The sequence below is a fragment of the Telmatherina bonti genome (genome assembly GCF_933228915.1).
Source record: "Telmatherina bonti genome assembly, chromosome: 5".
Taxonomy (NCBI): Eukaryota; Metazoa; Chordata; class Actinopteri; order Atheriniformes; family Telmatherinidae; genus Telmatherina; species Telmatherina bonti.
The window spans coordinates 4,329,498-4,434,146 of record NC_136623.1 but is presented as its reverse complement, the minus strand read 5'-3'; the positions used below and the strand labels follow the sequence as shown (position 1 = coordinate 4,434,146).

The following is a 104,649-nucleotide window of genomic DNA, read 5'->3' as shown; positions in this document are numbered from 1 at the left end:
CGGGAATCGAACCGGCGCGCTTCTTCTGGCGCAGCAGCAGGTGTCTGAAGAGGCTGGCGATGTCTTTAGAGCGCAGCGCGTAGTCGAAGATGGAGCGGCTCACTGGATCCTTCAGGACACTCAGCAGAACCAGCTCCTTATCCATCTGAGGAGACACGGCAGGTTCAGGAGGAGGAGGAGGAGCAGGAAACAGAGGAGGAGGAGGAGGAGGAGCAGGAAACAGAGAAGGAGGAGGAAACAGAGGAGCAGGGGGAGGTGGCATAGGAGGAGCAAACAGAGGAGGAGGAGGTGGTATAGGAGGAGCAGGAGGAGGAAATAGAGGAGGAGGAGCAAACAGAGGAGGAGGAGGTGGTATAGGAGGAGCAGGAGGAGGAAACAGAGGAGGAGGAGGAAACAGAGGAGGAGGAGGAGGAGGAGCAGGAAACAGAGGAGGAGGAGGAAACAGAGGAGCAGGGGGAGGTGGTATAGGAGGAGCAAACAGAGGAGGAGGAGGTGGTATAGGAGGAGCAGGAGGAGGAAACAGAGGAGGAGGTGGTATAGGAGGAGCAGGAGGAGGAAACAGAGGAGGAGGAGGAGGTATAGGAGGAGCAAACAGAGGAGGAGGAGGTGGTATAGGAGGAGCAGGAGGAGGAAACAGAGGAGGAGGAGGAAACAGAGGAGCAGGAGGAGGTGGTATAGGAGGAGCAGGAGGAGGAAACAGAGGAGCAGGGGGAGGTGGTATAGGAGGAGCAAACAGAGGAGGAGGAGGTGGTATAGGAGGAGCAGGAGGAGGAAACAGAGGAGGAGCAGGAGGAGGAAACAGAGGAGGAGGAGGAGGTGGTATAGGAGGAGCAAACAGAGGAGGAGGAGGTGGTATAGGAGGAGCAGGAGGAGGAAACAGAGGAGGAGGTGGTATAGGAGGAGCAGGAGGAGGTGGTATAGGAGGAGCAGGAGGAGGAAACAGAGGAGCAGGAGGAGGTGGTATAGGAGGAGCAGGAGGAGGAAACAGAGGAGGAGGTGGTATAGGAGGAGCAGGAGGAGGAGGTGGTATAGGAGGAGCAGGAGGAGGAAACAGAGGAGCAGGAGGAGGAGGTGGTATAGGAGGAGCAGGAGGAGGAAATAGAGGAGGAGGAGCAGGAGGAGGAGGTGGTATAGGAGGAGCAGGAGGAGGAAATAGAGGAGGAGGAGCAGGACTCCTGACCTGGATGATGGGCTGGGTGATGAAGGCGTTGAGGTGAGGCATCAGCTTGCAGTAGACGTCGGCCACATTGAGCGTCTGCGCCACCACGGTGATGAAGCCCACGGCGCCGTAACGGATCCACAGGTTGGGGTGGCACAGGAACGGCGCTACGGCAACCAGCAGAGGACAAATTACTGCTGCGGCTTGGAGACAGAGGAGGGAACTGTGGATTCATTAGTCCCGGGAAGCAGCATGATGTTCAGGGAAACGGGTCAGAACCACTGGACAAGAACCAACGGGTCAGAACTACCGGACCAGAACCACCAGGTCAGAACCAACGGGTCAGAACCACCGGGTCAGAACCAACGGGTCAGAACTACCGGACCAGAACCACTGGACCAGGACCACCAGGTCAGAACCAACGGGTCAGAACCAATGGGTCAGAACTACCGGACCAGAACCACTGGACCAGAACCACCAGGTCAGAACCAACGGGTCAGAACCAACGGGTCAGAACTACCGGACCAGAACCACTGGACCAGGACCACCAGGTCAGAACCAACGGGTCAGAACCAATGGGTCAGAACTACCGGACCAGAACCACTGGACCAGAACCACCAGGTCAGAACCAACGGGTCAGAACCACCGGGTAAGAACCAACGGACCAGAACCAACGGGTCAGAACCACCAGGTCAGAACCAACGGACCAGAACCAACGGGTCAGAACCAACGGGTCAGAACCACCAGGTCAGAACCAACGGGTCAGAACCAACGGACCAGAACCACCAGGTCAGAACCAATGTCGACATTTCCCACAGGATTGTGGGTTATGTAGTGTCTTATTTGCTTTGGTTCTGGTGGGTCAGGAGCCTACAGACGGCATCCAGAGCTGCAGCTTTACTGGGACAAACTGGTAAAAACTGGTGAAACTGGTAAAAAACTGGTGAAACTGGAAGGATGCACCCTTAAAACAAAAGTTTTATTCATACTTTTTTTATTTAATTACATTTAAATTAGAACTATTCTGTACATTTCAGGCTAATTTATTTTTATTTCTGAGACCAGAAGGGCTGGGATTGATGGAGTTATTGTCACAAATGGCTTTATTTACTTCAGACCGACCCTCTCCGTAGGCTGTCAGATCAGCCTGCGGGCAAAACGAGTGGATTGAGACTCTTCCGCATTAAGCCCCGCCTCCCGCCACTGCGCTACATCGGGAGCGCGCACCGCACCTGCTTTCACCGTCATTGTAACATCTCATAAACAGAAGGATTAGGCTCATATGAACTCAATAAAAAAACAAAATACCATGTCAACACATAGCATCCAGCCCTACATGTTGGAACCTGAATCAGAGCCTGAAAACGAAGTGGAAAACAGCAACCCACAGCAACGAATGCAGCAGGATGTCTCTCTTTGGTAAACTCACCAGCCATCGTTGGAAATAACTTTATCCCACGTTTTCCACCCGCCTGATGTATTTGTACATGCCCTTGTTAACCAGTAGAAGGTAACCAATCACCGAACCTTATCCCCCGGGACGTCACAAGGATTTCCACGTAGAAAAAAATTCTAAAACAACACATTTTTCGTCGCCATGGAAACCTAACGGAGAGAGTGTTGGAACTAAAACTCAAACTCAAACATGCGTTCAGGTGATAAAAAACAGTGTTGTTCACATGTCTGATGAGGATTCAACACTGTAACACTGTAGAAAGCTCAGAAAACTCCAAATACCAGAATAGGAACCCTTTAACTGTTTGTTCCAAATAAACTCGAAACTAGACGTCAGTTTCTTTTTAGACACGTTTCCCAACATCAGCTGGTCATTTAGTCCATGTTCCCGCTGATGTCGGGACGTTTCACGCCGACTTCCGCTTGTTTGAGAGTTTAGTTCAGACGCGACGCGCTCGGCGTTCCCGGACGTCGGGACCGGAAACGTCAGACGCGCCGCGCTCGGCGTTCCCGGACGTCGGGACCGGAAACGTCAGACGCGCCGCGCTCGGCGTTCCCGGACGTCGGGACCGGAAACGTCAGACGCGCCGCGCTCGGCGTTCCCGGACGTCGGGACCGGATACGTCAGACGCGCCGCGCTCGGCGTTCCCGGACGTCGGGACCGGAAACGTCAGACGCGACGCGCTCGGCGTTCCCGGACGTCGGGACCGGATACGTCAGACGCGCCGCGCTCGGCGTTCCCGGACGTCGGGACCGGATACGTCAGACGCGCCGCGCTCGGCGTTCCCGGACGTCGGGACCGGAAACGTCAGACGCGCCGCGCTCGGCGTTCCCGGACGTCGGGACCGGAAACGTCAGACGCGCCGCGCTCGGCGTTCCCGGACGTCGGGACCGGATACGTCAGACGCGACGCGCTCGGCGTTCCCGGACGTCGGGACCGGATACGTCAGACGCGCCGCGCTCGGCGTTCCCGGACGTCGGGACCGGAAACGTCAGACGCGCCGCGCTCGGCGTTCCCGGACGTCGGGACCGGATACGTCAGACGCGCCGCGCTCGGCGTTCCCGGACGTCGGGACCGGAAACGTCAGACGCGCCGCGCTCGGCGTTCCCGGACGTCGGGACCGGATACGTCAGACGCGACGCGCTCGGCGTTCCCGGACGTCGGGACCGGATACGTCAGACGCGCCGCGCTCGGCGTTCCCGGACGTCGGGACCGGATACGTCAGACGCGCCGCGCTCGGCGTTCCCGGACGTCGGGACCGGAAACGTCAGACACAAGAAAACATGAATGTTTTTAAACTTCTGATCTGCTGAAAAACATCTGAATAGTTTTATTTCTTCATTAAAATGATTTTCCATCTGATAAAAAAATAATTTTAGATGAGAAACATCCAGAAACAACCCTCTCAGCGCCGCCTGGTAAAACCAGTTAAACCAGTGAAACTTCCAGCAACAGGAAACCAGTAGTTTTGTTCAGGAAGAGTGGCGATGGAGCAAAACATTGTGCCCCCCCCCTCTCACCGATGTCGCTGACAAACTCGTAGATGTGCGGCTTCTGCAGCAGACCCAGCTGGCACATGCAGGTCAGCGCGTTCAGAGCTTTGTAGATGACGAACTCCTCGGTGTCGCTCAGACCCTGCTGCAGCAGCGGCTTCAGGATGGACGAGCTTTGCCAGCCCACGTACGCCGCCACACCTGCAACACAACGCAGCGGTGGTGAGATGTAGAGGGGCCGCCGGCCGGCAGGCGGGGGACGGGACCTTACCCACGATGCTGTCGAAGAACGCCCCCCGCAGGTGCCAGTCGTTCTTGTCGTTCAGGAAGGTGATCATGTGGGACAGCAGGACGTCGTTGGCTTTCTGCCGGCCGAAGAAGACGCAGAGCCGCGTGATCCCGTTCTCCATCAGCGACTGCTTCACGATGTTTTCAGCGTCGCTCAGCAGCGTCACCACCTTCTGCTGCACCATCTCATGGAGCGCCTGCAGCTCTGAGAAGCACACAGGTCAGGCCGCCGCCACGCCCGTCAGGCCGCCGCCACGCCCGTCAGGTCACAGTCACGCCCGTCAGGTCACAGTCACGCCCGTCAGGCCACCGCCACGCCCGTCAGGCCACCGCCACGCCCGTCAGGCCACCGCCACGCCCGTCAGGCCACCGCCACGCCCGTCAGGTCACAGTCACGCCCGTCAGGTCACAGTCACGCCCGTCAGGTCACAGTCACGCCCGTCAGGCCACCGCCACGCCCGTCAGGTCACAGTCACGCCCGTCAGGTCACAGTCACGCCCGTCAGGTCACAGTCACGCCCGTCAGGTCACAGTCACGCCCGTCAGGCCACCGCCACGCCCGTCAGGCCACCGCCACGCCCGTCAGGTCACCGTCACGCCCGTCAGGCCACCGCCACGCCCGTCAGGTCACCGTCACGCCCGTCAGGCCACCGCCACGCCCGTCAGGTCACCGTCACGCCCGTCAGGCCACCGCCACGCCCGTCAGGCCACCGCCACGCCCGTCAGGTCACCGCCACGCCCGTCAGGTCACCGCCACGCCCGTCAGGTCACCGCCACGCCCGTCAGGCCACCGCCACGCCCGTCAGGTCACCGCCACGCCCGTCAGGTCACCGCCACGCCCGTCAGGCCACCGCCACGCCCGTCAGGCCACCGCCACGCCCGTCAGGTCACCGTCACGCCCGTCAGGCCACCGCCACGCCCGTCAGGCCACCGCCACGCCCGTCAGGCCACCGCCACGCCCGTCAGGTCACCGCCACGCCCGTCAGGCCACCGCCACGCCCGTCAGGCCACCGCCACGCCCGTCAGGCCACCGCCACGCCCGTCAGAAAACCGGCTTACCTGAGTCGTAGTTCTCGTTGGGGTGGCTGGACTCTTCGGCGTCCTCGCCACTCAGGTCCTGCTCTGTGTTGACGTTGTTCTCCTGAACCAGTTCCAGGAAGCGCAGGGCGCTCTCCGCCAGGTGGGCGATGTTCTCTGAGGAAACAAGGCGGAAAGATCTAGTATCGGTCCTGATGAGGTAAAAATGTGAGACTTCCTCCTACTGGGCCGACTGGGGGAAAATCCTGACTCTGTTTGGTTTTGACTCCTCAGGCCTGGGATGGGCGTGTTGCGACACGAGATCAGAGGAACACCGATTAGGGGAGCTATGAAGTTAGCAAGCGAGCCCTGGTGCAGTGTGCTGCCCCCTAGCGGTGAACTCCAGCACTAAACGTTTTGGTCCCAACGTGCCCGTGCTGTTGGCAGCCAGTACACGCCAACGCCGCTGAACGTTGCCGTGAACACAACGAGCAGGTGCGTCCCGGCCCGAACAGGAAACTAGAGGAAGAGAGGATTCCACGACTTTTAGTTCCAACTAATTTCGTAGCATCGTCATCTGAACACCGCAAAGCGCCTAGAAGGAAACAGTTTCAAACAAAACCTGCCGAAGTACGGCAGCGGTGCGATACTCTGCTGTCCGGCAAATACTTTGCACCTGAACGCAGCGCGCCGAGTGTGGCGAAAGGGAAAGGGGCGGGGCCTGATTAAATGTCATAAGTTAAACTCAGCGCGAAGGAAAAGTCCAGAACATCCGACAGACGTAACTGCTGGTTCAGACAATCCAGGAAACTAATGAACAAAAAACGTGACGCTACGTAACGTCTGCACTAATGCTACGGTAGGCTAATGACTCTCACACCGGTTAGCTTAAAATAACATCAGTTACCGATGTATTTGTTACAAATACACGACTTTCTCAGCTAGATGTCCTCTAACGACGTGTAGTCCGGCTTTGTCTTCGTCTCTCCTCTGAGACGTCCCCTAACGACATGTGCGTGCTAACGCGTTAAGTACGTTTTTATTCATTTATCCAGATTTTGCGGCCCTTCCTGTTAGTCGATCAGCTGACCACGAAGCAGGAAGCTGGGGTGTCGGCAGCGCGCTGATGAGGTTTTTATGCTTCTTATCGTTAAAGTCGGCTCAGCCCAGCTGAAGACCCGCCCCTCTGACCTGCGTACGCCAGCCGGACGATGGTGGCGTCGTCCTGAGCCAGGTGGGCGATGCCCGGCAGGATGTACTCGGGGTAAATGTTGACGTCATTCCTCGGCACCTCCTTCACCATCGCCAGCACCTTGGTCAGCGTGCGGACCGCCTGGGCGCGCACGCGGGGCACGGGGTCGTTGCAGAAGTGCAGCAGGTACGGCGTGATGCGGTCCAGGAGGATCTCCACGCCGAGCCGGGGGGCCAGGTGCAGGATGAGCTCCAACGCCGCCAGCTTGGAGTCGCAGGAGTGCAGCGTCTGCAGGCAGGAAGTGATGACGGACACCAGCACCGTGAGGCCCTGCTCCTCCCTGGAGCTCGGCGCCGCATCGCCGCCGTCCTGCAAGGAGACGGAGCCTGGAAGAGACGTGCCCAGTCACAAAGCTAAGCATCTCTTCAAAGAGCTTCTCCGTGCAGACGAGCTCACCTCCCCGCAGGTTGTGTAGGATGTTGTCCAGGTCTTTGCGGATGACGAGGACGCGCTCGTCGGCGGACTGGAAGGTCTCCTTGGCGAACTGGGCCATGTACGGCTGCAGGAAGGTGTAGAAGATGTCGGGGAAGGCCTTCCCTCTCTGCTGCTTCAGGTACTCCTCAGCAGTCAGACGCTTCTCCGGCTCGCGCTGCACCATCTGACACACCTGAAGCAGACGCCGGGACATGATGGAAGCGTCTCCGTGGCGACAGACACGTCACCATGTTTCACTGAGACAGAAAAATACTGAGAAGCTCAATCATCGCATCAACCACAACGACAGCCGCGCTCTGGCCGGGTCCGGCAGCCAATCAGCACACAGAACCTGACGGATCGTCCAGCAGGTCATCAGAACCAGCCCAACGGCGTTGACGAGACGCGCTTCGGTGTCTGCGAACGTGGCAGCGGAGCGGGTGCTTACCAGCTCTCGGACGCTGCGGTCCTCGATCTTGGCGAGAACCGGCTCCGTCTGGAAGAGTCCCTTCCGGTACGCCAGCAGCTGGGACAGGTCGAAGAGAGGAACGCCCTCCGTGAACAGCTCGGCGACCACGCACCCTGAAACACACAGACCGAGTCACGGAAACATTTCCCACGCCAACCTGAAACCCGTCCCGATTGGTCGGCTGGACAGGTGGGACGGTACCTGCAGAGAAGATGTCCATGGCCTGCCGGAGCTCGCCACGGCTCCTCTGGTTGTTGTTGGTCAGGTCCACCAGCGGCGTGTTTTGGTCGCTCTCGGTGGTGAACATGCTTCCGTCCACGAACCTCTCGGGGGCGATGTAGCACGTCCTCCGCCTGGACGTGTCGAAGAAGTAGTTGAAGTCGGCGGGGTTGTCCTCCGGCAGGTAGGTGGGCTTGAAGCTGGCGAAGTCGGTGAGCAGCACCCAGTTCCAGCTGGTCACCATCACGTTCTCCGTCTTGATGTCGCCGTGACGGACGCCGGCTTTGTGTGCCTGGTCCACAGCGTTTAGGATCTGGAAGGCGAGCCAGCGCTTCTCCACGTCGTTGAGGAACGGCCGTGTGCTGATGCGGTCGTACAGGTTGTCCCGCACATACTGACGGAACAGGATGGCGGCCTTCTCTGTCAGCGAGGTCTTCTGGAAGGGCAGGCAGTTCTGGCAGGAGTGCAGCCGGATCTTCAGCTCCTCCAGCTCCTGCTTGTAGCTGGTCAGCGGCAGCGACGGGTCCTGGATGGCAAAGACTTTCACCACCAGCAGGCCCTCACGGTGTTTGGCCCGCGCCACCTTGAAGAAGCGCGTGCTGCCCAGGCTCTTATCGTACTCATGATCGTGGATGTCGGAGAAGTAGCTGTCCACGGAAAGGATCTGGGCGGGGGCGATGCCGGCCAGCTGGTTCCCCATCGCACCTCCACCTGTCTGAGACAGAAACCATCATCAGAACCTCCAGTCCAGAAACATCAAGACTTCCAGCAAAAACCAGGAAAATGGTTTTTCTCCCAACTGCTGAAAATTTAGAGCCAAACGTCACAAAACAAGAAAAAAACGGGAATTTTAGTGTGAATATTGATGTTAAAATGATTTAATACGTTTCTGACACCAAGTGGAAGAAATCACTGATTTATTTCTCATCATGGATATTTTGTTGATGATTGTCATTTTAATTTTGATCGTCTTTTTTTTATTTTATTCATTTATTTTTTTTGTGTGTGTGTGTGCCAATGTGGATCCCTAAGATTGTTTTGATGAGATTTTTACCTATGTGAGTGTGTGTGAAAAGTGAGTATATGAAATGAAAAATACTTCATTAATCCCCAAAGGGAAATACTGTAGTATATAATAATAATAACTAGAGGAGGTCTTGTTCCGGAGGCTGATGGCTGCTGGCAGGAATGATCTTCTGTATCTTTCAGTCTTGCATCGGACCTGAAGGAGCCTCTCACTGAACACACTTTGTTGTTTCATCACTGTGTTGTGGAGAGGGTGTGAAGAATCCTCCATCATCTTCATCAGCTTGTGCAGCATTCTTCTTTGGACAATCAGCTCCAGAGTTACTCCAAGCACAGAAGCAGCTTTCTGGATCAGTTTGTTGATTCTCTTCAAGTCTCTGGTTCTGATGCTACTACCCCAGCAGATGCTGCAAAGCTGACTGCACTCTCCACAACAGACTTATAGAAGATACGCAACATCTTGGTGCAGACGTTAAACCATCTCAGCTTCCTTAAGAAGTACAGTCTGCTCTGACCTTTCTTGTAGATGTAGTCAGTGTTGCATTTCCAGTCCAGTTTGTTGTCCAGCTGAACTCCAAGATACTTGTATTCCTCCACCACCTCCATCATCTCTTTTGTTTTGCTGCTATTTAATATGAGATGATTGTCACCGCACCATTTAAGAAACTGACTGACCAGTTCTCTGTACTCTGCTTCTTGTCCATCCCTGATACACCCCACAACTGCAGAGTCATCAGAGTATTTCTGCAGATGACAGGACTCAGAGTTGTACTGGAAGTCTGAGGTGTACAGAGTGAAGAGGAATGGCCAGAGTACAGTTCCTTGTGGTGCACCAGTGCTGCTGACCTCCATCTCAGACACACAACCTTTCAGTCTCACAAACTGGGGTCTGTTTGTGAGGTAGTCATAGATCCAGGTGGTTGTGGAGGTATCCACCTGGAATTTATGGAGCTTCTCACATAACAAAGCAGGCTGAATGGTATTAAAAGCACTGAGAAATGAAAGAACATGACCCTCAGAGTGCTGCCTGAATGGTCCAGATGAGAGTGTGCTCTCTGGAGCAGGTATATGATGGCATCTTCAACCCCAAGTCCATTACGATATGCAAACTGTAATGGGTCCTGAAAGGTGTTTACTTGCTTGTTGAGGGGAGCCAGTAAGAGTCTCTCCAGGACTTTCATGATGTGAGATGTCAGGGCAACTGGTCTGTAGTCACTTGGTTCAGCTGGTTGTGTTTTTTAGGCACTGGAACAAGGCAGGAGGTTTTCCACAGCACTGGGACTCTATTTTGTCTCAGACTGGTGTTGAAAAGGTGCTGGAGAATCGGACATAGTTGTTCTGAGCAGGTCTTGAGAACTCTGGGACTGACACCATCTGGACCTGCAGCCTTGTTCTGGTTCAGTTTCTCAAGTTGCTTCTTAACCTGATTGCAGGAGACAAACAAGGTGGAGGTCTCAGGATGTCCTGATGTGGAGGGAGATGAAGCTGTGTTCTGGTCCATGACTGAGCTGCAGGGTGACAGATTGGAGGCGTGACAGGAAAGCAGTGGGCTTATGGAGGGTGTGTGGTCTGTTGGGCTGGAGGTAGGGGGTGAACTGAACCTGGTGAAGAATATGTTCAGCTCATTAGCTCTGTCCAGACCCCCATCAGGCTGGTCCCCCTTTAACTTGAAGCCGGTGATCTTCTTCATTCCAGACCACACATCCCTCAGGTTATTCTGCTGGAGCTGACTTTCTAACTTCTTCCTGTAGTCCTCCTTGCACTTCTTAGTTTGTGTTTTAAGTTGTTTTTGTGTTGCCCTCAATAACTCCCTGTCTCCATCCCTGAAGGCTTTCTTTTTGATGTTCAGCAGCTTTTTCAGGTCACTGGTGATCCAGGGTTTGTTATTGGGGAAGCACCTCACTGTTCTTGTTGGGACGATGCTGTCCACACAGAAGTTTATGTAATCTGTCACACACTCAGTCATGGCGTTGATGTCGTCTCCATGAGGTTCACAGAGGACGTTCCAGTCTGTAGCCTCAAAGCCTCCTCTAAGAGCATCTTCAGCTTCAGCAGACCAGATTTTGATAGTCTTTGTGATGACTGGCTGCTGCTGAACGATGGGCTTGTAGGTGGAGGTGAGAAGAACCAGATTATGGTCAGATCTTCCTAAAGGAGGCAGGGCAGAACAACTGGATCCATTATTCATATTTGCATAAAATAAGTCCAACATCTTATTTTCTCTGGTGGAGCAGCTGACAAACTGCTGGAATGTTGGTAGAGTTGCAGAGAGGGAGACGTTGTTGAAGTCTCCGGAGATCGCCATGAATGAGTTTGGATGCTGTGTTTGTAGCCGAGCAACGGCAGAGCTGATGACGTCACAGGCTGTGTCTGGTGCGGTACCAGGTATTATATAAACCGCTACCAGAATAACACAGGTAAACACTCTGGGTAAAGCACATAATACTGCACTCTCTGTATTCTTTCTGAGACCTTGTTAACATATCGAGCTTGTCCGGTTTGCTAGCTAGTGATCTCACATTACCCATGACGACAGTCGGGAGAAATGGTTTAAATCTCCATCGCTTTCTCCGCTGTCTGACTCCCGCTCTGCATCCTCTTCTCTTTCTTTTCAACTCCATCGGGATTTGATGTGTTGTTTCGCTGATAATCCTGATTTGGGAGAGGTTAATCAGTTGATCCAGATTGTAAACAAGTCTTTCATTGCCATGGAGACTCATCATAACAAGCCTTAAGAGCCAAAAATCTTCCTTGCAACACACCCTCCAAACTGGCATGAAGTCCTCAGAAAAAAAAAAATCTAATTTGAGGTAATATCTATGTGAGAAGAGTTTGTACTTTTCAAAAAATCAAGATAGCAAGTCAGAGATACTACAGTTTGCTGCCAACAGCGCAATCTAGAATTGAATATAAATGTGTTATATAAATTCTATATTTTTGTGTGAAGGCAGGTTTTTAACTTTGTTTTATTCTTGCTTTTTATTTTGTAAAGCACTTTGTGCTACTTTTGTCTGAAAAGCGCGATATAAATAAACCTTGATTGAATATGATGACATGTGTGACGTCATCCTCCCATAATGCACTTCTTCACCTGTGAACTCAGGTAAATGTACCTCAGAGCTGCTGTTAGCTGCTCCTGATGAGCCACGCGCAAAAAACACCTGACACGCGCGTGGACTTAACGTCACAGCGCGCGCCTCCGAGACAAAAGGAAACATCCGGGCCTGAATGGGCTGTCACGTGACTTTAGCTCACCGCTTGCATGCAAGCTAACTGTTAGCCCCGTGATAAATCACGTTTTAATAGAAAAAACACGTTAAAACACCAAAGATAAAAACATGTCGGTGTGAACGGGATGTTTACCGGATGTTTCCGTCAGCTGCGGGCTCGTGACGCAGCTAACCGCGTCAGACTTCGCTCTTATTTAACGTCTTCATGTCGTTTGATGAAGATCTTCCCGCGGCTGCTGCTCCGTTTCCTCCTGAGATGTCCCTCCAGCGTCCCGCGGCAGAACCCCGGGTCGGTTTAAACGGCACAAACCCGGACCGTAGCGGTTTAAATGCAGCCTGACTCAACTAGCCAGCGAGCTAACCGACTAGCCGTCTCCAGTTGTTGTTGTGCATCCGGGTCACCCAGAAGAGACAGCTTGATTAACGCTTCTGATTGGTCTGTTTTAGTCACTGCACAGACAGACGTCTGTCAGACAAATGAGGAACTCCTTCTACATAACTGCGTCAGAAACATAAAAATAAAGGAATATACAGAGAAGACACAAGTTAATGTGTGAATATTAACCCTTAACATCATCGTGACGCAAATAAATTAATCTGAATGTCTGGGGTCACGTTGCTATGACAACTCATGTCTGACATCTGTTTCCGGTGGGAGGAGACCGGTAGAAACCGCTGGAGAGCAGTCGGTTACCACGACAACAGCATCTTTCCTGATAACTTGCTTTTTTTACTACTAGGTACTACAGGTAGTGCCTGTAGTACCTAGTAGTTCTTTAAATGAATGTTTTATTCCCGAACAGGTGAGAGACACCTGGTCTGTGTGATGATCTATTTTACAGGTTTAGACCTGCTGATCTCAGGAACATCTTCCTCCCGACAGAACTTCTGCAGCATTTCAATCTTTGCTGAATTTATTCTTTTTTTCTGACTTCTTTCACGTCCGCGTTCATTGCTGTAAGCTTGGACTAAACGGGACGCCGTAGTTTCAGTTTGAAAACAAAGCGAAGTTTTGTTGTTGGAAACATGGACCTGACTAAACAGAAACCACTGTAGTACCCGATAGTACCTGATACAACCCAGCAGTACCTTGAATACCTTGTAGTAATCCGTAATACCTGGTAGTACCTTATAATACCTGGTAGTATCTGAAAATATCTAGAATTATCTCATAATACTTGCTAGTTCTACCCTAACCCTAACCCATATCTGGCATTACCTAGGAGTAGCTATTAGTACCTAATAGTACCATGTAGTATACCTGACTATGAATTGTAGTACCTGTTAGTACCTGACAGTGCTGGTAGTACATGATCATACCTTGTAGTACCTGGCAGTACCTAGTAGTACCTGATCATACCTGGTTGTACCTGGCAGCACCTGATAGTACCTAGTAGTGTACTTCACAATAAATTATAGTATCTGATAGTACCTTTTAGTTCCTGGCAGTAGCCGATTGTACCTTGTCTCAGGTAGTGCCTGGGAGTACCTGGTAGTACCTCTTACTAACTTACAGTACCTGATGGTAGCTGGTAGTACTTGGCAGTGGCTGATAGTACCTGATCAAACATGGTAGTAGCTGGAAGTACCTGTCAGTAGCTGGAAGTACCGGGTAGTACCTGGCAGTACCATGCAGTACCTGGTAGTACCTGTCAGTAGCTGGAAGTACCTAGTAGTACATGTCAGTAGTTGGCAGTACCTGTCAGTAGCTGGAAGTAGCTGGAAGTACCTGTCAGTAGCTGGAAGTACATGTCAGTAGCTGGAAGTACCTGTCAGTAGCTGGAAGTACCTGTCAGTAGCTGGCAGTACCTGTCAGTAGCTGGAAGTACCTGGAAGTACATGTCAGTAGCTGGAAGTACCTGTCAGTAGCTGGAAGTACCTGTCAGTAGCTGGCAGTACCCGGTAGTACCATGTAGTACCTCTTAGTACCTGGCAGTACTTGGTAGTACACAGTAGTGCCTGTAGTACCTGATAGTACTCGGTAGTACCCGGCAGTGCTTATAATACCTGGTAGTATCCATAGTACCAGGTAGAACTTGATACAACCTGTAGTACTTGGTAGTACCCGGTAGTGCCAGTAGCACTTGGTAGTACCTGGTAGTATGAGGCACTGCTATTAGTTACTGGTAGTACTTGGTAGTACCCAGTAGTGCCCATAGTACCTGGAAGTACTTGGTAGTACAGGTAGTGCCTGTAGTACCTAGTAGTATCGGGTAGTACCTGTAGTACTTGGTATTACTTGGTAGTACCCGGTAAGGCCTGTGGTAGTTGGTATTAATTGGTAGTACCTGGTAGTGCCAACAGTATCTGGTAGTACCTTGTAGTACTTGGTAGTACCCGTAGTACCTGGTAGTACTTGGCAGTACTTGTTAGTGCCCGTAGTACCCGGTAGTACTTGGTAGTACCTTGTAGTGCCTGTAGTACCTGGAAATACTTGGTAGTACCCGGTACTGCCATTAGTACCTCGTAGTACTTGGTAGTACATAGTATTGCCCAAAGTACCTGGTGGCACTTGGTAGTACCTGGTAGTGCCTGTAGTACGCAGTATCTGGTAGTACCTTGTATTACTTGGTCGTACTTAGTATTACCTGGTAGTGCCTGTAGTACCTGGTAGTACCCGGTAGTGCCCATAGTATCTGGTAGTACCTGGTGGTACTTGGTAGTACCTGGTAGTGCCTGTAGTACCTAGTAGTACCCGGTAGTGCCCATAGTATCTGGTAGTACCCGGTAGTACTTGGTAGTACTCGGTAGCGCCCGTAGTACCCCGTACTGCCATTAGTACCTGGTAGTACACGGTATTGCCCAAAGTACCTGGTGGTACTTGGTAGTACCTGGTAGTGCCCATAGTATCAGGTAGTACCTGGTAGTACCTGGTAGTACTTGGTAGTACCCAGTAAGGCCTGTGGTAGTTGGTATTAATTAGTAGTACCTGGTAGTGCCAACAGTATCTGGTAGTACCTTGTAGTACTTGGTAGTACCCGTAGTACCTGGTAGTACTTGGCAGTACTTGTTAGTGCCCGTAGTACCCGGTAGTACTTGGTAGTACCTTGTAGTGCCTGTAGTACCTGGAAATACTTGGTATTACCCGGTAGTGCCTGTAGTACCTGGTAGTACCCGGTAGTGCCTCTAGTACCTGGTAGTACCCGGTAGTGCCCATAGTATCAGGTAGTACTTGGTAGTACTCTGTAGTACCTGGTAGTACTTTATAGTACTCGGTAGTACCCTGAGCCATCCTGCAGGGTGTCTGAGGAGTTTCCTCCAGAGCTCGGCAGGAATCCAGACATTTCAGCGAATCAGACTCGTTTATAAAACTTTTTATTTCCCGTCTCCATGGAAACATCGTCTCCACATACAACATGGTACCTGATGTCTGAGCTACGGAGGCTCTGAAGGGTCAGAATTACTCTGAAGGGTTAACGTACGCAGAGGCGGCAAGGTTTCCACAGAGATCTGGTTTCTGCGGAAAGTTCCTGATGGACCTGGCAGAACGTGTTACTGAGCTAAAACGGCTCTTATCATCATAAAGCTGCTTAAAAACAAGAAAAACACTGGAAATATCGGATATTTAATTAAAAAAAAACAAAACACAATAAAACGGCTCTTGTCATCATACAGCTGCTTGAAAACAAGAAAAACACGATAAAACGTCTCTTTTCATCATAAAGCTGCTTAAAAACAAGAAAAACATGGAAAATATCGGATGTTTAATAAAAACACGATAAAGAAGTCACATGACCTGAGGGAGCGAGCTGAGCTCCGGGAACCTGGCGTCACCTGCTGGCTAAACCGATGATGAAGCATGATGGAAGCTGGGCTGCGTGGCAAACGTACGAGCTCAGCTAGCCCTCGCTTGGAAGATGTTTAGCTAGCAGCTGGTCTACCTGAAGCTAACGACTCGGTGGTTTTTACAAGCAAACATCCGCGTTCGGGCCGTGTCTTGCGACGGCGTTGCCATGGAGATGCAGCTGTAGCGTAGCGTCTGTCTTATATCTTCACATGGAAAATATTTCATGACGAAAATAAAAGTTAAACATATTTCTGGATGTGACCCTTTAGAGCAGAGGTGTCCAGCTCCGGTCCTCGAGGGCCAGAATCCTGCAGGTTTTCTATGTATCCCTGCTCAGACACACCTGATTCAAATTAATTAGTAGTAGAGCTTAATCAGTTGTGCACGACATTGGCTGTTTGATCCATTTAGTGGAAGCTAGATGTGTTGGAACAGGAATACATGGGAAACCTGCAGGACAACGGCCCTCGAGGACCGACTTTGGACACCCCTGCTTTAGAGGCACTGTAGAAACCAAACATGCACATTGAAGAGGAAAACATGGCAGCAGCAGAACTGGGTTGGACCAGAACCAGCTGCTTTTGGGACGCGTTCCGGGTTTTGGCAGGGACATCTCATCGGATCTTGGTCAGACACAGGTTCTCGCACTCGTCCCGGGTCTGGAAGCGGTTCTGGTTGCCGCCGCAGCCGCCATACCAGAAGCGGCTGCACTCGCTCTGCTCGGTGTCAAAGAACCACATCATGGTGTAGGTCTGGCAGCCACCCGGGTCCTGGCGGTGGAGACAGTCCTCTGCACGGACATCACATGAAAACCAAACAAGCATTTTTACTGGTCCTTAAACTTCCAGTTTACAGACGAATAGTAAACTGATAAATCTCAGCAGGAATCTCTGTATGCAGAGGACAAGGTTGAAGTAGTTTAATGGGTAATATGTAGCATTGTTAGCAGATGTTAGCATGTGTAAAAAGTGGCTGTAGTGTGATATTTAGCTTTGTTAGCATCTCCTGTGACAGTGGTTTCTGGATTCTTCCTGGTTTCCAGTAGAGAATCATGTCTGCTTTTAATGTTGATCACCCAGCCCTGTCCCACGCATACAGAGATTCCTCCTGATTCTCTGACATTCTATAGATGGTAGATGCTAACAGTCCGAGTTGTCTAATGCTATAAACATGAGTGAAGATGTTTCCAGCAGCTGTCATCATAACATGATCTAAAGTTGCCAGCTGTTAAGAATCTGATCGGATTATCAGATTCGATCAAATCTTGGGTTGTTCAAAAGGAAAAGAAGGATTCGGGTTGGATAATTAAAGTAAATAAAAAGCTGCGTATGAAGCCTGTCAGCACAGTAAAGCAGTCATAAAAACAAAACGTGATTTCGTCCTCAAAATATAAAAAAACAAACTCATTTCAGTAAAAAGCCAAATAACATAATCAATGCTCCTGTTATTCATCACTGTTTTAGAGAAGAACCTACAAAATCATTCCTAACGACCCTAACGACGTATCCCTAACGACGTGTCCCTAACGACGTGTCCCTAACAACACGTCCCTAATGACGGCGTTCCTAACGACACGCGGCGTCCCTAACAACGGCGTCCCTAACAATGCGTACCTAACAACACATCCCGAACGACGCATCACTAACAACACGTCCCTAACGACGCATTCCTAACGACACGTCCCTAACAACGCGTACCTAACAACACGTCCCTAACAAAGCATCCCTAAAGACGCGTGTCTAGCGACGCGTCCCTAACGACACGTCCGTAACGACATGTCTGTAACGACATGTCCGTAACGACACATCCCTAACGACGCATACCTTGCAACACGTCCATAACGACACGTCCCTAACGACACATCCTTAACAACAACGTTCCTAACGACACGTCCCTAATGACACGTCCCTAATGACACATCCCTAATGACGGTGTTCCTAACGACATGTCCCTAACAACGGCGTGCCTAACGACGCGTTCCTAACGAAGCGTCCCTTTAGACGCGTTCTTAACGACACGTCCCTAACAACGGCGTCCCTACCAACACGTCCCTAACGATACATCCCCAACGACACATACCTTGCAACACGTCCATAACGACACATCCCTAACGACACATACCTTGCAACACGTCCTTAACGACACATCCCTAACGACACATACCTTGCAACACGTCCATAACGACACGTCCCTAACGACGGCGTCCCTACCAACACGTCCCTAACGATACATCCCTAACGACGCATACCTTGCAACACGTCCATAACGACACGTCCCTAACGACGCATACCTGGCAACACGTCCATAACGACACGTCCCTAACGACACATCCTTAACAACAACGTTCCTAACGACACGTCCCTAATGACACGTCCCTAATGACACATCCCTAATGACGGTGTTCCTAACGTCATGTCCCTAACAACAGCGTGCCTAACGACGCGTTCCTAACGAAGCGTCCCTTTAGACGCGTTCTTAACGACACGTCCCTAACAACGGCGTCCCTACCAACACGTCCCTAACGATACATCCCCAACAACACATACCTTGCAACACGTCCATAACGACATGTCCATAACGACGCATACCTTGCAACACGTCCATAACGATACATCCCTAACGACGCATACCTTGCAACACGTCCATAACGACACGTCCCTAACGACGCATACCTTGCAACACGTCCATAACGACACATCCTTAACAACAACGTTCCTAACGACACGTCCCTAATGACACGTCCCTAATGACACATCCCTAATGACGGTGTTCCTAACGACATGTCCCTAACAACAGCGTGCCTAACGACGCGTTCCTAACGAAGCGTCCCTTTAGACGCGTTCTTAACGACACGTCCCTAACAACGGCGTCCCTACCAACACGTCCCTAACGATACATCCCCAACGACACATACCTTGCAACACGTCCATAACGACACATCCCTAACGACACATACCTTGCAACACGTCCATAACGACACGTCCCTAACGACGGCGTCCCTACCAACACGTCCCTAACGATACATCCCTAACGACGCATACCTTGCAACACGTCCATAACGACACGTCCATAACGACACGTCCCTAACGACGCATACCTTGCAACACGTCCATAATGACACGTCCCTAACGACACATACCTTGCAACACGTCCATAACGACACGTCCCTAACGACGGCGTCCCTACCAACACGTCCCTAACGATACATCCCTAACGACGCATACCTTGCAACACGTCCATAACGACACGTCCCTAACGACGCATACCTTGCAACACGTCCCTAACGACGCATACCTTGCAACACGTCCATAATGACACGTCCCTAACGACGCATACCTTGCAACACGTCCATTACGACGCGTCCCTAACGACGCATACCTTGCAACACGTCCATTACGACGCGTCCCTAACGACGCATACCTTGCAACACGTCCATAATGACACGTCCCTAACGACGCATACCTTGCAACACGTCCATTACGACGCGTCCCTAACGACGCATACCTTGCAACACGTCCATAACGACACGTCCCTAACGACACATACCTTGCAACACGTCCATAACGACATGTCCCTAACGACGCATACCTTGCAACACGTCCATAACGACACGTCTCTAACGACGCATACCTTGAAACACGTCCCTAACGACGCGTCACTAACAACGACATATCCCTAACGACACGACCCTAACAACACGTCCAGTCGCTTATCCTGAGTCCCACAGGTGGGTCTGGTTCCCTGGCGGGGGGGGACTTTCTCTCTGAGACGTCGTCAGGACATCCACAGTGTCGTCGTTTTATGTGCTGCGACTCAGACAAGAGGTTTTACCTGAAACAGTGACCCCGTACGGTCCTTCACGTCGCTGGTTTGATTCCTGCTAACCCGGAATAATCATGTGAAAAACTGAATCTGGATCAGGTTAATCCAATCCAATGTTGCTTTGAGAAACCGGTATAACATGAAGACGGACTAGCAGATCCTGGAATCTAAAGACGGTCTTTCCAGACCCGGATCCAGAATAAACAGCTGGTAGATTCAGAACTTTCTGGATCTCCAGGTTCAGGTCTGAGAATGCTGCGCGGGTTTACCTTTTGAGCGAAATCCGGTCCTCTCCGTCTGCAGCGTCTCACCGGGATCTGTGGGAAACGACAGAGTCCGGGTCAAACCAGAACTTCACATCAACATGGACCCGCTTCAGGAGAAAACCCATCCGCAAGTCTCAGAGGTGTGGCTGGGCAGGAGGACCGATTGGACACAAAGAGACAAGGAGACCAATCAGAGATCCACCAGACCGGTCCGATATCCTCCAGACCGGTTTGAGATCCGCCAGACCAGACCGAGATCTGCCAGACCAGCCAGAAATCCGCCAGACCGGCCCGAGATCATCCAGATCAGTCCCAGATCCTCCAGACCAGTCCGAGATCCTCCAGACCGGTCCGAAATCAGCCGGTCCACATACATCGGTGGATTCAGGACTCTGCTGCTGGAGGTCTGGTGGACCCGTGTGTAGTCCAGGTTGATCCAGTGGTTCTGAAGCTGCTGGTGCTTCTTCACCACATCCTCTGCAGTCGTTAAGCAAACGCTGAGCGACCGACGTGCGATCGATTAACACGCATGAGAAAAGACGGTGGGTGGAACCCGGACGGAACCCGAACGGAACCACACACACACGGAGAACGTGCACACAGTGGCCGCCGTCTGAAGCCCTCAGCCGGGGCTCGAACCAGCGAGCTTCTCGTAGTAAGCATGTGAGGTTCCGTCCGTGTTCTGCTGCACATGTATGTAGAACAGGCGAGTTGCTCTGAGAGGCAGCAGAACCTCAGCCGGTCCGGGTTCCGTCCCCTCAGGACGGCTGTCCTCTACGGACGTCCTCAACCTGCCATCGGTGGCTCCCGCCATGGTTAATGGTCACGTGACCACATTTCCTGCTGTGGTGGGGCGTTTCTAACCGCCGCCAGGACCGGCGCCTGGACCGGCGCCAGGACCGGCGCCTGCTTCCAGACACGTGGCTGCATGTAGCCAAGGTCTTTTGGACAAAACCCAACTGGACCATTAGTACTGTCTGCTGGTCCGGAACGTAAACCAGTATGTTTCCAAATTTCAAACATAAACATGCAGTTCGAGGTCCAAAACCGTCCCACCAAAACCGGCCCACCAAGACCGGCCCACCTAAACCGGCCCACCAAAACCGACCCACCTAAGCCGACCCACCAAAACCGGCCCACCAAAACCGGCCCACCAAAACCGGCCCACCTAAACCGACCCACCTAAACCAACCCACCTAAGCCGACCCACCAAAACCGGCCCACCAAAACCGGCCCACCTAAACCGGCCCACCTAAACCGGCCCACCTAAGCCGACCCACCAAAACCGGCCCACCAAAACCGGCCCACCAAAACCGGCCCACCTAAACCGACCCACCTAAACCAACCCACCTAAGCCGACCCACCAAAACCGGCCCACCAAAACCGGCCCACCAAAACCGGCCCACCAAAACCGGCCCACCAAAACCGGCCCACCTAAACCGACCCACCTAAACCGACCCACCTAAACCAACCCACCTAAGCCGACCCACCAAAGCCGACCCACCAAAACCGGCCCACCAAAACCGGCCCACCAGAGTGTCCAGTTCGGTCCCCAGGACGGCGTCTGCAGGTACACGATGAAACTGCTTCTATTGAGTGTCTAATAAAGGTTTGGGAGGCGAGTCCGTTCTGCTTCTCAGCTACAAATAAGCAGAATACATGAAGAAAAACTCAGTACGAAGAACTGACGACCTACGAGAGAACCTGCAGGAGAACCTGCAGAAGAACCTGCAGGTCTCTGAAAGTGTGTGAAGACAGCGAGAACATCTGCAGGATGAGAGAGAGAGTTGGATTCGTAGCAGACCGGGTCTGGACTTACGATGGACGCCGCACGTCTGGAAACATTCATGCTCCGTGTTAAAGCGGTTGGCGTTCCCGCCGCAGCCGCCATACCAGAAGGTCGAGCATGCACCCACGTTCACGTCAAAGAACCAGGACTGGACATAGTCTGCACAGGGAACGCCGAGGTCAGCGTCCAGCCGACAGCGAGCTGCAAGCAGAACACACACGTTTATACACACACAGTCTGTAGCGCCCCCCGCTGGAGGAGACGCTCCATCTGCGCTCAGGACCATCGGTTCTGGACGGGTCCGGGTTCATTTGGGACGTCCTGAAGGCAGACAGAACGGAGACGCTGCAGAGACAGAACACATCCAGGACCGGGAAACATGCAAGACGGATACAGTTCTGATGGTTCCGTTGGTCTGGATCTGGGCCCGGTTTCACAAATAACCTCTAGATTCTCCTGGATATAAACCCTTCAGTTTCAGCCTTAAATCCTCATCAAGACCTGGTTCAGCTGGATCAGAACCACTTACTGGTTCTTCCTGGAGGCAGAGAGTGACCTGCAGCTTCCTGCTGTCCGGATGCTGATCCCGAATCTGGATTTTAATCTAAACCTAAATCTGGTCCTGAATCTGGACCTGGATCTAAACCTGAATCTAAACCTGAATCTGAACCTGAATCTGAACCTGAATCTAAACCTGAATCTGAATCTGAATCTGAACCTGAACCTGAACCTGAATCTGAAACTGAACCTGAATCGGAAACTGAATCTGGATCTGAATCTAAACCTGAATCTGGATCTGAATCTAAACCTGAATCTGGATCTTAATCTGGATCTGAATCTAAACCTGAATCTGGATCTGAATCTGAACCTGAATCTAAACCTGAATATGGATCTGAATCTGAACCTGAATCTAAACCTGAATCTGGAGCTGAATCTGAACCTGAATCTAGATCTGAATCTAAACCTGAATCTGGATCTGAATCTAAACCTGAAATTGGACCTGAATCTTGATCTGTATCTAAACCTAAATTTGGACCTGAATCTAAACCTGAATTTGGACCCGAATCTGGATCTGAACCTAAACTTGAATCTTGATCTGAATCTAAACCTGAATCTGGAGCTGAATCTGAACCTGAATCTAGATCTGAATCTAAACCTGAATCTGGATCTGAATCTAAACCTGAAATTGGACCTGAATCTTGATCTGTATCTAAACCTAAATTTGGACCTGAATCTAAACCTGAATTTGGACCCGAATCTGGATCAGAACCTAAACTTGAATCTTGATCTGAATCTAAACCTGACTCTAGACCTGAATCTAAACCTGAATCTGGACCTAAATTTGGATCTGAATCAAAACCTGAATCTGGACCTGAATCTAAACCTAAATCTGGATCTGAATCTAAACCTGAATCTGGACCTGAATCGAAACCTGAATCTGGACCTGAACCTGAATCTGGATCTGAATCTAAACCTGAATCTGGATCTGAATCTAAACCTGAATCTGGATCTGAATCTAAACCTGAATCTGGAATTGAATTTGGACCTGAATCTTTATCTGAATCTAAACCTGAATTTGGACCTGAATCAGGATCTGAGAATCTAAACCAGAACTGGACCTGAATCTGAGTCTGGACCTGAATCTGGGTCTGAATCTAAACCTGAATTTGGACCTGAATTTAGATCTGAATCTAAACCTGAATTTGGACCTGAATCTAGATCTGAGAATCTAAACCAGAAGTGGACCTGAATCTGAATCTGGACCTGAATCTAAACGTGAATCTGGATCTGAATCTAAACCTGAATTTGGACCTGAATCTGAATCTAAATCTGAATTTGGATCTGATTCTAAACCTGAATTTGGATCTGAATCTTGATCTGAATCTAAACCAGAATTTGGACATGAATCTAAACCTGAATTTGGACCTGAATCTGGATCTGAATCTAAACCTGAATCTTGATCTGAATCTAAACCTGAATCTGGACCTAAATTTGGATCTGAATCAAAACCTGAACATAAAACTGAATCTATACCTGAATTTAAACCTTTATCTAGATCTGAATCGAAAGCGGAATCGGAATCGGAATCGGAATCTGAACCTGAATCTAAACCCGAATCTGGATCTGAATGTAAACCTGAATCTGGATCTGAATCTAAACCTGAATTTGGACCTGAATCTGGACCTGAATCTAAACCTGTATTTGGACCTGAATCTAAACCTGAATCTGGACCTGAATTTGGACCTGAATCTGGACCTGAATTTGGACCTGAATCTGGATCTGAGAATCTAAACCAGAACTGGACCTGAATCTGAATCTGGACCTGAATCTGGACCTGAATCTAGACCTGAATCTGGACCTGAATCTGGACCTGAATTTGGATCTGAATCAAAACCTGAACATAAAACTGACTCTAAACCTGAATCTGGATCTGAATCTAAACCTGAATCTTGATCTGAATCTAAACCTGAATCTGGACCTAAATTTGGATCTGAATCAAAACCTGAACATAAAACTGAATCTATACCTGAATTTAAACCTTTATCTAGATCTGAATCGAAAGCGGAATCAGAATCTGAATCTGAATCTGAACCTGAATCTAAAACCGAATCTGGATCTGAATCTAAACCTGAATCTAAACCTGAATCTGGAATTGAATTTGGACCTGAATCTTTATCTGAATCTAAACCTGAATTTGGACCTGAATCAGGATCTGAGAATCTAAACCAGAACTGGACCTGAATCTGAGTCTGGACCTGAATCTGGGTCTGAATCTAAACCTGAATTTGGACCTGAATTTAGATCTGAATCTAAACCTGAATTTGGACCTGAATCTAGATCTGAGAATCTAAACCAGAAGTGGACCTGAATCTGAATCTGGACCTGAATCTAAACGTGAATCTGGATCTGAATCTAAACCTGAATTTGGACCTGAATCTGAATCTAAATCTGAATTTGGATCTGATTCTAAACCTGAATTTGGATCTGAATCTTGATCTGAATCTAAACCAGAATTTGGACATGAATCTAAACCTGAATTTGGACCTGAATCTGGATCTGAATCTTGATCTGAATCTAAACCTGAATCTGGACCTAAATTTGGATCTGAATCAAAACCTGAACATAAAACTGAATCTATACCTGAATTTAAACCTTTATCTAGATCTGAATCGAAAGCGGAATCGGAATCTGAACCTGAACCTGAATCTAAACCCGAATCTGGATCTGAATGTAAACCTGAATCTGGATCTGAATCTAAACCTGAATTTGGACTTGAATCTGGACCTGAATCTAAACCTGTATTTGGACCTGAATCTGGACCTGAATCTAAACCTGAATCTGGACCTGAATTTGGACCTGAATCTGGATCTGAATCTAAACCTGAATTTGGACCTGAATCTGGATCTGAGAATCTAAACCAGAACTGGACCTGAATCTGAATCTGGACCTGAATCTGGACCTGAATCTAAACCTGAATCTAGACCTGAATCTAAACCTGAATCTGGACCTAAATTTGGATCTGAATCAAAACCTGAACATAAAACTGACTCTAAACCTGAATTTGGACCTGAATCTGGATCTGAATCTAAACCTGAATCTTGATCTGAATCTAAACCTGACTCTAGACCTGAATCTAAACCTGAATCTGGACCTAAATTTGGATCTGAATCTGGACCTGAATCTAAACCTAAATCTGGATCTGAATCTAAACCTGAATCTGGACCTGAATCGAAACCTGAATCTGGACCTGAACCTGAATCTGGATCTGAATCTAAACCTGAATCTGGATCTGAATCTAAACCTGAATCTGGAATTGAATTTGGACCTGAATCTTTATCTGAATCTAAACCTGAATTTGGACCTGAATCAGGATCTGAGAATCTAAACCAGAACTGGACCTGAATCTGAGTCTGGACCTGAATCTGGGTCTGAATCTAAACCTGAATTTGGACCTGAATTTAGATCTGAATCTAAACCTGAATTTGGACCTGAATCTAGATCTGAGAATCTAAACCAGAAGTGGACCTGAATCTGAATCTGGACCTGAATCTAAACGTGAATCTGGATCTGAATCTAAACCTGAATTTGGACCTGAATCTGAATCTAAATCTGAATTTGGATCTGATTCTAAACCTGAATTTGGATCTGAATCTTGATCTGAATCTAAACCAGAATTTGGACATGAATCTAAACCTGAATTTGGACCTGAATCTGGATCTGAATCTAAACCTGAATCTTGATCTGAATCTAAACCTGAATCTGGACCTAAATTTGGATCTGAATCAAAACCTGAACATAAAACTGAATCTATACCTGAATTTAAACCTTTATCTAGATCTGAATCGAAAGCGGAATCGGAATCGGAATCGGAATCTGAACCTGAATCTAAACCCGAATCTGGATCTGAATGTAAACCTGAATCTGGATCTGAATCTAAACCTGAATTTGGACCTGAATCTGGACCTGAATCTAAACCTGTATTTGGACCTGAATCTGGACCTGAATCTAAACCTGAATCTGGACCTGAATTTGGACCTGAATCTGGACCTGAATCTGGACCTGAATTTGGACCTGAATCTGGATCTGAGAATCTAAACCAGAACTGGACCTGAATCTGAATCTGGACCTGAATCTGGACCTGAATCTGGACCTGAATCTAGACCTGAATCTGGACCTGAATCTGGACCTGAATTTGGATCTGAATCAAAACCTGAACATAAAACTGACTCTAAACCTGAATTTGGACCTGAATCTGGATCTGAATCTAAACCTGAATCTTGATCTGAATCTAAACCTGAATCTGGACCTAAATTTGGATCTGAATCAAAACCTGAACATAAAACTGAATCTATACCTGAATTTAAACCTTTATCTAGATCTGAATCGAAAGCGGAATCAGAATCTGAATCTGAATCTGAACCTGAATCTAAAACCGAATCTGGATCTGAATCTAAACCTGAATCTGGATCTGAATCTAAACCTGAATCTGGAATTGAATTTGGACCTGAATCTTTATCTGAATCTAAACCTGAATTTGGACCTGAATCAGGATCTGAGAATCTAAACCAGAACTGGACCTGAATCTGAGTCTGGACCTGAATCTGGGTCTGAATCTAAACCTGAATTTGGACCTGAATCTAGATCTGAGAATCTAAACCAGAAGTGGACCTGAATCTGAATCTGGACCTGAATCTAAACGTGAATCTGGATCTGAATCTAAACCTGAATTTGGACCTGAATCTGAATCTAAATCTGAATTTGGATCTGATTCTAAACCTGAATTTGGATCTGAATCTTGATCTGAATCTAAACCAGAATTTGGACATGAATCTAAACCTGAATTTGGACCTGAATCTGGATCTGAATCTAAACCTGAATCTTGATCTGAATCTAAACCTGAATCTTGATCTGAATCTAAACCTGAATCTGGACCTAAATTTGGATCTTAATCAAAACCTGAACATAAAACTGAATCTATACCTGAATTTAAACCTTTATCTAGATCTGAATCGAAAGCGGAATCGGAATCTGAACCTGAACCTGAATCTAAACCCGAATCTGGATCTGAATGTAAACCTGAATCTGGATCTGAATCTAAACCTGAATTTGGACTTGAATCTGGACCTGAATCTAAACCTGTATTTGGACCTGAATCTGGACCTGAATCTAAACCTGAATCTGGATCTGAATCTAAACCTGAATTTGGACCTGAATCTGGATCTGAGAATCTAAACCAGAACTGGACCTGAATCTGAATCTGGACCTGAATCTGGACCTGAATCTAAACCTGAATCTAGACCTGAATCTAAACCTGAATCTGGACCTAAATTTGGATCTGAATCAAAACCTGAACATAAAACTGACTCTAAACCTGAATTTGGACCTGAATCTGGATCTGAATCTAAACCTGAATCTTGATCTGAATCTAAACCTGAATCTGGACCTAAATTTGGATCTGAATCAAAACCTGAACATAAAACTGAATCTATACCTGAATTTAAACCTTTATCTAGATCTGAATCGAAAGCGGAATCAGAATCTGAATCTGAATCTGAACCTGAATCTAAAACCAAATCTGGATCTGAATGTAAACCTGAATCTGGATCTGAATCTAAACCTGAATTTGGACCTGAATCTGGACCTGAATCTAAACCTGAATTTGGACCTGAATCTGGACCCGAATCTAAACCTGAATCTGGACCTGAATTTGGACCTGAATCTGGATCTGAATCTAAACCTGAATTTGGACCTGAATCTGGATCTGAGAATCTAAACCAGAACTGGACCTGAATCTGAATCTAAACCTGAATCTGGATCTGAATCTAAACCTGAAATTGGACCTGAATCTTGATCTGTATCTAAACCTAAATTTGGACCTGAATCTAAACCTGAATTTGGACCCGAATCTGGATCTGAACCTAAACTTGAATCTTGATCTGAATCTAAACCTGAATCTGGAGCTGAATCTGAACCTGAATCTAGATCTGAATCTAAACCTGAATCTGGATCTGAATCTAAACCTGAAATTGGACCTGAATCTTGATCTGTATCTAAACCTAAATTTGGACCTGAATCTAAACCTGAATTTGGACCCGAATCTGGATCAGAACCTAAACTTGAATCTTGATCTGAATCTAAACCTGACTCTAGACCTGAATCTAAACCTGAATCTGGACCTAAATTTGGATCTGAATCAAAACCTGAATCTGGACCTGAATCTAAACCTAAATCTGGATCTGAATCTAAACCTGAATCTGGACCTGAATCGAAACCTGAATCTGGACCTGAACCTGAATCTGGATCTGAATCTAAACCTGAATCTGGATCTGAATCTAAACCTGAATCTGGATCTGAATCTAAACCTGAATCTGGAATTGAATTTGGACCTGAATCTTTATCTGAATCTAAACCTGAATTTGGACCTGAATCAGGATCTGAGAATCTAAACCAGAACTGGACCTGAATCTGAGTCTGGACCTGAATCTGGGTCTGAATCTAAACCTGAATTTGGACCTGAATTTAGATCTGAATCTAAACCTGAATTTGGACCTGAATCTAGATCTGAGAATCTAAACCAGAAGTGGACCTGAATCTGAATCTGGACCTGAATCTAAACGTGAATCTGGATCTGAATCTAAACCTGAATTTGGACCTGAATCTGAATCTAAATCTGAATTTGGATCTGATTCTAAACCTGAATTTGGATCTGAATCTTGATCTGAATCTAAACCAGAATTTGGACATGAATCTAAACCTGAATTTGGACCTGAATCTGGATCTGAATCTAAACCTGAATCTTGATCTGAATCTAAACCTGAATCTGGACCTAAATTTGGATCTGAATCAAAACCTGAACATAAAACTGAATCTATACCTGAATTTAAACCTTTATCTAGATCTGAATCGAAAGCGGAATCGGAATCGGAATCGGAATCTGAACCTGAATCTAAACCCGAATCTGGATCTGAATGTAAACCTGAATCTGGATCTGAATCTAAACCTGAATTTGGACCTGAATCTGGACCTGAATCTAAACCTGTATTTGGACCTGAATCTAAACCTGAATCTGGACCTGAATTTGGACCTGAATCTGGACCTGAATTTGGACCTGAATCTGGATCTGAGAATCTAAACCAGAACTGGACCTGAATCTGAATCTGGACCTGAATCTGGACCTGAATCTAGACCTGAATCTGGACCTGAATCTGGACCTGAATTTGGATCTGAATCAAAACCTGAACATAAAACTGACTCTAAACCTGAATTTGGACCTGAATCTGGATCTGAATCTAAACCTGAATCTTGATCTGAATCTAAACCTGAATCTGGACCTAAATTTGGATCTGAATCAAAACCTGAACATAAAACTGAATCTATACCTGAATTTAAACCTTTATCTAGATCTGAATCGAAAGCGGAATCAGAATCTGAATCTGAATCTGAACCTGAATCTAAAACCGAATCTGGATCTGAATCTAAACCTGAATCTAAACCTGAATCTGGAATTGAATTTGGACCTGAATCTTTATCTGAATCTAAACCTGAATTTGGACCTGAATCAGGATCTGAGAATCTAAACCAGAACTGGACCTGAATCTGAGTCTGGACCTGAATCTGGGTCTGAATCTAAACCTGAATTTGGACCTGAATTTAGATCTGAATCTAAACCTGAATTTGGACCTGAATCTAGATCTGAGAATCTAAACCAGAAGTGGACCTGAATCTGAATCTGGACCTGAATCTAAACGTGAATCTGGATCTGAATCTAAACCTGAATTTGGACCTGAATCTGAATCTAAATCTGAATTTGGATCTGATTCTAAACCTGAATTTGGATCTGAATCTTGATCTGAATCTAAACCAGAATTTGGACATGAATCTAAACCTGAATTTGGACCTGAATCTGGATCTGAATCTTGATCTGAATCTAAACCTGAATCTGGACCTAAATTTGGATCTGAATCAAAACCTGAACATAAAACTGAATCTATACCTGAATTTAAACCTTTATCTAGATCTGAATCGAAAGCGGAATCGGAATCTGAACCTGAACCTGAATCTAAACCCGAATCTGGATCTGAATGTAAACCTGAATCTGGATCTGAATCTAAACCTGAATTTGGACTTGAATCTGGACCTGAATCTAAACCTGTATTTGGACCTGAATCTGGACCTGAATCTAAACCTGAATCTGGACCTGAATTTGGACCTGAATCTGGATCTGAATCTAAACCTGAATTTGGACCTGAATCTGGATCTGAGAATCTAAACCAGAACTGGACCTGAATCTGAATCTGGACCTGAATCTGGACCTGAATCTAAACCTGAATCTAGACCTGAATCTAAACCTGAATCTGGACCTAAATTTGGATCTGAATCAAAACCTGAACATAAAACTGACTCTAAACCTGAATTTGGACCTGAATCTGGATCTGAATCTAAACCTGAATCTTGATCTGAATCTAAACCTGACTCTAGACCTGAATCTAAACCTGAATCTGGACCTAAATTTGGATCTGAATCTGGACCTGAATCTAAACCTAAATCTGGATCTGAATCTAAACCTGAATCTGGACCTGAATCGAAACCTGAATCTGGACCTGAACCTGAATCTGGATCTGAATCTAAACCTGAATCTGGATCTGAATCTAAACCTGAATCTGGAATTGAATTTGGACCTGAATCTTTATCTGAATCTAAACCTGAATTTGGACCTGAATCAGGATCTGAGAATCTAAACCAGAACTGGACCTGAATCTGAGTCTGGACCTGAATCTGGGTCTGAATCTAAACCTGAATTTGGACCTGAATTTAGATCTGAATCTAAACCTGAATTTGGACCTGAATCTAGATCTGAGAATCTAAACCAGAAGTGGACCTGAATCTGAATCTGGACCTGAATCTAAACGTGAATCTGGATCTGAATCTAAACCTGAATTTGGACCTGAATCTGAATCTAAATCTGAATTTGGATCTGATTCTAAACCTGAATTTGGATCTGAATCTTGATCTGAATCTAAACCAGAATTTGGACATGAATCTAAACCTGAATTTGGACCTGAATCTGGATCTGAATCTAAACCTGAATCTTGATCTGAATCTAAACCTGAATCTGGACCTAAATTTGGATCTGAATCAAAACCTGAACATAAAACTGAATCTATACCTGAATTTAAACCTTTATCTAGATCTGAATCGAAAGCGGAATCGGAATCGGAATCGGAATCTGAACCTGAATCTAAACCCGAATCTGGATCTGAATGTAAACCTGAATCTGGATCTGAATCTAAACCTGAATTTGGACCTGAATCTGGACCTGAATCTAAACCTGTATTTGGACCTGAATCTGGACCTGAATCTAAACCTGAATCTGGACCTGAATTTGGACCTGAATCTGGACCTGAATCTGGACCTGAATTTGGACCTGAATCTGGATCTGAGAATCTAAACCAGAACTGGACCTGAATCTGAATCTGGACCTGAATCTGGACCTGAATCTGGACCTGAATCTAGACCTGAATCTGGACCTGAATCTGGACCTGAATTTGGATCTGAATCAAAACCTGAACATAAAACTGACTCTAAACCTGAATTTGGACCTGAATCTGGATCTGAATCTAAACCTGAATCTTGATCTGAATCTAAACCTGAATCTGGACCTAAATTTGGATCTGAATCAAAACCTGAACATAAAACTGAATCTATACCTGAATTTAAACCTTTATCTAGATCTGAATCGAAAGCGGAATCAGAATCTGAATCTGAATCTGAACCTGAATCTAAAACCGAATCTGGATCTGAATCTAAACCTGAATCTGGATCTGAATCTAAACCTGAATCTGGAATTGAATTTGGACCTGAATCTTTATCTGAATCTAAACCTGAATTTGGACCTGAATCAGGATCTGAGAATCTAAACCAGAACTGGACCTGAATCTGAGTCTGGACCTGAATCTGGGTCTGAATCTAAACCTGAATTTGGACCTGAATCTAGATCTGAGAATCTAAACCAGAAGTGGACCTGAATCTGAATCTGGACCTGAATCTAAACGTGAATCTGGATCTGAATCTAAACCTGAATTTGGACCTGAATCTGAATCTAAATCTGAATTTGGATCTGATTCTAAACCTGAATTTGGATCTGAATCTTGATCTGAATCTAAACCAGAATTTGGACATGAATCTAAACCTGAATTTGGACCTGAATCTGGATCTGAATCTAAACCTGAATCTTGATCTGAATCTAAACCTGAATCTGGACCTAAATTTGGATCTGAATCAAAACCTGAACATAAAACTGAATCTATACCTGAATTTAAACCTTTATCTAGATCTGAATCGAAAGCGGAATCGGAATCTGAACCTGAATCTAAACCCGAATCTGGATCTGAATGTAAACCTGAATCTGGATCTGAATCTAAACCTGAATTTGGACCTGAATCTGGACCTGAATCTAAACCTGTATTTGGACCTGAATCTGGACCTGAATCTAAACCTGAATCTGGACCTGAATTTGGACCTGAATCTGGACCTGAATTTGGACCTGAATCTGGATCTGAGAATCTAAACCAGAACTGGACCTGAATCTGAATCTGGACCTGAATCTGGACCTGAATCTAGACCTGAATCTGGACCTGAATCTGGACCTGAATTTGGATCTGAATCAAAACCTGAACATAAAACTGACTCTAAACCTGAATTTGGACCTGAATCTGGATCTGAATCTAAACCTGAATCTTGATCTGAATCTAAACCTGAATCTGGACCTAAATTTGGATCTGAATCAAAACCTGAACATAAAACTGAATCTATACCTGAATTTAAACCTTTATCTAGATCTGAATCGAAAGCGGAATCAGAATCTGAATCTGAATCTGAACCTGAATCTAAAACCGAATCTGGATCTGAATCTAAACCTGAATCTGGATCTGAATCTAAACCTGAATCTGGAATTGAATTTGGACCTGAATCTTTATCTGAATCTAAACCTGAATTTGGACCTGAATCAGGATCTGAGAATCTAAACCAGAACTGGACCTGAATCTGGGTCTGAATCTAAACCTGAATTTGGACCTGAATTTAGATCTGAATCTAAACCTGAATTTGGACCTGAATCTAGATCTGAGAATCTAAACCAGAAGTGGACCTGAATCTGAATCTGGACCTGAATCTAAACGTGAATCTGGATCTGAATCTAAACCTGAATTTGGACCTGAATCTGAATCTAAATCTGAATTAGGATCTGATTCTAAACCTGAATTTGGATCTGAATCTTGATCTGAATTTAAACCAGAATTTGGACATGAATCTAAACCTGAATTTGGACCTGAATCTGGATCTGAATCTTGATCTGAATCTAAACCTGAATCTGGACCTAAATTTGGATCTGAATCAAAACCTGAACATAAAACTGAATCTATACCTGAATTTAAACCTTTATCTAGATCTGAATCGAAAGCGGAATCGGAATCTGAACCTGAACCTGAATCTAAACCCGAATCTGGATCTGAATGTAAACCTGAATCTGGATCTGAATCTAAACCTGAATTTGGACTTGAATCTGGACCTGAATCTAAACCTGTATTTGGACCTGAATCTGGACCTGAATCTAAACCTGAATCTGGACCTGAATTTGGACCTGAATCTGGATCTGAATCTAAACCTGAATTTGGACCTGAATCTGGATCTGAGAATCTAAACCAGAACTGGACCTGAATCTGAATCTGGACCTGAATCTGGACCTGAATCTAAACCTGAATCTAGACCTGAATCTAAACCTGAATCTGGACCTAAATTTGGATCTGAATCAAAACCTGAACATAAAACTGACTCTAAACCTGAATTTGGACCTGAATCTGGATCTGAATCTAAACCTGAATCTTGATCTGAATCTAAACCTGAATCTGGACCTAAATTTGGATCTGAATCAAAACCTGAACATAAAACTGAATCTATACCTGAATTTAAACCTTTATCTAGATCTGAATCGAAAGCGGAATCAGAATCTGAATCTGAATCTGAACCTGAATCTAAAACCAAATCTGGATCTGAATGTAAACCTGAATCTGGATCTGAATCTAAACCTGAATTTGGACCTGAATCTGGACCTGAATCTAAACCTGAATTTGGACCTGAATCTGGACCCGAATCTAAACCTGAATCTGGACCTGAATTTGGACCTGAATCTGGATCTGAATCTAAACCTGAATTTGGACCTGAATCTGGATCTGAGAATCTAAACCAGAACTGGACCTGAATCTGAATCTGGACCTGAATCTGGACCTGAATCTAAACCTGAATCTAGACCTGAATCTAAACCTGAATCTGGACCTAAATTTGGATCTGAATCAAAACCTGAACATAAAACTGACTCTAAACCTGAATTTGGAACTGAATCTTTATCTGAATCTAAACCTGAATTTGGACCTGAATCAGGATCTGAGAATCTAAACCAGAACTGGACCTGAATCTGAGTCTGGACCTGAATCTGGGTCTGAATCTAAACCTGAATTTGGACCTGAATTTAGATCTGAATCTAAACCTGAATTTGGACCTGAATCTAGATCTGAGAATCTAAACCTGAAGTGGACCTGAATCTGAATCTAAATCTGAATTTGGATCTGATTCTAAACCTGAATTTGGATCTGAATCTTGATCTGAATCTAAACCAGAATTTGGACATGAATCTAAACCTGAATTTGGACCTGAATCTGGATCTGAATCTAAACCTGAATCTTGATCTGAATCTAAACCTGAATCTGGACCTAAATTTGGATCTGAATCAAAACCTGAACATAAAACTGAATCTATACCTGAATTTAAACCTTTATCTAGATCTGAATCGAAAGCGGAATCGGAATCGGAATCTGAACCTGAATCTAAACCCGAATCTGGATCTGAATGTAAACCTGAATCTGGATCTGAATCTAAACCTGAATTTGGACCTGAATCTGGACCTGAATCTAAACCTGTATTTGGACCTGAATCTGGACCTGAATCTAAACCTGAATCTGGACCTGAATTTGGACCTGAATCTGGACCTGAATTTGGACCTGAATCTGGATCTGAGAATCTAAACCAGAACTGGACCTGAATCTGAATCTGGACCTGAATCTGGACCTGAATCTGGACCTGAATCTAGACCTGAATCTAGACCTGAATCTGGACCTGAATTTGGATCTGAATCAAAACCTGAACATAAAACTGACTCTAAACCTGAATTTGGACCTGAATCTGGATCTGAATCTAAACCTGAATCTTGATCTGAATCTAAACCTGAATCTGGACCTAAATTTGGATCTGAATCAAAACCTGAACATAAAACTGAATCTATACCTGAATTTAAACCTTTATCTAGATCTGAATCGAAAGCGGAATCAGAATCTGAATCTGAATCTGAACCTGAATCTAAAACCGAATCTGGATCTGAATCTAAACCTGAATCTGGATCTGAATCTAAACCTGAATCTGGAATTGAATTTGGACCTGAATCTTTATCTGAATCTAAACCTGAATTTGGACCTGAATCAGGATCTGAGAATCTAAACCAGAACTGGACCTGAATCTGAGTCTGGACCTGAATCTGGGTCTGAATCTAAACCTGAATTTGGACCTGAATTTAGATCTGAATCTAAACCTGAATTTGGACCTGAATCTAGATCTGAGAATCTAAACCAGAAGTGGACCTGAATCTGAATCTGGACCTGAATCTAAACGTGAATCTGGATCTGAATCTAAACCTGAATTTGGACCTGAATCTGAATCTAAATCTGAATTTGGATCTGATTCTAAACCTGAATTTGGATCTGAATCTTGATCTGAATCTAAACCAGAATTTGGACATGAATCTAAACCTGAATTTGGACCTGAATCTGGATCTGAATCTAAACCTGAATCTGGACCTAAATTTGGATCTGAATCAAAACCTGAACATAAAACTGAATCTATACCTGAATTTAAACCTTTATCTAGATCTGAATCGAAAGCGGAATCGGAATCTGAACCTGAACCTGAATCTAAACCCGAATCTGGATCTGAATGTAAACCTGAATCTGGATCTGAATCTAAACCTGAATTTGGACTTGAATCTGGACCTGAATCTAAACCTGTATTTGGACCTGAATCTGGACCTGAATCTAAACCTGAATCTGGACCTGAATTTGGACCTGAATCTGGATCTGAATCTAAACCTGAATTTGGACCTGAATCTGGATCTGAGAATCTAAACCAGAACTGGACCTGAATCTGAATCTGGACCTGAATCTGGACCTGAATCTAAACCTGAATCTAGACCTGAATCTAAACCTGAATCTGGACCTAAATTTGGATCTGAATCAAAACCTGAACATAAAACTGACTCTAAACCTGAATTTGGACCTGAATCTGGATCTGAATCTAAACCTGAATCTTGATCTGAATCTAAACCTGAATCTGGACCTAAATTTGGATCTGAATCAAAACCTGAACATAAAACTGAATCTATACCTGAATTTAAACCTTTATCTAGATCTGAATCGAAAGCGGAATCAGAATCTGAATCTGAATCTGAACCTGAATCTAAAACCAAATCTGGATCTGAATGTAAACCTGAATCTGGATCTGAATCTAAACCTGAATTTGGACCTGAATCTGGACCTGAGAATCTAAACCAGAACTGGACCTGAATCTGAATCTGGACCTGAATCTGGACCTGAATCTAAACCTGAATCTAGACCTGAATCTAAACCTGAATCTGGACCTAAATTTGGATCTGAATCAAAACCTGAACATAAAACTGACTCTAAACCTGAATTTGGACCTGAATCTGGATCTGAATCTAAACCTGAATCTTGATCTGAATCTAAACCTGAATCTGGACCTAAATTTGGATCTGAATCAAAACCTGAACATAAAACTGAATCTATACCTGAATTTAAACCTTTATCTAGATCTGAATCGAAAGCGGAATCAGAATCTGAATCTGAATCTGAACCTGAATCTAAAACCAAATCTGGATCTGAATGTAAACCTGAATCTGGATCTGAATCTAAACCTGAATTTGGACCTGAATCTGGACCTGAATCTAAACCTGAATTTGGACCTGAATCTGGACCCGAATCTAAACCTGAATCTGGACCTGAATTTGGACCTGAATCTGGATCTGAATCTAAACCTGAATTTGGACCTGAATCTGGATCTGAGAATCTAAACCAGAACTGGACCTGAATCTGAATCTGGACCTGAATCTGGACCTGAATCTAAACCTGAATCTAGACCTGAATCTGGACCTAAATTTGGATCTGAATCAAAACCTGAACATAAAACTGACTCTAAACCTGAATTTGGAACTGAATCTTTATCTGAATCTAAACCTGAATTTGGACCTGAATCAGGATCTGAGAATCTAAACCAGAACTGGACCTGAATCTGAGTCTGGACCTGAATCTGGGTCTGAATCTAAACCTGAATTTGGACCTGAATTTAGATCTGAATCTAAACCTGAATTTGGACCTGAATCTAGATCTGAGAATCTAAACCAGAAGTGGACCTGAATCTGAATCTGGATCTGAATCTAAACCTGAATCTTGATCTGAATCTAAACCTGAATCTGGACCTAAATTTGGATCTGAATCAAAACCTGAACATAAAACTGAATCTATACCTGAATTTAAACCTTTATCTAGATCTGAATCGAAAGCGGAATCAGAATCTGAATCTGAATCTGAACCTGAATCTAAAACCAAATCTGGATCTGAATGTAAACCTGAATCTGGATCTGAATCTAAACCTGAATTTGGACCTGAATCTGGACCTGAGAATCTAAACCAGAACTGGACCTGAATCTGAATCTGGACCTGAATCTGGACCTGAATCTAAACCTGAATCTAGACCTGAATCTAAACCTGAATCTGGACCTAAATTTGGATCTGAATCAAAACCTGAACATAAAACTGACTCTAAACCTGAATTTGGACCTGAATCTGGATCTGAATCTAAACCTGAATCTTGATCTGAATCTAAACCTGAATCTGGACCTAAATTTGGATCTGAATCAAAACCTGAACATAAAACTGAATCTATACCTGAATTTAAACCTTTATCTAGATCTGAATCGAAAGCGGAATCAGAATCTGAATCTGAATCTGAACCTGAATCTAAAACCAAATCTGGATCTGAATGTAAACCTGAATCTGGATCTGAATCTAAACCTGAATTTGGACCTGAATCTGGACCTGAATCTAAACCTGAATTTGGACCTGAATCTGGACCCGAATCTAAACCTGAATCTGGACCTGAATTTGGACCTGAATCTGGATCTGAATCTAAACCTGAATTTGGACCTGAATCTGGATCTGAGAATCTAAACCAGAACTGGACCTGAATCTGAATCTGGACCTGAATCTGGACCTGAATCTAAACCTGAATCTAGACCTGAATCTAGACCTGAATCTGGACCTAAATTTGGATCTGAATCAAAACCTGAACATAAAACTGACTCTAAACCTGAATTTGGAACTGAATCTTTATCTGAATCTAAACCTGAATTTGGACCTGAATCAGGATCTGAGAATCTAAACCAGAACTGGACCTGAATCTGAGTCTGGACCTGAATCTGGGTCTGAATCTAAACCTGAATTTGGACCTGAATTTAGATCTGAATCTAAACCTGAATTTGGACCTGAATCTAGATCTGAGAATCTAAACCAGAAGTGGACCTGAATCTGAATCTGGACCTGAATCTAAACGTGAATCTGGATCTGAATCTAAACCTGAATTTGGACCTGAATCTGAATCTAAATCTGAATTTGGATCTGATTCTAAACCTGAATTTGGATCTGAATCTTGATCTGAATCTAAACCAGAATTTGGACATGAATCTAAACCTGAATTTGGACCTGAATCTGGATCTGAATCTAAACCTGAATCTTGATCTGAATCTAAACCTGAATCTGGACCTAAATTTGGATCTGAATCAAAACCTGAACATAAAACTGAATCTATACCTGAATTTAAACCTTTATCTAGATCTGAATCGAAAGCGGAATCGGAATCGGAATCGGAATCTGAACCTGAATCTAAACCCGAATCTGGATCTGAATGTAAACCTGAATCTGGATCTGAATCTAAACCTGAATTTGGACCTGAATCTGGACCTGAATCTAAACCTGTATTTGGACCTGAATCTGGACCTGAATCTAAACCTGAATCTGGACCTGAATTTGGACCTGAATCTGGATCTGAATCTAAACCTGAATTTGGACCTGAATCTGGATCTGAGAATCTAAACCAGAACTGGACCTGAATCTGAATCTGGACCTGAATCTGGACCTGAATCTAGACCTGAATCTAGACCTGAATCTAGACCTGAATCTGGACCTAAATTTGGATCTGAATCAAAACCTGAACATAAAACTGACTCTAAACCTGAATTTGGACCTGAATCTGGATCTGAATCTAAACCTGAATCTTGATCTGAATCTAAACCTGAATCTGGACCTAAATTTGGATCTGAATCAAAACCTGAACATAAAACTGAATCTATACCTGAATTTAAACCTTTATCTAGATCTGAATCGAAAGCGGAATCAGAATCTGAATCTGAATCTGAACCTGAATCTAAAACCGAATCTGGATCTGAATCTAAACCTGAATCTGGATCTGAATCTAAACCTGAATCTGGAATTGAATTTGGACCTGAATCTTTATCTGAATCTAAACCTGAATTTGGACCTGAATCAGGATCTGAGAATCTAAACCAGAACTGGACCTGAATCTGAGTCTGGACCTGAATCTGGGTCTGAATCTAAACCTGAATTTGGACCTGAATTTAGATCTGAATCTAAACCTGAATTTGGACCTGAATCTAGATCTGAGAATCTAAACCAGAAGTGGACCTGAATCTGAATCTGGACCTGAATCTAAACGTGAATCTGGATCTGAATCTAAACCTGAATTTGGACCTGAATCTGAATCTAAATCTGAATTTGGATCTGATTCTAAACCTGAATCTTGATCTGAATCTAAACCTGAATCTGGACCTAAATTTGGATCTGAATCAAAACCTGAACATAAAACTGAATCTATACCTGAATTTAAACCTTTATCTAGATCTGAATCGAAAGCGGAATCGGAATCTGAACCTGAATCTAAACCCGAATCTGGATCTGAATGTAAACCTGAATCTGGACCTGAATCTAAACCTGAATCTGGACCTGAATTTGGACCTGAATCTGGACCTGAATCTGGACCTGAATTTGGACCTGAATCTGGATCTGAGAATCTAAACCAGAACTGGACCTGAATCTGAATCTGGACCTGAATCTGGACCTGAATCTAGACCTGAATCTGGACCTGAATCTGGACCTGAATTTGGATCTGAATCAAAACCTGAACATAAAACTGACTCTAAACCTGAATTTGGACCTGAATCTGGATCTGAATCTAAACCTGAATCTTGATCTGAATCTAAACCTGAATCTGGACCTAAATTTGGATCTGAATCAAAACCTGAACATAAAACTGAATCTATACCTGAATTTAAACCTTTATCTAGATCTGAATCGAAAGCGGAATCAGAATCTGAATCTGAATCTGAACCTGAATCTAAAACCGAATCTGGATCTGAATGTAAACCTGAATCTGGATCTGAATCTAAACCTGAATCTGGAATTGAATTTGGACCTGAATCTTTATCTGAATCTAAACCTGAATTTGGACCTGAATCAGGATCTGAGAATCTAAACCAGAACTGGACCTGAATCTGAGTCTGGACCTGAATCTGGGTCTGAATCTAAACCTGAATTTGGACCTGAATTTAGATCTGAATCTAAACCTGAATTTGGACCTGAATCTAGATCTGAGAATCTAAACCAGAAGTGGACCTGAATCTGAATCTGGACCTGAATCTAAACGTGAATCTGGATCTGAATCTAAATCTGAATTTGGATCTGATTCTAAACCTGAATTTGGATCTGAATCTTGATCTGAATCTAAACCAGAATTTGGACATGAATCTAAACCTGAATTTGGACATGAATCTAAACCTGAATTTGGACCTGAATCTGGATCTGAATCTAAACCTGAATCTTGATCTGAATCTAAACCTGAATCTGGACCTAAATTTGGATCTGAATCAAAACCTGAACATAAAACTGAATCTATACCTGAATTTAAACCTTTATCTAGATCTGAATCGAAAGCGGAATCGGAATCTGAACCTGAATCTAAACCCGAATCTGGATCTGAATGTAAACCTGAATCTGGATCTGAATCTAAACCTGAATTTGGACTTGAATCTGGACCTGAATCTAAACCTGTATTTGGACCTGAATCTGGACCTGAATCTAAACCTGAATCTGGACCTGAATTTGGACCTGAATCTGGATCTGAATCTAAACCTGAATTTGGACCTGAATCTGGATCTGAGAATCTAAACCAGAACTGGACCTGAATCTGAATCTGGACCTGAATCTAAACCTGAATCTAGACCTGAATCTAAACCTGAATCTGGACCTAAATTTGGATCTGAATCAAAACCTGAACATAAAACTGACTCTAAACCTGAATTTGGACCTGAATCTGGATCTGAATCTAAACCTGAATCTTGATCTGAATCTAAACCTGAATCTGGACCTAAATTTGGATCTGAATCAAAACCTGAACATAAAACTGAATCTATACCTGAATTTAAACCTTTATCTAGATCTGAATCGAAAGCGGAATCAGAATCTGAATCTGAATCTGAACCTGAATCTAAAACCAAATCTGGATCTGAATGTAAACCTGAATCTGGATCTGAATCTAAACCTGAATTTGGACCTGAATCTGGACCTGAATCTAAACCTGAATTTGGACCTGAATCTGGACCCGAATCTAAACCTGAATCTGGACCTGAATTTGGACCTGAATCTGGATCTGAATCTAAACCTGAATCTGGACCTAAATTTGGATCTGAATCAAAACCTGAACATAAAACTGACTCTAAACCTGAATTTGGACCTGAATCTTGATCTAAATCTGTACCTGAATCTGAACCTGAATCTAAACCTGAATCTGGACCCTAAATTTGGATCTAAATCAAAAACTGAATCTGGACCTGAATCTAAACCTGAATCTGGACCTAAATTTGGATCTGAATCAAAACCTGAATCTGGACCTGAATCTAAACCTGAACATAAAACTGAATCTATACCTGAATGTGGACCTAAACATGAATATGAATCTGGACCTGACTCTGGATCTGAATCTAAACCTAAACCTGGACATGAATCTAAACCTGAATCTAAACCTGAATCTGGACCTGAATCTAAACCTGAATCTGGACCTAGGCATATGTCTGAAATTTGACTTTAGTCTGCACTTCAACTGAACCAGGACCTAAACCTAAACCAGACCATGCCAGACCTGACCTGACCTGACCAGACCAGACCAGGTTCGGGTCTCTCCGGTGCCCGTGTTTCCTGGAACCAGACCAGACCAGGTTCTGGTCTCTCCAGTGCCTGTGTTTCCTGGAACCAGACCAGACCAGGTTCGGGTCTCTCCGGTGCCCGTGTTTCCTGGAACCAGACCAGACCAGGTTCGGGTCTCTCCGGTGCCCGTGTTTCCTGGAACCAGACCAGACCAGGTTCGGGTCTCTCCGGTGCCCGTGTTTCCTGGAACCAGACCAGACCAGGTTCGGGTCTCTCCGGTGCCCGTGTTTCCTGGAACCAGACCAGACCAGGTTCGGGTCTCTCCGGTGCCCGTGTTTCCTGGAACCAGACCAGACCAGGTTCGGGTCTCTCCGGTGCCCGTGTTTCCTGGAACCAGACCAGACCAGGTTCGGGTCTCTCCGGTGCCCGTGTTTCCTGGAACCAGACCAGACCAGGTTCGGGTCTCTCCGGTGCCCGTGTTTCCTGGAACCAGACCAGACCAGGTTCGGGTCTCTCCGGTGCCCGTGTTTCCTGGAACCAGACCAGACCAGGTTCTGGTCTCTCCGGTGCCCGTGTTTCCTGGAACCAGACCAGACCAGGTTCTGGTCTCTCCGGTGCCCGTGTTTCCTGGAACCAGACCAGACCAGGTTCGGGTCTCTCCGGTGCCCGTGTTTCCTGGAACCAGACCAGACCAGGTTCGGGTCTCTCCGGTGCCCGTGTTTCCTGGAACCAGACCAGACCAGGTTCGGGTCTCTCCGGTGCCCGTGTTTCCTGGAACCAGACCAGACCAGGTTCGGGTCTCTCCGGTGCCCGTGTTTCCTGGAACCAGACCAGACCAGGTTCGGGTCTCTCCGGTGCCCGTGTTTCCTGGAACCAGACCAGACCAGGTTCGGGTCTCTCCGGTGCCCGTGTTTCCTGGAACCAGACCAGACCAGGTTCTGGTCTCTCCGGTGCCCGTGTTTCCTGGAACCAGACCAGACCAGGTTCGGGTCTCTCCGGTGCCCGTGTTTCCTGGAACCAGACCAGACCAGGTTCTGGTCTCTCCGGTGCCCGTGTTTCCTGGAACCAGACCAGACCAGGTTCGGGTCTCTCCGGTGCCCGTGTTTCCTGGAACCAGACCAGACCAGGTTCGGGTCTCTCCGGTGCCCGTGTTTCCTGGAACCAGACCAGACCAGGTTCGGGTCTCTCCGGTGCCCGTGTTTCCTGGAACCAGACCAGACCAGGTTCGGGTCTCTCCGGTGCCCGTGTTTCCTGGAACCAGACCAGACCAGGTTCGGGTCTCTCCGGTGTCCGTGTTTCCTGGAACCAGACCAGACCAGGTTCGGGTCTCTCCGGTGCCCGTGTTTCCTGGAACCAGACCAGACCAGGTTCGGGTCTCTCCGGTGCCCGTGTTTCCTGGAACCAGACCAGACCAGGTTCGGGTCTCTCCGGTGCCCGTGTTTCCTGGAACCAGACCAGACCAGGTTCTGGTCTCTCCGGTGCCCGTGTTTCCTGGAACCAGACCAGACCAGGTTCGGGTCTCTCCGGTGCCCGTGTTTCCTGGAACCAGACCAGACCAGGTTCTGGTCTCTCCGGTGCCCGTGTTTCCTGGAACCAGACCAGAGTTTAACTCTATCTGACTTCCTGAGGAGAACTGAAGGTGTTTTTGTGTAGCTGGGCTCTGATCCGGATCCTGATCAGGTCTTTAGCAGTTCTCAATCAGATCCTGCATTGTAGACAAGGATTGGTCTACCGTTAACTCCCAGCGGGTTTCTTCCAGTCAGAGAGTCCACCACGTCCAGCTGGCCAGTCTGAACGAGTCCTCCGGTCTGCTCCTGGTACCTCTCCTCCTCCTCCTCCTTCGCCTCCACCTCCCTGTAGACTTCATCCCACTCAGCAGCGCCCTGCCTGGACATACATCAGCAGTAATCAGGAGGAATCTCTGTACGCTGGGACAAGGTTAAAATTCAAAATTCGATCATATTTGCATGAAAAGTTGAAAAGTTACTGTGTGTAGAAGATCTGTCCTTCCTGTCCACGCAGCTGGTCGCAGGTCGGTTTTAGAGCGACGGGAGGGTACGAATTCATTCCCTCTGAAACGACACAAACAGGAAGTCCTGAAGAACCCCAACGCTTCAGTCAGAACAGAACAACCTGTTGAAGCAGGACAGTACAACCTGCAGGACGCTGGAAACCTCCAGGGAACCACCCCTCCACGAGACCACGCCTCTCCTTACAAGTCACACCCACTCATATACGCCACGCCCACAACTTATTTCTCTCAATGTCATTCATCATTAAGTTATATCATCATAAGTTATATCTGTCTCCTTCATACTTCTCACCAATTCATCTATTATCAGACCAGACCAGGCCAGACCAGACCATACTAGGCCAGACCTGTCCAGCCCATACCAGGCCAGACCAGACCTGTCCAGACCAGACCAGACCAGACAAGAACAGACCAGGCCAGGCTAGGCCAGACCAGACCAGACCAGACCAGACCAGTCCAGATCAGACCAGACCAGGCCTAGACCTGTCCAGACCAGACTAGGCCAGACCAGACCAGACCAGTCCAGATCAGACCAGACCAGGCCTAGACTTGTCCAGACCAGACCAGGCCAGGCCAGACCTGTCTAGGCCAGACATAGACCAGGCCAGACCTGTCCAGACCAGGCCAGGCCAGGCCAGACCCAACCAGACCTGTCTAGGCCAGACATAGACCAGGCCAGACCTGTCCAGACCAGACCAGGCCAGACCTGCCTAGGCCAGACATAGACCAGGCCAGACCTGTCCAGATCAGGCCAGGCAAGGCCAGGCCAGGCCAGGCCAGACCAGACCAGACCAGACCTGCCTAGGCCAGACATAGACCAGACCAGACCTGTCCAGACTAGGCCAGGCCAGACCAGACCAGACCAGACCAGACCACATCTGTTTAGACCAGGCGAGACCAGACCAGACCTGTCCAGGCCAGACCAGACCAGACCTGTCCAGACTAGGCCAGGCCAGACCAGACCAGACCAGACCAAACCAGACCTGTCCAGGCCAGGCCAGACCAAGCCTGTCCCGAATAGGCCAGACAAAACCAGGCCAGACCAGACCTGTCTAGGCCAGACCAGACCAGGCCAGACCTGTCCAGACCAGGCCAGGCCAGGCCAGATCAGACTTGTCCAGGCCAGACCAGACCAGGCCAGGCCAGGCCAGACCTGTCTAGGCCAGACATAGAACAGGCCAGACCGGTCCAGACCAGGCCAGGCCAGACAAGACCAGACCAGACTTATTTAGACCAGGTGAGCCCAGACCTGTCCAGGTCAGGCCAGGCCAGACCAGACCAGACCAGGCCAGGCCAGGTCAGTCCAGGCCAGACCTGTCCAGACCAGACCAGGCCAGACCAGGGCAGGCCAGACCAGACCTGTCTAGCCCAGACCAGACCTTTCCAGACCAGCCCAGACCTGTCCAGGCCAGTATAGACCAGACCTGACCAGACCAGACCTGTCTAGGCCAGACCAGACCAGACCTGACCTGACCAGACGGGACTAAACCAGACCAGACCAGACCAGACCTGGCTAGGCCAGACCAGACCAGACCTGACCTGACCAGACGAGACTAAACTAGACCAGAGCAGACTAGACCAGACCAGACCAGACCTTACAAGCCCAGACCAGACCAGGCCAGACCAGGCAAGACCAGACCAGACCAGACCAGACCTTTACAGAATAGGCCAGATCAGACCAGGCCAGACCAGACCAGACCAGACAGGCCAGGCCAGGCCAGGCCAGGCCAGGCCAGACCAGACCAGAACAAAGACCAGGCCAGACCTGTCTAGGCCAGACCAGACCTGTCCAGACAAGACCAGACCAGAGCAGGCCAGGCTAGACCCGACCAGACCTGTCCAGACCAGACGACATCAGACCTGTCTAGGCCAAACCAGACCTGTCCAGGCCAGGCCAGACCAGGCCTGTCCAGACCTGTACAGAATAGGCCAGATCAGACCAGGCCAGACCTGTCTAGGCCAGACCAGACCCGTCCAGACCAGGCCAGACCAAACCAGACCAGACCAGACCAGACTAGACCAGACCTGTACAGGCCAGGCCAGGCCAGACCAGACCAGACCTGTAGAGACCTGTCCAGACTAGACCAGACCTGTACAGACCTGTACAGACCTGTCCAGACCAGACCAAACCAGACCAGACCAGGCCAGGCCAGACCAGACCTGTTTAGGCCAGACCAGACCAGACCAGTCCAGATCAGACCAGACCAGACCAGACCAGGCCAGATCAGACCAGACCAGACCAGGCCAGGCCAGATCAGACCAGACCAGACCAGACCAGACCAGGCCAGGCCAGGCCAGACCAGACATGTCTAGAGTAGACCAGGCCAGACCAGACCAGGCCAGGCCAGACCAGGCCAGATCAGATCAGACCAGGCTAGGCCAGGCCAGGCCAGGCTACACCAGGCCAGGCCAGACCAGACCAGACCAGACCTGTTTAGACCTGTCCAAACCAGACCAGACCAGACATGTCTAGACTTGACCAGGTTAGACCAGACCAGACCAGGCCAGGCCAGGCCAGGCCAGGCCAGGCCAGGCCAGACCAGACTACTGTGTGTTCTTACTGCTGAGGGCGGAGAGGAAGACCCTGAAGAAGCGTTGGGTGTAGGCCAGCTCCTCGGCCTCCAGCCTGCTGACGTGGATCAGGTGCTGCTGGACCGGAAGACCGGCCAGCTCCTCCACCTGCGTCCGGTTGTAGCGGTCGCCCACTGTCACCACGAACATCGCCACTCCATCACACTTGGCCTTCTGGGAGACGTAACGGAGCCTGGCCTGGTCCCCGGAGGCCGTCTGGGTAGCCACCACTGTCAGCAGAACCTTCTTCCGGCCCGGCTGGCCGGCCTTCAGCAGAACCTCCTTGAGGGTGTAGTCCAGGGTCTGTCCCAGCACCGACGAGCCGCCCTGCTGCCGCGTGTTCTGGATCAAGTGCCTCCTCATCAGCTCCTGGTTCTGGTAGGTCTGCAGGCCAAACTCTAGCTTGGCGGTCTGGGCGACGCCCTGCTGGACCAGGGCCACCCGGGCCCTGTTTGCGGCCCGTTGAGGTTGAGAGCTCACGGCGAGCTGCTCCACCACAGAACCCAGCAGCTGCTGAGCCCCGGCGTACTGGTCCGCCTGCATCTCCCTGGACCCGTCCAGCACCATGGCCAGGTCCACCTCCACCTGCTGAGGCTGCTGCTGGTCCTGGATGTAGGAGCAGTCCTCTGAGGGTCTGCAGGGGTCTGAGGACACACACAAGACCACTTAACCAAAGATCAGAACCTGCTGGTCCTGCTGGAGACTTGCTGCTTACCGTAACAGATGGCGCAGTTCCTGACCTTCCTCAAGTCAGCAGCCAGGGTCTGCGGCCTCCCCAGAACCGTGAAGATGGACTGCCCCGTCTCGTCCACCTGGAAGGAGACACAATTCCCGGCTTCAGAGACAAAAGTGGATGGATTCATGAAGCTGATCCACAGGAACAAAGTTCATAAAAATGAACATTTTTTGTCCGTTGTCTACAAATATGGAAACATACAGCCAACATCGCCCCCTAGTGCTGAAACTGCACAAAATTCTCCAGGTGGGCTAGTCCAGGTGGGTCGGTCCAGGTGGGTCGGTCCAGGTGGGTTGGTCCAGGTGGGTTGGTCCAGGTGGGTCGGTCTAGGTGGGTCGGTCCAGGTGGGTCGGTCCAGGTGGTTTAGTCCAGGTGGGTTAGTTCAGGTGGGTTAGTCTAGGTGGGTTGGTCCAGGTGGGTCGGTCCAGGTGGGTCGGTCCAGGTGGGTCGGTCCAGGTGGTTTAGTCCAGGTGGGTTAGTTCAGGTGGGTTGGTCCAGGTGGGTTGGTCCAGGTGGGTCGGTCCAGGTGGGTCGGTCCAGGTGGGTCGGTCCAGGTGGGTCGGTCCAGGTGGTTTAGTTCAGGTGGGTTAGTCTAGGTGGGTTGGTCCAGGTGGGGTGGTCCAGGTGGGTCGGTCCAGGTGGGTCGGTCCAGGTGGGTTAGTCCAGGTGGGTTAGTCCAGGTGGTGGGTCCAGGTGGGTGGGTCCAGGTGGGTGGGTCTAGGTGGGTTAGTCCAGGTGGGTTGGTCCAGGTGGGTGGGTCTAGGTGGGTTGGTCCAGGTGGGTTGGTCCAGGTGGGTGGGTCTAGGTGGGTTAGTCCAGGTGGGTGGGTCCAGGTGGGTTGGTCTAGGTGGGTTGGTCCAGGTGGGTTGGTCCAGGTGGGTTGGTCCAGGTGGGGTGGTCCAGGTGGGTTGGTCCAGGTGGGTGGGTCCAGGTGGGTGGGTCCAGGTGGGTGGGTCTAGGTGGGTTAGTCCAGGTGGGTGGGTCCAGGTGGGTGGGTCTAGGTGGGTTGGTCCAGGTGGGTGGGTCCAGGTGGGGTGGTCCAGGTGGGTGGGTCCAGGTGGGTCGGTCCAGGTGGGTCGGTCCAGGTGGGTTAGTCCAGGTGGGTTAGTCCAGGTGGGTCGGTCCAGGTGGGTCGGTCCAGGTGGGTGGGTCTAGGTGGGTTAGTCCAGGTGGGTGGGTCCAGGTGGGGTGGTCCAGGTGGGGTGGTCCAGGTGGGTCGGTCCAGGTGGGTCGGTCCAGGTGGGTTAGTCCAGGTGGGTCAGTCCAGGTGGGTCGGTCCAGGTGGGTCGGTCCAGGTGGGTTGGTCCAGGTGGGTCGGTCCAGGTGGGTCGGTCCAGGTGGGTTAGTCCAGGTGGGTCGGTCCAGGTGGGTCGGTCCAGGTGGGTCGGTCCAGGTGGGTCGGTCCAGGTGGGTTGGTCCAGGTGGGTCGGTCCAGGTGGGTCGGTCCAGGTGGGTCGGTCCAGGTGGGTCGGTCCAGGTGGGTTAGTCCAGGTGGGTCGGTCCAGGTGGGGTGGTCCAGGTGGGTCGGTCCAGGTGGGTCGGTCCAGGTGGGTCGGTCCAGGTGGGTCGGTCCAGGTGGGTTGGTCTGCTTCAGTAAAGTTCAGAGAGAAAGTTATGCAAGCAATAACTTTGCAGGGACCCTACGTTCCCCCTTTATCCACAGACCAGGGGGTTCTTGATTTCCAAGATTTTCCATGTTTTCACCTGCTTGGCATGACCAGGTAATCAGGTGGCCAGATTATATTCTATTCTATTCTAGTCTACAGCCACTAGCAGATGCTTTTACCCAAAGCGACTACATATGAGCGTGAGAACAAGACAAGCAGGAGATCCAACAGTGGAGGGCGTCATGGGAAGCTGTTGGTGGCCTACTGGAGTCCGTGTTGACATGTCGTGCTAAAGGGGATTTTTGTTTGACCCGGTGACGATCAGAAGGTCAGATCTATCAATCAGAACATGTTGGATCCAACCAGAGAGCAGCTGATTGGATCAGAACCGGAACCGGTTCCACCTACCTCCATGGCTCTCCTGATCAGGGGAGCGTTCTTCAGAGACATGACTGCAGGGATGATGTTGAGGCCGCGGTACTCCATCACGGCCGTTAGGATGTCGTCCACATCCTGCGAAGCCCCGTTAGTGAAGAACACCGCCACCTTCCTCATCAACGTTCCGGATCGCACCCGTTTGAAGACATTCTGGCCTACGAAGCGCATGGTGGCGGCCAGCTGCCGCCTGTTGGACGTCCTCTCCAGGGCAATGTTCTTCACCGCTTCCATCAGCTGTGACTTGCGGCGGTAGTCCTGGAAGCGGATCAGGTACTTGGTGTATGCGCTGAAACCCACCACGGCCACGCGAGCGCCCGTCGGACAGTTGCTCTCGGCGATGCTGATGTCATCCAGCAGGGACAGGAGGGCGACACGCTGCCTCTCAAAGAGGACCGGCGTCACGTCCTCAGACATGTCCAGAGCGAAGACCAGCTCGGTGGGGAAGGCGGGGCACTCTGAGCGGCCTGGAAGACCAGAAGACAGCGTGAGCAGAGAGAAGAGCAGGTCGTGGTGCGTTGGACTGATGATGATGACAAAAGTTGGGACTGATGGGTGGTGTTGGCGATGATGATGTCACGTTGTGATGTCAGAGCAGAGATACGTACCGGAGGAGCAAGCTGTGAGGAGACAGAACAGGATTCAGACAGGAGCTGCAGGTTTCTACCTCCGGACATAAAGAATCCGACTCACCACAGTTGTCTCTGATGTAGGTGATCAGCTGGCAGTCCTGCAACAACAGAACAGGTGATACCTCTGTCACAGACCTGCACACGTACAGGTGAGACCATTCTCAGGTAGACTTACAGTCATGTCTTTTGTTCCAGGAGGGCCGCGGGAGCCCTGCAGAAATAAAACAATAAGATGCTTTTATGTCAAAAAAACAATTAAATAAAGAAATATGCATATTACACGATTTATCTTACATCTCCCTGGAAGTTTTAAAAATCAGTTCACAGATTTGTATAAACTGTTTTAAAAAAGTATATATATATATATATATATACACATATATATATATATATACATACATTACATGTATATACATATACAAGAATTAATTATTCTTGAAAGAGAAAACATTCCAGGCCTAAAGACCCAGAGTCTCCATTATGTTCCAGTATTTTAACATTCTCCGTGTTCATCTCACGCTTCATCACCAGACACGAACATGTGACAGTAAACAGACGGTAAAGGTCCATCCAGGCTTCTAGAGAGTTCTTCTGGACGGGGGAGGGGCTTACGCCGCTTTTAGAGAGTTCTTCTGGACGGGGGAGGGGCTTATGCAGCTTCTAGAGAGTTCTTCTGGACGGGGGAGGGGCTTATGCAGCTTCTAGAGAGTTCTTCTGGACGGGGGAGGGGCTTACGCAACTTCTAGAGAGTTCTTCTGGACGGGGGAGGGGCTTACGCAGCTTCTAGAGAGTTCTTCTGGACGGGGGAGGGGCTTACGCAGCTTCTAGAGAGTTCTTCTGGACGGGGGAGGGGCTTACGCAGCTTCTAGAGAGTTCTTCTGGACGGGGGAGGGGCTTACGCAGCTTCTAGAGAGTTCTTCTGGACGGGGGAGGGGCTTACGCAACTTCTAGAGAGTTCTTCTGGACGGGGGAGGGGCTTACGCAGCTTCTAGAGAGTTCTTCTGGACGGGGGAGGGGCTTACGCAGCTTCTAGAGAGTTCTTCTGGACGGGGGAGGGGCTTACGCAGCTTCTGGTGAGTTATTCTGGACGGGGGAGGGGCTTACGGCGCTTCTGGTGAGTTATTCTGGACGGGGGAGGGGCTTAAGACGCAGCAGAGAATAAGTTCAGTCCAGCCATCTAAAAGCTTTTGTGTTAATGTTCCCCAACTCTCCTTTACACACCAACGATCTGGAACTCACTCTGTGTCCTGGATATCCCGGATCTCCAGGTATTCCTGATTCTCCCGACAGGCCTGAGTTGCCCTGGATTGATCAGAAGAGACAATCCTAACTTTACGACAGAAGAAGAAATGGTTTTTATTCCAAACCAGTTTGAAGTGTCTGGCTTACGACACCCACCCCTCGGCCTCGGTTCCCTTTACCACCAGGTGGTCCTTTAGGTCCCTGCAGGCCGCTTTCACCCTGCAGAGGGAAACATGCAGCTCAAATCTTTGTTTCAATTAAGTCACCTTAAAAGTTTGGTCTTGTGTTTGTGTTTCCTGTCTGAGATACGCTGAAGAAATATGAGCGAAAACTCGACTTGCTTCCTCTATTCACTCTGAAAAAGTGGTTTGTAAGTACTGGTCATCAATCAGACTTTTGACCTGGATGGATTTAAATTTATAACGGATATGATTGATAGCTGATTTGAAGGGTAAAGTATTTTACTATCTAAAACATGTACAACAATGCGTCTTTACTTTTGATTTACGTTCTACTTTTTATAAGTATATCATGTACTTTTATTCTTCAGGGTAGGATTGTTTTTAATTTGTACTGAACGTCTAAGTTGTGTTGAGAGAAGTGTGATGTGACTTTTGTGTCAGTCTTACAGGTTTTACATGAATCTCATAAACAGCTGTGTTTTTCAAGTTGAGGTGAGCGTGTTTGGCCAAAACAAGAACAAAATCCCAGCCCACTTCCCAGAGAAACTTCGTTAAAAGTTTAAATGGGTGATAGAACATAACACTTAATTAACAAAAGGAAACTTTGATTTCTTTGATGGTTTTTACACCATCACACGTTTCCTTAAGTTTCTGTGCAAAAGAAAAATTCTATGATTTTACAATATTTCACACTGAACAGTGTTTAGTTCATCAACTTCAATCTCATAAAATTTCAACCACAGGATGAAGTTTTATGATAATTGCAACTTATGATAGGAAGCTAAGTGACTGGATAGCCAGGTGGCTAGGTGGTCTGGTTGCTAGGTGACCAGGTAGTCAGGTACCCAGGTGGTTAGTTAGTTAGGTTGTCAGGTAGACTGGTAACTAGATAGCCTGGTAGTCAGGTAGCCATGTGGCTAGGTGGCCAGGTGGCTAGGTAGCCTGGTGACCAGGTGTTTAGGTAGCCTGGTAGTCAGGTAGCTAGGTAGCCAGGTGACCAGGTGTTTAGGTAGCCTGGTAGTCAGGTAGCCATGTGGCTAGGTAGCCTGGTAGTCAGGTAGCCATGTGGCTAGGTGGCCAGGTGGCTAGGTAGCCTGGTAGTCAGGTAGTCATGTGGCTAGGTAGCCTGGTAGTCAGCTAGCCATGTGGCTAGGTGGCCAGGTGGCTAGGTAGCCTGGTAGCCAGGTAACTAGGTAGCCTGGTGACCAGGTGTTTAGGTAGCCTGGTAGTCAGGTAGCTAGGTAGCCAGGTGACCAGGTGTTTAGGTAGCCTGGTAGTCAGGTAGCCATGTGGCTAGGTGGCCAGGTGGCTAGGTAGCCTGGTAGTCAGGTAGCCATGTGGCTAGGTGGCCAGGTGGCTAGGTAGCCTGGTAGTCAGGTAGCCATGTGGCTAGGTGGCTAGGTGGCCAGGTGGCTAGGTAGCCATGTGGCTAGGTGGCTAGGTGGCCAGGTGGCTAGGTAGCCTGGTAGTCAGGTAGCCATGTGGCTAGGTGGCCAGGTGGCTAGGTAGCCTTGTAGCCAGGTAACTAGGTAGCCTGGTGGCCAGGTAGCTAGATATTCAGGGTAGCATTGTTCCAGGGTTTTCCACTTGCTGTGAATGATCCTCCACAGCGTTTCAAACCACTTTTCTCTCATTTCTTTCTAATTCCTTGTAAAACTCTGCATTTTGCTGTTGTTTGCTTTAAAGAATGAAAGTTATGCTTTTGTCTTTAACTGTAAAAAGATTTCCTTAATTTCTCCTTCATCCATATAAACCACGCCATCGTTACCAGCAATGAACGGCCATGTGATCTCCTACGTGTAAATACAAAAAAAGTTTCTGTTACACTTTTGCGATAAACTTCTATATTGACATGTCTGAAAATACACTTCATATGGGTGTAAAAATCTTACAGTGACATTTTCTACGCTTTTCTAAAAGTTGGTGTTTCCATTAGTAGTTATCTTTTGCAATATTTAGGTTTATTCAAAGGGGAATGAAAACGCAGACTATTCTCAAATTAGAGTTTCAAATAAAACCGGTTTCCTTTGTGGAGCATGTCAGATACAGTCTGACCTGCAGTGTCTCTTCCTGGGACACTGCTGTGTAAAGGTCAACCTTCAGTTCCTCTGAAGGCTCAGAGCAAAACTGGACCTGATTTTGGATAAGCTTCATCTGGACTCACCATCCGACCAGGGTAACCGGGAAAACCAGGATCTCCCTGCACAGAGATAGTTGAGGTGTTTGATTAGAAGGTGGTAGATCAGAACTTGAGCTTCTCTGATGTCCTGCTGTACCTTCGCTCCTTTAGGTCCTTGAGGTCCGTATCCATCTCGACCATCCTGACCCTGAAACACAGCTCAGACCATCACAAACACGAAGACACAGAAAACATGATGCAGCAGAAGTTTCAGCTGCTTACCGGCATTCCTCTGGGCCCTGCTGGTCCCTGAGCACCCTTAATGCCGGGGTCCCCTTGTTGGCCCTTCAACAGCAAACACAACATGTTGTTACTTTGGCTTCATGTTGAATACCAGAAAAAGTAAACAATCTTAAAGTTACTCTCATTATGGAGGCATACTGCGTTCATTGGGAGGAAAAAGGGTAGTTTCTCCTGAATTACCCTTGTGGATCGCTTTAATGTTCTAATTCATCTGCTCATCATAAAGGCATAACAGTCCTCTCCCTAAGGATGCTATGAAGACACAAAACATTCATACTTTTACTGATTTTTTTCTCATACGTCTCGATTAACATAAAAAATTCTAAATATGGGAGCAGTATTACTGCTAGAAAAGACAATGGTCTTCGTGTTAGCAGCATGAGTTACCATGAACTTTGCGTCAGAGGCTAACATGAGCTATCATGCTCTTTGCATTAGCGGCTAATATGAGGGATCATAATCTTCGTGTTAGAAGCTGAGACAAAAAACCATGGTCTTAGCATTAGCAACGAACCTGAGAAACTATGGCTGCAGCATTAGCAGCTAACATTAGAGACCATGGTCTTAGCATTAGCAACGAACCTGAGAAACCATGGCTGCAGCATTAGCAGCTAACGTAAGAGATCATGGTCTTAGCATTAGCAACAAACCTGAGAAACTATGGCTGCAGCATTAGCAGCTAACATTAGAGACCATGGTCTTAGCATTAGCAACGAACCTGAGAAACCATGGCTGCAGCATTAGCAGCTAACATTAGAGACCATGGTCTTAGCATTAGCAACGAACCTGAGAAACCATGGCTGCAGCATTAGCAGCTAACATTAGAGACCATGGTCTTAGCATTAGCAACGAACCTGAGAAACCATGGCTGCAGCATTAGCAGCTAACATTAGAGACCATGGTCTTAGCATTAGCAGCTAACGTGAGAGATCATGGTCTTAGCATTAGCAACAAACCTGAGAAGCTATGGCTGCAGCATTAGCAGCTAATGTGAGAGATCATTGTCTTAGCATTAGCAACGAACCTGAGAAACAATGGCTGCAGCATTAGCAGCTAACATTAGAGACCATAGTCTTAGCATTAGCAGCTAACGTGAGAGACCATGGTCTTAGCATTAGCAGTTAACGTGAGAGATCATGGTCTTAGCATTAGCATCTTAGCATTAGCAGCTAACATTAGAGGCCATGGTCTTAGCATTAGCAGCTAACAGTTGTGAACTTTGTTTCTCTCTTTAAAAGAAAAATGGCCTCCATTGCAACAAGCATGTTTTTTGGGAAGACCAAAAGTGTGTAATACTTTTTTTGTGCTGATTTTTACTTGAAATTTTGTAGTTATAGTTTCATTGAATATCTTATGAACACATTAAATCATTTCTTAGATAAATATAACTATATTTTACCACAATATTTAAAAGTTTAAGCAATGTCCTCCGTAGTGGAGATTTGTAGTTACACATTTTTTTCCTGGTAGTCAGGAGGAGATTCTAAGAACTTGCTGTGCATCTGTAAGTCAGGATGGGGAAAAAACAATGTCTATATAACAAAAGGATCTCCTAACTTTATGAACTTTTATTAGATTAATAAAATTTGAATCAATTCAACGACATTATCAGCATGTTTAACTTTATTGGTGTAACTCTATCTGAAGAAGGTTGGAACTGATGGCCGCAGAGTAAAACCTGGACACATACAGGATAAATAAAACTATTTTTCCCCGTTAATCTGAAAGTCAGATGCTGGTTTGTTATCCCAGCAGGGATCAGATGTTCTCTGGATTAAAGATGGAGGGATTAGATGGAACACACCTTCTGTCCGGTAGCACCTCTCCGTCCAGTTAGTCCTAGGTTCCCAGGCAGTCCTGGTGCACCCTGCAGGAACAAGAACACATCTTACTGGGTGAGCTTTGATCACAGCAGGTTTACTTACGTTGGAATTTTTATCTGATCAAAATAAAATTAGGCTGAATCATTTACAGAAGAAGAAGAGATCCATGCAGATCTGAGAGAAATATCATCGAAAACATCTTTTCATCACAGTGGAGCAGAATGGAGGTTCTCCTTCCTGGTTCTGGTCCTGATGGAGGTTTTCCTTCCTGGTTCTGGTCCTGATGGAGGTTTTCCTTCCTGGTTCTGGTCCTGATGGAGGTTTTCCTTCCTGGTTCTGGTTCTGATGGAGGTTTTCCTTCCCGGTTCTGGTCTTGATGGAGGTTTTCCTTCCCGGTTCTGGTTCTGATGGAAGTTTTCCTTCCTGGTTCTGGTCTTGATGGAGGTTTTCCCTCCTGGTTCTGGTCCTGATGGAGGTTTTCCCTCCTGGTCCTGATGGAGGTTTTCCCTCCTGGTCCTGATGGAGGTTTTCCCTCCTGGTTCTGGTTCTGGTCCTGATGGAGGTCTACCTTCTTGCCTATACATGTATAGATGGATATGTCTATATTTTATGTATAAATGGGTCTTTGTCAGGAGTTTATCTCTGGGGAAACAACAGCAGGATCACATGGAGCTGCTGACAGGTTCTGACCTGCAGCCTGAACATCTCCATGTGAGAAAAAATAAGTCTGAGATGGAAACAAGAAGAAATAAAAGCAGCAGCTGAACAATAAAATGGACAATTCCAGGACATTTCCAGGACATTTCCAGGACATTTCCAGGATTGGCTTTAATGCGCAGCAGACAAACCAGCTTTACTGCAGAGGAAATCATTATAAAACTAAAGATGACACTTCTTAAGATGGAAATCTTTTTATGAGTCTCATCTAAAATTTGGAGCTTGGTTGCGAAACTTCAAAGCTCCTGTTAAAGAATGATGTTTGTCCTGAGATGCAGCTGCAGAAGCAGGAAAAGGCCCGTCAGAGTCATCTGACTGGAAGTCTGTGAATCAGACAAGAGGCCATAACCAGCAGATGGAAACTACAGGAAGGAAATAAAAAGTTGGCTGGAAATGAAAGGAAAGTGATTGATGGCGATAACAGTTTCTTTAGCTTCCCGCCAGACCTCATAACGACCCGCTAGATAAGCCCTGTTGTTTACCTCACGTTGGAATTTGACTAATTATGGTCAAAACGCTTTTATTCATCATGTAAACCATCCTGTTGAATCTGAAGCTTTTAATCGCCATCAGCATGGAGTCGGGATGTCTCCATTCCAGCCATAGAGGATCATTATTTTCCTGCTTTTCTCATCACTTGTTGATCTTTGGCTGCTCCTGATTGGACGTTACCGTCAGTTTAAGCTCTCTGATTGGTGGAAAGTCTGACAGGAAGTGTCTTCATCATCATGTCCAGGTGAAAATAGAGGTCTCTTAGCAACATGGTAGTGATGGTGATGAAGATGTGATAAATAATGGTGGATTTACCATCTAGAGTCTCTGAATAAACACTACATGTTGTGTCTGGATTGTAAACCTGCTGGACAGATAGAAACGCTGGAAAACCTCCGTAGACCTGGATTTTCCCAACCTGGACAGAATGTTCTCAGAATGGGTGAGATCTGATTGGTCAGGAGGTGGAGCTTTTATCCTGGATGATCCAGAGCAGGTAGCTGTTCAGCAGAGGTTACCATGGTGATTTAGTCTGGTAAGAAGTGAAGCGGCGTTGGAGTGGGATTTTCCTGGTGAGCATGACATTTATGTCAGATGATGGGATCACGTCTCCTCCTCCATGCAGCTTTCAGCAACAGTCCGTAAATAAAGCCACACGAAGAACTGGAGCTGATGGTTTCCACATGTCGGCGGATTTATGACCATAATTACAGGCGCCAGATGTGAAATCACATCAGTCCCACTGTCGTTAAAGATGATGAAGATGCGATGGTCTATAGGTCTCCAGAGGCCCAGAAAAACACTGGATGTGGAACCCCCACAGTCATATGCAGCCTCACGTCTTCATTATTATTGTTCTTTAAACCATCTGATTGATGAAGGTTCCTCAGGTGTTCCTCATCATGGAGGTTCTTCTGGTGTTCCTCATCATGGAGGTTCTTCTGGTGTTCCTCATCATGGCGGTTCTTCAGGTGTTCCTCATCATGGCGGTTCTTCAGGTGTTCCTCATCATGGAGGTTCTTCAGGTGTTCCTCATCATGGCGGTTCTTCAGGTGTTCCTCATCATGGAGGTTCTTCAGGTGTTCCTCATCATGGAGGTTCTTCAGGTGTTCCTCATCATGGCGGTTCTTCTGGTGTTCCTCATCATGGAGGTTCTTCAGGTGTTCCTCATCATGGAGGTTCTTCAGGTGTTCCTCATCATGGCGGTTCTTCTGGTGTTCCTCATCATGGCGGTTCTTCTGGTGTTCCTCATCATGGCGGTTCTTCAGGTGTTCCTCATCATGGAGGTTCTTCAGGTGTTCCTCATCATGGCGGTTCTTCAGGTGTTCCTCATCATGGAGGTTCTTCAGGTGTTCCTCATCATGGCGGTTCTTCAGGTGTTCCTCATCATGGCGGTTCTTCAGGTGTTCCTCATCATGGCGGTTCTTCAGGTGTTCCTCATCATGGCGGTTCTTCTGGTGTTCCTCATCATGGAGGTTCTTCAGGTGTTCCTCATCATGGAGGTTCTTCAGGTGTTCCTCATCATGGAGGTTCTTCAGGTCTTCCTCATCTTGGAGGTTCTTCAGGTCTTCCTCATCTTGGAGGTTCTTCAGGTCTTCCTCATCTTGGAGGTTTTTCAGGTGTTATCATGGAGGTTCTTCTGGTGTTCCTCATGATGAAGGTCCCTCATCAGGTCATAACCAGGGACACGTAAAAAAAAACTTTGGTTGGATCAGATCTGCAGATATCACTATAAATATTTTGTCTGCTGGTCTTGGTTAAACGTGGACAGTCAAACTGAAGATTCAATGTTGTGTTTGGAGTCATGTTTAAATAATTTATGTAGAAAGACATGAAGGACTTGTAGCATCTGACTGGTCAGAAGTAAAAGACATCCTAGATGGCTTTTCCGCTTGGTCGGTTTTCGGATTGGTCAATTTTTTCTGATTGGTCAGTTTTTCTGATTGGTCAGTTTTCTGATTGGTCGGTTTTCTGATTGGCCGGTTTTTCGGATTGGTCAGTTTTCTGATTGGTCGGTTTTTGGATTGGTCGGTTTTTCTGATTGGTCAGTTTTCTGATTGGTTGGTTTTTGGATTGGTCGGTTTTTCGGATTGGTCAGTTTTCTTATTGGTCGGTTTTCTGATTGGCCGGTTTTTCGGATTGGTCAGTTTTCTGATTGGTCGGTTTTCTGATTGGTCAGTTTTCTGATTGATGGGTTTTTGGATTGGTCGGTTTTCGGATTGGTCGGTTTTCGGATTGGCCGGTTTTCTGATTGGCCGGTTTTTGGATTGGTCAGTTTTCTGATTGGTCGGTTTTCTGATTGATGGGTTACATGATGAAGTTCTCTTTAAGATGCTGGGAATAAATGAATGTTTGTCGTTGACTCTGGTGTGTTCCTTCGAGGAGAGTCATTAACTCATCTCTCACACATCTGCTGAAAGGAAAATACACTTTTCGTGACAAAAGGAGAGCAGATGAGCTGACCTGAGCTCCAGGAAGACCTGGGATTCCTATGGGCCCTGGCTGACCTCTGACCCCTTTGGGACCCTGCAGACATGAAGCGTAACAGTTTTCACTTTATTCTACATGTAAATGAACACAAATAGGAATGGGGAATGAAGTGTCGCCTCGGCATCTGGACGGGCGTCTTCACTCTGCCTGATGACCCACCTGTGGACCTGAAGCTCCAGGGAGGCCTTGCAGTCCAGGACTACCGGGCTGGCCGGGCTGGCCCTGCAGAAATACTCAGATCAGGATGTGGTTCCTGGTGTGGGTGAAGCCGAATGTGTTGCTTCTCCTACCTTCATACCCAGCGTTCCTCGTCTTCCATCTGGACCCTGAACGCAACACAAACATTAACTCAGGAACCAAGACGGGACTTTTAGCTTCAATCAAAACTTTTTTCTGCGTTTTATAGACATTGTCTGAGTCGTTGCTCCATGTCGTCAGTCTGTACAGTTTCTGTGTTTCCTACTGGACCCTGAAGGCAGCATTCTCAGTGGAACTCTACATCCTGGGTGTTCCCACTGATCCGACCTGAACGATGTAAGCCTCCTCTACTGTCGTTCAGAGCAGCAGCTTCAGTCACTAATAAATCTGTGTGGAAATAAACACGTCTGAGCCACCAGACATGAACTAAAACCTGGGATTTATGTTTTTATGTGTTTTTTTAACTGATCAGAATATTTGACAGATTTTTTAAAATTATTTGCATTAATTTGAAGTGGGAGGAGGAAGACGGATTCAGGACGAAGACCAGGACAGTAGAAAATGTGTAAAATGGACTTAAAACCATATTATAGATGAAAACTGTGGTCCATCCAGTCTGGCCCAGTCCAATCCAGTCCGGTCCAATCCGGTCCAGTCCGGTCCGGTCTGGTCCAGTTCATTCAGGTCCGGTCCAGTCCGGTCCAGAAGCAAATAAAAGCAGTAATCCAGCAGCGGTAGCCTCATTTTACAGCTAATGAAACTGAAGGTATTTAATGGCAGATAAACCCTCACCGGATTTCCGATGACGCCGCTCTCACCGGGACGTCCGTCTGGTCCTTCTGCACCCTGTGGATGGAAACATCATGAACCCACCTGGATCTGAGCGCCAGAGAAGGAGACGTGAAACCAGACAGAAAGATTCAGACGTGTGCATCTGTCTCTTACCGGTAAACCTGGGTTTCCAGCTTCTCCTTTGGCTCCAGGTGAGGTGTTTTCAAAGCCTGGTTCACCCTGCGAGATGCATCACATCAACAAAGTGTTTACCTGTCCTATAACAAACTAAGGTTGGGTTGGCGCTGACCTACAGACTGGACTGCAGAAAAGTGAGTTTCCGGCTGGCCGCCTCTACAGTAGAGGCACGAACACAGCCCACTTGGACTTATGTCCAGGTGGTGATCAGTTCATAGCTCCGCCCCCTCTTCACCAAGTTTCCAAGGCACGAAGCTGGAAGCTCCACCACACAACTACAAAGTCAATCATCGAACTGCGGCCCAGGAACTCCTGATGCCAGGTGTACACATGAACACTCTTATGTTCAAACCACAGACTGGAGATAAAAGATGGGCGGAGCCTCCGTGACGTCACCCGTGGGTTTCTGAAGAGCTGAATTGAAGCTCGGTGGGCGGTTCCTACCATCACCATCTTGGCAGGGGCATGCGTGTCGTCTCGCCCGGAAAATACAAATATGGGCAAAGAGGTGGAGCTGAGAGGGGGGCTGTGAGCGAACTCCGAGCTTTCTGTAGCTAAATGCTGAGCTAAGTGCTTGCTGTAAACATGTTTATTTTTGCTGTAAACATGTTTATTCCTGCTGTAAACGTGTTTATTCCTGCTGTAAACGTGTTTATTCCTGCTGTAAACATGTTTATTTTTGCTGTAAACATGTTTATTCCTGCTGTAAACGTGTTTATTCCTGCTGTAAACGTGTTTATTCCTGCTGTAAACGTGTTTATTCCTGCTGTAAACGTGTTTATTTCTGCTGTAAACGTGTTTATTCCTGCTGTAAACGTGTTTATTCCTGCTGTAAACGTGTTTATTCCTGCTGTAAACGTGTTTATTCCTGCTGTAAACGTGTTTATTTCTGCTGTAAACGTTTATTCCTGCTGTAAACGTCTTTATTCCTGCTGTAAACGTCTTTATTCCTACTGTAAACGTCTTTATTTCTGCCGTAAACGTGTTTATTCCTGCCGTAAACGTGTTTATTCCTGCCGTAAACGTGTTTATTCCTGCCGTAAACGTGTTTATTCCTGCCGTAAACATGTTTATTCCTACTGTAAACATGTTTATTCTCATATTTCTGGTTTCTTCCCTCGAGCTGGTTTAGGATGTTCTCTAAATTCTCCATCCTCTTCATGTTGGAGCTCTGAGCTTCATCACTAGCATCACATCTCTTTTGCCATTCTTTGGATCTTTCCATCCGTCACAGTGGAGAATTTTCTGGACTGGCCACCTGATTAAACAGGTGTAGAAAATGGAGGGAAACAACTCAGATCTCATAAAAGCCCAGACGTTCCAGTCTTCTGTCTGCTTTACTCTGTATTTCTATTCATGTCTTCTTCCTCAGAACAAGCGGAGGAAAAATCTCTGCTCCGTCAGTGTCCTCCCTCCTTTTATAGGACAGTAAATCAAGAAACGTCTCGTATTTCTGTCAACCCCAGTCCCATAATACTCCAGTCATGATGCAACGCTGAGCTCGTTTATCTCCTCCACCTTTCACCCAAACCACACCAGATTTCATCACTTAGTTCAGAACTCACCGGATCTCCTCTCAGTCCTCGCTGTCCAGGCAGCCCCACCTCCCCTCTGATTCCTGGGATACCCTGAGGAGAACAGGTCAGGCTGTCAATCATACCACCAGATGTCAGAGGTCATGCTGGTGTTCCAGGAAGTTTAAATCTGACCTGCTGACCTGGTTTTATACTGAAAATATCATTACTGATTAATCCAGACTTCTGTGTGAACATGATCATGAACCGAACACATTTTCAGCTACGTAGTAAAATAAAACAACTTTAACCACGATGTCTGGGCTTTTCTGAACAGAAACTGTAAATAACAGAAACAAAATGAGATAAAGATATTTTACTGGGTTTCCTGGGTTTCCTCGTTCTCCACCAGCTCCATCTGGTCCTGTGCCTCCCTGCCAACACAGAACCACAGCAACACGTCAGCACCTGGAAATCCATCCAATCAGAGGGCTTCCTGAACACACCCCTGATAACACAACTTTATCGGCTCATCAGCTGAGCAGCGCTGTCTCATCCTGTCATCAGGAGGGAGGGAACTTCCTGATATGTGTTGGAATCACTGACTCCTGTTACCATAGCAACGGGACTGCCATCCTATTCCTGCCCTCTAACTTTCCGGCTGATTGTCGGGAATGTTGCTGTGAGACAGCAGCCACCTTGGATTTACAGGATTCCTGGTCTACGGATACCTGATGATGAAGATGACGATAAAGGTACCTGTTCTCCATCGATCCCATCTAGCCCCTCCTCTCCGTCTTCACCCTGAATTGTTGGAAAAGCAGTTCTCTAATGAGACTCGATTGACATCACATGACCCGTCACATCCCAACTGGTCCTTGTCACTCACCCTGTCGCCACGGAGACCACGGTATCCCTGTGGACACAAGCAGCCAAGTTACTCTCACATCATCAGCATGTGACAAAGATCCATCTGTCTGATCTGTTACCTTCTGTCCTCGCAGTCCAGAACAACCCTGGATTCCTGGAGGTCCGCCCGGTCCCGGTTGGCCCCGCTCGCCCTGCAACACAGCAAGTACTTCAAGGTTCCCAGTTTGGGAACACATTTAGTCTAAAGCAGGTTTAGATACAACACAAAGTCCACTTCATCAAGTCCACCTGCTTCCTGTTCTCCAGGTGGTTTTGACAAAGAGGAGCACCACGTACCACAAGGTGGTTCTGACGAAGAAGACCACCAGGTACCAGAAGGTGGACTTGATTAAGAAGACCACCAGGTACAAGAAGGTGGTTCTGACGAAGAAGACCACCAGGTACCAGAAAGTGGTTCTGACAAAAAGGACCACCAGGTACCAGAAAGTGGTTCTGACAAAAAGGACCACCAGGTACCAGTAGGTGGTTCTGACGAAGAAGACCACCAGGTACCAGAAGGTGGACTTGATGAAGAGAACCACCAGGTACCAGTAGGTGGTTCTGACGAAGAGGAGCACCAGGTACCAGAAATTGGTTCTGTTGAAGAGGACCACCAGTTACCAGAAGGTGGTTGTGACAAAGAGGACCACCAGTTACCAGAAGGTGGTTGTGACAAAGAGGACCACCAGGTACCAGAAGGTGGTTGTGACAAAGAGGACCACCAGTTACCAGAAGGTGGTTGTGACAAAGAGGACCACCAGGTACCAGAAGGTGGTTGTGACAAAGAGGACCACCAGGTACCAGAAGGTGGTTGTGACAAAGAGGACCGCTAGGTACCAGAAGGTGGATTTGATGAAGAGGACCACCAGGTACCAGTAGGTGAATTTGATGAAGAGGACCACCAGGTACCAGTAGGTGGTTCTGACGAAGAGGAGCACCAGGTACCAGAAATTGGTTCTGTTGAAGAGGAGCACCAGGTACCAGAAAGTGGTTCTGACAAAGAGGACCACCAGGTACCAGAAGGTGGACTTGATGAAGAGGAGCACCAGGTACCAGTAGGTGGACTTGATAAAGAGGACCACCAGGTACCGGTAGGTGGACTTGATGAAGAGGACCACCAGGTACCAGTAGGTGGACTTGATGAAGAGGACCACCAGGTACCAGTAGGTGGTTCTGACGAAGAGGAGCACCAGGTACCAGAAATTGGTTCTGTTGAAGAGGACTACCAGGTACCAGAAATTGGTTCTGTTGAAGAGGACTACCAGGTACCAGAAGGTGGTTGTGACAAAGAGGACCGCCAGGTACCGGTAGGTGGACTTGATGAAGAGGACCACCAGGTACCAGTAGGTGGTTCTGACGAAGAGGAGCACCAGGTACCAGAAATTGGTTCTGTTGAAGAGGACCACCAGGTACCAGAAGGTGGTTGTGACAAAGAGGACCACCAGGTACCAGAAGGTGGTTGTGACAAAGAGGACCGCCAGGTACCAGAAGGTGGACTTGATGAAGAGGACCACCAGGTACCAGTAGGTGGACTTGATAAAGAGGACCACCAGGTACCAGTAGGTGGTTCTGACGAAGAGGAGCACCAGGTACCAGAAATTGGTTCTGTTGAAGAGGACCACCATTTACCAGGAGGTGGACTTGATGGAAACTAAGGAACAGGGAAACTTACGGAGATCCCCTGCTCTCCAGGGAATCCAGGGTGTCCCTTCTGTCCAACGAAGCCCTGACAATAAAAACACAAACACATTCAGTGGCAGAACAATCACAGAAAAATCAGCTAAATCTCCATCTGACTAAGCCACTTCGTTCCGGTTCTGCTGGTGGGTCTAAAGTCTGGCTGGGTGTCCAGCTGGAGACAACTGGACCCTAACAAACATGGGGAATAAACAGCTTTTATGTGCCATATCCAGATGTGTCACAGGTTTCTCTGGTAAACGTCTACAGACTTCTAGAATTCTTTGTTGAGCTGCAGCTGTGTCTAACAGAAATCTGACCTGCAGCGTCTGAATGTGGTTTGAAGGAAATATGATGGAAACATTTAGCATAAAATTTGTGGTTTCAGGTTTCAGCAGCAGCAGAATAAAAGCTTCCATGCATCTGCCTTCTGTTTGACACTCTGGGATGCAAGAGGACACATCTGTCTCCTTCATGCTCCGATTCCTTCTCTAACCTGATGTGTTCCTCTCACCTTTGATCCTGGTTGGCCTCGTGAACCGCGTAAACCTTCGTGTCCTGAGCATTTGCACATGACTTTGCAGCACTCTCTGTCTGACACCATGTCCTGCAGAGAGACAAAAGGATATATTACCACGAGCTGATTTAACCCTTTAACTCCAGTTTTCACTCAGAAAACTAGCTGGTTTCATCTTGTGTTGCCTAGTTGAGCATTGTCTAGCCTAGCCTAGCCTAGTTTAATCTAGTCTGACCTAGTCTAGCAATGTGTAACCTAGCTTAGCCTAGATTCATCTAGTCTAACCTAGTTCAGCATTGTCTAGCCTAGCCTAGTTTCATCTAGTCTAACCTAGTTCAGCATTGTCTAGCCTAGTTTCATCTAGTCTAACCTAGTTCAGCATTGTCTAGCCTAGCCTAGTTTCATCTAGTCTAACCTAGTTTAGCCTAGTTTCATCTAGTCTAACCTAGTTCAGCATTGTCTAGCCTAGCCTAGTTTCATCTAGTCTAACCTAGTTCAGCATTGTCTAGCCTAGCCTAGTTTAATCTAGTCTAACCTAGTTTAGCCTAGTTTCATCTAGTCTAACCTAGTTTAACATTGTCTAACCTAGCTTAGCCCAGATTCATCTAGTCTAACCTAGTTTAGCATTGTCTAGCCTAGCCTAGTTTAATCTAGTCTAACCTAGTTTAGCATTGTCTAGCCTAGCCTAGTTTCATCTAGTCTAACCTAGTATAGCTTTGTCTTGTCTAGCCTGGCCTAGTTTTATCTAGTCTAACATATTCTAGCTTTGTCTAGTTTAGCCTGACCTAGTCTCATCTAGCCTAGCCTGGCCTAGTTTCATCTAGTCTAACCTAGTTAGGCATTGTCTAGCCTCATCTAGCCTAGCCTAGTTTAGTCAAGTCTAATCTAGTTTAGCATTGTCTAGCCTAGCCTGGCCAAAACTAATCTAACCTAGCCTAGCCTAGTTTAATCAAGCCTAAACTAGTTTAGCATTGTCTAGTCTAGCCTAGATTAATCTAGTCTAACCTAGTCTAGCTTTGTCTAGTCTAGTGTAATCTAGAGTAGTCTAACAGTCTCATCTTGCCAAGCCTCATCTAGCCTAATCTGGCCTAATCTAGCCTAGTCTAGTCTGATCTAGCCTAATCTGGCCTAATCTAGCCTAGTCTAGTCTGATCTAGCCTAATCTGGCCTAATCTAGCCTAGTCTAGTGTAGTTCAATCTAATCCAGTCTAATCTTTGAGCAGCAGCTGGAGATAAACGCCATCATCCTGATTTATTTGTCTTAATGTATGTGATTGTGTTAATATTTCCGTCCTCATGAGGACTCATCAGACTGTAAAATGGATGTCATTTCAGAGGCTGGGTTGTGAAATCAAAAAGAAAAAGACACTTTCTGCTCTTTTTTCCAGAAAAGGCAAACGGTGAACATCTTAAAACACAAACAGCTGCTGCTTCCTGCCTGAAAGGTTGTTTTCATTCTGTAAGATTCGAGTTTAATCTCAACCAGCAGATGGTTCTATGTGCTGGATGAATCCTGGTCCAGATCCAGCACTCCCTGGATTCTCTGGAATGTCTTCTGTCGCCATAGGCTGTTCATTAGGGAATAATCTGCATATTTTCTGCCTTCCAACGTCTCTGGGGATGTTTTCTCTCTGCTCCGCAGCAATCAGACACGTCAGGACAGGAAACCTTAAGTCTTGTTGAACTGAAGAAAAACTAAACTTCATTTTCTACAGAAACATGAAAACAAACAGAACGGCTGTCATGTAGCCTGATCCTGAACGTTTCTCTTCAGACTCATGTACGAAAGAAAGAAATGAAAGTATAGAAATTCTGGAGTAAAAATATCTAATCTCCAGTCTGGATGTGGCTTCCCTCTCCTCCAGTTTAACACCAGAATCTTACAGTTGTAAAATGAACTGGTAACCAGTGAGGTAACTGGGAAAATTCTGGATTTTAAACTTCATCTTTACGCATTTAACCAGCTTCATCTCAGTAAAGCTGCTCGTCTCTTCTGTTTGGGATGAAAATGAAATGGTAACCATGGAAACGATGGAAGAGGTCAGTGACTGGTTCATTCAGAGTGCAGGTTAAATGCTGTAGTAACTCCACCGGTCCTGTGGGAGGCGCCGCAGCACTGCCAGAAATACACCAGAACCGGAGAAGAAAACACTCTCAGATGCAAACTACTGGAAATAGCTGGAAAAAGCTTGGGGCTTTTATGTGAACCGGCCCACGTTCACACCAGTTTAACCAGAACCAAAACCTCAACATGTTGGAGGTTAGTTTCCTGACAGATTCCAGGCTCTTGGACTGGTTCTGATCTGGGGTTGATGTTGGATCTGTATTTGTCTCAGGTGTAAAACTGAACACGATGATCGGCAGGCCGATTCATCCTCCTGCTTTTGGCTTCAGTCAAACTAACCTTTATGTTCAAATGAGATTACATTAACAGGAAGAACCGTCACATCATTCCTCTGGGTTAGCTTTAATCTATTGTGGCACACAGAATGAGGAAGACCTTTGTGTTGATCAGAAGGGCGTTCTGATTGGTTCATTCCTGGAAGGACATGAAGTAAACTTTGTTAAGCGGTGCAGATGTGGGAAGTAAAACACTGAGATACAAAACATCTGCAGAGATAATGACGCTAACACAACCCCCCATTTTTACCTGAAGAAGAGCTGCTAATGGCTTTTCTTTGTGCACACACAACAAAACTCTGCAAGCTAACTGCTTAGCATGGAGCTGGTAGAGGTGGCGAGGAGGAGTTGGCTGGAGTAGGCGGATGGTGGGTGGCTAACGGCTAGTACATGCTAGCACGTTGGCTGTTTCCAGGTGGAAGGTGGCGGGAACCCGCTCATTGGCTTACTGTTGGAATCTGCTGCTCCCCCCAGCTGGTGACTTCTCGTGTTTTGCTTGCATCTCGTTTCATCCATTCTTCCAAGAACATGCTAAGTTAGCTAGCAATATATCAGATCAGAGACCAACAAGCATAAAAAGATGGAAACTTGGGAAACCGTCAACCATGATGGGGCTTGATGCACACCTGGGACTATCTCCTGGTGGTGGAGGCGTCTGTCAGTTTGGCCACACCCAGGAGTCAGCTGATAAACGACACGTCACGGCTGTCAGATGACACTCACCGCATAGACAGATGGAACAAGTTGAAAAAACATTCTGCCTTTAACTTTTTCTGAGCGAAGGAGGCGTTGACATCTTGAGAAAGAAGGCATGACGAGCTCTCTGATCTGGTCTCTGATAGTCCTTCCAACCAGCAGAAACTCTGAGTCTTCCAGAAGTTTGTGTGAACTTTGAAGCTGCTTTACCTGCAAAAGGAAAGACTTTTTAAGATGGGACTTACAATCTGTTTAAGTACGGTGCTGCCGACACTCTGCATGCCGATGCTCAGAGGAAGCTTGTAGCCGAACCCTCGACCAAACTCCACCATCTGCAGCTGGGTGGCGTCACGCGCTCCCTCCAGCGCCACCACCAGCAGAGCGCTGATCCCTGCACAGGAAACATTCACATCATCTTCTACCTCTGGGCTCCTCCGGCTGCCGGAGAGGAGGACGGCATTTACCAGACTGCCGCAGGAGCTCCGACTCCTGCTCCAGCTTCATCACGTCCTCATCCAGTCCATCCGAGAAGATCACCAGCACCTGAAGAAGCAGAGGAAGAAGAGGCTGAAATCTTCATCTTTACAGAGGTTAGAGGATTACTGATGCTCTGCTCTCCTCTTTGATTCAACTCAGACTTGTTGAGAGTTCTCATGGCTAATTTAATCCAACTGTGGAAGCAGGTCAAAGCTCCGGGTTCACAATAAGATCCAGAAACACTCAGACCAACGTGAAAACATTCAGACAGCAAATGATCCGAATCAGTTAGGAAGTCGATGCATGGAGGAGAAACTCCAGCAGAAAGCCTGTATGTCTTCACCTAATCATCACTGTTCTGTTTCTTTCTTACCAGGATGAAGAATTTTATTAAAATCTGGGAAGTATGACTTTAAACTTATAATTGTTCCAAGATAAATTACATTTAATGCAATTTAAATAAACTGCAATTTAAAAAAGGAAAAACCATTTCCAGAAAAAGTTGTGATTTTCGGTTGAACTGCAGAAATCAGAAAGACTGAGAAGGAAAAAACAAGTAAATAAATGCAGCATGACAAACAAACGAATAAAGAAATAAAACAATGAAGGTTGCAGAAGTTGGAAGTTTCTATAAAATCCAGGACTCCAGAATGCATTCAAGATTTAATAAAGAAATAAATAAAATAAGTGAATACATATAAATATTATTGATGGGAACTTTGATACGTTAATTATTATAATTACAGAAAAATTGATGCATTTAATCGTGGAACGTTTCCTGGAACACTAATTACGTTGATGCACACGCTACCTCCACTGCTAGCTTAGCAGCACCGACACATTATTAGCCGGGTTTCAGACCCTTCAGTCTGGAGACAAAGCGACCATCAACAGGTCCAGCATCTCTTTCCGGACTCTCTGTGAGTAACGTTAAAAGAACGTATAGTTTACTCCTCCAGAACAGCACAAGGCCCTCCCCTGTCCAGAAGAACCCTCTGGAAGGGGCTTTCCAGCTCCGGTCCCGGAGTTCCATAATCCAGCAGGGTGTCCATGTATCCCTGCTGTATGTGCCGTTTCCTGTAAAGGCGAATACTGTAGCATGTGACGTGATTTATGAAACTCACTTGTCCCGATCAATAAATAGAATGAATGAATGAATGAATGAATTAATGAAAGGACGAGAGAGAACACCCAGAAAACGTTTCAGGTCTGTGTTTTCTTGCAGATATTTGCCGTGTTTCCTCCTCAGTCTGGCAGTAACACCGAGCCAGGCAGCAGTTCCGGGTGTCGGACTCACCTTGACGCCCGCCCTGGACTGGGTCCTGAACTTCTCCTGGAAGGACCTCAGCAAGAAGGAGTTGAAGTAGGTGGCATCAGCCAAATTGGTGGTCATGAGCTTCCTCACAACCTCCTCGCTGTAGCCCTCGAAGTTGTAGTCGTACAGGACGCGCCCGTCGCGGCCCACCACTCGGTAGGCCAGATTGGTCTTGACGGGGCCGACGCAGCACAGGCCCGGTACGGAGGAAACGTAGTGGGCAATCTCTGGCAGGAAGGTCTGAAGCTTGCTGTGGCCACTGATTAGCATCTCACCCGGAGATCCGGTCCTCTGGGAGATATCGAACCCCATGGCGATGTCAATGGTGCAGTCTGCAGAGAAGAGAGCTCTGGCTTTATTCCTGGTGGGACGGACTCAGAGAAACATGGCAGACTGAAACTCACCGGTCGGATCTTGGGGAGGTTTGGATTTGCAGATGGTGCTGACCACCTTCTCCTTGATTTTCTCCAGGCTGCCGAAGTTCTCCACGGTGAAAAGTCGGTCCCGGGTGCCAGTGATCTGCAGCAACTGGAAATCATGGATGTTTCCAATGCCGATGGCAAACATCTCGATCCCCAGGGCTCGGAGAAGGTCGGCTTGCTCCTCCACCTCATCCTGCGAGTCGCCATCTGTGATCAGGACCAGGTTCTGGGATATCCCTGCAGATCTGCGGCTGCCACGTGAAGCTTGGAAGTACTCCATGATGGAAGCCAGGGCATTTCCAATTCTGGTGCCTCCACCGCTCTGCTTGATGTTCAGGATGTGGTTTTCCACCGCTTCCTCAGTGTTGTACTGATTCAGGTAAAACTCGTGCTTGAAAGTGTCGCTGAACTGAGCGACTGCAACCTGAACCAAGTCCTTGCTGACTTTGAAGCTTTTCACCAGAGCAGTGGTGAACGTCTTCATGACGGTGTAGTCATTGGATAGGATGCTGCCAGACTGATCCAGGAGGAAGACCAGGTCAGCCTGCTGTTTCTCACAAACTGCAGAAGAAAGCACAGACTGGGTACAGGTTTTATAGCAGGCCTTGAAGAAGCCGATGGTGGTTTTACAGGTGTTTCTTTACATGCACACATTCATGCACCTAAAGCCCTGCATCTTTGTTCAGTAACAATCTCGTCCTAACAATGCTGACATGTTCCAACACAGGACACCAAACGCTGCAGATCCTCAGCAGTACGGAAACGGAGGCCTGAGATGGAGTACCTCAGGGCTCCGTCTTTGTCCCACTTCTTTTCTACAAATACATGGACTTATTATCTGAATTTTGGCATCCTTCACCATTGTGTCCAATCCCTGACCAACGGAGACCACTAGGACCAGATTTATTTGTGGAAACACCTGTCTTACCTGGCTTGGTGGAGTTGCACAGCACCTGAGTGATGTTCTTGTACAGACCCTCCAGGGCGCTGAAGTCAGCCACGTAGAACACTTTGGACTTGTCCTGACCAGCCATGATCTCCAGCTGCGTCACTTTGGCTCCCTCCACTCCAATACTGATGACGGTGACGCCTTTGTCTCTCAGAGCCTCTGAGGGTTTAACCAGGTTGCTCGGATCGGTGGCGTCTCCATCTGTGATCACCATGAGGATCTGAGGCACCTGCAACTCAGCACGGCCTCCGTGCTCCGCACCGAAAAACTGTAGGGAGTACTCCAAAGCCCTGCCAGTGTATGTGTCTCCATACGGAGACATCAGGTTTCCAATGGCTTTCGTCACCTCCTGCTTGGTGCTATACTGGTTCAGAGTAAAGATGGAGCTGGCGTTGGTGGAGAACAGAATGACACCGAAGCGAGTGAGGTTTTTGCCAATGGTGGTTTGGTTCACCATGGACAGCATGAACTTCTGCATACTTCTGAACTTATCCAGGGTTATACTGGTAGAGCCGTCCACCAAGAAGATGATGTCAGCTCTTTCTGTCTTCTTACAGTCTGGTTGGGAGGAAAAAGCAGTCAGAAGTCCATTTACATTCTAATAACCTTTAAAGCCTTCTAAGCTTCGGTGAAAATTGCAACTAAAGTGCCACAAATCTGGCAGCTGCTTCATTCTATAACTTGTAGAAATTGTGTTTATTATAAAATACATACTTGTAAAATAAAAACTCACAATAAATAAGAAAGAACTGACCAAAATGTTGTCCTTTTTTTCGAGGAATCAAAGACAGGGGGCTGAATAAACAAATCAGATCCTAAGAATGAAACTTTTCTCTCCATTTTTTCAGCAGTGTCCCGGGAACAGATTAGTGGATGTTGTGAGTGTTAAAAGGTCTATGTAAATGGAGTCTCACCTCTTTCTGGATCACATAGCTCCAGAGAAAGCTGACTCTCTAGATCCTTCAGTGCATCAAAGTCCCTCTCGACATACATCCTGTCTGGTGACCCACTGATCTCCAGCAGCTGGGTGGTGTTGGCATCAACCACTCCGATGGCATAGACCATAACTCCCGTAGCCCTCAGTGCCTCTGCAGGTTTTTTGACTTCATCCTGGGCCTCGCCATCAGTGATCACTACCAGCCTCTGCTGCAGACCTGGACGTCCTCCACTGGTTGAAATAAAGTACTGGGACACTTCAGAGATGGCTTGGCCTGTGAGTGTTCCTCCACCGAGCTGTTGCATGCCATCGATGGACCTTAACATTTCTTCTTTGCTAAAGTAGCTGTTGAGGCGAAACTCTGGTTTCTGAATAGAACTGAACTGCATGACACCAACATGCACATCATCCTTTCCAATGAAGGAATTTCCAATCACAGATTTCATGAAGTCTTTCATTTTTAGAAAGTCCACTGAATCGATGCTCCCAGAACTGTCAATCAGGAAGACAAGGTCGCCTGGTATGTCTTTGCAAACTGCAGACAAAGCAGCACAGACACGTTAGTGCTTGTACGTGGTCCTGCTGTCAATGCTTTCGCAAGCACTGTGCTAACAAACACCTAAAGAACCTAACGTTCCAGAAAGCTTTCAGAGCAAAGTAAAGAGTAAAACAAACTGTCCACATGACACAAACTTGCTTTGTTACCTGCTGTAGGTTTTCAGCAGCATTGGTTTGTCTGTCCAATCATTAGCAACATTACCCTAAGTTATCGACACATTTTCATCAGAATTTCAGATAATGGCAAACATGGCTAAGGGAACAAATTATTAGATTTTTAAAGAAATCTTTCCAGGTGGAAACATCTGGGAACGTTGGTGAACTTTGTCACTTTCACCGGTGGACAAAAGATTCATAAAGTGTATTATCGTTGGATTTTTAGATCGGTCTCATATTTTTTGTTGATTTTCACAGTTACTTTTAAATGTGTAAGGTTAATCTGCAAAAAACACAGAAAAAGCATCTCTGCATGCCGCTTACAAAAGAAAAAAATCAATATAGCTAGATTTTCCAAAGAACAGCATCCATAAGTCACTATTTACAAAATATCACATCTGCATGGCTGCATTTCCAAAGAATAATGCCTGTAAGACACAAAGGCTTCCATATGGATGGATGGATGGATGATGGATGGATGAATAGATGGATGGATGGATGAATGGATGGATGATGGATGGATGAATGGATGGATGGATGAATGGATGGATGATGGATGGATGGATGGATGAATGGATGGATGGATGGATGGATGGATGGATGGATGAATGGATGAATGGATGGATGAATGGATGGATGGATGGATGGATGAATGGATGGATGGATGGATGGATGGATAGATGGATAGATGGACGGATGAATGGATGAATGGATGGATGGATGGATGAATGGATGAATGGATGGATGGATGGATGGATGGATGATGGATAGATGGATAGATGGACGGATGATGGATGAATGGATGGATGGTTGAAAAGATGGATGGATTGATTTCTCACCATCAGATGAGCAGATGTCTGTGATGATGTCATCCTTGATGGGCCTTAAGGCATCAAAATTATTGACGAAGAACATTTTCTTTGGGTCACCCGAAATCTCCAGCAGCTCCTCCTTGTCAGCGTTTTTCACCCCGATGGCGTAGATGGTGACGCCCTGCGCCCTCAGACCCTGTGCAGGAACCCCAACCTCGTCTGAGGACTTTCCATCTGTTATGACCACCAGATACTCCGGGACTTTAGCGCCACGAGAGATTGCGGCGTTGTCAAAGTATTGTCCCATGAAGGACAGCGCTTTGCCTGTTTCTGTCCCTCCTCCTATTTGCTGAATTCCTTTCACGGCTTTCTCCAGTGCTTGGACATCTGAGTATGTCGTAAGGTCAAACTCCAAGTTTTGTGAATCTGCATACTTTGCGACTCCCAAGCGGACATGTTCTGGCCCAATACGAAATGTGTGAAGAAACTCGATAATGAACTTCTTCATGTCTTGGAAGTCACTGGGGTGAATGCTTCCTGAGTGGTCGAGGAGGAAGAAGATGTCAGCTTCATCGGTTTGAACACAACCTGGAAGAAAAAACACAAACCAGTCAATTCATTTGACATTAAATGACCAAATGTTATGGAAATAAAACTTGAGTTCAGACCTTCTTTAATGCCAGTTCTCCGGTTGATGGCTGTGAAGCTCTGGTGAATGATGTTGTTGCAGATGACCTTTTGCAGGCTCTGCTCTAAAGACTTCAACTTGGCGAAGTTGTCCACAATAAACACATGCTTGTTCGGGGGATGAGAGGCGATCTGCTTCAGCTCCTCCTCGTTGGCGTTTTGGATTCCAACAGAGTAAACGGTGACCCCGGCGCGGCGGAGATTAGCTGCTGGTCTGCTCACGTTGTCCTGAGATTCTCCATCTGTGATCACCACTGCCACCTGCTGGACACCTTTATCCTTCCTGCTTCCTTTCTTCTTGATAAAGACCTCCTCCTGGGCGAATTTCAGGGCATCTCCTGTCCTGGTTCCTCCCGCAGTGTAAGGTAGAATTTTGATGAACTTCAGCAGTTCATTCTTGTCGCTGAACGTGTTCAGGTAGACCTGCGCTGTGGGCCTGTTGTTGTACATCACAATGCCTACGCGGACCTTTTTCTGGCTAATCTCCAGGCCACTGACAATTGAGTGCAGGAAGGTCCGGACCAGCTGAAAATTGGCGGGCCCGATGCTGCTAGATTCATCAATAATGAACACAATGTCGGCTAGTTTGGCAGCTTTGCAATCTGTGAGAAACGTCAAAACATCACAATAATCAACTTCAAGCCACTCAACTATTCAGAAACTTGACACGATGAAAAAACATCATAAGTGTTGTCAGAAATACCAGCAAATGGCTCGTCAGACTCGTCTTTGTCACCTGGTTTGAAGTCATTGATCAGATGTGTTCAGTTTGGTCAGCAGGGGGCGCCATGGTGGCCCATACCTCCAATATGTCCATTGCAGGGTTTTTCTTTAGATTCTTACAAACTAAAATGTCTGATTTTGTAAAAACTTGCGACAAAAGTGGCAAAATTTTAGTTTTTTTTCTAAAAGTAAAAGCACTTCAAATTAATTTGAAAATTGTTTTTTCTAAATTTCTACTTTCTTTTGTTGAAATTAAATTAAATGTAAAAAACTTTATGTCAGACAGAAATTACAACTTTGTTTGGTTGTTCTAATAAGCGCGTTGCAAAAGTGTTTTATTGTTCAGCAAAGTGCTGATGAAGCTGTAACTGCTACTTCAGATGGCATAAAAACATAGGTGGATACAGACCTAGATGTTTTAGGTGTTTCCTGCAACAACACACTTGATTAAAATAAAATGGTTTTCTAACAGCTTTATGCAAAGTTCTGCGACAGCTTGTCAATGAGCCTTTGATTTAAATCAGGTGTGTTGTAGCAGGGAAACATCTAAAACCTGGAGGATCCTAGACCACAAGGACCCCAGACCATGAGAATCCAGGACCACGACAACCAAGGGATCCCTGATATACACTTATCATGGAGGTTTTCGACATCTGTACATGGGTGTGTACAGAAATTTGAAGTGCTTTTTAAATACAGCACTTCAAAACATGGTATAGTATGGACTGAGCACCTGTCCAGGTGTACCTGCATCTCACCAGCTACCGACTGGGATAGACTCCAGCTTGCCTGTGTCTGAACTGGACTTGAGCTCCATTTGTGCTCCCTTACATACGTAACTGTGGACGTTTGTTTGAAACATTATCATACGGCTTCGTCCTCATACCTTCTGTGTCTTTTTTACATTATCATGGTTACTAAGTAAGTTTATCCACCAGGGGGCAGTGGTGAGTTCAGAGTTCATTGTCACGTTTTTACAGCGTTTGGTAGCGGTAACACATGGCTATAAAGTCGTTTACAACCGTCCAAAAACACCAGAAGTAGAAAAATTTTTTGGTGGTTCTTTTGTCGTCTTCATCCTTTTCCTATTCTTCTTCTCTGGTTTGTTCTTTTCAACAATGACCCTCGGGATTTTTGGTAATATTGCTCCATTTTTTGTGTTAAATATTGAAAAGCTAAGCAAACTATGAACATATCCATCTTCTTCCTCCAGCATAAGTGGACCTTAAGTGGTGCAGACATAACTTAATTTGCATTAGTAGCTGCAATAGCAACATTGCAGAGGCCCGCAAGGACCAGTCGCTCTTTGGAAATAAAAGTTGTGCAAAGAAAGTCCAAATGAAATTTGTGTCTTTGGTCTCATTGGGAGGAAAAGCTGTTTGTCTCAGGTGTGCTGAGTGACACTTTGGGCCTAGTTGGACTAAAGTAAGTAGACAACAAACTGTGATGGAGAGTCCTCCAGGTGTCTGGAACCTGCAGGACCCTACGATCTGAGACTGAACACTGAAAAGTGTAGGGAAATTTTTGTCATAGATATGAGTAAAAAAAGCTCTGTAGTTGTTACCTGATGTCAGGAACGTGTCCACTTCCTCCTTCAGAAAGATGTCCTTCAGTATGGGGACGGCATTGGCGATGCTATCAAATGCCAGCCCTCTTGAGGAAATGACGAGCAGCTCTTGCAGAGATGCGCCCAGGCTCATTCCCACCACAGTTACGCCTGATGATTTAATCCGACGAGCCTGCTTATAGATCGGATCATCGGAGTCTTTCCCGCTCAGAACAACTAAGTACTGTTGATAGCCTTGGTCCGCTCGGCTTCCTGCCTCTTTGGTGAAAAGCTCAGTGCTGGCGTACTGCAAGGCAGCGCCCAGGTTGCGTTGCTCAGTAGATGGAAGTCGGAGATGGCGGAAGCGCCTCATGGCAGCTTGGATCTGCTCTTTGGTTTGGTGATCTTTCAAGAGGAACTCTACTTTGATGTCTCGGGCATACTGGGCCAAACCCAGGCGGTAGGCAGAGGCTCCGAAGTTAAACTGGTTGGTCAGTCGGGTCAGGATGTTTCTTACCTGCTGGAAATCTGCTGCAGACATGCCACCGTCCACCAGAAAGACAATATCTGCAAATTTTTCTGCCAGAGCTGAGAGACACAAAGAGAAAGCAATGATGTCCATCTTTTCCTCCCAGTAGAAGATAAATGAGGTGATGAAGCTGAGATGGATGGAAAATATGAGCTGACTGTGGATCTAATGCAGCAACACGTCAGTAAACAACTGGGACAGGAGCAGCAAAGGCTGGAACATGTTTGGTGGAGCTTTTACCGGCTTAACTGGGAACATGTCAGTAACGCCACCGGCTTAACTGGGAACATGTCTGTAACACGAGCAGTTTAACTGGGAACATGTCAATAAAACAGGTTAGTAACATGACTAGTTTAACTGGGATTAAGTCAGTAACATAAGCGGTTAAACTGGGAACAGGCTGGTAACATCACTGGTTTAACTGGTAACAGGTCAGTAACACAACTGGTTTAGTGCGATTAACTGGTAACAGCTTGGTAAAACAGGCCGGTAACATGACTGGTTTAACTGGTAACAGGTCAGTAACGTGATTGGTTTAGTGTGATTAACTGGTAACAGCTTGGTAAAACAGGCCCGGTAACATGACTGGTTTACCTGGGAACATGTCAGTAAAACAGGCTGGTAACATGACTGGTTTAACTGGTAACAGGTCAGTAACATGATCGGTTTACCTGGGAACATGTCAGTAAAACAGGCTGGTAACATTACTGGTTTAACTGGTAACAGGTCAGTAACATGATCAGTTTACCTGGGAACATGTCAGTAAAACAGGCCGGTAACATGACTGGTTTAACTGGTAACAGGTCAGTAACATGATCGGTTTACCTGGGAACATGTCAGTAAAACAGGCCGGTAACATGACTGGTTTAACTGGTAACAGGTCAGTAACATGATCGGTTTACCTGGGAACATGTCAGTAAAACAGGCCGGTAACATGACTGGTTTAACTGGTAACAGGTCAGTAACATGATCGGTTTACCTGGGAACATGTCAGTAAAACAGGCCGGTAACATGACTGGTTTAACTGGTAACAGGTCAGTAACATGATCGGTTTACCTGGGAACATGTCAGTAAAACAGGCCGGTAACATGACTGGTTTAACTGGTAACAGGTCAGTAACATGATCGGTTTACCTGGGAACATGTCAGTAAAACAGGCCGGTAACATGACTGGTTTAACTGGTAACAGGTCAGTAACATGATCGGTTTACCTGGGAACATGTCAGTAAAACAGGCCGGTAACATGACTGGTTTAACTGGTAACAGGTCAGTAACATGATCGGTTTACCTGGGAACATGTCAGTAAAACAGGCCGGTAACATTACTGGTTTAACTGGTAACAGGTCAGTAACATGATCGGTTTACCTGGGAACATGTCAGTAAAACAGGCCGGTAACATGACTGGTTTAACTGGTAACAGGTCAGTAACATGATCGGTTTACCTGGGAACATGTCAGTAAAACAGGCCGGTAACATTACTGGTTTAACTGGTAACAGGTCAGTAACATGATCGGTTTACCTGGGAACATGTCAGTAAAACAGGCCGGTAACATGACTGGTTTAACTGGTAACAGGTCAGTAACATGATCGGTTTACCTGGGAACATGTCAGTAAAACAGGCCGGTAACATGACTGGTTTAACTGGTAACAGGTCAGTAACATGATCGGTTTACCTGGGAACATGTCAGTAAAACAGGCTGGTAACATTACTGGTTTAACTGGTAACAGGTCAGTAACATGATCGGTTTACCTGGGAACATGTCAGTAAAACAGGCCGGTAACATGACTGGTTTAACTGGTAACAGGTCAGTAACATGATCGGTTTACCTGGGAACATGTCAGTAAAACAGGCCGGTAACATGACTGGTTTAACTGGTAACAGGTCAGTAACATGATCGGTTTACCTGGGAACATGTCAGTAAAACAGGCCGGTAACATGACTGGTTTAACTGGTAACAGGTCAGTAACATGATCGGTTTACCTGGGAACATGTCAGTAAAACAGGCCGGTAACATGACTGGTTTAACTGGTAACAGGTCAGTAACATGATCGGTTTACCTGGGAACATGTCAGTAAAACAGGCCGGTAACATGACTGGTTTAACTGGTAACAGGTCAGTAACATGATCGGTTTACCTGGGAACATGTCAGTAAAACAGGCCGGTAACATGACTGGTTTAACTGGTAACAGGTCAGTAACATGATCGGTTTACCTGGGAACATGTCAGTAAAACAGGCCGGTAACATGACTGGTTTAACTGGTAACAGTTCAGTAACAAGATCGGTTTACCTGGGAACATGTCAGTAAAACAGGCCGGTAACATGACTGGTTTAACTGGTAACAGGTCAGTAACATGATCGGTTTACCTGGGAACATGTCAGTAAAACAGGCCGGTAACATTACTGGTTTAAGTGGTAACAGGTCAGTAACATGATCGGTTTACCTGGGAACATGTCAGTAAAACAGGCCGGTAACATGACTGGTTTAACTGGTAACAGGTCAGTAACATGATCGGTTTACCTGGGAACATGTCAGTAAAACAGGCTGGTAACATGACTGGTTTAACTGGTAACAGGTCAGTAACATGATCGGTTTACCTGGGAACATGTCAGTAAAACAGGCTGGTAACATGACTGGTTTAACTGGTAACAGGTCAGTAACATGATCGGTTTACCTGGGAACATGTCAGTAAAACAGGCTGGTAACATGACTGGTTTAACTGGTAACAGGTCAGTAACATGATCGGTTTACCTGGGAACATGTCAGTAAAACAGGCCGGTAACATTACTGGTTTAACTGGTAACAGGTCAGTAACATGATCGGTTTACCTGGGAACATGTCAGTAAAACAGGCTGGTAACATGACTGGTTTAACTGGTAACAGGTCAGTAACATGATCGGTTTACCTGGGAACATGTCAGTAAAACAGGCCGGTAACATGACTGGTTTAACTGGTAACAGGTCAGTAACATGATCGGTTTACCTGGGAACATGTCAGTAAAACAGGCTGGTAACATGACTGGTTTAACTGGTAACAGGTCAGTAACATGATCGGTTTACCTGGGAACATGTCAGTAAAACAGGCTGGTAACATGACTGGTTTAACTGGTAACAGGTCAGTAACATGATCGGTTTACCTGGGAACATGTCAGTAAAACAGGCTGGTAACATGACTGGTTTAACTGGTAACAGGTCAGTAACATGATCGGTTTACCTGGGAACATGTCAGTAAAACAGGCTGGTAACATTACCGATTTAACTGGTAAAAAATCTTTACAGTTATGATAACTGGTTTTGTACATTTACACCAACAGAACCAGGCATGTAGAGGTGGGCATGTGTCCTACAGCTGCTCAGCTTACCTTGTCTCTGGTCCTCCATGGAAATACAGACTGTTTCCAGCAAACTGTTCGTCAGGCTCTGCAGAGCTTGGTAGTTATTGATGGTGAACATGAACCTCTGTGAAGGCTGGTTTGCGATGGACTTGAGTTGCTGCAAGTTGAACTGTCCCACCCCGATGCCGAACACAATGATTCCCTGCTGGCGCAGCTTTTGGGCAGGAACCTCCACGGCATCTGTGGACTCACCATCTGTGATAATCACCACGATCTGCGGGACTCGCTGCTGGGCGCGGCTCCCTGCCTCCTGCGTGAAGTACCGCGACCTCACAAATTCAATGGCCTTGCCTGCTTCCGTGCCTCCTGCTCGGTAGACCAGGTTATCTACCTGCTCCAGCAGGGACCTGGAGTCCATGTGGTCCTTCAGGAGGAACTCCTCATAAGGCTCATCGCTGTACTGAGCCAAGCCCACACGAACTTTGTCAGGACCAATGTTGAGGCCCAAGATGACATTCCGGAGAAACTGCTTCATCTCCCTAAAGTTAGAAATGCCAATGCTGGAGGAGCCGTCGACCAGGAAGACAATATCGGCCATGGTGGCTCTGGTGCATTCTGCAAGAGGGAGGACAAAGTCAGCAGCTGGAACAACATGCTGGGGAACATGTAAAGATCATGCACATGGATCCTCTAGAAGACATGGATCCATGTTACTTTGGGAGAAGAGTGGTAGCCTAGTATTTACAGAGGTGGGCTTCTGTCTGGAGAACTTGGAATTTAGAACTCCGGATTCAGTCCCCAGCATGCCAACAGATGTAAACAACTGTGGACATTGAGCAAGCCCCTAACCCTTCCAACAGCTCCCCGGGTGCCAAGACATGGCAGCCCCCAACTCTCCAGCATAATGGTTCCCAAGCTGGGGGTCTCGGAATAACTGTATTAAAAAATATTGCCCACATTTATGAAATGAACTTGGGATTTTTTTTCTTGTTTACCAAGCCTGTCCAGATTAAACCTTTAATGCAGATAAATAAGTGAAATTAACAGAACAAAGGAAATATATCATATTAAGTCCTGAATCTGGTTTTATCTCCACCAGAAAAGTTGTTTTTCTGCTTGCAGTAGCTTGTCTCTATGGCTGCCAAGACTAGTCCATTACTCATCATTATGTCGGCTTTCAAAATAGTCAATGTCTAATAATTCATGTAATCGTTTATGTTTTGTTTATGCTTTTTTTCCCCATTCTGCCACTGTACCTTCCGTTACCTTGTCTGCTTTTCTGCCTGACACAATGCAGTCGTGGCAGTTAGGACAAGCTGTGACGTCACGGGAAAAGAGACATCACTTTCGACGTTACAATCATGGCGAGCAGCAACAGAGTTTGAGAGTTTGGAAGAATTTTCTAAACATTAAAGAGACGCATGTGAAATGTAAAATCTGCAAGGTTGAACTTGCCTTGCATGGGGGGACGATGGCGATGCACGAGCATCTTAGCAGCAAGCACGTTGTGGCTGAGTTGCCTTCTGACAAACTTGTCGTCTCGGTAAGCTAATTGGCTAGTTAGCTGCTAACGTTAAAGTCAACAGTGAGCTAAAACATATTTTGGTGGGTAATTTATGTTTGATTTCAGGTTCACCTTTACAAGAAACACTTTTTGCTTTTTTAGGCCCAGCACATTGCTTTCCTTATGTTACTACATGCTGCACTGTTCCATCAAAGCTCTTGAGTGACATGCCGTCTTAATTGCCTTTATTTTTTATCAACACTTCATTTGGAAAGTATGTGCAGAACACTTCTGCTTTTACCTGTCCAACATCCTCAAGTGTAATCTGATGAGGGCCAAATTGGGGGCTGCCTAACCCCGACTCCTCACTGGATACACTCATATCACATAGTGGATCACACCTGGAGGCCACCTTTAATTGCAGCATGTCTGGAAGCAATTTTCTCTTTCTTTTTTGACTTGACACCTTTCTGTGTGCTGAGGGATGTTCATGACCGATGAAAAGGTCTATGGTGGGAGGCTGTGGGCCATGTGACCAGGTACCCTGTACACCAGGTATACGGAGTTCAGTCCTACAATGTCCGTATTCCAGCAGAGTTTCCATGTATTCCTGCTTCAACACACCTGAATCACATTAAATGGATTCAACAGCCTATCAGGCTCTGCACAAAGACATTAATTTATCAGCTGTGTTGGAGCAGGGACACATGGAAAACCTTCTGGACTGCAGAACTTGTAGGACTGAAATGAGTAACCCTGCAGTGCACATAGTTATTTTTTGTCCAAACACATTAGATTAGTATGGCCTTGCATTTGGACAATGAAACATCGCTGTCCTTGCTTAGGGGTTGCAAGCTCCAACATGTGTAATTACGTGGGGGTCATGGCTCAAACGAGATGGGTCAAATGCAGAGCTGAATTTCCCCAGTCAGGACTAATGAGCTAAAACTGAGTAGTAATAATAGCAGTGAAGCTCTGAGAAAGCAAACAGTTGACGTCTGCGCTGCCGCTTCGCTAACAGAAGCTAGTGGGTCTGATATGATATGACTTACCTGCGTTCAGAGCTCAGCTCTTAGATGATTGTGTGAAGCACCAGAAACATTTCAGATTAAAAAAAACTGAGCAGAAATAATAAGCACATACAACTTTTTATCCCTCTGATGTCTTTGTCCTGTGTTTGCTCATTAAACTGATCAAGCTAGCATGCTGTACAGACTCTGAGACCTGCCTCTGATGACTGGCGGTGCACTGAACCGCTCTCTGCGATGTAAATGCAGAATGACTGCGGTTTTAGGGCTGGAATGTACCTGCACTGTACGCAAGCGTACACAGAAACGTCCTGCGTCTCCGTCTATATCTGCTAGCTAACCGTTAAGGCAGGAGTGTTGGTTGCTATGCAACGGGGAGGAAACATCGTAAAGAACCTGGCGGTTAGAAATAAGGATCCGAGAGTCGCTCCATCGTGCTTACCTCTGATCTCTTGCTCACATGAGCACCTCTAGCGGTAAAGTCAATGTTGCAACTTGCAGACGCAACACGTTACCTCACGTCAACATGAGCGGCCTATGGGCAAAACAAACGCGTGGCGGCCACGATGCATACGTAGAAGCGTTGCTAACAGCAGGTACATCCCAGCTCTTAAAGGTGAACTCGTGTTAATGAAACTGAGGTCCATCTCGTGTTACCTTGAGATAGTTGCTGCAGCTCCCGCTTGGCTTCTTCTACAGTTGTGCACAGCGTCTGGATGATGCTTTGAGAAATTCCCTGGAGGGCATTAAAATCTGACACGCTGTGGACATACTGACTGTGCGGCTTGTTCGCTATGTCCATCAGCTGGGCATTATCTGCATGTTTGATGCCGATAGCATACACAATGATTCCTTTTTCCCTCATTTTTTCAGCATCAGCCTTCACTTCATCCTGAGATTTGCCGTCAGTGATCACCACAGCAATCTGCGGAACTCTTTGGTAAGCCCGGCTTCCGGCTACTGCCACAAAATGCTTATTCAGTGTGTATTTCAGGGCCTGACCCGTGTTGGTTCCACCGTCCATGTACGGCAGCGTTCTGATGTACTGGAGGATATCTTGCTTTCTCTGGTGGGTGTTGAGCTGGAACTCGGTGCGTGGTGTGTGGCTGTACTGGACCAGCCCGATGCGAACATGATTGGGACCGATGTCGAAGCTGTTGACCAGCGTGAACAGAAACTGACGGACCTGTTCGAAGTTTAGATTGCCGATGCTCCCCGAGCCGTCGACCAGGAAGACGATGTCGGCTACAGCCTCTTGGGTGCAAACTGAGAGGGATGGTCAGGTTAATGACAGGATAACTGAGCACCTGAGCAGGTTGTGGTTCTTAGAAAGAGCGTGGCAGGCATGGACCAGGAGGTGTCAGCGTGATTTACAGATAGAGGTCTGCTCATGTGCAAGCCGCAGAAGAAAATCAACAGCCCAGCAGTTTGTCCAGTTACTGGACAGCAGCAGGGAGTTGCAACAGAAGATGTCTTAGGTGGAAAAGTGTGAGGAAACTGAAGCTCACAGCTGGTCCTTTACAGCAGGGATCCCCAGCTACAGCTCCTCTGAACCACCATCCTGCAGGTTTTATATGTTTTCCTGCTACAACACACCTGGTGCAGCGGGGGAACATGGAAAGTCTGCAGGACAGTGGACGCTGACGACTGGAGTTGGACCCTGATTTAGAGAACATGAATGAAACATGAAGACATAGTGATGACCGAGTCTTATCTTACTGCACGATGATCATCACAATAAACTAATTTTATCTGGTATCTCTATAAAACCACAAAAAATCTCAAAACTAACGAAAAGGGATATTTGTGGCTTGGTCCTTGGACTCTGAGGGCAGCTGCTGGACTCTCCTGACCCAAGAAGGATCCAAACAGAAGCTACTATTTATTCACGGCAAAATGAAAGAGGTTGAGGAAGTGTAGTGGAGATCTGATTTAACTTGACATGTAGGAACAACCATCAGACACAAGGACGACTAGGATAGGAGTATGATCCGGACAGTGTGAGGAGGTCCTGAAGTCTACATCAGGATTACAACATTGGCTGTCTTCATTCACAAACACTAGCTTGTTATCTTAAGCCAACTTATTAAAACATCATACTAAGGTTTGCTATTTGATAAAGTAGTTTAAACTCTTAGCTGGAAATGTGATCTTTCAGTACGCAATTCTGGCAGGCTGCTTCAAATTTTCAGAGCCAGATGGGCTTCAGGATTGTAAAGGCTAAGGCTAGCTTGGTGACCTACTGGGTCATACACTGCCTCTGTGTTTATTACTGCTGCCAAGGCGGTTATGTTTTTATTTTACTGGCATTGTCTGTTTGTGTTCAAGATAACTCAAAAAGTCATAGACGGATTTGTATGAAATTTTCAGGACTTGGAAATGTGAAAAGGAAGAAATGGTCTCTGAGTGCTTTTCCAGTTAGCAAGGTGATGTTAGCATTGGCAAGGCTAATGGCTAGCTTGACTGGTGACCTGCCAGATCAGACACTGTCTCCTGTCAGTTAGTGGGGTGATGTTAGCATTAGCTTGTTTCATTAAACACTGCCTGTATTTGAACAGACTGGGCACTACCATACTGAGGGGGACAAAACTGTCCACTTTTGTTAAAAGCTGATTGAATCTTCTTCTCTTGGTGGCAGATTGTGTGTAACTCGGCGGCCTCCTGCTGCTGATTGGTTGTTACTGCTGTCTAAAAGCCTTGAAGAGCTACACACCTGAACGACAGGTGTTCTACTCAGATGCTGTTTAGGTAATTTCTTGGTAAGAAAAAAAAGACAAATACTTTATACAAATAAAGCATAAATCATCCAGCATTTGGTGGATGATTGATTCCATCTGAGTTGATCGGAATGATGGGTGGAGCCTCTTCAGACCAATCAGATCGGAAGTTTCTAGCTTTTTTTCTCACAGAAACTGGAAAAAGTGAAACAATGCCCTTATAGCTGCTTAATGGCATCTTTAACTGACCAGGAAATGTTTTATAAATTACTTTAATGTTCTCATGTTGCTTTTAAATGTAACTTTTGGCCACTAGGAGTGCTAAACATGTAATTTCCTACAGGCCACACGACACTGTCGTAAAATTAGAGTATCCATCTGTGACACGAGGCCGGCTTTAGGCAGGGGCAATAAAATACCTAAACTCTCTCTCCCCTCTGCATCGAGCTGCGTGCCGGTTGTACAGCGTTGCATTGCAGGACCCTCTCTTTCCAGTGAACAACCAATCAGCGTTTAGTATGCAAATGAGTTGACAAGCAGCCTGATTGTTGGGTGTCAGGTTTCTCTCCCCCCGCTGGCTGAGCTGCTGCAGCGGTAAAACTTTACGGAAGTGAAGCTCTGTATAATGCCTCATAGTGATTTATATTGTGAGATAGGACACTTAATAACTAATTAACAACAAATAAAGTAGTGAATAACGTCTATGTTCTGTTAACAGGGGATTGTTGTTTTGTGGGTGAGCCTGTCAGTGGGAGCGTTGCTCCGTCACGCGAGCTCTGGATGCCATCCAGACTGTTATTGTAGAGTTGGAAATGACGTTCTATAAAAAATTCAACAAAATTACAGATATTTAATGTTCTACTCTGTTTTTGTTGTTTGTCCTTGATTTTTATATAAATTTGAGGTTTTTGCCTCCGCCAAGGAGGTTATGTTTTACCCGGCTGTGTCTGTTTGTGTTCAAGATAACTCAGAAAGTTCTGGACGGATTTTTATGAACTTTTCAGGAGTTGTTGGTTTCCTTATATAGGCTGTTATGAATTGGCCTTCATTATGTTTTCCCCTCTGTCTGTAAAGCGTCTTGAGATGGCGTTGCCGTGATTTGATGCTATATAAATAAAATTGAATTGAATTGAATTGTTGGAAATGTGAAAAGGAAAAAGGGACTTCATTTTGGTGGTGATCTGGATCACCGTTTGGATCCAGGAATTTGTTTTAAAGGATTCTGTAACGTTGTGCTTGGTGGAGGTTTGTGCTGTTTGAGGGATTTCCACCTTATGATGATCTGGACTTTGATGCTCAGTCCTGTTGTTATTTGTGGTAGACCAAACTATTTCAGCTTAGTTTAATATTATGGTCCATTTCTTCACACTTTTAAACAATAACAACAAAAACAGCTGAAGCATGATGTGCATGCACAATGCCCCGTTCACATTTCCCATGTACGCATTCCTACAGCCGGCCTTTCTGAGACACTCACAGAAAACCCTTGCACAAAACAAAACTGCCCCAAAAACACGAATATAAATGATAGTTTTGAGTATGAAATGATGCCGTAACTTTGAAACAATCATGTCAATAACTTATTGCTCTAAATATGTCAGCCGTTAGCTTACAAGACAATACAGTAGCACTTAGGGGTGTGACGATTTGCATTTGTCCCGATTCGAATCCGATTTTTTTAGGTGCCGATTCAATTTGAATTGCAATTCTCACAATTCTTCAATATTGCTGATTTTTGTAGATTAAAAACAAAAAAATTGAATAAAACTTTTTTTTTGCTCGTTATTTTTCTTCATTTCAATGATGAAAAAACAACCTAGTAGCCAGACCATCATTCTGCTGCTATAATGCCCAAGAAGACAAGGGAAAATATCAATAAAAATGACAAAAATTCTATGGTGCATTAATTTTATTTATTTGAAAAAAAAAATCTTTTTTTAAACAAAAAAACCAAAAAACAATCTATTTTAAAATTGTGAAGAAAAAAAATCCAGATTTCTGATTTTTCAATTTGATTTTCCCACCCCTAGTATTACCGCTTCCTATTGAACAGCTTATAAAAAGCAATAAAGCTAAACCAGGCCAGTTGCTGATTGTTCTTTTAACATCTTAAATATTTACATGAGTCACAGGAAATACATATATTAATGCAAACCAGCCCAACTTGCAGGAATTGTTTAGTGAGTCATGTTAGCTATGGTCTGTAGAAACACAAAGCAAAGTGATCCCATGACAGACGGATCCACAATGTCCGTCAAGCACCGTATGCTGATGCCTTAAATCATTCATCATTACTCACATTAGGCTGATAGTTGGGTCACAATGTACCCGGTGTCCCTTCAATTTGTACCTATAATGAGTTCACTAAGACAGTCTCTGCTGATCCAGACAGCTGTGTCTCCTGAGACAAAGCTTTGCATCCAAAAGACCGAAGCCAGAAGATAGCGTCAGATCCGAGCGTCTGTCGTAGTGAAGAACGCAGCGAGAGCATGTGTTGTGTGGAAGATAGTGTCATGTTTAAATGCCAAGCCGGAAACAGTTGGGTGTAAGGTTAGTAAGTGCAAAAAAAGTATAAATCACTTCCAGAACTCATCCAAACACCACCAGCTTCGTGTGAATGGTGTTTGGATGTGTGTGTGTGCACATGTGTCTGGTTGCAAACTTGGGCTTTACGGATGATGTCATCCCAAAGCGTGATCATGTTTCTGTGCTGGAATGCAGAATAATCACACCCACCTGTCCTCTGAGCGGCGTTGCCATGGAAACAGGTTGCGATGATGAGGCCGAGCAGAACGCCGAGCCTGCCCTCCATCCTGGAAGTCCTCTCAGATTTCAGTCCTACACATCAAACACACAGAGGATGTCTTCAGCCGTTTACCCTCCATGTTGACATGAAAACCCAGTTTCAGCCTTTTATTTGCCCTCAAGACGAAAACCAGCTGAAGGAGTGTAAAAATCCAGCCTGACATCCTCGGAGGAAATTAAGCATGTGCAGAAATTACACGACTGTTGTTAGAAGTCATTAAAAATACTCTTTTTTATGTTTTTCCTGTAAACTACCTGACATGGGGCAGTGAAATCTGAAGTAACTATGAGACGTAAACTCCAGCAAATGATGTAAAATTATGGAATAAACTCCAACAATGCTCAAACATCGTCCAGTTTAAAAAGTCATTCAAACAAATCGTATTCAAGTCTAAAGAGAAACTGTAAAAAAAAAGTCCAGTGTATGCAGGTGTTAAAATAAAGCTGCGTGTTGCGGGACCCTTTCCCAGCTGTTTCTGACTCTTCAGAAACCTTTGAGGGAAATATTAGACTTAATTGTCTCTGAAAAATAAAACTTTTTTTTTCTTAAATTCATATTTCTGATACTCACTGTTGATTCGTCTGACCCTGTAAGGGTGTACCGCAGGGGTCGATCCTTGGACCCTTCTTTATTCTTTACATAAATTATTATATGTCTAAAGCAAACTTCCATTTTATATCCCTCATCATGGACATAAAACTACACACATGTTGTTCTCACACTTAAAGTTAAAAGTACAAAACCTTCCTGGATGAGAAGTTTACACGGCCAACCTAACGAGGCCGCGTCAGAGAGACCGGAGACGATCTCCTTTCTGCCACACAGCTAGCAGCTGGAAAACTAACCAACTACAAACTAATTATTAAACCCCGCTGTTCTTTGGAGGCTGATGGAACAACTCAACCTCGTATGGTTTGGTTATTAGACCTCTTAATGTCCATTTATGCTGGACACAGAAGACAGAAGGACAATGCTATCTGCTTTAGTCGTCAATGTGGAGCAATGTGTGTTGGAGCAGGGATACATGGAAAACCTGCAGGGCTGCAGCCCCAGAGGACCGACTTTGGATACACCCGGACGAAACTATCCTGTAAAAAACTGAAGCTTCAAATTCCAGTCAGTATGCAGACGTAGCGTTTCCATGCAGACGTGATGTTTCCATACAGACATGATGTTTCCATGCAGACATGATGTTTCCATGCAGACGTGATGTTTCCATGCAGACATGATGTTTCCATGGTGACATGATGTTTCCATGCAGACATGACGTTTCGATGCAGACGTGATGTTTCCATGCAGACGTGATGTTTCCATGCAGACGTGATGTTTCCATGCAGACGTGATGTTTCCATGCAGACATGATGTTTCCATGCAGACGTGATGTTTCCATGCAGACATGATGTTTCCATGGTGACATGACGTTTCCATGCAGACGTGATGTTTCCATGCAGACATGATGTTTCCATGCAGACATGATGTTTCCATGCAGACGTGACATTTCCATGGTGACATGACGTTTCCATGCAGACGTGATGTTTCCATAGAAACATGATGTTTCCATGCAGACGTGATGTTTCCATAGAAACATGATGTTTCCATGCAGACGTGATGTTTCCATAGAAACATGATGTTTCCATGCAGACGTGACGTTTCCATGCAGACATAATATTTCCATGCAGACGTGACGTTCCCAGAGTTATCCCAGAGTTACACACTGCTGGTCCTGGTGGTAAAAGAGATGGACCTCTGAGTCTGATGGCAGTTAAAGGGTTAATTACTTTTCAGATTCTTTTTTCTGTAATTTATATTTTTGCCTGTCCTCCTGTCTTTAGTCATGAAGCAGATCTGGTCCTCCTCCTCCTGATAAACTTGGAGAAGGTTTTCACTCACAGTCTGAGAGTTTTCTTTACAAGCACACATCCATGTGTGTATACATGAGTCAACATGTGTGGACGTTCACACACAGATGTTTTTAGCCTGCACTGAATCAGCCTCCAAAAGGCTGGGGCCCCATGTGGAGGGAGGGGGCCTTTAATGTAGAGCATGTGAAGTTTATCTCATCAGTGATTAAAATGAGGGCTTTTGCACGGTCTAGCCTTCAGCTCTGTTTCCAGGGGCCTCCTGGCTGCTTGTAGAATATTTATTTAGCGAGTTCTGGTTCTGTCTCACGTCTAAAGATGGAAGCTTTCATGTTCAAGAATGAGGGGCCCCTTTGTTTAGAGGGCCGGTCCAAGTTGGAACCAAGCACGACTGGCCAGAGTATCTCAAGGATTTCCTCCCTCTGATGACTGGATCAGGTTACAGTCCAGATACTCCCCTGAAGGTTAAACCAAGGCCAAACGGGCCCCATAGAGAGACCTGAACCACCAGCCGCTGCAGGGTGTCCCAACCATTTATCCCAGTCTTTGATCCGATTTCAGTCACTGATGAGAAATCTGAATAAAAACAACTTTTATAAATTAGTTTATTCTGGATTTGACGGGCAGAACATCCAGGATCAGGAAATATTCCAGTACCACCAACAGGGCCACAAAAAACTTTCATCTTTGTGTCTGAGGGTTGCAAAATTTCTTCCTATAAGGCAGTTATTTAACAGACTCCTACACTCTCAGCTAGCTGCTGCTGGCTAGCCTGCAGCTAAAGATATCAAGAATGATTTCAAGCACAAAAAATAAAGTTTCCATAAACACTAATTTGCTCGAATCTTATTTGTTAAATACAATTTTATAAATGGAGGTCATAAGTCAGAGCCACAAGAATGTATGGTATTAGCAAACGCTAGCTGACTAAACCCAGCCAGCTAATGCTAGTCAGCTAGCAACAACCAGCTAATGCTAGTCTGCTAACAACAGCCAGCTAATGCTAGCCAGCTAACAACAGTTAGCTAACACCAGCCAGCTAATGCCAGCCAGCTAACAACAGTTAGCTAACATAAAAACTTGTGGTTTTCTCTCAAAGCGGCGTATTATTAGGACTCTGCAGAGTTTTATCTCGGCTGAAAAATAGCCAGAATGCATTCGATCCGAAGGGTCATTTGCTGTCTGATTATAGGAAAAAACAACATCTACTAAAACTCATCACACCTCCTTGTTTAACGGGTAAAAACATGGAAAAGGGACCAACAACAAGCCGAGCTGTGCTGGGAGGGGAAAACTTCAGAACGACTCCCTGGATGCCCTGAAGCTCTGTGATTAGAGGCAGGAATAACAGCCGTCTATCAGGACATCCATGACCCGGATTAACACACCACAAGATTTGAACGAGAGGACTTTTCTGTTTCATCCCACAGCTAAACAGTTTCCTTCCACTGCAGTTAAATCCTTCAGCCAGTTTAGTGTCCAAACCCCACATCTGGCCTTTTGATAAGGGTAATCTAAACCAGATGTGGAAGCAAAAGTAAATGAATACATCACTGATCATGTGACCTGCATGTTGGAGGTCCGTTGGGGTAAACAGACAAAGAAAGCAGGCTAGCTGCTAGCGTCTCGGCTGCTACGGCAGGCTAGCTGCTAGCGTCTCATCTGCTACGGCAGACTAGCTGCTAGCTCGGCTGCTGGTTCTCCTGTGTGTCTAAATGTTCCAATCATCTTCCTGATGATGGATTTTATGTTCCAGACTGCCTGCAGACCCTGAATGACAGGATAAATGTGTTGTTGCATCGGAGCAGATATACGTTAGCAGCACTTTGTTGCTGTTCATGTTGTGATGAAGCTGGTTGGATATGTGACAGATTCAAACTTTCCTGTGTTGTAAATTCAGATACGGAGACGGGAGTTTCAGTGTTGATGAAAAGTTTCAACCTTTCTTTTTCAATCTGTGGTGTCAATAAACATCATAAAATATCAACGTTTCCTTACAATAACAGTAACTATTAAGTAAAAGAAATCCCTCATTTCCACATCACGTTAACGTTTTGTATGTCTTCTGGTTTTTACTTTGACATGAAGGAAAGGCTTTGTGTGGGAATCTTTCCACAGCTGGAGATCTGACTGCTATCCTGCCACCAGGCATTAATAAATCTCCAACCAGACGCTTTTAGTTCTGCGGCAGTCAAACTGACCAGCTCATCGTAAGTGGACTGGGAAGCTAAACCTGCTAACCCTGTTAAACCTGCTAACACTGCTAAACCTGCCTTCTAACCCTGCTAAACCTGCTAACACTGCTAAACCTGCTAACACTGCTAAACCTGCCTTCTAACCCTGTTAAACCTGCTAACACTGCTAAACCTGCCTGCTAACTCTGCTAAACCTGCTAACCCTGTTAAACCTGCTAACACTGCTAAACCTGCCTGCTAACTCTGCTAACCCTGTTAAACCTGTTAACACCACTAAACCTGCTAACTCTGCTAACCCTGCTAAACCTGCCTTCTAACCCTGCTAAACCGGCTAACCCTTCTAGACCTGCTAAACCTGCTTAAGTTAGTTAAATCTTAGTCAGTCAGTTGTTTGAGAAGTTTGCAAATCAGTCTTTTGGAAAATTGTGCAAGTGTTTTCACACTGCCAGCCATGTTTACAAAAACAGATAGCTTCTAACTAAACAATTTCACCAGGATTCAAAATAATCTGCATTCAATGTGAAAACATCAAGCAGATAAACTGTCCTGGTTGCCATTTGTAGTTACGATCACGTATAAATGATGAAAAGGCTCCATAGCTACTGCAAAGTTTTATCAGATGCTGTAAACCATCACTTCTTCTATAATTTCACGTGTTTATTTACTGGGTTTATGAGTATAAAGCTAAATCTTCCACTGTGAAACAACCATGAAAAACCACTGATGTGCAGCCAGTTTCTGGTAGATGAGCTGGTTATCTTCGGAGACAAACAGCAGAACCAGAACCCAGTCAGGATGAGTCAGCTGGGAGTCCACACAGAGCTGTGAACATATCTGAAACTGAAACTCCCAGGCCTGGGATGTCCTGGATGTGGCCCCTGGATGTGGTCCCTAGATGTGGTCCCTGGATGTGGCCCTCTGGATGTGGCGCCCTGAAAGTAGCCCTGGATGTGGTCCCTGGATGTGGTCCTGGATGTGGCCCCTGGATGTGGCTCTAAGTGTGGTCCCTTGATGTGGCCCTGGATGTGGTCCTAGATGTGGCCCTGGATGAGGCCCCTGGATGTCCTGGATGTGGTCCCTAGATGTGGTCCCTGGATGTGGCCCCTGGATGTGCCGCCCTGAAAGTAGCCCTGGATGTGGTCCCTGGATGTGGTCCTGGATGTGGTCCCTGGATGTGGTCCTAGATGTGGTCCCTGGATGTGGCCCCATGGATGTGCCGCCCTGAAAGTAGCCCTGGATGTGGCCCCTGGATGTGGCTCTAAGTGTGGTCCCTTGATGTGGCCCTAGATGTGGCCCTGGATGAGGCCTCTGGATGTCCTGGATGTGGTCCCTAGATGTGGTCCCTGGATGTGGCCCCTGGATGTCCTGGATGTGGCCCCCTAGATGTGGTCCCTGGATGTGGCCCCCTAGATGTGGTCCCTGGATGTGGTCCCTAGATGTGGTCCCTGGATGTGGCCCCATGGATGTGCCGCCCTGAAAGTAGCCCTGGATGTGGCCCCTGGATGTGGCTCTAAGTGTGGTCCCTTGATGTGGCCCTGGATGTGGTCCTAGATGTGGCCCTGGATGAGGCCCCTGGATGTCCTGGATGTGGTCCCTAGATGTGGTCCCTGGATGTGGCCCCTGGATGTCCTGGATGTGGCCCCCTAGATGTGGTCCCTGGATGTGGCCCCCTAGATGTGGTCCCTGGATGTGGCCCCCTGGATGCGGCCCCTGGATTTGGTCCTGGATGTGGCCCCTGGATGTCCTGGATGTGGTCCCTAGATGTGGTCCCTGGATGTGGTCCCTAGATGTGGTCCCTGGATGTGGCCCCTGGATGTCCTGGATGTGGTCCCTAGATGTGGTCCCTGGATGTGGCCCTCTGGATGTGGCCCTGGATGTGGCCCTAGATGTGGTCCTGGATGTGGCCCTGGATGTGGCCCTAGATGTGGCCCTCTGGATGTGGTCCTGGAGGTGGCCCTGGATGTGGCCCTGGATGTGGCCCTAGATGTGGCCCTCTGGATGTGGCCCTGGATGTGGCCCCTGGATGTCCTGGATGTGGTCCCTAGATGTGGTCCCTGGATGTGGTCCTAGATGTGGCCCTGGATGAGGCCCCTGGATGTCCTGGATGTGGTCCCTGGATGTGGCCCCCTAGATGTGGTCCCTGGATGTGGCCCATGGATGTGGTCCTGGATGTGGCCCCCTGGATGTGGCCCCTGGATTTGGTCCTGGATGTGGCCCCTGGATGTGGCCCCTGGATGTCCTGGATGTGGTCCCTAGATGTGGTCCCTGGATGTGGCCCCTGGATGTGGTCCCTAGATGTGGTCCCTGGATGTGGCCCCTGGATGTCCTGGATGTGGCCCCCTAGATGTGGTCCCTGGATGTGGCCCCCTGGATGTGGCCCCTGGATGCGGCCCCTGGATTTGGTCCTGGATGTGGCCCCTGGATGTCCTGGATGTGGTCCCTAGATGTGGTCCCTAGATGTGGTCCCTGGATGTGGCCCCTGGATGTCCTGGATGTGGTCCCTAGATGTGGCCCTCTGGATGTGGCCCTGGATGTGGCCCTAGATGTGGTCCTGGATGTGGCCCTAGATGTGGCCCTCTGGATGTGGTCCTGGAGGTGGCCCTGGATGTGGCCCTGGATGTGGCCCTAGATGTGGCCCTCTGGATGTGGTCCTGGATGTGGCCCTGGATGTGGCCCTAGATGTGGCCCTCTGGATGTGGTCCTGGATGTGGCCCTGGATGTGGCCCTCTGGATGTGGTCCTGGATGTGGCCCTGGATGAGGCCCCTGGATGTCCTGGATGTGGTCCCTGGATGTGGCCCCCTAGATGTGGTCCCTGGATGTGGCCCATGGATGTGGCCCCCTAGATGTGGTCCCTGGATGTGGCCCATGGATGTGGCCCCTGGATTTGGTCCTGGATGTGGCCCCTGGATGTGGCCCCTGGATTTGGTCCTGGATGTGGCCCCCTGGATGTGGTCCTGGATGTGGCCCCTGGATGTGGCCCCTGGATGTCCTGGATGTGGTCCCTAGATGTGGTCCCTGGATGTGGCCCCTGGATGTCCTGGATGTGGTCCCTAGATGTGGTCCCTGGATGTGGCCCCTGGATGTCCTGGATGTGGTCCCTAGATGTGGTCCCTGGATGTGGCCCTGGATGTGGCCCCATGGATGTGGTCCTGGATGTGGCCCTGGATGTGGTTCCTGGATGTGGCCCTGGATGTGGCCCCTGGATGTGGCCCCCTGCATGAGGCCCTGGATGTGGACCCTGGATGTGGCCCCTGGATGTGGCCCCCTGCATGAGGCCCTGGATGTGGACCCTGGATGTGGACCCCTGCATGAGGCCCTGGATGTGGACCCTGGATGTGGACCCTGGATGTGGCCCCCTGCATGAGGCCCTGGATGTGGACCCTGGATGTGGACCCTGGATGTGGCCCCCTGCATGAGGCCCTGGATGTGGACCCTGGATGTGGACCCTGGATGTGGCCCCCTGCATGAGGCCCTGGATGTGGACCCTGGATGTGGACCCTGGATGTGGCCCCCTGCATGAGGCCCTGGATGTGGACCCTGGATGTGGACCCTGGATGTGGCCCTGGATGTGGCCCCCTGCATGAGGCCCTGGATGTGGACCCTGGATGTGGACCCTGGATGTGGCCCTGGATGTGGCCCCCTGCATGAGGCCCTGGATGTGGCCCCCTGCATGAGGCCCTGGATGTGGCCCTGGATGTGGCCCCCTGCATGAGGCCCTGGATGTGGCCCCCTGCATGAGGCCCTGCATGAGGCCCTGGATGTGGCCCCCTGCATGAGGCCCTGCATGAGGCCCTGGATGTGGCCCCTAGATGTGGACCCTGGATGTGGACCCTGGATGTGGCCCCCTGCATGAGGCCCTGGATGTGGCCCCCTGCATGAGGCCCTGGATGTGGCCCCCTGCATGAGGCCCTGGATGTGGCCCCCTGCATGAGGCCCTGGATGTGGCCCCCTGCATGAGGCCCTGGATGTGGCCCTGGATGTGGCCCCCTGCATGAGGCCCTGGATGTGGCCCCCTGCATGAGGCCCTGGATGTGGACCCTGCATGAGGCCCTGGATGTGGCCCCCTGCATGAGGCCCTGGATGTGGCCCCCTGCGTGAGGCCCTGGATGTGGACCCTGGATGTGGCCCCTGGATGTGGCCCCCTGCATGAGGCCCTGGATGTGGCCCCCTGCATGAGGCCCTGGATGTGGCCCTGGATGTGGCCCCCTGCATGAGGCCCTGGATGTGGACCCTGCATGAGGCCCTGGATGTGGACCCTGCATGAGGCCCTGGATGTGGCCCCCTGCATGAGGCCCTGGATGTGGCCCCTGGATGTGGCCCCCTGCATGAGGCCCTGGATGTGGCCCCTGGATGTGGCCCCCTGCATGAGGCCCTGGATGTGGCCCCTGGATGTGGCCCCCTGCGTGAGGCCCTGGATGTGGCCCCCTGCATGAGGCCCTGGATGTGGCCCCCTGCATGAGGCCCTGGATGTGGCCCTGGATGTGGCCCCCTGCATGAGGCCCTGGATGTGGCCCCCTGCATGAGGCCCTGGATGTGGACCCTGGATGTGGCCCCTGGATGTGGCCCCCTGCATGAGGCCCTGGATGTGGCCCCCTGCGTGAGGCCCTGGATGTGGCCCCCTGCGTGAGGCCCTGGATGTGGCCCCTGTTGACCCGTGACTACGGTTCCCTCCACAGGAAGCTGATGATTGCAGTGTTTGGAAGGCAGATGTTTGCTCTCAGCTTCATGTAAACATGAGCTGTATAGAATGTTTAGAGCTGAATGTGTGACAGAACACAGCTGGTTCTGGTCTCAGAACCCAGGACAGCCGAACCCGATACGACCCGGTTCAACCCGGTTCAACCAGCCTGCGGGAGGACAAGAACACAACCGATGACCATAAACCTGCAGGTGATCGTTAAAAACAAACAAACATCAACCTATTAAAAGATGTGGCACAAACAGGAAACCAAAGCTGGTTTAGATCAAATCTTGTCAGGATGTGGGGAAGCCTCCCTCCATGAGGGATTAGGTTCTTTCCATTTTCCTGCTCCGCTGTCAGGCTGTTGCAGTCCTGGAGTCTGACTGGTTGCAGATAAAGCGTGAGGAGTTCAGTCTGGACTGCAGGAATTCAGGACTTTCTGAATAAAAATGTTCATGTTATCCTTCCGTTTTCACTGCAGAGCTGCGTGTTTCTTCATATTAGTCATTAAGTCCAACATAAAATAAAAGTCCTGAACAGCAACAAGTCAGGATTTTATTTTTAAGTGGAAAATCGGAACAAGAGGCGGAGCTTCGCAGCAAACGTCACCGCGGCAATTTATCAGAAACACAGAAAAACTAAAGAAACATGAGATACATTTCCATGAACACCAGTAGATACAGATGTTGGAATGGAACCAAAACCAGTAAGAGACGATGCTGGACCTGATGGAACTGCTGGACCTAATGGACCAGAAGAACCTAATGGACCTGATGGACCAAATGGACCTGCTGGACTGAGTGGACCTGATGGACCAAATGGACCTGCTAGACTTCATGGACCTGATGGACCAAATGGACCTGCTAGACTTCATGGACCTGATGGACCAAATGGACCTGCTGGACTGAGTGGACCTGATGGACCAAATGGACCTGCTGGACTGAGTGGACCTGATGGAACTGCTGGACCTAATGGACCAGAAGAACCTAATGGACCTGCTGGACCTAATGGACCTGCTAGACTTCATGGACCTGATGGACCAAATGGACCTGCTAGACTTCATGGACCTGATGGACCAAATGGACCTGCTGGACTGAGTGGACCTGATGGACCAAATGGACCTGCTAGACTTCATGGACCTGATGGACCAAATGGACCTGCTAGACTTCATGGACCTGATGGACCAAATGGACCTGCTGGACTGAGTGGACCTGATGGACCAAATGGACCTGCTGGACTGAGTGGACCTGATGGACCTAATGGACCTGCTGGACTTGATGGATCTAATGGACCTGCTGGACTTGATGGATCTAATGGACCTGGTGAACCTGTTGCACCTGATGGACCTGATGAACCTGTTGCACCTGATGGACCTGATGAACCTGATGGACCTGATGGACCTGATGAACCTGTTGCACCTGATGGACCTGATGAACCTGATGGACCTGATGGACCTGATGGGAACTGATGGACCTGCTGGACTTGATGAACCTGATGGACCTGCAGGACCTGATAGGCCTTATGGGCTTCAAGGACCTGGTGGACATAATGGACCTGCTGGAAGTGCTGGACCTAATGGACCTGATGGATCTGATGGACCTGATAGACCTAGTGGACCTAATGGACCTGTTGCACCTGATGGGACCTGATAACCTTGATGGACCTGATGGACCTGAAGGACTTGCTGGACCTGCTGGACCCGAGCAGCCTCATTTAACTTCATCATCATCATCTTTTCCATGGTCAGCTGCTGGTGGTCCTGTCGCCCGCCACAGATGGCTTTAACCCTCCAGCTGCTGGTGGTCCTGTCGCCCGCCACAGATGGCTTTAACCCTCCAGCTGCTGGTGGTCCTGTCGCCCGCCACAGATGGCTTTAACCCTCCAGCTGCTGGTGGTCCTGTCGCCCGCCACAGATGGCTTTAACCCTCCAGCTCCTGGTGGTCCTGTCGCCCGCCACAGATGGCTTTAACCCTCCAGCTCCTGGTGGTCCTGTCGCCCGCCACAGATGGCTTTAACCCTCCAGCTGCTGGTGGTCCTGTCGCCCGCCACAGATGGCTTTAACCCTCCAGCTGCTGGTGGTCCTGTCGCCCGCCACAGATGGCTTTAACCCTCCAGCTGCTGGTGGTCCTGTCGCCCGCCACAGATGGCTTTAACCCTCCAGCTCCTGGTGGTCCTGTCGCCCGCCACAGATGGCTTTAACCCTCCAGCTCCTGGTGGTCCTGTCGCCCGCCACAGATGGCTTTAACCCTCCAGCTCCTGGTGGTCCTGTCGCCCGCCACAGATGGCTTTAACCCTCCAGCTGCTGGTGGTCCTGTCGCCCGCCACAGATGGCTTTAACCCTCCAGCTCCTGGTGGTCCTGTCGCCCGCCACAGATGGCTTTAACCCTCCAGCTCCTGGTGGTCCTGTCGCCCGCCACAGATGGCTTTAACCCTCCAGCTGCTGGTGGTCCTGTCGCCCGCCACAGATGGCTTTAACCCTCCAGCTCCTGGTGGTCCTGTCGCCCGCCACAGATGGCTTTAACCCTCCAGCTCCTGGTGGTCCTGTCGCCCGCCACAGATGGCTTTAACCCTCCAGCTGCTGGTGGTCCTGTCGCCCGCCACAGATGGCTTTAACCCTCCAGCTCCTGGTGGTCCTGTCGCCCGCCACAGATGGCTTTAACCCTCCAGCTCCTGGTGGTCCTGTCGCCCGCCACAGATGGCTTTAACCCTCCAGCTGCTGCTCTGCAGTGGTTTTGAAGTGACTGAATGAATGCGATCCCTCTCCGTCGCGTTTGTTTTCACGTCACGGTCTCAAGCTTTTACCATCAGCTGATCTTCATCGTCTTGTGTTGCGTCTGTCGCCAGCAGCCTGCTGGTGTGTGTGTGTGGTGTCTGCGTCAGGTCGGCGCGTGCAGCTGACCAGATGCAGTGTGTTTATCCTGCAGCATGGTGTCTGCTGCTGGCGGCAGGAATCTAACGGTAAGCTCCACATGGAACTTGAAGCAGAATTTCTTCCAGATCCAAACATCTGGGAACACCGTCAAACTCCAACCGCTTCTGCGGAGCTGCATTCTGGGTGCATGTCAGCTCTGTAGAGGTGCTCCGCAGCGCCTACAGAGGAGCCAACCTGATGCAGAGCGTATGAACCGACCTACACACTGGACCAAGTTCCTGCTGCTAAACACCGGCAGTCTCCTCACACCACGAACACACATGCAGCAGCATGACCTGCTTATATTACAGCGGATAATAATGTCATTTTGTTCTGAGAGCCATAAAGAGACGATTTTGGAGACGTTTTACTGCTCGCCTCCAGTGTTGCATGAAGACCAGGAGGAGAAAGCAAACAGCTGATCCTACCTGCTGCAGGTACGACGTCTGGCTCAGGAGCGCTTCAGTGGAGACTCACAGGATCCTGAAACAAAGAGGAAAATCAGGAGTTTTATCAGCAGCCTGGAGAAACGGTGCTTTCAGGTCAGTCTGTGGGTGGAAGCGTCACACCGAGTGTGTTTGTGCTCAGAGACAAACATCCAGCCTGAAAGCAGAATAAACAGGAAGAAGCCCATCATGTGTGTGTGGTCTGGTTTACATGAACACACTCAGACCATTCCAGGCAGGTATAAACCATCCAGCACACCTGCGTCGCACGCGAGGAACTCAAAGATCGGCGGACTTACAGTTTGACAGGTTGGAAACATCGCAGGTCACATGACCAGAGGAGCAATGTGGTTTTTTCAGATGAGTTCTGCAACCTGCTGTTGTGTCATCGACCAGTAGCTCCCAGTCTGGGGAGGATTTTCCTGTTCAGACGTGATGGAATGGTTAGGTGTTGTTAAGGTGACAGGTTGGACCACGCCGGTTCAGATGTTCGTGATGCGTCGACAACCTTCAGTTTCCAGCCGTAACGCCGGAATGCAGGTCGCTTATGGAGGCTGACTCAGAGTAACGCCAACCAATCTCAGGATATGAAACCAGATCGTTGGTTTGCAATGGGACATTTGTCCCTCCAGGGCTACCGTAGACTGGTCAGGCTGTTGTCTGCCACACCAATCCCACTCACTGTTCCTGACCGGTTCTCCCAGCTGCTGCTCTGGGAACATTTGTATTGGTTTCATTTCAGCTGAAAAAAATTCCAGTTTCCTGAAAGTTAAATCTTAATCAGATTAAAGTTTTCTCTTTTTGCCCAGTTTCCCAGATCATCATCAGCCTAATGTGGAATACCCCCCCTCCTGGTATAAACTCTTCTTCTCCTGTATTTAAAGCATTGATGAGGATAAAGTGTGTGAAACTGGCAGCAGAGCTGCAGTTGGAAACATTTTTCAGGAATTCTGTTTTCAGCATTCCCTTCAGTTTGTCAGATTTATCAGGTAAGGATGTGAAGTCATCAACATGAAACCTGACAGCAGCCATGTGACCTGCTGCATCCTGAAACACTCCAGATCTTAACTGTGATTGGCTGTCGACTCCCCGCTGATGACGGTGCATGTAGAGATGTAAACTCTGACCAAACAAGGCCTCCTGCTCAGACATCTACATCTACATGCTTAACTTCCAGCAGGTCTATGATAAACACACAGCAGACAAATCATCTAAACACCTCATGAAAAGGGACTGAAACCATGAAACAACCTGAACACGCTGCTCTTTTCTTCGCCTGGATTTCCTCCATAATTCTGTCAGCAACGCGTTTGGATTTACAGATTCTGCTGGAGAAATGCCAACAGCCACAGAGAAGCTCAGTTTACTGATTTATTCCTGGTTAGTTTTGGCATTTTCTACATTTTTATAATTCAATGTCACATTTTATTTCCAATCATTATCAGCTGCCTGAGAGTGGACAAAGTTTACCAAACACAAGCTAAGAAATCACACGTCATTCCTCCTTTTTTCTTACCTAAACACCATAAAATCTCCCCAAAGCCACCTGACAATCAATCAGTTTTTAATGATTTTATCCTTCTAAATACCAGTTTTATTATCTGCATGATCGTCCCAAGACTCCATAAAGCACACAGTATCAGAACTTTCCACGTCTGCCGTTGATGGGAAACCAGTTAAATCTGGTGGAATCCAGTAAAAACATCAAACATCACCACTTTTCTTCCAACTGGAAAGCTGACACTGCAGAATGAATTATATCAAACTGGAATGACTGGAAGACCAAAACAAACAGTCTTAATGGAAGTCAGTGACATGATGGTCTCCAGTACGAGAATCTGACATGAAAATATGAACATAAACAGGTCATTTCTGCTTCTAATCCAAGACCCTAATCACCACCTGAGATCCATCCCCGTAGTTTATCATATCACTTTGTTTTGTAATAAATAATGCAATAATTGAAACCATTAAACAGGAAATTAAAGGGTTAAATTCCTAAAACAAACAAAAACCAAAACCCAGGAAATTTGGGTCATTTTGAGAAGGCCTGATGTTCTGTTCAAAGGATTTATGAAAAAAGGAAAAGGTGAAAAATATAGATGCTTGATGCATCGCCGAGTGAGAAAAAACACTTGATTTTAAAAAGAGGATGAAAATAAAACAGATGAATTCTTGCTAATTCATGTAGCAGCAACAGCTGAAATGCGCCGCACAAAACAAAACAACGCAGAAAAAATTTGGGAAAATTCCAGAGAACAGGAAGTAAACACACCTGTTACTAACCTGGAAAACCGCCGTGGTACCTGTTACTAACCTGGAAAACCGCCGTGGTGCCTGTTACTAACCTGGAAAACCGCCGTGGTACCTGTTACTAACCTGGAAAACCGCCGTGGTACCTGTTACTAACCTGGAAAACCGCCGTGGTGCCTGTTACTAACCTGGAAAACCGCCGTGGTGCCTGTTACTAACCTGGAAAACCGCCGTGGTGCCTGTTACTAACCTGGAAAACCGCCGTGGTACCTGTTACTAACCTGGAAAACCGCCGTGGTGCCTGTTACTAACCTGGAAAACCGCCGTGGTGCCTGTTACTAACCTGGAAAACCGCCGTGGTACCTGTTACTAACCTGGAAAACCGCCGTGGTACCTGTTACTAACCTGGAAAACCGCCGTGGTGCCTGTTACTAACCTGGAAAACCGCCGTGGTGCCTGTTACTAACCTGGAAAACCGCCGTGGTGCCTGTTACTAACCTGGAAAACCGCCGTGGTGCCTGTTACTAACCTGGAAAACCGCCGTGGTGCCTGTTACTAACCTGGAAAACCGCCGTGGTGCCTGTTACTAACCTGGAAAACCGCCGTGGTGCCTGTTACTAACCTGGAAAACCGCCGTGGTGCCTGTTACTAACCTGGAAAACCGCCGTGGTGCCTGTTACTAACCTGGAAAAGCACCTTGGTGCCTGTTAAAGCAAGAAAGAAGCCAAAAAACTCCACAGTCTCTGAAAACGGTTCAGGAGAACCGCGGTTTTTAACCGGTTAACGACTGGACTGGAGGGAACCGGTCCAGGAGGGAACCGGAACTGGAGGGAACCGGTCCAGGAGGGAACCGGTCCAGGAGGGAACCGGTCCAGGAGGGAACCGGTCCAGGAGGGAACCGGAACTGGAGGGAACCGGTCCAGGAGGGAACCGGTCCAGGAGGGAACCGATCCAGGAGGGAACCGGTCC

General features: G+C 47.1%; 2 protein-coding genes across 2 annotated transcripts in view; both read right to left on the bottom strand.

Moving 5' to 3' along the window:
* The window catches only part of pik3r4 (phosphoinositide-3-kinase, regulatory subunit 4), a 22,749-nt gene extending 10,361 nt beyond the window's left edge, over nt 1–12,388 (bottom strand). Inside the window, exons 1-10 of the mRNA XM_079241384.1 lie at nt 12,156–12,388; nt 7,749–8,481; nt 7,527–7,660; nt 7,061–7,271; nt 6,604–6,990; nt 5,455–5,589; nt 4,380–4,601; nt 4,136–4,309; nt 1,181–1,326; nt 1–145 (exon numbers count right to left, since the gene is read on the bottom strand). The exon at nt 1–145 is cut by the window's left edge and continues 59 nt beyond it. Of these exons, the coding sequence (XP_079097510.1) occupies nt 1–145; nt 1,181–1,326; nt 4,136–4,309; nt 4,380–4,601; nt 5,455–5,589; nt 6,604–6,990; nt 7,061–7,271; nt 7,527–7,660; nt 7,749–8,466 (2,272 nt within the window). The 5' untranslated portion in view covers nt 8,467–8,481; nt 12,156–12,388. The remainder of the gene's footprint in view (nt 146–1,180; nt 1,327–4,135; nt 4,310–4,379; nt 4,602–5,454; nt 5,590–6,603; nt 6,991–7,060; nt 7,272–7,526; nt 7,661–7,748; nt 8,482–12,155) is intronic.
* Nucleotides 12,389–15,586: 3,198 nt separating this feature from the next.
* Nucleotides 15,587–101,464, bottom strand: LOC306755769 (collagen alpha-6(VI) chain-like). Its single transcript, XM_079240280.1, has 40 exons — nt 101,410–101,464; nt 89,265–89,366; nt 84,469–85,077; nt 81,307–81,894; nt 77,436–78,005; nt 75,130–75,750; nt 74,489–75,049; nt 72,913–73,470; nt 71,978–72,556; nt 71,032–71,610; nt 70,610–70,959; nt 69,300–69,378; nt 69,081–69,226; nt 65,737–65,829; nt 65,218–65,271; nt 63,626–63,697; nt 63,526–63,552; nt 63,396–63,440; nt 63,017–63,070; nt 62,688–62,750; nt 61,099–61,164; nt 60,946–60,999; nt 60,246–60,281; nt 60,115–60,177; nt 59,929–59,991; nt 56,238–56,300; nt 54,413–54,475; nt 54,288–54,338; nt 54,176–54,211; nt 51,986–52,048; nt 51,827–51,889; nt 50,763–50,798; nt 50,649–50,685; nt 49,929–50,422; nt 47,893–47,989; nt 47,168–47,821; nt 44,562–44,646; nt 44,307–44,461; nt 19,901–19,948; nt 15,587–16,599 (listed from the first exon to the last, which is right to left on the bottom strand). Exons 2-40 carry the CDS (start codon nt 89,338–89,340, stop codon nt 16,424–16,426), a joined length of 8,127 nt encoding a protein of 2,708 aa, XP_079096406.1. The 5' UTR covers nt 89,341–89,366; nt 101,410–101,464; the 3' UTR covers nt 15,587–16,423.
* Between the last annotated feature and the right edge of the window lie 3,185 nt (nt 101,465–104,649).

Coding starts and splice junctions, on each gene's coding strand:
- LOC306755769 (XM_079240280.1), bottom strand. CDS start 89,340: ATGGAGGGCAGGCTCGGCGTTCTGCTCGGCCTCATCATCGCAACCTGT. Junction 78,006..81,306: donor CATGGAGGACCAGAGACAAG/GTAAGCTGAGCA, acceptor TGTGTCTCTCAG/CTCTGGCAGAAAAATTTGCA. Junction 63,553..63,625: donor CTGGACTGCGAGGACAGAAG/GTAACAGATCAG, acceptor TTGTGTCCACAG/GGATACCGTGGTCTCCGTGG.